This window comes from Diceros bicornis, chromosome X, assembly GCF_020826845.1.
Source record: "Diceros bicornis minor isolate mBicDic1 chromosome X, mDicBic1.mat.cur, whole genome shotgun sequence".
NCBI lineage: Eukaryota > Metazoa > Chordata > Mammalia > Perissodactyla > Rhinocerotidae > Diceros > Diceros bicornis.
The window spans coordinates 68,378,261-68,522,439 of NC_080781.1; the positions used below are offsets into that span (position 1 = coordinate 68,378,261).

The 144,179-nt window shown below is 37.2% G+C and overlaps 1 protein-coding gene across 1 annotated transcript; it reads right to left on the reverse strand.

Moving 5' to 3' along the window:
- Positions 1-19,087: 19,087 nt before the first annotated feature.
- Positions 19,088-114,165, reverse strand: ZDHHC15 (zinc finger DHHC-type palmitoyltransferase 15). Its single transcript, XM_058536212.1, has 12 exons — positions 113,824-114,165; positions 91,982-92,008; positions 78,169-78,263; positions 52,264-52,384; positions 48,882-48,951; positions 46,779-46,811; positions 45,904-46,024; positions 41,469-41,601; positions 39,747-39,873; positions 37,278-37,381; positions 26,772-26,850; positions 19,088-20,200 (listed from the first exon to the last, which is right to left on the reverse strand). Exons 1-11 carry the CDS (start codon positions 113,957-113,959, stop codon positions 26,804-26,806), a joined length of 1,014 nt encoding a protein of 337 aa, XP_058392195.1. The 5' UTR covers positions 113,960-114,165; the 3' UTR covers positions 19,088-20,200; positions 26,772-26,803.
- Between the last annotated feature and the right edge of the window lie 30,014 nt (positions 114,166-144,179).

Sequence of the window (144,179 nt, forward strand, 5' to 3'; positions counted from 1 at the left end):
ATCATTTCTTGTGGGGTGGGGTCTTGTGGCGATGAACTCCCTCAGCTTTTGTTTATCTGGGAAAGTTTTTATTTTGCCATTCTATCTGAAAGATAGTTTCGCTGGGTGGATGATTCTAGAAAGGAAGTTTCTGTCTTTCAGAATTTTGAATATATGATCCCACTCTCTCCTAGCCTGTAAGGTTTCTGTTGTGAAAGCTGCTGAAAGCCTGATAGATGTTCCTTTTTTGGTTATTTTCTTCTGCCTTGCTGCCCTTAATATTTTTTCTTTGTCATTGTCTTTTGCCAGTTTTAGTAATATATGCCTTGGAGAAGGTCTTTTTACATTGATGTAATTAGGAGTTCTATTGGCTTCATTACAAGAAATTTCAGCTCCTTCCCCAGATTTGGGAAGTTCTCGGCTATTATTTCTTTCAACAAGCTCTCTGCTCCCTTCTCCCTCTGGAATACTGATAATCCTTATGTTGCATATCCTAATTGAGTCAGATGTTTCTCGTAGAATTTCTTCATTTTTTTTTAGTCTTAGTTCTCTCTCCTCCTCCACCTGAAGCATTTCTATGTTTCTGTCCTCTAAAGTACTGATTATGTCCTCCATATTGTCGGCTCTATTATTTAAGGACTCCAGATTTTCCTTTATCTCATTCATTGTGTTTTCCATCTCTAACATTCCTGATTGTTTTTTTTATAGTTGCACTCTCTTTTGTGAAGAATTCCCTCTGTTCATTAATTTTATTCCTGAGATTATTAAACTGTCTGAGTTTTCTTGCAACCCATTGAGTTTCTTTATGATAGATTTTTTGAATTCTCTGTCATTTAGATTGTAAATTTCTTTGACTTCAGGATTGATTTCTTGGCACTTGTCATCTTCCTTCTCGTCTGGATTGTTAATATACTTCATGCTATTTGTTGTTGTGTACTTTTGATGCCCTATAGTGGTAGTATCTGGTTACAGTTTCCACCTGCCACCAGTGGAGGGGGTAGGAGCTATGTCTTCTGAGCCCTCTGTGACCCCCTGGCTGATGTGCCTGTCCATTGGAACCTGTGCCAACAGGCCCCATCTGTGTTTTCCCACTGGCTGTTGCTGCTTTACGCATGTATGTGCAGGTGCACTGGCAGGGATCCTCTGTCCTGGCCGACCTGCTGAGCTGGTGCCAGGTGGGGAGTGGAATGGTGCTTTCTTTCCCATGCATGATCCTGCATGCCCCTGCTCTGCACTCACTTTCTGCCTGCTTGGACTGCTCAGCTTGATTTGGACGCCCCCACAATTGCTTAGCTGCCTCAGTGTGGAATGTTCCCACAGGCTGGGAGGCAAATCCAAGAGCACAAGTGGACCCACGGATGGCTGCCTTTTTCCCTTCCTCTCTCAGTGTCATGTGCAGGCTGTTGCACAAGGCCCTGTGCCCTGGATTGCTGCCACTCATGGATGGAGTGGAGATCTCCTTTCCTCCTTTCACTGCCTCTTAACAGGGGAGTCCAGCACCCCAACCTTTAGACATATGGCTGTGTGGATCTCTCAGACATCTATTGTGTGGTGTGAATGTCCACTGTTGGTTTATGAATGCCTTTTTCATTGTATCTTAAGGGGGAGAGACTAAGGGAAGAGGTCACTCTGTTATAATGCTAATGTCACTTCGCTATCCTTTTTTATTTTTTCTCCTCTGATTGGATAATTTCAAATGCCTCATCCTCCAAGTTACTGATTCTTCTTTCTGCATGGTGAAGTCTGCTTTTGAAACTCTGTTTGAATTCTTTAGTTCAGTTATTATATTTTTCAACTCTAGATTTTCTGGGTTTTCTTTTTTTGATGGTTTCTATTTCTTTGCGAAACTTCTCATTTTTTTCATGCTTTATTTTCCCAATTTTGTTAAGTCATCTGTGTGTTTTTGGAGTTTGATAAACTTCCATAAGAGGATTAATCTGAATCATTTTTCTGACAGTTCATGGATCTCCATTTCTTTAGTGTCAGTTATTGGAGCTTTATTAGTTTCCTTTCGTGGTCTCATACTTAAGTGATTTTTCATTATCTTTGTTATGTTGTGTTGATATCTGTGCATTTGAGTAATCAAGATCCTCTTCCAGGCTTCACAGGTTTGTTTTGGCAGAGACAGATCTTCACCAGTCAGCTCAGTTTGGGTTTATGGGTGTGTCTCCTGGTAATGTCCTTGGGCAGGTGGGGCCTGCTATTATGATGTATTTGGGGGCAAGACAACTGTTTAGGCTCTGAGCTTGGGTATGCAGAGGGGTGTCACTGGCTAAAAATTTGATAGGACTGCTGGCCTGGTTCCCTATGCATGTGAGGTTGTAGGATGGGCTTGTTGGTTGCCTGGATTCTCTGGTCAGGCTTACTAGGTGGTTGGGACTGAGTACTATATTCAGTAGTAAGTGGGGCTATGAATTAGCTTGCCTGCCCTGGCAGGAGCAGGAGAACGTGACCCAGGGTTTCTATGGCTTGTTGTTTAGGGACCTGAATCAGGCAAAAGTGTACACTGAATTCCCTGGTCAGAGAGGTCACCAATTTTCCTCTGTAGACAGGGAAAGCCAGAGGCTGTGCTCTCTGTTCAAGTACCACTGTAAGCAGGGCTTTTGGATGGGCTACACAGCTTCCCATGTGCTCTGGTTAAGTTCCCTGATTGGGCAGGCTGAAGGCTGTATTCAGCAATGAGTGGGGCTACAAATTAGTTTCCCTGCCTGGGCACGGTGGGAGAAACATCTATAAAGCTGGTAAAGCTCTTTGTCTGTTGTCTTAACTCAAGCTAACCCATACTCCAAGTTCCTGACTGAACAGAGCCACTGGCTTTGCTCTGCAGACTATTGGCTCTGCTCGTTTGTCTCTTGGCTTGAGTGTTGCTGCCTTGCACAACTTCCAGGTGTTCTCACCAGCCCTTCTGGTCATATGGGGCAGTGGGTGGGGCTATGTCTCAGTTCCCCTGCCTGGGAAGGATGGGAAGGAGTCACTTCAGGTCTCTCCCAATTTTTCCCAAACAGGCTTTCTCATCAGGAGGGGTTGAGAGCTACCCTCAGCCTAGGCTATGAATTAATCTCCCTGCCTGGTCATAGCAGAAGAACCCTTCACACCCAGTACTGGCTTTGCTATGGGGTGATCAGCTCTGTCTGCCTGCATCTTGGCTCAAACATTTCTGGGTTACACAGCTTCCAGGTGCTCTTGCCAAGTTCTCTGGCCAGATGGGGCCAGGAGATGCTCTCCTCAGTGGATAGGGCTATGACTCAGCTCCTTGCCTGGGTGTGGGCAACCCAGGCTCTAGGGCTGGAAAAAATCATTTGAAGACCTGAATCAGGCAGATCTGCACCCCAATGAGTTCCCTGGTCAGAGTGCACCACCAACCTGGTTGCACAGATGAGCAAAGCTGCAGGTTGAGATTACTACTTGGGCATTGCAGGTATGAACTTGGTCTGTCAAGATTCGCATGCTGGTTGTTGCCAGCCCCTTCCTCCTTCTCTGTCACAGCCACATTCCTTGTGGTTGAGGCCTGCAGATTCCCCCTGCAATACCTATGGGGCAAGACCAAAGTAGGGGCTCCCATGAAGTGACCCACAATGCTGGGGGGCTGGTTGTCCCCCCATCCTCTCTTTTGTCACTGGAGGAACTGGAGGTTGAGGGGAGACCTTCTGTGTGGTGCTGTGTTGGTCTGGGGGAGGGGCAATGTCATCAGTGTGTAGTTGCTTCTCTTACTTTTCTAATGCAGTCTGTCTTGGTCTCTGTGGTGCAGGGGGCTGCTTTAGCCTCATCCCCCTGTTCTCTCTCTTTCTCTCTAATCTCTCTCTCTCTATATATATATCAATATAAAATATATCCTGAATATATATATATGTTCTAGTTTGTATGTAGTGTTGTTCAATTCCTGTATTTTGTTATTGATCATCTAATTTTTCTATCCATTATTGAAAATGGTTTATTGAAGTCTCCAACTATTATTGTACAACTGTCTACTTCATCTTTCAATTCTGCCAGTGCTTGCTTTATATATTTTGGGCCTCTGTTGTTTGGTTCATATATGTTTATAATTGTTATATATATTTTTTGATGAATAGAAATTTTTATCAATATGTAACATCCTTCTTTTTCTCTTGTAATAATATATACTTAAAGTCTATTTTTTTCTAATATTAGTATAGTGATGTTAGCCCTCATTTGGTTACTATTTGAATGGAATATACTTTTCCATCCATTCAGTTTAAACCTATTTGTATCTTTGGATCTAAAATGAGTCTCTTATAGACAGCATATTCTTGGATTATGGTTTTTTTTATCATTCTGCAAATCTCTGATATTGACGAGTGTTTAATCCACTTGCATTCATGATAAGGATAGATTTTCTTCTCCCATTTTTTTCTATCTTATAGCTTTTTTACTGCTCAATACCTCTATCTCTGCCCTTTTGTAGGTAGTTGATTTTTTGTAGTGAACTGTTTTGATTCTTGTCTCATTTCCTCTTGTGTATATTATTTAGGTATTTTTGTTGTGGTTACAATGGGGATATTATTTAACATCCTACATTTACAAAAATCTAATTTGAATTGACACTAACTTAACTTCAATAGCATACAAAAACTCTGTTCCTATATAGCTCCACCCCCCCGTTATGTTGTCACAAATTACTTTTTTATGCATCGTGTGCCCAATTATATAGATTTATAATTATTCTTATGAATTTATCTTTTAAATCATCTAGGAAATTAAAATTAGATTTACAAACAAAAACGCAATAATAATGCCTTTTATATTTGCCTATGTATTTACCTTTAACACAGATTTATATTTCTTCATATGGCTTCAAATTACTGTCTAGTTTTTAATTTTATTTCAAACTGAAGGACTCTCCGTAGCATATTTTGTAGGATAGTCCTAGTGGTAACAAACTCCCTCAGCTTTATTTATCTGGGAATGTCTTAATTTCTCTCCCATTTTTGAATGACAGTTTTGCCAGACATAGAATTCTTGGTTGACAGTTTTTTTTCTTTCAACACTTTAAATATGTCATCTGACTGCCTTCTTACCTCCATAGGTTCTGATGAGAATTGGTTGTTAATCTTATTGAGGATACATGCGTGTGATGAATTGCTTCTCTCTTGCCACTTTCAAGATTCTCTCATTGTCTTTGACTTTCAACAGTTTCCTTACACTGTGCCTCAGTATATTGTGCCTATACTGTGTCTCAGTGAGTGTCTCTTTGAGTTTATCCTGCTTGGAGTTGATTGAACTTCTTGGATTTGTAAGTTCATGTCTTTCATCAAATTTGGTTGGGTTTTAGCCATTACTTCTTCAAATCATTCTTTCTGTCCCTTTCTTATTCTCCTCCTCCTCCCCACTCCTCCTCCACCTTCTTCTTCTTTTCTTTCTCCTCCTCATCCTCCTCCTTCTTCTTCCTCTCCTCCTCCTCCCTCACCTCCTCCTCCTTCTTCTCCTTCTCCTCCTCCCTCTTCCCCTCCCCCTCTTTCTTATCATTCTCCTCTGCCTACTCCTCATTCTTCTTTCTCTCCTTTTCCTCCACCTCCTCTTCCTCTTGCTCCTCCTCCTCCTCCCTCTTCTTTTTCTTGGCTTCCATAATAAATATCTTGGTCCATTTAATGATATCCCACAGGTCCCTTAGGCTCTGTTTATTTTCCTTCATTCTTTGTTCTTTTTGCTCATTAGACTTGATAATTTCAATTGTTCTGTCTTCAAGTTCACTGATTCTTTCTTCCGCCTGCTTAAATTGGCTTTTAAATCCCTCTATTGAATTTTCATTTCAGTTGTTTTACTTTTCAGATCCAGAATTTCTGTTTAGTTCTTTTTTTTATAATTTCTTTCCTTTTATTGATATTCTAATTTTTGTACCTATTTTTTCCTGATTTCCTTTTATTCTTTGTCGAAAGTTTCCTTAGCTTTTTTTAAATCATATTTAAGGCAGTTGATTTAAAGTCTTTACCTAGTAATTTCAATGCCTGGGCTTCTTCAAGGTTTGTTCCTGTCAATGTATCTTTCCCTTTGGGCCTTACTTTTATTTTTTTTTTTTGTACATCTTGTGATATTTTTTGAAAACTGGGCACTTGAATATTATTACGTGGCAAGTCTGAAAATGAGATTTTCCCCCTTCCCTGGTATGGACTTCTCTGGCTGCCGTAACAAAATACCACAGACTGGGTGGCTTAAACAAAAGAAACTTGTTTTCTCACAGTTCTGGAAGCTGGAAGTCCAAGATTAGGGTGCTGGCAGTCTTGGTTTCTGATGAGATCTCTCTTCCTGGCTTGCAGACTTCTCACTATGCCCTCATGTCACCTTTCCTCTGTGCACATTCATGCCTGGTGTCTCGTCCTCTCCATAAGGATAGCAGTCTTATTGGAGTAGGATTCCACCCTTATGCCTTCATTTAACCTTAATTACTTCTGTAAAGGCCTTATTTCCAAATACCATTACACTGGAGGTTAGGGTTTCACCTTATGAATTTTGAGGGAACACAATTGAGTCCATAACACCAAGGTTTGCTCTTTTCATTGAATGCTAGAGCAGTTTGTTTGTTTGGTGACTTTAAAAATATTGATATAGTTGGATTTATAATGCCATTTTACTTTTTATGTTCTACGTGCATCATGTATTTTTCCTTCCTCTATTCCTCCTTTAGTGATTGCTTTTTATTAAGTGGATATTTTCCACCATAATATTTGAATTATGTAATAATTTTTCACTATATGTTTATTGACTTTTACAAACTATTTTGTATAGACTGTATTCCCTCTTAAGTATGTCACTGAAGTCTCTGTTCCTTTTGCTAATGTTTTGGTAGAGATTTTATTGAATGCTAGGAGCTAAAGACAAAACAAGGGAAAACAAAAGAAACATAAAAACAAACTCAAGCCCCCAAAGCCAAACACCTCTTCCAGTTTTTGCAGATTGGTTCTGGGCTGGGGAACTCCTTTAACACTTACCAGGCTTGCACTGAGCCTAGGGATAAGCCCTAGGTGAAAGCTTAGATCTTCTCAGGTCTTTTCCGAGCATGTGTCTTGCCCTGGACAGGCACATGGGTTTCTAAATTCCTCTGTATCCATGGGTGTTTTGGGTGTCCTAATTTTCCAGACAATCTCCTTCAGCTTTTCCTCTCAGACTTTAAGTCGTCTAGTGTCTCAACCATATCTTTTGCCCCAGGCATCTGTGGGTTTTTAGTTCTCCCTGCAGTGTTTTCCAGCAATGCCCACCACTCTTCCAGCCTGGGTTCCAAGTTTGGAAAAACAGAGACTAATGTCTTGCATAAATCCTTGAGGTTGCCCCCAGAGAGGTTAGAACAGACATACAGAGGACAGAACAGTATAACTTCTACTCTTCTCCCTGTGGAACTAGATACCAGGATCCCACAGTGGCAAAATGGTCTGCCACGACTTTGATACTGCCACTGCATCAAGGAAGGGGTGTGGCAAGGGCAAGTAGAAATGCCACAAAGCTTTCCTGTTTTCAAATTTCCTTTCTCTTGATTCAGTGTTCACTTGGTTGATGTAAATATTTTACTGTTTTCCAGATTTCTGACAAAATTGGTTTAGACAATTTCTGCTTTTGTTTATGTTTCTGTCAGAGGTCAAGAGCTTGGAATTTTGCTGATGTTACTCTTTCATTTTTGAAAGATAGTTTTGCTGGATTTAAAATTCTTGGTTGACAGGTTTTTTTCTTTCAGCCTTTTGAATATATCATCGTCTTTCTATCTTTTGGCCTATGTTGTTTCTGGTAAAAAATAAAGTGTTACTCTCATTGAGATTGTCTTGTACATGATGAGTCATTTTTATCTTGCTGCTGTCTAGATTTTCTCTTTGCTTTGGATTTAAAATTTTTTACTTTATGTGTCTGGGTGTGGATCTCTTTGAATTTATCCTACTTGGAGTTCATTGAACTCTTGGATGTATAGCTTAATATTTTTCATTAAATTTGGGAAGTGTCCAGTCATTATTCTTTGAATATTTTTATGCTCCTTTCCCTCTCTTCTTTCCTTGTGGTACTTTCATTACACATATGTTTATGTACTTAATCATCCTCTACATTTATTTGATTCTGTTCCTTTTTCTTCCTTCATTTTACTCTCTATTCTTTGGACTGCCTAATCTCCATCATCCATCTTCAAGGTTGCTGTTTCTTTCACTTCTAGCTCAAATCTACTGTTGAGTACCACAGTGAATTTTTCATTTCAATTATTGTAGTTTTCAACTCCAAAATTTTCTGTTGTTTTCTTTTGTAATTTCTGTCTCTATTGATTTTATTTATTTGATAAATGTCATCATACCTTTATTGCTTTAATCATGGTTTCCTTTATTTCTTTGAACATATTTATTATAGCTGCTTTGTAGTTTTTGTCTGCTAAATTTGACATCTGGGCCCTCTTAAAGGCTGTTTCTGTTACCTAATTTTTTCCCTGTGTACTGGTCATACTTTCATGTTTCTTTGCATGTTTCATAATTTGTTATTGAAAATTGGACATTTCTGAAAATATATTGCAGCAACTCAGAGATACTGATCACTCTTCCTTGGGAGATTTTTTTTTTTGCTTGTTTTTTAGTTTAGAGACTTGGCTAGACTATTTTAGTGAAGTCTATCTATTTTCCCTGCAATGTAAATTTTCTGATGTCACTTTGCAGAGCATGCATACAGTCCCTATGTGATAACATAGTTTTAGCAGGTTTCCTTTTTACTGTTTCTCTCTCTGATCTCTCTCTTAAGCTGTATGCCTTTGTTAGTATAATACCCAGCTGTTAGCCTCTACTAATTGCTGGTTTATTGCTCTATTTTTTAAAACAGTGGCCTGGGTCATAAATTGCACTACAGTCTGATCCAATTAAATTTGGGCACTTTTGCAGCAGTAGTCTTTGAAACTAGTCTTCGAGGTTTGTTCCTACCACAGGAGAGCTCTTGTTTTCTGTCTCTTACCATGATTCTCTCTGTTAGACATCTAGCTGGTCTATGGCTTAGCTTGTTGCTCTGATGGAGCCATAGCCTCCTTTTAATTGCTTACCTCTAAAACCTCATTGGTTTTAAGAACACTCTTAAGCTTGAATTACCCTACATTGTGTTCCAAAGAAATTCTGTTTTCTTGGGAAGAACATTGAACTATCTGTTCTTATGTCCTACCTCTCATCCTTGGCCATCCTCTACACCACTGTTCCAGAACAGTTGGGAGGGAAAGTGGCCCACTTCTCTCAGAATGAAACTCCTGCTTTATGTGCAGCGTACTGGTTGGGTGTAGTAACCTTTCGTGTTCTTGGTTTACCTCTCCTGGAGCTCTCTCCTTGGCTTCCTCTCTTTGCTGAATGAGCAAGCATATGTGAGAGTGATCAGGGCGGCAGTATTCTCAACCTGCCTTGCCTGGGGTAGGACTTTTGTTCCACAATTGTGGGCTAGTGGATGAAGAGTCCCCAAATTCTAAACCACTGTTGCTTGGGATAGAGTTTCTGTCACATGGAACTGGAGTGTGGGATGAGAAATGTTGGCAGTCTGCCACTCCAGGGCAGATACCACAGCCTTCACTGGTAACTAGAGGGAGAAGGAGCCCTATGTTCTTGGCTGCATCTGCTTGGGGTAGAGCTTGCAACATGCTGAGCTAGTGAGGGGAGCAAATGGAGGGAGCAAATTGTGTTTCAAATGGCATAGACTCGCTGTTAATAGTGAAATTTAGTATATTTTTTTAAATCATTGTTTTCTCATTTGCTGTAGGCTCTTAGGACAATTTCCAGAGACTTTAAGTGTCTGTTTTAAAAATAATTTTTACCAGTTATGGTTCTTTTGCTGGGGAGAGTGTCTGTGGAGCTCCTCGCACCACTATTCTGAAATTTATCTCCTTTGGCCATTATTTCTTCAAAATGTTTTTGTTCCTCATCCCCTCTAGGACTAATAATTATATTAAGCAGCTTGAAGTCATCCCAAGTTCACTAATTGTCTATTCTTTTTATTTTAGTCTCTTTTGATCTTCAATTTAATTTTAGATAGTTTCTAAACTAAACTTGCTATGTGATCAAGTTCACTAATAATTTTTTCTGCAGTTTCTAATCATCTTTAAATACCATCCAGCACATTTTTCATCTCAGTGATTTTTTTTTAACTCTAGAGGTTCAGTTTTTATATCCTTCATGTTTCTCCTTAACATGCTTATGTTTTCTTCTACTTTTCTGAACACATAGAATATAGATATAATAACTGTTTTAACATTGTTTTTCTACAAATTCTATTATCTCTGTCACTTCTGGGGCTGCTTTTACCATTAATTTTTCTTAACATTATTGGCTTTATTTTACTGCTCCTTTGAATGCCTGATGATTTTTTTTTATGGGATGCCAGATACTGCAAATTTCATCGTTTGGTGCTAGATATTTTTGTTACCATTAATATTCTTGAGTTTTGTTCTGGGACACAGTTACTTGGGAACAATTTGATCTTCATAAGCCTTATTTTTAAGCTTTCCTGAGCAGGTCCAGAACACCCTTTAGTCTAGGCATAATTTTCCCCACTATTCACTACATAAAACCCTTGTGGGCATCCTATCCAGCCCATGGTCCATGAATTCCAAGTTTCTTCCACTCTGACTAGAGATAAAATGAACTGTTTCTGGTCCAGAGATTGTTTCTCTTGTTCCTTTTGGATGGTTCTTTAGGGTCCCCACTTTGAGAACCACTGCCGTGTAGCATTAATTCATACACAATTAAAAGACATGTTAAAACTTAAGGCATGCAACTTACAAAATCCAATAAATGACAGGGGGTGTGAGAGTAAAAAGGAGGATAATGCTTGTAATAGAAAATTCTCTTAAAAAACCCATTTCTGACTTTTAAAACCAATGTCAGTGTCACTAAAAATAACAGACATGAGCTAAATATTCCAACAGCTGTCATCTTAAAACTTCTTTAATTTGATGAGAAACATTTGGTCCTCTGTTGTCTGAAGAGAGGACTTTATATAGTACCTGCTGTGTACACAGCCCATCTCTCTGATATCCTTAGCAACAACCATTCCTGCTGCTCATCCAACTGCTCCAAAGCCTTGGGTAATGGGGTGGAGGATTATGGAAATAGAAAATTCTTAAAAATGTAATAAGTTCAGTAATAGACTTTGCATTAATTGGTAACCTGTTTGATAATGTAACACAGTATCACACACAGGTTCACTTATTTGATATGATGCTTCTACAAAGATGGGATGCAATTTAAGGTAAGAATTCTTAACTAGGTCATATGAATATATTTAAGAGTCTCTGAAAACCCTCTGAAATTGTAAAATTCTGTGTGTGTGTGTGCATGTATTTTTATGTGGAGACTGTCCATAGCTAACTTTAGATTCTCAAAGGAGTGCATGACCAAAATAAGGTTGAGAGTCCCTGGTTTAAGGCAATCTCAAATGGGTTCAAACAACTTCCCTCTCTCCCTCTCTTCCTACTACCCCCTTTTTCTTTTGTAGGGGAGCAGAACTTGCCACACCCAAATGTGTCTCTTTGGCTTATTTTTAAGAACAAAAGACTCAGGATGAAACTTTGACCTCCTGCCTAACTGCCTAAAATAATTTAAGATAGAAAGCCTGTTTCAGGAAAGAGCTATTACCATAGATAACTATACTATACTATGAACCAGGTGCAGTATACAGGGAGGAATTTAGCAAGGCCTATTTGATCAAAGTCCTCCCCATGTCCCATTGTCTTCACAAGGTATGGCAAACAATTGTTTACTAAACATTTGCCTTTCCATCTCCATGAGAATTTCCTCCCTCTCCTTTGAAGTTCCAAACCACTACCCGCAACATCCTCTTTTGTCTTTAGCTGAAGATGGTATTTAAGGTCGTGGCTTCAGCCATTTTGGTAAGTTGCTCAGTTTTCCTGGGTTTCTCCCATGCATACATGTTATTAAACTTTGATTTTCTCCTGTTATTCTGTCTCATGTCAATTTAATTCTTAGACCAGCCAGAAGAACGTAGAAGGGTAGAAGACAATTTCTTCCTCTCATACACTTTCTTGACAATAGTGTTCACAAAGATGGTAGCTCATGGCAGTGAGAATTATTATCATGAAGAAGTAGATTTAAAAGCTAGACTGGGAATCAGTAGAGAGACTACATTAAAAATACATTGTTTTATTTATCAACTAAGATTGTAGTGTCTATACCCTTTGAAAACAGTCATAGGAAGGCAAAGTTTTCTTTTTTTCTGATAACTTTGGCTGAACTGAGATTGTCCAAAACTTTCAGGTGAATAAAAAGTAGGAAACTGCATAAGTTCATGGCAAATGAAAGTATTTAAAAATAATTTTTATAAATAGATGCTCCACATGTTTCTGTTAAGATAATCAGAGGTAGTGATAGAAATGCAAATCTGAAGTTGTCTCTGGATCAGTCAGCTAATAGGAAAGACAGAGAAGAGATAAATTAATTTTACCCTCAACAAAATTACAATTTTAATAGATTGAAAATATGTAGGTAGAAGATAGAAGGCTTCCAAGTTTAGGATAAATTATAATCAAGTGGAAAAGGGGTTAAATTGTTAATGTTTCCTTTCTCAGCTTGGCTTATTTCCACCAGTATTCCCCCTTGATTGTTTACATCTCAAAGAACCCTCCACCCTCAGCACCCAGTAGTCCTGTCACACACAGACTCTTATGATTCAGTAATGATTTCAGATTTGCATTTGTACTGGGTCCCTCAGAACCACATTACTCTAATAAGTGCTTTCTAATTGTCCGGGGCAATTTATGTATGGTATGATAGCGAACTGGTAAGTATAACAATAACAATTTTTGACTAATTTGAAACCTATATTCTTTACCGTTTCAATAGCCAAACTTTTGCTTTCCCTGTATAGCTAATCGTATTTTATTTTCATTGAAGTTCTTATATGCTGTGGCAAAATTTTTTTCTATAGCTTTTTTTTTAAATTTTTTGTTTGTTGCGGTAACATTGGTTTATAACATTGTATAAATTTCAGGTGTACGTCATTATACTTCTATTTCTCCATGGATTACATCATGTTCTCATGTTCACCACCCAAATACTAATTGCAATCCATCACCACACAGATGTGCCTAATTATCCCTTTTACCCTCTTCTCTCCTCTCTTCCCCTCTGGTAACCACCAATCCAATCTCTGTCTCTATGTGTTTGTTTGTTGTTGTTATTATCTACTACTTTATGAGTGAGATCATACGGTATTTGACCTTCTCCCTCTGACTTATTTCACTTTGCATAATACCCTCAATGTCCATCCATGTTGTCACAAATGGCTGGATTTCAACATTTCTTATGGCTGAGTAGAAGATATACAGATGACCACCAGGCACATGAAAAGATGTTCAACATCATTAACTATCAGGGAAATGCAAATCAAAAGTACAATGAGCTATCACCTCACGCCCGTCAGAATGGCTAGAGAGGATATGGAGAGAAGGGAACTCTCATACACTGCTGGTGGGAGTGCAAACTGGTGCAGCCACTATGGAAAACAGTATGGAGATTCCTCAAAAAATCAAGGATAGAACTACCATATGATCCAGCTATTCCACTGCTGGGTATTTATCCAAAGAACGTGAAAACGCCAATGCGTAAAGATACATGCACCCCTGTGTTCATTGCAGCATTATTCACAATAGCCAAGACTTGGAAGTAACCTAAATGCCCATCAAGGGACGAATGGATAAAGAAGATGTGGTATATATACACAATGGAATACTACTCAGCCATAAGAAACGATGCTGTGGCCAAATTTATTTTAGAGTTTGCCAACATTGTCAGGATCTAGGTCTGATACTGTGCCAATTTGCAAAATTGATTTGAATACCAATTAAGGTTTATGAGGAAAATTTCTTTCAAAACCATAAACATATTCAAATACTTTTAAAAAAAGTTTTCTAAAATGTGCTTTACACTGTCATAAATTTTCCACCCCTGTAGAGTTGGAAGTCTAAACATTGAAACATTATGCTAATGTGTGAGAATATTTTAATATTCAAAGAGAAACTGACTAGTTTTTCAATGTCCCTGAATATGGTGAGAAAATTAATTTGAAAATTTTCTTGTTTATAATACGAAGAAAATGCACATCAGTATGTTTACACATTCTTGTATAAACCATTATACTTATATCTACACTTATAAATTAAAGTTTCCTTTGAAACATCTATGTCTTGAATTTCTTTAGTAACCTCTATTCAAATAAGATTCTTGTACAAAGGTTTCCTCTTTTATGCCTTTTTTAATCTAGAAAGAAATTAGTTGTCCTTTGTTTCTAGTATTTATTTTTCTACACTGTGCTTGTGATGCAAATTCAAGCTGTTTGTAGCTGATGCATTGGAATAAATAAAATGAGATTTTCAGCTGAGATCTTTAAAGTCTTTACCTAGGACAAAGTAAGCACTTTTTTATAAGCTTAACTAGAATAAAAGACTTCTTTCTGGTTTTGTGTTAAGCCTGACCTCTACAGGTTGGGCCTCTCTGAAGTGATTCAAGTTCTCCATTATTATTTAGTTACGATCAGCATTGACTATTCCAAACTTTAGCTTTCAATGCTCTGCATTTTCATTGACTTCTGCCTTCTTGTTGGCTAATTGGGGGACTTTTCTCCATTCTGTCTGAGAAGGACTCTGTGCAAATGGTGCATCTATTGAGGGAAAACTTATTTGGGGCTTACTTAATGAGGGTCTCTTCAAATATTTCTCTGAGGGTAATGTATAATTTAGGAACAAGTGGACAACTGTGTTATTTTTGTCAGGATCATTATATTCTTTTTTCAGGTGACACGCATCTGCATAATAGTAAACATAGTCTTCAGTGTTTGAAAAAGCAAATCAGAGTTCATATCACCCTTAAGCACATAGATTAAGTTCTTTCTTTTACTTTTTACTTATCACAATACAGGAAAAGGCAAAAAATGTGTGAGGCTGAGCACAGACTGAACATGATTATGTGCCATTAGATGAGTCAGCTTTCTATCTAAAACCTAAATGCCCATCAAGGGACGAATGGATAAAGAAGATGTGGTATATATACACAATGGAATACTACTCAGCCATAAGAAATGATGAAATCCAGCCATTTGTGACAACATGGATGGACATTGAGGGTATTATGCAAAATGAAATAAGTCAGAGGGAGAAGGTCAAATACCGTATGATTTCCTTCATTCAGTAGTAGATAATAACAACAATAAACAAACACATAGGGACAGAGATTGGATTGGTGGTTACCAGAGGGGAAGGGGGGAGGAAGGAGGGTGAAAGGGATAATTCGGTACATGTGTGTGGTGATGGGTTGTAATTAGTATTTTGGTGGTGAACATGATGTAATCTATGCAGAAATAGAAGTATAATGATGTACACCTGAAATTTTTACAATGTTATAAACCAATGTTACTGCAATAAACAAAAAAAAAATAAAAAAAAATAAAAGCCATTGCTGCTCATTTTCCAACTCATATCCATGTAGGAACATAAGATAGAAATACTGAGCATGGGGTAGGGGGTGTCTGGAAGATGAGATGTTACAGAGGAGTCTACATACCACAGATACCAATCAACCTAGAAGTGAATAAATGCCACTATACCCCCCTGAATTGAGATGTATAGAAACTTCCATCAAAGTGGTCTGAAATTTTAGGCTTTGCCAACATTGTTTAATAAAACCATAATATATAAAAGAAATGACAATTTTATGCATATACTTTTAATAAAGAACATAGGAAGATAAAGCTGGTCAGTATTTGTGGATATTTCTGTAGCAAGACATATGGTTTTAAGAATACTATATACAATCACTTTGAGCAGATTGGTGGAAAAAAGAATTTGTAGCAAATTGGCAACTTGAGCTTAACTGCTGAGGTCCCCAGTGCCTTTCTTTTTCTGGCCCTCCAATACATTTCACATATTACCAAAACCCAGTACCAGCTTTCGTGCTGTGTCCCTTTGCTGATTTAGCTAGCAGAGTGACAGCAATTATTCCTTGAATGCATCTTATCTTACTGTTCTTTTTCCTTTAATGCCATTCTCTACCAAAAACCTATTTCCTGATATACTGCATTCATTGTCTGTTTTTACTCATTTTGCTGATGGCCATATACCAGGTTGCTATGAAGAACACATTTAATAGTTTTGAGCACTATGTGGGACACAGCCCTAGCTCTTCTGGGGAAGTAAACTGTCACGGGTTGCATGCTATCAGGAGCCACCCGTTCATTATTATATTGCATAACACCTGCATGCAAAAGACTACAACTTAATACGGGACGTTACAGCTATGGTTAAAGAAATGCAGATGTACCATACCTCATAAACCATTTCCTATTGATTGGATGGAGCTCATGAATTTACTAAGAACACGGGACTTATGGAAGGGTCTAACAATCTTTTTAGATGCCTTCTGTGCCTCTGATAGAGGCACAGAACATGTCTTTTGCACCAATGGAGTACCTTAGCTACATTGGGAGCTAAGGGTTCTAGGGTTCTAGGATGTGTAGTGGAATGTTCTTCACTTGCAGTGACTATTGGACTTTTTTCTAAAAGAAGAAGACAGAGAATCATTCTTTTAAAGTATTTGCTCCTGATGACCAGGCAGCCTGCTTTGGGGCAGTGTGTGTGTGTGCATATGTGTGTGCACACCTGTATGTAGATATGTATGTGTGATGAGAGGTGAAAAAGATAGGCTTTTCATGACTGTTACATTCCTGTGAATTTGAGCAATGTTAAATTTCAGGTGCACATTACAATGATGTATATTCAATATTCTTAAAACATACCTGCTAGGATTGTGCTTAAATCTCCATTAAGCTCAATGCCTACACTTTGTGCAATCTGGCATAAACATGAGAAAGCATATTCTTTTTCCTGGCAAAGACAGCCCTGAGATTGGGTTCTATGGGCGCCAGAGGAGATAATGACACTGGCTGATGCCACATAGTGTGAAATATGTGTAACATGGGGCCAGTGAGGGAAAGAGGTACATATTACATTTCTATCACATAGAAAACAAGAGTTTTATAAATTGTATACTTTCAGATTTTGGACAAAATGGGACTCTTCTGAAATGTGATCCTGCCCTAATTGCTCTCAATGTTCTAAGTTGCTCCACGGTAATTCTAGTACTGGGAAGCCAAGTCACTCTAACAGCGCACTGGACATGGTAACTGTGAGTTCTGCCCCAGATAGCTATGTGCTTTTGGAGGGCACCTCATTTCTTTTGCCCTTAATTTTTTCAGCTGTATCATGGGGAAAATAATTTCTATTCTGTCTCTTTCTAGTTGGAATGAAAGGAAAAACATTAATAAAGTACTCTAAGCTCTGCAAGAACAAATCAGCAATGAGAGCCTGGAAGAAAGAACGGAGCACACTAGTTTGCTTAGAAATACTGTTATGGTTAAACTTTTCATTCCAGTCCTGCAATGAAAGACATATAAGAGCACTAGGGAGTTACATAGCACCTTTCAACTTTAGGATCCTAACAATGAGTGTCTTTGTTTTTCAAATGGGGAAAATGGGTACCAAAGATTGGGGAATGAGATCCTGCAGAGGTTATTGGACAGTGCCCCAAGGAAAAGCAAGAAAAGGAGCCAGATCAGGGTATGCTAATTATCCGACAAACCTTTCTGCCTTCTTTATCAATAGTCAACCAAGCAGGGGGATGCCTATGTATAGTAGTCAATACTCAATGATATATGGACAGGGATATTATCAGAGTCTATAAACTAGTGGAATCAAGGAGCTGATAGGAATAAGGTTTGTTTATTTCTCCAAGCCCCCACATAAAACCCTGATTTATTTGGCCTTTTGAAGACAGTGTTAAGTCTGTAAGACATTAAACAATCAGCTTCGCATTATAGCTCTCCTGAGCTTTACCCTTCCTCTGCTTTCCTGTAGTTTCCTTACACTGTCTTTTATGACCTGATTTCTATGAGTGCTGAATGCTGATACACTCTGTGCATGAAAGAAGTTCTTCATTCCTTCCTGATTTTGAATCATAGTTAGCAGCTACTCTGCCTAAACCCTTGGCAGAAGATGATAGATGGAAAAGGGAAAGATTGGTTTGAGGCTCACTGGCTATGGAGTAAGTAATGGCCCTACCTTTAGAGAAAGGTGCATTTCTACATGAATAGAAGGCAAGGCTTATGCATCATAAGACTATATGGATGGCCAAATAAGCTTTCAAGAGAAACCTAAACAAGAGTGTATTTTGGAGGGAGAGAGGAAGGAGAAAAATCTTCCCATCTGAACATATACAATTTCATCATGAAACCCAGTGTGCATATGCTTCTAGGCTGCTTCTTAGAGTCTGAGTTTGAGAAACAGTCCCTGGTCCTAATTGATTTAGTCATGTCTAGTATGCTCTCAAATGAAATGCTGGCCACAATCCACTTAATTTATGCTAAAAGTTTTACTTTGACCAAAATTTCCTAAAGAATACAAATGAACAGGGTTTTTTTGTTGTTGTTGCTTTAATGAACTGGATTGCTCACTTTCTCAGCTTCACTGGAGCCCAAAAACTGAACCGTTTGTGACAGGCAACTCTTTTTTGCTCATAAAGGTTTTAGGGGGGATAACTTAGTAGACCCTCTGGGAGCTCAACTCCTTGATATCTGTAAGATGCCTCTAACTCCCACTGATCTCTGTAAGAGTTGGGACTTCTATTGTCAGCAGATGGGCACTGGCTGAGAAATGAAAACCATCAATACTCTTGGGTATTATTATCACAAAGAAGCAGCATTAGTATCCATACTCACTGATTCAGGCACTAGGACTAAAAGAAAGGCTGATTATAAATAAATGGGGAAATGGATGTGTGGGAGATCAAGATTTGGCCAGTCTGAAATATATCTCTTTACCTTGATTGTTTTCTCTGAAGGACATTTGACCTCCCCCACTAACTGCCTAAAGAATTTGACATGGTGGCTCCTTCCTGGAACAGATCTTCTATCATGATGGCTATAAAGATAATGTTACAATGGGAGGGGCACCAAGCCTCTTTTATCAAAAAAACTCTGTCTCTCCCTGACCACATTATCTATAGATGACCCCGAAAAGAATTGTCCTCCTGCCTGGCTCGCCAAAACTGTCGGAGGAAGAGGGAGATTCTCCCTCTTCCTCCGACAGATGTAAACTATCTTCATGGCTGAGCTACCACTGAAGCTAAAAAAAAAAAAAAAAGAAAGAATTGGCATATTGCTATTAGATTATCACTATCTGTGCACTAACCCCTGCTGTGAAAACATAGATCCTTTGTGCTAATCCTTAGGCTGATTTCAACTGTGAAACTATCTTTATGAACAGTACTATAATTAAACCTGCAAATCACCTTTAAACCCCTTAACAAAATCTATGGTCTGTAAGTTAGGCTTATAGTTTTTCTTTCCTCATAGAGTAATTCATAAAGCCTAAAATAAAGCTGGGTAGCAGAGATAAGAATAAAAGTAATTGGAGAATTTTACCACAGTCTGTCATTAAAAGTCTTTAAAACACAATCATTATATTTAATAAAGTGGAAATCTGATCTGATCTTCTCTATTAGCTGTGGTGCTTTCAGGAACGCCACACCTCTATGACAGAGAACAGGTTTTACGTTTTGTTCAATTCCCAATTCAAGGACCTTGATCACAGTGTGTTGAATCTCCCTCTCAAATTTTAGGTACCCAATATAGGGATGGTGTTATGGCTCAGCAAATATCTAAATTGCTATTTAGGGAGAAAGCATGATTGAATAAAAACCTCAGATTTTTTTAACCTTGATTTGCACAACACCACAGCAGAATTTTGTGTAAATATGCTGCACATATGCATGCTTATAAATGCACATGGACACAAGAAGCAAATATAGTCTGATTCCCCTCAATACCACAAAGGCCCTATAGATATGATTAATAGTTTTTCCAAGGGAGTTAGAGACTTCGAGGAAGTCTTTTGAATTCCTCTTTACCTGACAAGAGGAATGAAAAGAGCCTCTGGAAAGATATATATGTTACATTTAGGCTTTCACAGATTAGGGGAGGGGAAAGAAAGAAAGAAAGAGAGGAAGACTAGCTTGAATTAACTGCTACCAGATTGATGAGTTCAGTCAGTAAATTAAATAACTTGTAAAGTCCTGAAACATCTATCTGCACAGCAAGTATTTGATGGCATGTTTTCAAATTGTGAAGGTTTCAATCCGCCATGGTGACTTATTTTGAAGATTAGATGGTTCCCAACATTGAACTCTGTAAGCTTCATGGGAGCTGGAGGGTTCTGGGAATGGAAAGAAGAAATTCACAGATGAGCTGAACAACTGTAAATATCCACATGGTAACATCCCTTGACAATAATATGCAACCATAAAATTATGTTTATGAAGAGTATGGGTCAGCACTGAAAAATGTTAAGTGAAAAAATCAGGATGCAGAATTATATATACAATGTTATAATTATTTTTAACCCAGAAATTGTATCCTCTGGGACAAAAGACTGAGAAATACACTATACTGTTAAAAGGGGTGGATTCATGGGTAATTTATTTTCATTTTCTTTACTTTCTACTTGTATTTTCCACATTTTCTCTAGGAAATATATAATAATTTGATAACGCAAAAATATTTATTTTTGAAATTCACATGGGAATAACATGAGCTTTGAGATTGGGCAATTCTGAATTTGAATTCTAGCTTTGCTACTTGCTATCTCTGTGACTCTGGACAAGTAACATCAATGGACCTTAGTTTCTTCATCTGTAAAATAGGCATAATAAAATCTGCTTAAAACAATATCTGGCATATAGTAGGCACTCAAGTAGCTATTATTAGTACAAGCTTTCTGGAAAACAATTCGGCCATATATATTAAGTCTTTAAAGAGTTCATACTAGTAATTTTGCTTCTAGGATTCTATCCTAAAAATATGATTACACATGAGTAAAAAGATTTATATTCAATGATATTATTGACGCCTTATTCATAATAGTGAAAAATTGGATAAGATCTTAATTTTGGACAGCTGAGAATTGGTTAAATAAACAACAGTACCTTGATATAATGGGAAATTACTTTTAAAAAAAAATTTTACCCATTCTAGTACGGGTGTGAAGAAATCTTGTGGTTTTAATTTGCATTTTCCTAATGGCTAGTGATGTTGAGAATCTTTTCTTGTGCTTATTTCCTCTTCTTTGGTGAAGTGTCCATTGAAATCTTTTGCCCATTTTTTGTTGTGGTGTTTGTTTTCTTATTTTTGAGCTTTTACAGCACTTTACATATTCTGGATACAAGTCATTTATCAGCTATGTGTTTTGCAAATATTTTTTCCCAGTCAGTGACTTGTCTTTTTTTTCTCTTAACAGTGTTCTTCTCAGAGACAACACTTATAATTTTGTTCAAGTCCAATTTATAAATTTTTTCTTTTATGTATCTTACTTTTGATGACATATCTAAGAACTCTTTGCCTAACTCACAGTGATAAAGATTTTCTTCTAAGGGTTTTATAGTTTTACATTTTACATTTAGGTCTAGGATCCATTGAGTTAAATTTTGCATATGCTGTGGGGTGTACATGGTGTAGGGATCTCCACTTGTTCTAGCACCATTTGTTGAAAAGACTATAATTTCGCCAAAAATTACTATTACATTTTTGTGTAAAAATCAGTTGACCATCTTTATGTGGTCTATGTCTCTATTTTACTTTTTATTCTGTCCCATTGGTTTATGAGTCTATCCTTTATCCAATACCACCCTGTCTTGACTACTGTAGCATTATAACATGTCTTAAAATTGGACAGTTTGAGTCCTCCGACTTTCTTTTTGTTTTTCAGAATCATTTTGGCTATTCTAGTTCCCTTATATTTCTGTATAAATTTTAGAATCAGTTTGTCTTTATCTACAAAAAATCCTACTGGAATTTTAATTGTGATTGCATTAAACCTGTCTATCAATTTTGGGAGCATTGACATCTTAACTATATTGAGTCTTCTAATCTATGAGTATAATACGTCTCTTCATTTATTGTGGTCTTCTTTGGTTTTTTTCATCAGTGTTTTGTAGGTTTCAGCATACACATCTTGTATATGATTTCTTAGATTTATATCTAGCTACTTAATGTTTTGGAGTTATTGTAAATGGTATTGTGTTTTTGATTTTGGTTTCCTAATTGTGCACTGCTAGTGTACAGAAACACAATAGATGTTTGTGTGATCTTGTGTGCTGTGAACTTGCTAAACTCATCTATTAGTTCTAGGAGTTTTAGTAGATTCTTTGGATTATCTATGTAGACAATCAAGTCACCTGCAAATTGGGATAGTTTCATTTCTTCTTTTCCAATCAGAGTGCCTTTTATTTCTTTTTTCTGTCTCTATTGCATGTGTTAGGACCTTAATTATGATATAGGATAGGAGTGATATGAGAGACTGTATGAAGTTGTGGTTAACAGAGGAAAGAACTACTGGTAAGTAGGTAAGTAGTGAAGACTTATCAGGCCAGTTTAAGCTGGAGACCACAAATGTATAACTCAGTTCTGTTATTTGTAATCAGTTGCAATCAGTATTTATAATCAGTTGTGTTATTTTTGTAGTAGTTCTCAGCAGCCTGAGTATAGAAATGGAGAAGGCAGACAGCTGGATTAAATCTGGAATTTGGGTTTTTGCTGGCTAAGGCAATGGAGTAAGTAAGATAAGAATACTGGCAAGACAGAGGTTGAAGTGTCAAGTCTGGATAGAGAAGAAGTAACCCATGTAAAAATTTTGTTTTTATTGTTTTAAGTATATTTCCTTTCGGTGTTTTTCTACATATGTAGATACATTTTAATACTTAAAAGTTTTAAATTAGGGGCCGGCCCGGTGGCGCAAGCGGTTAAGTGCGCGCGCTCCGCTGCGGCGGCCCGGGGTTCGCTGGTTCGGATCCCGGGCGCGCACCGACGCACTGCTTGGTAAGCCATGCTGTGGCGGCGTCCCATATAAAGTGGAGGAAGATGGGCACCGATGTTAGCCCAGGGCCGTCTTCCTCAGCAAAAAAAAGAGGAGGATTGGCGGTTGTTAGCTCAGGGCTGATCTCCTCACAAAAAAAAAAAAAAAAAAAAAGTTTTAAATTAAAAATGTAATTTTATAAAGTTTTCAAGGTTCATCCATGTTGCAGCATGTATTCTTTTGGTTGCCAAATAGTATTCCATTGTCTTGATATGCCATATTTTATTTATCTATTCATCAGTAGATGGACATTAAGGTTGTTTCCACTTTTTGCTATTATGAATAATACTGTGAACATTCATGTAGTTTTGTGTGGACATATGTTTTCATTTCTCTTGGTTATAAATCTAGGAGTGGAATTGTTGGGTCATATGGTAATTCTATGTTTAACATTTTCAAGGACTGCCAAACCCTTTTCCAAAGTGACTGCACCATTTTATACTCCCACCAGCAATGTATGAGGGTTCTGATTTCTTTACATTCTCATCAACACTTGTTATTATCAGTCTTCTGGATTATAGCCATCTTAGTGGATATTAAGTGGTATCTTGTGGTTTTGATTTGCATTCCCCTAATGGCTAATGACGTTAAGCATCTTTTCATGTGCTTATTGATCATTTGTATATGGAGAGATGTCTATTCAGATCCTTTGCCCATTTAAAAAAATTGGATTTTCCTTTAATTATAGAATTGTAAGAGCTCTTTTTTTAAAAAAATATTTTATTGAGATCATAATGGTTTATAACATTGTGTAATTTCAGGTGTACATTATTATATATTAGTTCCTGTATAGACTAGAATTGTAAGAGTTTTTTAAATATATTCTGCATACAAGTCTCTTATCAGATATTTGATTTGCAAATATTTGCTCCCAAAAGACCACATATTGTATGATTCCATGAAATCATGGATTATATAGATTGTCCAGAATAGGCAAATCCATAGAGACAGAAAGTAGACTAGTGGTTGCCTAGAGGTGACAGTGGAGGAATGGGGAGTGACTGCTAATGAGTATGGGGTTTCTTTCTGGAGTAATGAAAATATTCTAAAATTGATTGTAGTGATGGTTGCACAACTCTGAATATCCTAAAAACCACTGAATTGTACACTTTAAGTCACTGAATTCAATGGTATGTGAATTATATTTCCATAAAGCTGATAAAAATGTACTTTTAAAATTAAACTGCACTTAAACAGCTTTTTCACATAACCCTATTAATTATTCTTTAAAAGTATTACTCTTAATGGTGCATAGTATTTTATCATAATGATGTGACAATTTATTTCACCATTCCTCTATTGTTAGATATTTAGTTTTGTTTCCAATTTTATGCTATTATAATAAATTGATGATGAATAGTTGTGCAGATCTCTGATTATTTTATTATTAGATAATAAAATATGTTATTAAAATGGAGTTATTAGATAAAATTGTATGAAAAATTTAAGGTTTTCATATATGTTGCCAAATTGCCCTCAAAAAAATGATCTATAAATTTAACTTTATATCAGTAGTATATAAGAGCACCTGTTTCAACATGTTGTTGGCAACAGTAGGTACTATAATTTATAAAAATTGGCTGCTTTAGTAAACAAATATTGATATTTTGAGTTATTTTAATTTGCGTTTCTGTCTACTGAAGTTGAACAATTTTTATGTTTACTCTTTGTAACTTTTATTTTTCTGACTGTTCGCAAACTTTGCCCATTTTCTAACTGTTGTGTTTTTCTTACTGATTTGCAAGATCTTTGTAAATTAAGGATGTTAGATCTTGTGTGTTATATATTTTACAAATGTTTCTTCAAGCTAATCTTTTCATTTTGAAGAAAATATCATCTAGAATTAGTGCTTTTTTGTGTAAAAATTACGGCAATAATTTCTTTTTATACAAAAATTTGAGACAAAATGATAAACTATGTTAGCATTTGTTAATTCTGAGTTGTAAATAGATGGGTATTCACTTTATCTCACATAGTTTTCTTTAATTGTGAAAATTTTTCAAAGGAAAATATGTATAAAATATCTAATAATTTGGACATACATAATTTATACAACCATTCTATTGATAGACATTCAGGTTGTTTTCCATTTGGAGATTTTACAAACATCACTGTAGTAATTATCTTATAGACATTAAAAAATTCTTTATATCTTGATAAATTTTGAAATCATTCTCCCACTCGTCCCTCCTATATCCCCAAACACTTTTCTATTATTATCAGAACATGACTCTGCTGTCCCCACAAATTAATCAGTTAATTTATTTGAACAGAGTGCCCTGGGAAAAGCATTGCTTAAAGGCAATTTTGCTTATATAGGGAATCATACCAAAAATATATTTATGGTTTAATTTCACTTAAAATGTTCTGAAAAAAAGGGTTACATGGTCATATAAGTTTGGGAAAAACTTATTTCGCTTTTGGGGATTCACAAATTTCTTTACAAGTACTGCACTAAAGACAAGGTTATATGATCTGCAGAAAAGAAAATAAGTTCAGTCAAATAAGTTCAAATCTTCTCTTGGAGAATCACAAAATCATGTGCATAGTAAAAGCTTTGAGAATTCCTATGCTAAAGACAACTCTCTAATTTTGCTTACATAGGGTTTCCTAAATTTATTTCCAAAGAACTTTTTTCTCCCTCTAACATTTGTTAACTTGTCAAAGTACTCGTGCTCCATAGAATACCCTCAAAGAATACCCTCATAAAACAAGAAAATGAGAGAGATAAACACCATGGATAACTGAAATCTAGATACTACTACCATACAAGTTGTCTCACTTAAACATCAAACATTTCATAAGGGCTTTGGACAAGAAGACAGATTTAATCTTTCCCTCTTTTTAACTTTTAATTTTAAGTGAAGATGCACAGTAAATAGCCCAAGTCAGGTTTTTAAATGTAGTGACAAAGTGGAAAGAGCATGCTCTGAGGTCAGACAGATCTGGGTTGCAATCTTAGGTTATCCACTTTCTAGCTGGACAGGTGGATTAACCTGTCTGGACTTCAGTTTTCTCACAAGTAAAATGGGAATAGTAACACTGACCTCACAGAGTTGATGCAAAGATTAAATGAGATAACATATATCAACTACATAGCAAAGTGGCTGGCATATACAAGGTCTTATACAGTATCTATACTGGTACGCAGCAGGCTTCTGTAACGGAAAGAAGTGAAGACTCGAGAGCCCACAGATTGATAGCCTTCTGAATAATTGCTAGCTTTTTCATGGAAATAGAATTGGAAGGCTTATCAGATCAGAGCTTTGAGCTCCATGCATGGTATTTCTATTACTAAAATTCTCCTTTTAATACTGAATTACCTGGGTTTATTTACCTGTGAATGTTGCAAAGAAAAGGCTGTTTAGCTTTTCACTAGGCCAAAGAGAATGCTATGTGTAAGGCTGCCTGCCACTGATAAACAAATTAGTAGCATTTTGGGAGAGTTGGAGTGTAGGGAGGGTGCTTTTTTGCCTGTGAGTGGGTAAGAGAAGTTTATTAATTGACATAATGGAGTCAGGCAAAAAGAACCCATTTATAATCTATATCATCTCAGAGACTTGAAATGCACCAGGACAAGGTTTATAATTCACAATATGAAAGTAAATACCTGAACAGGATGTTTGGCTGTTTCTGGATACCCTGGGGTCGTTTAGCCCAAGTGAATAGTGTGAATTTTCAGGGAATAAGGGCATCTTTTTCTGTATGTTACACAGGGAAATTATGTATAGAACTTCTGCTTATGTGAATATACAACAGTGAAGAATTTAGCATCTTGTTCACCAGGGTGAGAACTTACTCCTTTTCTAGTTCTGTTCCCAAGACTGCTTCTTAGCAGTCCAGGTGGCAATCTATGTGCCTCTCTCAGAATACTGACCTGTCTGAGATATGCAGGAAATGTGAAAACTGCTACGTTTCCGTTTCCACGGCAAGAGATGATGAAACTTCTGGATAATCTGTAAGGTTGAAAAGTGAAGGTGATCAAATGTCCCTTTCTCTTGTATGGGTGGGTATGCATTCATTGGTATATCTCCTTTTTGTTCAAGCCCTGGAGGCAGCAGACATCTGCAAATCTCTAAAGATTGGTGTGCTATACCAAAGCATTTGTAACCAGTCCAGAAATTCACATTCTAAGAGTAGTCAGCCTGCTGCACTATGAACTAAGATTATTTTATTTATCAGCATTATCTAATCTATGATAGTGGCTGGTATTTGACTTAAATAGCTGTGATGACAGCTCAACATCATCTGGCTTTAATGGAACGTTTTGGGTCTTGCTACTCACAAAATTACCCTGTTTTGTCACTATTCCACTGGACATAATTGAGATAGCTATTATAGTACTTTAGGTGTTGGTGTGTTTCTAAAAAGGAATGAGGTATCTAGAAAACAAGAGGCTTTGGAATTAACAAGCAACATCATTTATGGTACAAATGTTTTTGTTTCCAACTCCCAGCCTTTTGGTGGTAGGAAAATACACTCTGAATCAGCTTATTTAATGTACCGATAATCACTTTCTTTATACTCCCTGCATAGTAATGTACTTGGCACTTTGAGATTAAAAAAGTTGACAGCGGTCGTCCCTTACAGTTTCTGCTTAGTACATTCTCCTTTATGAAATTAATGTGCCATTCAGAGTGCTCCCATCAAGTGTGAGATCTGGATCTCAGAAGATAGAGGCCAGCCAAGGTGGGTTACTCTTGCCACAGCAAGCTGGCAAACTCTCATGCCACCGAGTTAACCAGGCAGATTCCAGAGATAAGGTTGCTTTCTTCTAGGAAGAGTGGAAAAGTAAAAGTGGCTCTGAAAATGTCTGTCTTTATAATCATAGTTCCATGGTGGGCACAACATTCTGTTTTGTCTGGAATCTCAGACTTAGGGTATTGTTGCCCTTAAGTCTGAACAGAAAGCAGCTGTATTGGCCCAGCTCTTCAGTGAAGGGTATATAGAGAATAATTCATGTTTGTCAAACAACTCAAAGAGAAAAAGAGGCAGCAAGTGCTTAAGCATACATCTCATTGCACCTATACATTTCTACCAAGAAGGTGATTGATAAAGTGTGAAAGGCAACTCTAGAAGTGCAATGCACTATTTGCCTTGCTGCTTCCTGCTGATGGTTGGCTGTCTCAGAATTTTGTAGGTATGGTTTGCCAATGCACCTTTTCCAGAATTGCCTTTAGTATTCTGCTAAATGGGTTTCTTTTACTTTTCACCACTGCATTCCCCACTCATACTTGGCACAGAATACTTCCTCCAAGCAATTATTTGAATTAAAATCAGGCTTGCAGACATTCAAGCCTGAGCTGAAAAACCCAATTATCAACTTCCTTCATGGTTTCACTCCTGGGGGAGATTAAGCTAAGGCTGCAAAGGTAGAGTCACTATCTGGTGAGGACTAAATTGAAAAAAATGCAGATAATTCCAAAAATCAGGCTCTGCCTAATGGAAGACAAATGCAGAATTTAGGAACTCAAGTTACCTTCTCTTTCTACCATCTGCATTTATACTGCTTTCCCCATCCCCACCTGCTCCTGCTGCTGATACTGTCGTGATCTCACCATTAGTAAATAGATGTCTACTTGAACCAAGAACGATGTCATTTTAGTCTTAGTATACGTTGGCTCAGCTCTGGTTCTCTTCCTGTCTTATCCTAGATCTCCTTCCTTACTTTAAAATCCTATGTTCCCACATAAACCTTTGATACTATGGGAAGTGACCATAACAGTATATGTACACTTCTTTCTAGCCATTGGTTCTCAGAGATTGGGAAGAGTAGGGAAATGGACACAATGTGGAATCTGGAAGAACTTAGGTTGAGTTGTGACTGCTTCATGGCTTTACATAAGTCATTATAACTGCCCAGCCTCAGCTTTTCCATCTGTAAAAAAGTGTAATATTCTCTCACTCACAGTATTTTTGTGATGCTCTCCCTTGAATTATGAGTGTCTTCTAAGGTTATATTCTTTACTCTCTTTCTCTTTCTCCATTCATTTCTTTGTCCACATGGATGCATGTCAACGTTGCTTAGGTGATTCCAAATTTTCCATTTTATCTCCTTTCCCTATCTTTATTCTCTCCATTGATTATCTTCTACACCTCTCATGGGTTTAACTGTCATCTCTATACAAATGACTCCCAGATCTCTCTAGTCACTGGGACTATTTCCAGGTATTTAAAATGTCTCCTGGCTTTGATCCTTCCTCTCCATTTCTAAAGTTATCACTACTCATGAAGCCATTGTTACACATGTCCAACTATCTATTGCTCTTTCTGGTTCTTGTCTCTCCAAATTTCAATCCACCCTGCATGCTAGTACCTGAGTAATCTTTCTAAAATTTATCTTTCATTATATCAACATCACTCAAGACCATAAAATTAATAGCTATTTTCTATTGTATCAAAGTCTACAAAGCCCTCTACCATCTGGCCATATCTTACCTCTCTAAGATTACTGCCTACAACACACAATGCCCACCCTGTACTTAGGAATGGATGGCCTCCTTAGTGTTCTTACCACATTCACGTCACACTTCTTACCTGGAATGTTATTTCCTTCTTCCTAGCATCTATCAAGATGTTCCTCATCCTAATATCATCTAGCTTAAGTCCTGCCTCTTCCTCAAAACTTTCAACATTATAGCCCATATGCTTTCCCTCTTTATTGATATACTCAGCGTTTAAGCATCACTAACAATCATACACTTACCATGTGTACCACACAGTACTGAGCACAGGGTAAGCCTACACTAGGTGTGTAATTGCTAGCATCACTTTTATGGCAATGAGCACATTAAACTTTGTGTTAAACTTGTGTGCTTTTCCTATCCTTTCTTACAATTGCAAATTCCTTAGGGCAGAGGCCACCTTTTATTTATCTTTATATCTCCCCACAGTACCTTGTTAGAGGTGTATCTTCAGGAAATGCTTTCTGAATTGAACTGATTAATTAGAGACCAGCAATATTTCAGGGACACATACTAACTCAGAGCTCAGGGTTGGACAATGCAGGTAAGGCAATAAAATGAACATACATGATATTACTGCATGAGGTAAGTTTTCCAGTAGCTGAGGGACTGGCCATTACCTTCTCATCTAGAAACATGGGGAACAAGCCACTTGAAAAATGCCTGGCTACCCAAAAGAGCAGCCCCTCCCTAACCCAGTGTATTATGTTTGATGCTTTCAGGGATGAGACCTAAGATTCCTACTCTTGAGTAAAGGCAAATGACAAGTGTGAGGATAGGTTCTGCTGGTCAAAATGCTAGGTAGAGGTGATAAGAGGGAGCAACTGGGTGTACTTAGAAAGAACACTTGAAGAAAGAAATTTGGTTCCAGAATATAGAAGGTATATTGATAATGTAAGTTTACAGTGGCCTCTAGTATATATTTCTTCCAAAAAAGGAAAAGAGCCATTTGGTGAAAGATATCTGGTATGGTTATTCAGCTTGACTTCTGACTCCTCAGTATCAGATGGGATCATAAAACATCATGCCTTAGAGCTGAAGACAGCTTAGAGATCATGGAATTGAAAATGAGGTCCAGAGAAGAGAAGGGACTTTCCAAAAGTCATACAACCTAGTGGCAGAGCTGGGAAATGATTCCCATGCCAGAGCTTTATCCATGTTTTTCCATTATTCTATTTCTGATGAAAGAGGTACAGGAACTGAGGTCATTTTCTTTTAAATGGACCTTAAAAAGGTCTATAAACTGAAAAGTAAATAGGAGCAAAGGAGAGACACTGGGTGGTACAGTGGTTAAGGGTTTTGACTTTGGAGCCAGACTCTGTCACTTACTAGCTGTGTGACTTTGGGCTTCTCTGCACTTGAGTTTCCTCATCTATAAAATGGGGTTATTTAATATTTATAACTCACAAAGTGATTATGATTCTTAAATGTGACAATGTTTGTAAATCACCTAGCACATAATAGTCATTCAATAAATGTTAGTTGTACCCTTGGAATCAAGCAATCATCTATATGCACCTTTATTTTACTAGAGTTGGAGCAAATAATGAAATAAAGGAGATGACGTTTCTGACTTCAAGGAGTCCCTATCCAGCCCCTTACCATCCAAACTCTTTGTTGGAACCAGGTTACTTTCTTCATCACTTAGCTTGGGGTCTTGTGCATTACTTGTGCTTTTCCTTGTACCTTTTGTCTCTTCATTCCTTGCCATCAATCTAAATCCTATCTAATCGTTCAGACCCAAATTTTACCTCCTCTGTAAAGCCTTTCCTGACCAGCCCTGCCTACAGGAATCACTCTGCTTTGAATTCCTATAGCATAAACTTTATGGTTTTACTCATTTGGTCAGCATCATATCCTGTATTGTGTTTTGTTAGGCAACTTTTCACGTATGTGTGTTATCTCCCCATATAAATTTAAGAAATGTTAGTTTCTCCCTCTTCCCTCTCCATATATTCTTGATCAGGTAGGCAGACATCCTCCCCCAGAATGGTACTGCCTCTTATATGTAGGAATGAGAGAAAATAGCCTTTTGGAAAAGAGTCACTCACCTAATCCTCCCAAATGTGTAATCATAAGTATATGACTCATGAAAAGATCAGCTTGGTAAGATGTTAGTATAGTCCCATGTATCTCGAATTTCTATATAGAAAGCTGGTAAAAAAATTGACTGAGACTAAGGACACTTCAATAGTTGGCCCTACCTATTGCCACTATGCATGGCAATAAATAAGGGCAATTTGGTGCCCCTGAGGGAGGATATTCTTTGAGTAAAAAGCATGAATTTAACTTAGGACCTTGCTTAAGTCCTGTGATAGTATCTTAAAGTTCTTCAGGCATAATCACAGAGGTCTGGTTAGGTCTAAAGAACTAAGTGATAAGGAAAATTTTTCTTCAAGCAAGATTCAATGGCTGCCTCTGACTGGGAGGTGATTGCACAGAATATCACCCAGAGATGTTTCTAAACAACAAAGCTCTTGATGTGAAAGGCCTCTTGTCTCAGAACCAGAGCTCTTATATACAGGATGTACTTGAAGAGTTTGAGTTCTGATGAAGAGAAGGGCTCCTGTGAATCTTCTCAGAAGGTCAAGGGATTAGGGCAGTCTCTGGCATAGGATGGAAGTGTGCTTTGATAGGAGTATCACTTCATCATCTTCCTAAAACAACATTTTCCTCATATCACACCCCTGCTCAAAAACCATCAGTAGTAGTTCTCCATCATCTGTAGAATAGAGTTCTTAGTTTTGTATCTAAGGCTCTACCCAATCAAACACCAATTTACCTGCTGAACTAATCTAACAATTATCTTCTATATGCAACCCTATTTTGCAAGGGTTGCAGAGACTATTGAAATGAAGGTGACGAGTTCTCTGACTTCAAAGAGCTTCCATACAGTTCCCTACCATTCAAACTCTTTGCTGGAGCCAGGCTACTTTCTTCATATCCCCTTCACTTAGCTTGGGGTCTCATGCATTACAACCTGTGACTTTCCTTGTACTTTCTGCCTCTTCATTCCTTGCCACCAATCCAAACCCTGTCTAATCTTTGAGGATCAAATTCTACCTCCTCTGTAAAGCCTTTCCTGATTAGCCCAGCCCATAGGAATCACTCTCTTCTTTGAATTCCTCTAGCACAAACTTTATGGTCCTATTTATTTGGTCAATAACATATCCTGTATTGTGTTTTGTTAGGCAACTTTTCATGTATGTGTCTTATCTCTCCAAATAAACACAAGAGCCTTGAGTTCAGAGATAATAATGTATAATGCCCCTTATGGGTCCAATGTCACACCCTTAATATGCTCTCAACAAATACTAGTTTATTTCTTCTGATCTTTTTCCTAATGGATTATTTACCATGGCAGCAGAAATTACCAGACTGAAAATAAAGCAGAAACCTCTTCTACCTTGAGCAGTTACTAACAAAAAAGTTTTACCCAAACAAAGGAGTAGGAAATTAGGCTCTATATAAAACACATAATACACTAGTGTTTGAAGTCAATATTTTTCTGGATAAGTGTCTAGCATTTGACAAGTCAGAGATAAATTCTTCCAAGCCCTGGTTATCATTAATACCAGAAGATTCTACTAGCAAATTCAGGCATATTGTTATTTTTGTATTATAGAGATTTTTTTATTTTATAAAAGTATCCCTCCTGGGATATACTCTATTGTAATTATCAAACTAAAGAGTTGATTTTCAGTCTCATTAGCTGTAGCTAGAAAGCAATTTTGGTTAATTAAGGAAAGCTCAGTTCTTTTTCTGCTGGATTCTTTCAAAATGTTCTTGTCATAGTGCATTGATATAGAGTAACTGGAACAGGCTGTGCATAATTATTGTGTATCCTAGGACTTCATCCTGACCTGGAGCTCCCTACTGTATTCCCAAACCAGGCTGATGGAAGAGCTGGGTAAGAGGGAGGAAAGGAAATGGCTCTACATTCTTCACTAGGAAGTAAAGGAACTAAGTCTAAAGGAGAGAGGTCATGTAGTTACAACTGAAAGATGTTAACCTTGGTACTTTTATCAAAGCCAAAACTGAGTTCAGTTCCTGTCAGATAGCCACAAAATAGATATTCTTGGCAATATTTTTTGAAGACTCCAATCTGTGGGTCTGGGCTGGGGAATATTGAAAAGCAGATTACTATGAGTTTCAGTTCATCCTAGATAACAGGAGGAAGTGGGAAGTTCTCTGTAAACTCTGAGACAACTTTTCTCTGGAAAGTTCTGACCCTCTCTATCAGGGTTAAGTCTAGACTCTTAAGAAGTTTCATGGCTACCATCCAGGGCTCAGGTGACTTGCTTCTCTTATAGCTTGGGCAAATTCATACTTCATGGAAGAGCGTGTAGAAAGATGCTGTCTGGCCAATCCTAATATACATATAGTTCAATTTGGGCTTCTCTGCAGGAGGACCTCAACAAGAGGGCTGCAGGTGACTTGAAGTTGCTTATTTGAGTCACTATGAAAACAAATCTCTCACACCTCTTTGGTAAGATCTTGCAGAGTAAATTTTCCTAACAAGTGGGCTATATTTCTATTTATCTTAAAATATTTTCCAATGAAAACCTCTCTGGAGCAAGATAATATCATTCATGATTCAAGCAGTGGCATTGATAAGAGTTACTCCCTTGCAGATTGAGAAACCATTGCTCTGCTGTTGGAGTCTTTGTCAATGTCTCTGCTAAGTTCACTGTCTAGAGAATATCACTACCTGCTCTGAATTCCAGGGATGTTGTATCTTAAATAAATGTCCATGATCAAACAGTTCAGCAACTAATCTAAAAGGGGTGATGGTTGGAAAATAGCACAGGCTTTGTTACCTGCTGAAACAATAAAAGGACATAGAGCACTTAGAAAGGCACCAGAGCCATAAAGACAAAAAGAATATTGAGAAATAACCTGTATAAGAAAATATTAAGGGGTCCGGCCCCATGGCTTAGTGGTTAAGTGCGCACGCTCCGCTGCTGGCGGCCCGGGTTCAGATCCCAGGTGCACACCGACGCACCTCTTCTCCGGCCATGCTGAGGCCGCATCCCACATACAGAAACTAGAAGGATGTGCAGCTATGACATACAACTATATACTGGGGCTTTGGGGGAAAAAATAAATAATAAAAAAAGAAAATATTAAGGAACTAGGATTATTCCCTCTGAGAAGGCTGAGGGGCTTCTTTATGGATTTTGCATACAGGCAGACTTTGACTTACAGCAATTTCCATTTAAGAATCACCCTGACAATCACACCCACCTTATTATTAATGACATATACGGCAGGCAGGGCCATAGATGCCACCCATTCAATCTGGAGGAAATGGATTCCAATTTTGAATAGAGTAGAAAGATTTATACTGTAATCTCTAATTTTTTTTATGCAAGCTACAGGAAAATTTGTAATGAGTAATAGAACGGATATCTCTGCATCATTTCCTCAGAAAGCTTAAATGTAGCCCTAAGTCTTTGAAAAGTCTTTTAAAAGATGCCCATTAAAATCTCCTCAGAAGAATATATTGATCTGTCACTTTTGATTTGCACATTTTTCTATGCATTTATATATTAATTAAATACTTTGTAAAAATCTCATGAGAGAAGCCTATTTAAATCTCATAAAGTTGTTTCTTTACCAAGTACATTGCTGTACTAAAATAAGGAAGGGATTTCAAAGAAGATAAAGACTTTATACCCTGACTGTGAAATTACATTTTTACTTAACAGGTTACTGTTTTACCATATTTTATCAATTTATATACATTTTAGAATGTTTTGCATTATACAATGTATAAGTACATCATTTATCGTAAACTAAATATTATATTTTGGGCTAGGAATCAAACTTTGATATTATTCCTAAAAGAAATGAAGTTCAACACACGTTATTTTAACTTACAGCACATTTATCAGCAATCTAAGTTGTCAAAAGTGCAAGGACTACTTGTATATGACCAGTTATGCACAGAAAATGGGGGCAACTGAGGATAACACAGAATCAACTGGACAAATAATGCAGTATGAAAACCTGTGTTAGAGAAAAGTACAGTTTTCTAATAGTTAAATTTGTTAGATACTGGAATGGGTGATAAAGGAGGGTTGTGGAAACTCTTTCAATGGACTTTAAAAAACTCTCCTATCTGGGATGGCATGGTGGTCTTGTTAAACCTAAAGGCAGCTTATAGTCTATGATTTTACAATGTATGTATGAAGCAGTTGAATACATCAGGTAATAAGATGGCATCCAACCACAGCACTGTATCTCATATGTATTTGTTCAAAGGACAGACGTAACATTGTATTAGAAAGAATCCAGGACTTGGAATCAGGATACCTTACTTTAAGTTCAAGTTCTGCCTCTTTCTTGCTACGTGGTCTTGGATAAGTTACTTAAAATCTCCAAATCTCAGTTTCCTCAATTATAAAATGGGATGGTATTAATAAAATTGCCCACCTAACCTGACAATTGTAAGAGACAAAGGATATAAAAAAAGTATATGAAAGTACTTTGCAAACTATAAAATGGAATACACATTTTTTTATGGTTGAATATTTTTGAAAAAGTCTGGAACTGCAAACCATTTCAAGAAAATAATCTTTTTATAATGTAGTGCTACATCTATACTTAAAGTGTTTTGCTCGCCAACACAAGGCTCGGATATGAATAGTTTTTTCCATTGTGGAGATATTTCAAACCAGGTTAAGACCCTATAAGTCTCTGATTTCTATTAGAGTTTGGGTTTCTTAATACCAAAATAAAAGTTCTTATCACTTGTAATTGCTGTAAGTAAGTCTGTTCAGAAAGACTGATAGCTGAAAGAAGGTAGGTCAAAATACAGTCAGTTTTTCAATCAAGTCAGCAGGAGGAGGTAAGGGAGTTGCTTGTGTTATAAGTTCTTTGGGCTGGGCAAGAACTCTTTCCTTTTTTAACTATGGATTTAGGTCTGTTTTGTTTTCTTTAGTCCTAGTAACATGGCTTACTCTAAAACTGGACTTCCAGGGAGAGAACCTGGGCTTAGCTGATCTAACTGGGTGAACATTTAGAAACAACTTGTTTCCCATCTCTGGGCCCCACTTCAATGTCTTTTCATGTCCTCATTCACCCCAGGTACCCTTTGTGATAATTAACACAAGTTCCCACTCAAAATTTCTGTCAGCTACTGAATTATTGGGGCCAGCCACTAAAAATTACTCTCTGATGCCTGGTATTAGCAACATAGACAAATGTTGGAGGCACAGTAGTAACCAGAGCATCACATGGAGACAAAGAATAGGTGGTAAGGAGGGTACAGGACATGAGAACTTAACTTTCAGCTCTTCACAAAAAATCTCAAGATGACCCAATAATCTGGTGGGAAAAAGGTGGAAAGGCAAAGTTCTGTTTCCTTATTTTTTCTTTGCCCTTCCGCCTTTTAGAAAAGTAGACTACATGCACGTGTAGTCTTGCCCCCATGTACTACCTTTTATTTTTTGTGTGTATTTAAACCATCCTAAAAGAGAATGGGAATGAGATTTTAAAGAAAATTTAACCGATGTGAATGAATCAGGGTAGAGAAATGTGATCTGTTGCCCATTGATTGAATTAACTCAAGCAAAGCCTATGCGTGACCAACTGGCAGGATTGTTTACAAACATTCATTAGCACTGTTTATTATGTTTCCTGATTCATCTCATTGGTTATAAATCATGGTATCACAAAGGTGGTAAGGAACATCCAAAGCTGCCATCTAATCCTACCTAAGCCACCCATATTTGCTAGACAAATCTAGCCATACTTGTCCTTCTCCATCCAAAGGACACTTAAGAGGTTAACATGCTTATATAATCTTTCTCGACACTATTTTCTCACTACATTACGTTGGTTGTGTTAACATGTTCTTTATTAGTGCTTGGTCTGCTGGGTGGAGAAAAAGACTTCCTTCTGAGCCTACTTACCTCGGTTGTCATCCTCATTGTCTTCCCAGGGTTCTTCATTTGCTAGCAATGGGTTCTGTGACTCATTCATAGACCTCATAGGGAAGGAGTGTCCATCACCAGGGCTGGTGGGGAAAGGAAAGCAGTGAGCTCTTCCAGCTGACAGAGACTTTTTATGAAGGTAATAATCCTATTGGAAATATGAGGGGGGTTCTTAGGAAGATTTAAACCATTTAGCTTATTGGCTAAAGCCATGGTGGGATAGGCTCTTATAATAGTGTCATTTAGTTGCTGTACTGCTCTCAATTTCTTTATCTTGTTTGTCTGCATCAGTGTTGACTGTTTTTGTTTGTAAGCAAGTCTTTAACTTGCTTCCCACAATGCCCAGTGTGGTAATATACACACATAGCAAGCTTCATAAATATTTAATGATGATGATCCCAATTTATATACCATTATTTTAATGCTTTGGTTCTAAATTTTCAAGAACAATTAGCAGATTTGGAATCATTGAATACACTGGAGATAAGCTGCTGTGAACTGGTGATAGATAATAATGTCTGAATGCCTCATTATTTGGCTTGTATGGTAGAAAGGTTATTAGGAGCTGGGGGAAATAGCCATAGTGAGGCATCTCTAAGAGTGCAGATTCTGGGGGAAATTATTCGTATGTGGGATCCACTTTGTAGATATCTATGGTCACTTAGGGCCACCACGTTGGTTAATCTCCAGCCACTAACAGATTCGATGCATTGGAGGAAAGTGATCTGGCCCTGGCTAGAGGGGGTTACAGTTTGAATATTTGAGCCTATATATCTGAATGCTTTCCAAATTTATATCTGTGTGATTTTTGGATTATTCATTTGATATTACCTATGCTTTTTCTCCTGTTCACAAATGTGGTTAATTGAAAATTGACAGATTTTATTGATAGTTCTCTACAGAAGATGTAAGTATACTGATTATAAGTGAATGGGCTTTGATTTTGGTTTTTGTTCTTTATTCCAGAGAAGACTCATTTTAGACCTCCCTTTGAAGTAGTGATAGTGTGTGTGTATGTGTGTGAGTGGGGTGCAAATAATTGCTGGTAACAGTTATTAATCAACAATACCCACGGACACAGTTTTGTCTTGTGATTTATAGCCAAGATAGTAGGATAAACCACAGCTCTTAAATAAATGAGCCTGTAAAACACTAACTGGTACAGAGGAAGTATCAGGGCAATGAGTGAAGGGGAGGATAAAATTTTTCTTTTTCTTTTTTTTTGCTGAGGAAGATTCGCCCTGAGCTAACATCCATCACCAATCCTCCTCTTTTTGTTTGAGGAAGATTCCTCCTGGGCTAACATCTGCGGCAAATCTTCCTATTTGTATGTGGGCTGCCACCACAGCATGGCCACCGACCAGTGGTGTAGGTCCGCGCCCAGGAACTGAACCAAGGCCGCCGAAGCAGAGCGTGCCAAACTTAACCACTAGGCAACTGGGGCTGGCCTAGAAAATTTTTCTTAATTAACACCCTACTCCAAAAAACTTTCCTCAACTAAGTGAACAAATGGATGTATCCCTTTCTGAGGAACAGATCTAAAGGGGGCTGCAAGAAGGCTATAAATAAGCTTTGCTCCAGAGCTAGTTTAGTTGATGGTACATAGATCTGGTTCACAAAGTCACTCAGAAGATACAAGCTCATCTCTTCTTCACTGCTTTCCCTTCATTCCTATTGGAGTTCTAAGAATTACCTACAATCTCTAAATCAATCTTCGTTCTTGCTTTTGGTTTTAATTTTTTTCTTCATAAAAGTAATATAGGCACTTGACCCCCAAATATGAAAAATGGAGACAAGAAAAATAATTTCTAAGACTATTGCCCTTACCACTTACAGCATTTTTTGGCTGTATCTCCCGTGTTGTTTTTCTTCTGTATATATTTGTGCATAGTTTTAATCACAGTGTACATACCATTTTGAATTCTATATATTTCATTTAAAATATAGTAAGCATTTCCCCTTATTGTGACATAGTCTTTATAAGCATTACTTTTGACTACATAATATTGCATCCAGTGAGGAGATATATATATATATACATATATATTCCTATATTGTTGGATGTTTAAGTTGTTTTCTAATTATTGGCTAGAAATAATGCTGTGATGAATATTTTTGTGCCTAGTTTGTCTCTGTCTTTAGGATAGATTCCCAGAAATGGAATTACTGAGACAATGGACACATAGATTCTTATAGTTTTTTGATACATATTACCAAATTCATTTATAAAAGAGCGGTACCAGTTTATACTGCCACAACAAAGCATGAGAATGTTTATTTTATCATACCCTCACCTCCTGATTTGTCTTTACTAACGTAGAAATGAAAAACTTGGGGAATAGAGTTTTACATTGAACTGATACTTGCTGCATACTACAGTCAAAATTGAATTTGCTACTTCAATGCATGCTTCAGCATCATCTTCTTTCATTAGTAATAATTACTTACCTCGACCCAACAGGTATTAACCAGAACTTCTTGTTATCTCCAAACACCTGCTGGATATTTTTGATGAAGCCAAGGTTGAACCCGTTTTTCTCTGGGCCACTTGTAAACACTGGAGTACAGAAGGCCTCTAGGGCAGGGTAGGGGAGTTGAAGAAAAGAGGAAGAAAGCAATAAAGGAACCAATTTCAGGACCATCATGATTTTACAGTTCTCCATGAATGTGAATTGGTTCTATAATATCTTTTTGCTGTGGGAGCATAGCTCCTCATTTTTAATTATTGCTAAATTACTTAGTAAAAACCAGTTTAATCACTTAATACAAAGTAAGTTTGTTGTTAAATACAAAGAATTGATACTCTCTTTTTTAAAAAACGGCAGAAGAAACACATGATGTAGAAATAATTAAGCAGCCACAGGGGTAGTATGTATTTTGTACTGCTGCTTGTAAGGAATGAAAGAACAAATTTAATGGTACTTTATTTGAATCAAAGTGGCAACAACAGCCAAATGGTCTCCATCTTTAGAACTGGAACCAAAGTAATGACACATAAAGAGATGACAATGATATTCTTTGGTTTTGAAACATTTCAGAAATGACACTGTTCACATTGAAGCCTGCAATGTAAGAAACTGAGTTTTACTCTAGAAAAAATGTCCATGGGTGAACTATAATTACCTCAAAGACCATGAGGAATTGGACCATGTTAGTGCACATTAGTTTTGGACACATATCTCATTAAGCAAACACTTTCACTACTGGACTCTGGCTGCATCTGGCCATTTCCCATTTATTCTTTGTTTTCAGACTCTGTTATCATGAAGCTTTTAGCACTTTTCTACTTTGCAGTTGACCTCTAAGCCAAATGTGCTAATCTACCAACCTAGAATCTAAATGCTACATATATATTTGGTTTAGAAAATGAGTGCAAATACTTTCCTAGCTGTTAGCAATATTAGCAAATGAGTTCCAAAAGCATAATGGCTTTTGCACTAAACTTTCCTCAAATCTATCTTAGCTAAACATTCAACACTTAGGCACTTTCTCCTCACTCCTCATGCACTGATTTGTATACAATGAAAATATGTGTTTCCCCATAGATGAAAAAAATTGTTGCACCGGAATTCATCAAAAATATACTTCTCCAAATAACAGCCTAGAGTAGAGAGTAATGGACAGGAAAAAAAAGTTCATTTCTTGTACTCATTTTCTAGAGACTCTCTTGTTCAATGTGTTTATCTAATTCCCAGTCTCTACACAGCTCCTTGATGATTGCAAATATTTAAATGATTTGTTGGTTTGGATTCTTTCTCAGGAACTTGTTTTTGGATGCACTTAATAAATTAGATTCTTCTATTTTTATTGACCTTCATCTCCCCCTTCTGCTGTTCCCTTCTGTACTGATTCTTTCCCTCACTTCCTCATGTGAACAACTTTTAGAAATTTTTTGAGCTGTAAATCTGGGGTGCTATTACCCATTATGAACTATAAAGAACAATGGTCATTTTTGGTTTGGTGTGAGGTTTCACTCTCTTGCCTGTAAGCTTTAGTTACTATGGCTCTCTAGTTTGTAAAATGTGTTTACGTCTGTCTCAGTTTGGAGGCAAGAGATGTCACTGCAGCTAAAATGCTTCACTGGAAGTTTTTCTGTTCCTTAGGAACAATCCACAGGTCACTGTGATATACATTAATATGTTTTTTCCTAGTCTTAATATCCAGTCTTACCTAAGGTGGTTTTGTTTCTGCTGACAAGCCAACAATGGTAACCAAAGAGAATCACAAGGCTGACAAAAAACATGCAGGCCACAAAGAGGAGAAAAAGGACATGGAACTTAGAGCGAACACTGGGCAATTCCCCCTAGAAAAGAAATAATAAACAAACAGAAACAAAGGATTAAAGTGGTAAGGCTTGGCTAGTTTTTCTATATAGGTTAGTACTTTTTTCATATGTATAAAATGTCTAGCTGTAATTTAAAAAGTAGATTTTGTAAAATTTTTACAAAACAGTTCTTTCTGTTGATGACCATTCCTCATTATGGATATGTTTTCACCTTACAAAGCCTAAAATGGATCCTTGCTTAAGTGCAGTTCAGTGTAAAATAGAGTATATAATGTACCAGTTATAAAAGGGTAATGTGAAAAGGATATACTCAGGCCATAATTGGTATGCAATCTCTTAGAGCTTGTACTCCATTTAGTCTGCAAATTATGAATCATTGACTTGAGGTGATCTTGAGGTCATATGGTTCATCCTCTTGTCTCAAGGCGGTTTATTCTGAAATACTTTATATGTCATGTTTCCTTGGACGTATGTGTGTTGAAAATGTCATGGTGATATATGTAGGAAGTTAAAACACAGAATTTTAAAACGTTCTACCTATAAGTCATGACCTGATTTTAAAGCTACTGTAAATTTTGTGTAGTTGTTTTTTACAGCTGAAGTAGAATGTGCTGGTATAGTGCATCCTGTGAAACAGCTGTTTAGATAGTAAAATCAGGCAGGATTTGACAGGCAATTGTAAAAGGAGGCAGGTAAATATTTTTATAGTTAGCTAGGATATCTTATTTTCCATGTGATGCCAGATTTTTTTTCACATGTGGCCCTATATCAGAACGAATTTTCTAAAGTTCTATAGCATGCACAGCATGTAACATTTTGTCTTCTGAAGAGAACCTTAGAAACACTTTCAATTTTAGAGTCAGCAGTTGTGATAATGACTTTTCTTTATTTCCTCCCGTCTTGTGCTGATCATTATTTTGGGGTGCTGAATTGCTTTGAAATATTTCCAAATCCTCTTGAATAATAAAGTTAAAGGTGATTATTGATTGAAGTGGACCTTAACATTAGGATCTGGTTCTACTCCACTTTGGAAGGAGAAAGTGAAGGCTTGGAAACACTTGGCAAATTCAGATAGCACAGATTGTTTTCTTCTCTTAGAGGTTTTTATTCATTTTGATGTAAGGAAATATTAGGAATCTTCCAGAGTGTATATGTTTGTAGGATGAAGATAAGGGGAAATAAGCCAGTCAGATGCTTTCAGCTGAAGGACAGCTTGGGTGAAATTTGCATGGTGGCAGGGCACCCAGGAAATAGCTACCCCAAGGACTTCAACCTTCAGGAACTTTTATCTGAAGCTCCCTTTTAAAATGATCCCTCTATAAAATCTTGGCTTAAGCACTCAAACTGAATTTGACTGGCTTTTGTTTGTTTTGTTTTGAATTTATAGGAAACTCCATGTATCGCTTTGCAGTGGTTTTTGCCTGGCTGGGTTTTTGCTTTCATAATCTCCCCTTTTGGAGTATGTTTTTTACAGATTTTAAAACTTACATTTATTTTGCTTCTTTATCTGTCATGTTTAAATGGGCAATAGGAAATGGCTAGGCAAGAGGGACTGACATAAAGTCAGTTCACACTCTGGTTAGCTGAGCTGCAATTACTCTTATAGAACTCTCTTCTGTCTGCCAAAGCATATCTACTATGTTGTCCCTTGATAAAGTCCTTAATATTTAACCTTTTTTGTTAGAAGAGGATGATGGCTCTATGTTCAAAATTACCTTCTCAGGAGATAACCAGACTAAATTATTCAAAGCAATAACCACCAGAAACAGTTCAGGGAAATACTGGTAGAACTATTATCTTGGTTCTAAAATAATACATAGCCTCTGTGATGAGATTCCTGGTCCAGTGTGGGAGGTGTATATTACTACTTTTTTCATAAGGCAAAGATCAATTTCCTATCAAAGTAGCTACTCTTTAAGTTAATATTGAGAGGAGAGACATGATCTGATGGTCCTCTGAATTCCTTATTCCAAAGGAGCTACAGCTTCTCCACAGCAGGACTGTAACGAGTGGTAGGATATGGTACAGTGTTTAAGATCACTGGACTTAGGATCAGATAGGTTCAAGTCCTGACTCTGAAACTTATAAGCTAAGTGATCCTGAGCAAGTCACTTAACTGCTATGAGCCTCAGTTTTATCATCTTTAAATGAGACTATTAATTCCTGCTTTGCCTATTTCACAAGGTTATAGTAAGGACAGATGAGATAATAGATAGGAAAGTGCTTTAAAAATGGTAAAGTACTATACAAACGGAGGTTGCTGTTCTTAGGAGCACAGCTAGTCTCTTTGATACATGGCTTTTAAAATACATGGTAGTGTTTACTTTTCATTTTAAGGGGAGACTCAATTTAAACTGAGAAAGCCATCTCTAAACCACACCAAAGTGCTCTCTGGCTGGAGAGACTGCAAAGTATGTCTATGAACTGTCAATTCCCTTTTCATTATGAGGGTAAGCCAAGACAGGTTTCCTCGTCTCTCATCTGTCAGGCATGAGCTAGTCTATTGTGGAGAAAAAATGAGGGAATAGGAAAAGAACAAGGCTATGTTCACACCTGATATTGCTTGTGAATACTATCATATTTCTGGTGATTAATTCATATCCAAATATTATCTTTCAAGAGTAAAAAAAGCATACAGCACCTGACTGGCATTGCGGTATTTGATTATTGCCTGACTAGGAGGGCCAAAGGCAAAGTGTGTGAAATGCAATGTTGTTTACTCTGTTATGAGAGTCAAGGGTGGTTCTTAAACAGTAGTCTACTGTGTTAAGGACCAAGTAAGGTCTGTAGTGGAGACAAAGGCTGACATCTTTCTCTGCTGAATTGTATGCAGTAGATTTTCTTTATGTTCAGGGTAGTAGCTCAGTGTGTGAATGGAATGCCAAACAGGTCATGGAAACCCGAGCAATAGATAAGAGATCCTGTGCAGTGGAAAGGAGCCAAAGAAAAGACACTAAGATGGTAAAGCATTTTGTATTTGGGAAAAATTTATGAGAAAACTTCATTTCTGCTTATACTTTTGTATCTTTGAGTTAAAGATTTTGATATCCATTATATAATTCCTGATTCTTAAAGTTATTAAATATCTGAATTGATTAAGCAAGTTGAAGGGAGAATGGAAAGCATATATCATTATAAATTTCCATACTATATTTTCTACACTAGTAGGGATCAAAGTACTAATTAATAATTCAAATATTCTCAGCTATTTAGGTTCTCACTGCTTTGTCTCTCTCCTTCTTTCACCAGTTTATTATAATCTATATTCTGGTCACAGGATTCACTTTCTTTCCTTGCTGCTTTACTTCTCCATCTGAGGTGACATATTCCTGTTATACAGGCTCTTGTGCAATTCCTAAAGTAATTACTAGTAGCTCTGCCCACATCTGTCTTTTGCTATTCAGGTTCAGTTTGGACAACACTCATCATGGAAGGTTATGATGTCTTAGAAATTGTATTGAAGTTGTGAGGAAGGGACGTCTTCTGGAGTCCATTGGCATAAAATAAAAAAAAAATTCACTATACTCTGCAAGACCATGTACACATAAGCAAACTGAAAATCTGCCTTCGATTCTTTTGGGAATAGATGGGATACGATTGATGTCTTCAAGTAGAAGAAAGATGAAAGTAGGATTTTTTTCTTAGATTTTATTATAATTATTTGAATCATGTTTTGAAAGGTAAAGTACTTTCAACATCTATTTCATTTGATCTTAGCAATGAGCCGGTGAAGGACTTAACAGAGCCAGTATTAGAAGTCAGTTCCCCTAATTCCCAACCCAGTGTTTGTCATACAAAGTCCAAATACAATTCCCCATTTCATTTTGGTCACATGTGAAGATGAGTCAAGGACTCTTTCTGTTCAGCAGGAATTTTGCAACTCTCCTTTGAACAGGGAATTAGAAAGTATTTTTCTAACAATGAGGGAGTACTTTATTAGCCTTTTTCTTAGGAAACTAGGGATTTAGAATTAGTTTCAACATTTTTCAAATCTATAATTGGTAAGAATTGGATTTTTAAAACTTGACTAGAAAAGTACATTGTAAAGAATCAGAAAGAGTCAAGAGGTTACGTTCCTGAAGGTCTTAACAAGATTCTCATATATGATAGAAATTTGTTTAACTGGAATCTTTAAATAATAATCTTCTAAGTCTAAGAAGATTTAACACACGTAACTTGTTTTTAGTGCCTTCCTTTCTGGTTACTTCAGCATTAGCTATTTCAAAATGTAAAAAAAAAAAAAGGTAAAGTAAACAATGTCGCAGACAGGAGTAGGTGTGTGTTTGTTCCAGGGGGAACCTTCAGGATTTTTTAACTTACTCTCCAGTATTTGATGAAATAGCTGAAGACTGTTGTAGCAATGTACAGGCAGTAGAGAACAGAATAAGCTAAGAACTGAAGGAAAAATTTGTAGTTGGAAAATCCAATGCAGTTGTTAACCCTAAAAAAAAAAAAAGAAAAAATAATTTGAAATCAGGACCAATGGATTGAGAACATATTGATACATAAGTGAACTAAGCAATGGAAATATGTTACTCCTGCTGCTTCATTATGTGCTGTGTAGAAACTCAACAGAAATAGAAGTCCCTTAATAGGAACAGACTGGAAAAACAAGTTCATGTCTCACTTATTTCTTCTTTCATTTACAGGCACAGAGACACGTGGCCTACCTAATAGTTCTGGACTGGTTCCTGACACTCCCAAGCAAAACTGGATCTTGGATGCTGAAAACCTATTACAATCTTAGTGGCTACACTTAGTAGAGTGTGGCATGTTCTTTTTGTAGTTAGATGATTTCACACTGGTTCTCTAGGTCAGACATACAAAATTTGGGGAAGACTTGCTGAAGTTAACAATCTAGAGTATTTCAAACATCCATACAGCTAAGAACAGAACTGAATTGTGTAATGTCAAAGAGGAGAACTATTTGTGCTCTATTTCATTACTATGCCCAATTACTAAAGCTAATGGACAAGAGACTATTAGCTTTGTGAGTCCGGGAATTCACTACCATACCTTTGGTGGTATATTTATTCTTGCTTTAAAATGTTATGCCTCCTCTGTTTCCCACACAAATACAAAGCCCAGTGAATTATGTTAGCAGAAACAGGCATGTTACAACTATGCTTAGGAAAGTAGGCATATTGAACAACTTTGACCGTTTTAGAGGAGAGAAATGAATCAAAGGGACATACCAAGGGCAATGATGGTCCATTTTTAATACACACCTACAAAAGGGAGAAAATACAGTGTGATCAGTGGGGCTATGGAAATGAAGCAACATCTCATAATTGAACTAAAGGTCTCACCAGTATTTTTACATGGTACCAGCACACTCATTCTTAGATTTCCACTATAGCTACTCCAAAACTATTGTGTCCTCAGTTATTCCTAGGATGAGCCAATCACAGGACTTTATAGGATCATGCTGGCAGCAAGTTACATGCCTAGAAGCCCAACCTTTAAAAGGGATTGGGAACTCTAGGATATTGATACAGAGAAAAAGTCCAAGATATCTACTCTCATTTTGCTCAATACTCAGATTAATAAAAGTAAAGAAGAAAACATATGGCTACAGCCTGTGTTTGAATCAAGGGTAAGAGAAATAAGGGTGGAACAAGCACCCAAGAAGAAAGACATAAAGATTATATTTATTAACACAAAAATGGGGTTTTACAAAGCTGGAGCAATTTGAGTAACAAAATAAAGTACTACTGAGTTATAACCCAAAATATAAAATGATTACCCACGCCTACCTACTGATTTGAATAAATAAATAAATGAGGGAGAAGAGACAAATCTCCCACGCAGAAGAATTCCAAATAATTTATGTAGATACTCTGCCTTCAAGGAGGGGGAGCGTTAAGTTCTCATTCTCTTAGCATGGGCTGCACATAGTGACTTCCTTCCAAAGAGTACAGTATGGAAGTGGGGACAGGGTAACTTTATAATGGAGAAATATGACAAACACTACCTCAGCCAGATGATCAAGATTAACATTGCAGTGATAAGTCATGTTTATATTATATACTCTTGATATGATATAATGAGAATGGCGCTTTACCTCTATGGTCTTTCTCCCCAAAACACGTTATCCATGTCTAATCATGAGGAAACTATCAGGCAAATCCCAACTGAGGGATAGCCGACAAAATACTTGACCGTTAATCTTAAAAACTGTCAAGGTTGTCAAAAACAAGTAAAGTATGAGAAACTGTCATAGCTAAGAGGAGCCTAAGAAGACATGACAACTAAATGTAATGTAGTATCCTGGATGGGATCCTGGAACATGAAAAGAACATTAGGGAAAAACTGAGGAAATCTAAATAGAGTATGGACTTCAGTTAAAAATAATATATAGGCATACTTCAGAGATATTGCGGGTTTGGTTCCAGACCATTGCAATAAAGTGAATATTGCAACAAAGTCACATGAATTTTTTTGTTTCCCAGTGATATAAAAATTATGTTTACACTATACTGTAGTCTATTAAGTGTGCAATAGCATTATGTCTAAAAAAACAATGTACATACCTTAATTAAAAAATACTTTATTGCTAAAAAATGCTAACCATCATCTGAGCCTTCAGGGAGTCATAATCTTTTTGCTAGTGGAGAGTCATATAAAAATGCAATATCTGCTAAGCACAATAAAGCACAGCGCAATAAAACAAGGTATGCCTGTATCAATACTGGTTTATTAATTGTAACAAATGTACCACATTAATGTAAGATGTTAATAATAGGGGGAATTGGGAGTGGGACATATGAGAACTATCTTCACAATAATTCTTTAAATCGAAAACTGTTCTAAAATAAAATGTTTTTTTTTTTTTTTTTTGGTGAGGAAGATTGGCCCTGAGCTAATATCTGTTGCCAATCCTCCTCTTTGTGCTTGAGGAAGATTGTCCCTGAACTAAGGTCTGTGCCAATCTTCCTCCACTTTGTAGGCGGGATGCTGCCACAGCATAGCTTGATGAGTGATATGTAGGTCTGCACCTGGGATCTGAACCTGCGAACCCCAGGCTGCCGAAGCAGAGGATGAACTTAACTACTACACCACCGGGCCAGCCCCTAAAATGTTTATTTTTAAAATGGGGATTTATTTATCTTTCCTATATTTAGAATAGTTTGAATCATCATCATCCCTGTGAGGGTGTTTGGCATGTGCTCATTATGATCAAAAGGAAATGTTCTTATCTAGGCATGGTTACATGCCTAGGATCAGTAACTTTGTCATCTAGGATCAGTCACTTTGTCGTCTAGGCTCAGCCCAGGGTAAATATGGCTGTCACTTACATGGCACAGACAGAGCAGTGGTGGCAGCGATCTGGCTTGATCAAATGGCACCGGTCACAGAATCTTACAGCTAAAGGAAAAATAAGGTGGTTAGCACTACTTAGGGCTCAATATGACACCATATATCTTACTAGCCTATCAGGATGGCTTGTTATACACTGACTACAGGTAGTCAAACTCATCTAATTTCAAGTTAGCAAGCAAAAGGTAGATCAAATAAGAGAATTATGGTATGTATTTTTTCCCTGTTGGATCAATCTTTTTTATCTATTTATTTATTATTTATTTATTTATTTTTCCCCCAAAGCCCCAGTAGATAGTTGTATGTCACAGCTGCACATCCTTCTTAGTTGCTGCATGTGGGACGCGGCCTCAGCATGGCCAGAGAAGCGGTGTGTCGGTGCGCGCCCGGGATCCGAACCCGGGCCGCCAGTAGCGGAGAGCGCGCACTTAACCACTAAACCACAGGGACGGCCCCTTGTTGGATCAATCTTGAAAGCACATTTTGGGGGATGAAGGTAAGGGGAAAATTTTTCATATCCGGGTATCTAATCATAAAATTTTGTATTATAAAACAAACTATATTGTTAACTGCTCAGCGATCTTGGAAAAATCATTTAGCTTCTGTTTACTCCAACTTTCCTATCTAAAAACAAAGATTCACAATTTATCTGTTGTCTCCAGAGGTTAGATTGTATGAGGTAGATAAAACTCCTAAAGCATGGTAAAGAGAGTGGTTCTTAGAATAACAATTTGGAGAATAGAAGAGACATTCTAGAACAATTAGTTCAATTGACCATTTCACAGAGAAAGAAAGTAAAAATCTGAGCCATAAAGGTCACACAGCAAGTGAGTGGCAGGGCTATGACCAGTACAGCTTTTCTGACCCCTTAGTTCAGGGTTCTCTTCATTCTGTAAGTCTGATACAACAAGTCATTTCTCTCTCCCTCCCTCCTTCCTTCCTTTCTTTACTTCTCTTAGATGAAAGGCATTCTCCTTTCCTTCTCATTTTCTCTATGTTCATTGATAAGAGTATGACTGTGTTTAATATGATTATTATTAAGTATAACAACTAAAATTATGAATAATTTGAGATAATATAATAATTTCATCTAAAGTGTACATTAAGCACACATAACTGATTCAACATAAGGGACTGCTAATTAAGCAGAGTTTGTGTTCATTTCCAGCAATGGTGTGGGGGTGACCAAAGTATGAGTATAACTGAGGCAAGGAGGAAGGGAGAGGGACATGCATGTTTGGGTCCTTCAGCATGTTTTTAAAGATATGGTCAATGCCACTGCCCAGTTTAAGCCACCATCATCTCTCACTTAGACAACGGCAATAACTGCCTAATTATTCACTCTGCTTTCATTCTTGCCCCCCACATTCTCTACAGAATACCTGGGTGATCTATTAAAACGTGAATCAGATCATACCACTGTCCACTTAAAACCTTCAATAGATTTCCAACACCCTTAGAATAAAAGACAAACTCCTTACCATGGCCTGCATCATCTGGCCTCTGCCTGCCTCTTCAACCTTAACTTGTACCACTGTCCATCTACTATACTCCAGTCACAACGTCTGTCTACTCTTCTAATACTGCAAGCTTGCTCCTGTCTCAGGGCCTTTTGTACTTGCAGTTCCTTCTGCCGGGAACTCTAGTCCCTCTGCTCTTTGCATAGCTAGTTACTTCTTATTATTCAGGTCTCAGATCAAATGACATTTCCTCAGAGAAGCCTTCTCTATTACTCTATATCATGGGGGCTGCAAACAAACGTTTAAGGGTCTAGGGAATAGTGAATAGTGAATAGTGAGTGCAGTAGCCATTTGGAGACTGTGGGAGAACCTGAGAATTCATGCCATGTTTAAAAAGAGCAGTTACTACTCAGCTCTAGCTAATTTTTGCCATGTGAAAATGCAGATCAAATGTTGCCAGAGTATCTGAGTTTTGAAGAGAAGCCACAAATCTGGATTTTCATGTGGAAATATTCTAATTGTTAAAAATTAGTAACAAATGCAAAGTTTTAAAAGACGTGTTAGAGATCAAACAAAATATATCTCTAGGCTAAATTCATCCAGTATGCCTCTAGTTTGTAACCTCTGCTCTATCACATTATTCTGTTTATTACTGTTTGAAATTCTATAGGTAATTTCCTGTCAGTCTCCTTTTCACCATATTTCAGTATGCATAAAGACTTTTAAAAAATCATAACCACCATGACTAATGCTCTAATAAAATTAACAATAAGTTCTTAGTATCATCTAATATCCAGACCATATTAAAATTTCCCCAATTGTCATATGGGATCTTAATAAATATTTGTTGAATAAATAATGATAAACAGAGGAACATAGATGACTAACAGTATACTTCCCAAAGCCTTGAAATGTGATCTTTCTTTTAGAAACATTAGGATGACTTGTCAAAAGAGCTTTGGTTTTCAAATTTTAAAAGGCGGAGAATTGGGTCAGCTAGTACCGTTCTAGTCATGCAGATGGAAACTAAAAGTAAAACTCCATAGTGGGTATCTACCTAAGATAAATGAAGACATATCTATGCACAAATACTCATATAAGAATGTTCATAGCAGATTTACTCATAATAGCTAAGCACTGGAAACAACCCAAACATGCCCAAACTGGTGAATGGATAAACAAACTATGATATATTCATGCAATGAATTACTACTCAGCAATAAAATGACTGAAATACACAATATGAATGAGTCTCAAAAACATTATGCTGAATAAAAGAAGCCAGCCACAACAGTACGTACTGTATGATTCCATTTATATAAAATTCTAGAGCAGGTAAAACTAATCTATGGCAGAAAACTATCAGAACAGTGGTTGTCTTTGGTGGTGGTGGTGGAGTCGACTGGGAAGGAGCATGAGAGAACTTTCTAGGTTATGGTAATATTTATAAAGGTTTTGGTTACACAGGTGTGTACATTTGTTGAAACACTGAATGGTATACTTACGATTTATGCATATTTTAATGTAAATTTCACCCCAAAAAGAATGATAAAATATTTAGGTGGATATGTGCTGATATCTGCTACTTTGAAATGCATCAAAAAATAAGATGGCTTGGCGGATGCTAGATAGAGGGATGGATTTGTGGACAGATATGTGATAAAACAATATAGTGAAATGTTAGTGGTAGACTCCAGTGGTGGATATACGGATGTTTATTATATAATTCTTCCATCTTGGAAATTGTTGTTTGAAATTTTTTATAATAAAATATTGAGAAAAAATTCCCTAGTGTTTTTCAGAAGAGAGGAGAAAAAATGGGGCTAGCCTGAAGACATATATGACTTAGTTCTGAGATCCTTGCTGATCTGCCTCTCTTGCTGACTTTGGATGAACTGACCTCCACTTCCAGTTCTTGTGTAAACTGGTAGCTTTTTGGCCATATCAACGAGCATCTGCTTCTGGACCTCAGGTCTCTCTTCGTTTTCAAAGCGCTCCTTGTCTGTATAGGACAAGTGGAACTGGAAGCAGAAGTGAGAGGCAAGACTTTATTTTCCAAGGTTCACAGAAAAGATTAAAAACAACAACAATAACTATTTAGATGAAAATATTTGTTACCTACCCTTGAAACCCAGGTAACAATTTGGTTTATAACTTTCTCTGGATAATTATCTTATCTGGCTTTTATCTCAATTTTCATAATTCTATACGATACATAGCATAGTTTTATAAATAAAGAAAATAAAACTTAGGGAGATTAAGTATATTGTCCATGATTATACTCACTCAAATAGTAAGCAGCAAAACTAAGTCCCAAACCCAGTTCACCTGACTCCAAGACTTGTGTCCTTTCCACTCCATTACACTCTAATATGACGTTGCATACAGATGTGTGACACCTTGCTGCCAGGACTCTATTGATGATTAACTTTGCTTCTTATTAAGTTGTATTTTTCATAGGTGACACTCTTGGGGAAGCTGGATGAGACTGCTAACAACATTGTCTGTATATTCCAATCTTGCAAATGAGTAGAAATGTGGATATTCTCACTATTTCTCATATTTTTAGTCTGGTATAGAGCTTGTTGCCATGTTTGTACCACACTTTGCTAATCTTGCAAAAGATATGCCAATGATTTTCCAAAGTAATACAGACCTGAAAGCTTTCTTCTGTCTGGGCCAAAGGGTAGGCAGAGGTAAAAAAGAGAACGATCTGTAGTCAGATCTTCTGGGTTTAAACCTTATCTCTGCCACTTAGCTAAAAAATCACTTTGGAAAATGAGACACTCTCAGTTTAAGTTTCTTCATCTGTTAAAATAAAGGAAATAATACCTACTTCACAAGATTGGTGTAAAAGTGCTGGATAACAAAAAGTAATTAAAAGTCTCTTTTACAAGTCCAATTTCTTAAATCATTTAAAAATATTTGATACTGCCAATATTTTAAATTTTAACTATTCTAGTTAGTGTGTAACGGTATCTTATTGTGATTTTAATTTGCACTCCCCTGATTACTAATGACATTGAGCACCTTTTCATGAGTTTATTGGCCATTTGGGTATCTTCTTGTGAAATGCCTATTCAAACCTTTTGTCCGCTAAAAAGGAATTGGGTTGTTTGTCCTTTTTTGTATTGATTTGCAGGAATTCATTATATATTTTGCATAGTAGTCCTTTGTTGAATATTTTCTGCCAGTCTGTGGCTTTCCTTTTTACTTCCTTTATGGTGCATTTTGATGAAGAGAAGATCTTGGTGCGAATGTAGATTTATGCAACAACTTTGGAAAATTGTTTGGAATTATCTACTTAAGTTAAATATATGCCTGCCCTATGACTCAGCAATTCCATTCCTAGTTATATACCCAAGAGAAATGAGTATGTGTGTATATGTATGTGTGTGTGTATGTCAAAAGATATGTACAAGATTGCTTATAGCAGCTTTATTCATAATAGAAAAAAATGATAACAACCCAAGTGTCCTTCAACTGGTGAATGAATAAACCAACTGTGATAAAAGGGAATAACTATAGTAGTAAAACAGAATGGACAACTGAAACATGCATCAACATGAATGAATTTTGAAAACATTATAATGAGTGAAGGGCTTACACAAAACAGTGCATACTATGATTCTTTTCTTGTGAGGTTCAAAAATAAGCAAAACTAATCTATGGTGATATAAGTCAGATTAGTGGTTACCTCTGAGAGGAGGTTGTTTGGGAATGGGCATAAAGAAGAGTCTTAAAGTGTTAGAAATGTTCAAAATCTTAGCCTGCATAGTGGTTATATGGGTGTATATATGTAGGTAAAAATTCATCAAATTGTACTCTTTACAAGTTAATTCTCGGAGTAGAGTATGTATATTATACATCAGTAAAATAGTAAAACAAATAAATTAATAAAATATTTTAGATATTTTAAATGTATCTAACTTTAAAAATTGGAAATGTATAAATTCAAACACTGTATTTTAAGAACCATACCTAGTGGTACGTTTTATGGTATGTCATTCTCAAGTAGAGTGAGAATTGAGTACCTGGCTTGGGGTATGTGGAAATATGTAGGGGCATTTTTGGCTTTTACAATAAGTATGGTGCACTATAGGCATTTAATGGGTGGGAGCCCAGGGTGCTAAGGATTCTGCAATGAACTGGACAGATGCATAGAATTAAGAATTTTATCAACCAAAAGGCCATAGATCAATGTCATAAAATAGTAACTAAATAATGTAAATTCAATATAAAAATAACTGGTTATTTTGTCTTCTTAGAAGAACAATTATACTGACTAACTCAAAAGAATAAAGTTTTAAAAAATTCTTTTAAATTTTGATAATTAAAATAGCACCTTGGGGTGACCCTTTAATTTTTGTGATGTCCTTGGGAATATAACTTTCTTATGGTACACTACACCTGTTTAAATGGCAGAGACAGAGTTGTTACTGCTTGTACGTGATGAAAATCTGTGGTTATTCAAGTAGGCTTTGGTTTGGAATAAGATGTCATGACTGGATGCCCTATTTCTGGCACTAACCAAGCCTTTCTGAGAATTACAATGCAATGAGCCAGTAAATGCCTTTTGAGTGGAACAATTGGTGATAGACTGGGATGTACTGGGTATTAGAGAAATTAATATGGTGGCTAGCAATTAGGTCCAAGGACTCACCTTTTCTTTTTTTTTTATTGATGTTTTAATGGTTTCTAACATTGTGAAATTTTGGGTTGTACATTTTTGTTTGTCCATCACCATATATATGACTCCCTTCACCCCTTGTACCCACCCCCCAACCCCACTGCCCCTGGTAACCACAGTCCAGTTTTCTCTGTCCATGTGTTGGTTTATATTTCACATATGAGTGAGATCATACAGTGTTTGTCTTTCTCTTTCTGGTTTATTTCACTTAACATAATACCCTCCAGGCCCATCCATGTTGCTGCAAATGGGACGATTTTGTCTTTTTTTATGGCTGAGTAGTATTCCATTGTATATATACACCACATTTTCTTAATCCAATCGTCAGTCGAGGGACACTTAGGTTGCTTCCACTTCTTGGCTATGGTGAATAATGCTGGAATAAACATAGGGGTGCATAAGCCTCTTTGGATTGTTGATTTCATGTTCGTTGGATAGATTCACAGTAGTGGGATGGCTGGATCATAGGGGATCTCTATTTTTAATTCTTTGAGGAATCTCCATACCGTTTTCCACAGAGGCTGCACCAATTTGCATTCCCACCAGCTGTGTATGAGGGTTCCTGTTTCTCCACATCCTCTCCAACATTTGTGTTTTTTTGTCTTGGTGATTATAGCCATTCTAATGGGCGTGAGGTGGTATCTTAGTGTTGTTTTGATTTGCATTTCCCTGATGATTAGTGATGTTGAACATCTTTTCATGTGCCTATTGGCCATCTGTATATCTTCCTTGGAGAAGTGTCTCTTCATTTCCTCTGCCCATTTTTTGATCGGGTTGTTTGTTTTTTTGTTGTTCAGTTGTGTGAGTTCTTTATATATTATGGAGATCAACCCCTTGTCAGATGTATGTTTTGCAAATATTCTCTCCCAGCTGGTGGGTTGTCTGTTCATCTTGATTCTGGTTTCATTTGTCTTATAGAAGCTCTTTTATCTGATAAAGTCCCACTTGTTTATTTTTTCTTTAGTTTCCCTAGTCTGGGTAGGCATGTCATCGGAAAGGTTCCTTTAAAAACAATGTCAAATAGTGTGTTGCCTATATTTTCTCCTATGAGTTTTATAGTTTCAGATCTCACCTTCAGGTCTTTGATCCATTTTGAGTTAATTTTTGTGAATGGCGATAGCACATGGTCCACTTTCATTCTTTTGCATGTGGCTGTCCAGTTTTCCCAACAACATTTATTGAAGAGACTTTCCTTTCTCCATTGCATGTTCTTAGCACCTTTGTCGAAAATTAGCTCTCCGTATATGTGTGGTTTTATTTCTGGGCTTTCAATTCTGTTCCATTGATCTGTGTGTCTGTTTTTGTACCAGTACCACGCTGTTTTGATTACTATTGCTTTGTAGTATGTTTTGAAGTCAGGGATTGTGATGCCTCCTGCTTTGTTCTTTTTTCTTAGGATTTCTTTAGCTATTCGGGGTCTTTTGTTGCCCCATATAAATTTTAGTATTCTTTTTCTATTTCTGTGAAGAATGTCATTGGGATTCTGATTGGGATTGCATTGAATCTGTAGATTGCTTTAGGTAATATAGACATTTTAACTATGTTTATTCTTCCAATCCACGTGCATGGGATATCTTTCCATTTCTTTATGTCATCATGGATTTCTTTTAATAATGTCTTGTAGTTCTCATTGTATAGGTCCTTCACCTCCTTGGTAAGAGATATTCCTAGGTATTTTATTCTTTTTGATGCAATTGTAAATGGTATTATCTTTTTGAGCTCTCTTTCTGTTAATTCATTATTAGCATACAGAAATGCAACTGATTTTTGTAGATTGATTTTGTACCCTGCAACTTTGCTGTAGTTGTTGATTGTTTCTAATAGTTTTCCAACAGATTCTTTAGGGTTTTCTATATATACAATCATGTCATCTGCAAATAGTGAGAGTTTCACTTCTTCGTTACCTATTTGGATTCCTTATATTCCTTTTTCTTGCCTAATTGCTCTGGCCAAAACCTCCTTTACTATGTTGAACAGGAGTGGTGAGAGTGGGCAGCCCTGCCTCGTTCCTGTTCTCAGAGGAATGGCTTTCAGTCTTTCCCCGTTGAGTATGATGTTGGCTGTGGCTTTGTCATATATGGCCTTTATTATGTTGAGGTACTTTCCTTCTATTCCCATTTTATTGAGAGTTTTTATCATAAATGGATGTTGTATCTTGTCAAATGCCTTCTCTGCGTCTATTGAGATGACCAGGTGGTTTTTATTCTTTGTTTTGTTGATGTGATGTATCACGTTGATTGATTTGCGGGTGTTGAACCATCCCTGCGTCCCTGGTATAAATCCCACTTGATCATGGTGTATGATCTTTTTAATGTACTGTTGTATTCGGTTTGCCAATATTTTGTTGAGGATTTTTGCATCAATGTTCATCAGCAATATTGGCCTGTAATTTTCTTTCTTTGTATTGTCTTTGTCTGGTTTTGGTATCAGGGTGATGTTGGCCTTGGAGAATGATTTAGGAAGTGTTCCATCTTCCTCTATTTTTTGGAATAGTTTGAGAAGGATGCGTACTAAATCTTCTTTGAATGTTTGGTAAAATTCACTGGAGAAGCCATCTGGTCCTGGACTTTTATTTTTTTGGAGGTTTTTGATTACTATTTCAATCTCTTTACTTGTTATTGGTCTATTCAGATTCTCCATTTCTTCTTGGTTCAATTTTGGGAGGTTGTATAAGTCTAAGAATTTATCCATTTCTTCTAGATTGTCCAATTTGTTGGCATATAATTTCTCATAGTATTCTCTTATAATCCTCTGTATTTCTGTGGTATCCGTTGCAATTTCTCCTCTTTCATTTCTAATTTTATTTACTTGAGCCTTTTCTCTTTTTTTCTTAGTAAGCCTGGCTAAGGGTTTGTCGATTTTGTTTATCTTCTCAAAGAACCAACTCTTTGTGTCATTAATCCTTTCTACTGTTTTTTTGGTCTCCATTTCATTTATTCCTGCTCTGATTTTTATTATTTCTCTCCTTCTGCTGGCTTTGGGCTTTGTTTGTTCTTCTTTTTCTAGTTCTGTTAGGTGTAGATTAAGGTTGCTTATTTGGGCTTTTTCTTGTTTGTTAAGGTGGGCTTGTACCGCTATGAGTTTCCCTCTCAGGACCACTTTTGCTGCATCCCATATGGTTTGATATGGCATATTATCATTTTCGTTTGTTTCCAGATAGTTTTTGATTTCTCCTTTAATTTCATCAATGATCCATTGGTTGTTCAGTAGCATGTTGTTTAATCTCCACATTTTTGTCCTTTCCCAGTTTTTTTTTTCATGGTTCATTTCCAGTTTCATAGCCTTATGGTCTGAAAAGATGCTTGTTATGATTTCAATCTTCTTAAATTTATTGAGGCTTGCTTTGTTTCCCAACATATGGTCTATCCTAGAGAATGTTCCATGCGCGCTTGAGAAGAACGTGTAGTCAGCTGTTTTTGGATGGAGTGCTCTGTATATGTCTACTAGGTCCATCTCGTCCAGTTTTTCATTTAAGTCTACTATTTCTTTATTGACTTTTTGTCTGGATGATCTATCCATTGTTGTAAGTGGGGTGTTAAGATCCCCTACTATTATTGTGTTGTTGTTGATGTCTCCTTTTAGGTTTGTTACCAGTTGCCCTATGTACTTTGGTGCTCCTATGTTGGGTGCATATATATTTATAAGTGATATGTCTTCTTGATGGAGTGGCCCTTTTATCATTATATATTTCCCTTCTTTTTCTTTCTTAACCTGTTTTATCTTGAAGTCTACTTTGTCTGATATGAGTATGGCAACACCTGCTTTCTTTTGTTTGCCATTAGCTTGGAGTATTGTCTTCCATCCTTTCACTCTGAGCCTCTGCTTGTCTTTAGTGCTAAGATGTGTTTCCTGAAGTCAGCATATTGTTGGGTCTTGCTTTTTAATCCATCCTGCCACTCTGTATCTTTTGATTGGAGAGTTCAATCCATTTACATTTAGGGTAATTATTGATATATGAGGGCTTAATGTTGCTGTTTTGTCACTTATTTTCTGGTTCTTTTGCATTTCCTTTGTTTCTTGTCCCATTTGTTTCAGACTGCCAATTTAGTTTGGTTGTTCTGTCTTATGACTCTTCTAGTTTTCTCTTTGTTTATCATATGTGGTTTTGTTTTGATTATTTGTTTAGTGGTTACCTTGAGGTGTGTGCAAAAAATCTTGTGTATGAGATAGTCCATTATCCGATGGCCTCCTATTTCCTTATACTAAGTCAATTCAATCACTTTCCTCTTCCCCTTCTAAGTTGTTCTTGTTATACCTTATTCTATCTTGTGTTGTGGCTGTGTGTTTACAGTGATGAGGTTAAATTTATTTTTGGTGAGTTTCTTCTTTTGATCTTTGAATTTAGTATTTAAGTGGTTGCTAACCTATTGTGGTAAAGATCTACTATTTTTCTGAGTTTGTCTACCTACTTTTCTCCTGGCTCCAAGCTTTGTGTTCCCTTTCTCTTCTTTTTTTCAGGCCTGAGGGTCTTCTTGCGTATTTCTTGTGGGGGGGTCTCGTGGCCATGAACTCCCTTAGCTTTTGTTTATCTGGGAGAGTTACTATTTCTCCATCATATTTGAAGGATATTTTTTCCTGGATAGAGTATTCTTGGCTGAAAGTTTTTGTCTTTCAGTATTTTGAATATATCATTCCAGTCTCTTCTAGCTTGTAAAATTTCTGTTGAGAAATCTGCTGAGAGCCTGATGGGAGTTCCTTTGCACGTTATTTTTTGTTTTTGTCTAGCTGCCCTTAATATTGTTTCTTTGTCATTGACCCTGGCTAGCCTTACCACTAGGTGGCATGGTGAAGGCCTTTGTCTATTAATATATGTAGGTGTCCTCTTGGCTTCGCTTACTGGTATTTCCTGCTCCTTCCCCAGATTTGGGAAATTCTCAGCTATTATTTCCCTGAATAGGCTCTCTGTTCCTCTTTCCCTCTCTTCTCCCTCAGGAATACCTATAATTCTTATGTTACATTTCCTAATAGAGTCAGATATTTCTCAGAGTCTTTCTTCATTTCTTTTTAGTCTTAGTTCTCTCTCCTCTTCCATCTGGAGTATATCTGTATTCCTATCCTCTAAAGTGCTAATTCTTTCCTCCATATTGTCAGCTCTGTTCTTTAAAGATTCCAGATTCTCCTTTATCTCCTCCATTGTGTTGTTCATCTCCATCAGCACTGATTGGTTTTTCTTTATGATTTCAATCTCTTTTGTGAAGAAACTCCTAATCTCATTGAATTGTTTGTCTGTGTTGTCTCGTATTTCGTTGAGTGTTTTTATGATAGCTATTTCAAAATCTCTGTCATTTAGCTTACGGATTTCTGTGTCTTCGGGGTTGATTTCTGGGTGCTTGTCATTTTGTTTCTGGTCTGGTGATTTCATATATTTTTGCATTGTGGTTCCTGTGTTGGTTTTGTTTTTCCTCATCCTGGAAATTTCTGGTTGCAATTTCCTCCTGCCGCCACTGTCTGGTGGTAAAGGGCTGTGTAGTCTAAGCCCCCTGCGCTCTGCCCCGGTTTTTCTGCTGTGATCTGCAGTTTTTTTTTTTTTTTTTTCCCGCTGCGATCCACGGGTCTGGTCGTTGGATCAGGTCTGCCGCGGATCACTTGGTCTGGTCTGTCGCGGATCTCTTGGTCTGGTCTGCCGCTGATCGCTAGGTCTGGTCTGGTCGGTTGAGCTGCAGGGTCTGGTTTGCGGGGAGGGGGGAGCTCTCTCTTTTGCCCTCTGGGTCCCTGACGTGGGAGGCTTCTCGTTTGCCCCTCTTTATCTGCTCTCTGGGGTGCTCAGATGTTGATAGTAGCCCTGTGGCTCTTCTGAGTCCTCTGTGCGGGAGTTTCCCACTGGCTGAGCGAGTCTAAAGAGCTACAGTTTCCCCACCGAGGGCCGCCCCTCCCCCCTCTCTGGGAGCCGCGCGGACCGGGATCACTGATCTGATGGGGAGGGAGAGGAGTTCTCCTTACCTCTCCCCACTTCCTCCGGGGGCCCAGCACTGTTCCTCTGTCAGATGTGTGGCAGTGTGGATCTTTCCGCTCTAGCTTTTCACTGTCTGGGATTCCATTGCTGGTCTGTGACTGTTCCTTTTGTTGTATCTTGTCGGGGGAAGAGTTCACGGGAAAGCTCACTCCACCATGATGCTGACATCACTCTCACCTTTTCTTTTTACCAATTAAAAATGATGATGATGTAGTCTTAAATGTTAGACATTTGCAGTACATATCTAAATCCTGTCATCTTCTCACCCAGTTTAGGCCTACAAAATGCCCAACCACTCAGCCCTTCTACTGGCCTACAAGCTTCATAAATAGCATGAAGGGGACAATTATTTTCTTTTTCTTTTTTTTAATTTAGGTAAAATTGGTTTATAACATATAGATTTCAGGTGTGCATGATTATAATTCGACTTCTGTATACACCACATCACGTTCACCACCAAAAGTCTAGTTTTCATCCATCACCACTCAAATGACCCCCTTTACCCATTTTGCCCTCTCCCTCTCGGGTTCCCCTCTGGTCACCATCTATCTGTTCTCTGTATCTATGTGTTTCTTTGGTTGTTGTTGTTGTTTTTTATCTTCCACATATGAGTGAAATCATACGGTATCTGTCTTACTCTGTCTGATTTATTTTATTTAGCATAATACCCTCAAGGTCCATCCATGTTGTCAGAAATAGCAAGATTTCATCTTTTCTATGGCCGAGTAGTATTCTATTGTATATGTATACCACATCTTCTTTATCCATTCATCTGTCAATGGGCACTTAGGTTGTTTCCACATCTTGGCTATTGTAAATAATGCTGCAATGAATATAGAGTTGCATATATCTTTTCAAATTAGTGTTTTCATATTCTTTTGATAAATGCCCAGACTTAGCATAGCTGGAGTATATGGTAGTTCTGTTCTTAATTTTTTGAGGACTCTCCATACTGTTTTCCATAGTGGCTGCACCAATTTACATTCCCACTAGCAGTGTACAAGGGTTCCCTTTTCTCCACATCCTCTCTAACACTTGTTATTTATTGTCTTTTTAATAATAGCCATTCTGATCGTTGTGAGGTTATATCTCATTGTGGTTTTGATTTGCATTTCCCCAACAATTAGGCATATTGAACATCTTTTCATGGGACTGTTGGCCATTGTATATCTTTTTTGGAAAAAATGTCTGTTCACATTTTCTGCTCATTTTTTTTTTTGTGAGGAAGATCAGCCTGAGCTAACATCCACGCCAATCCTCCTCTTTTTTTTTTTGCTCAGGAAGACTGGCCCTGGGCTAACATCTGTGCCTATCTTCCTCCACTTTACCTGGGACGCCGCCCAACCATGGCCTGGCAAGTGGTGCATCAGTGTGCACCCGGGATCTGAACCCGGGCCACCAGCAGCGGAGCGCGCGCACTTAACCACTACACCAAACCACAGGGCCGGCCTCCTTCTGCTCATTTTTTAATTGGGTTGTTTTGTTGTTGTTGTTGAGTTGTATGAGTTCTTTATAACTTTTGGATATTAACCCCTTATTGGATGTATGATTTGCAAATATCTTCTCCCAATTGGTAGATTGTCTTTTCGTTTTATTGATGGTTTCCTTTGCTGTGCAGAAGCCTTTTAGTTTGATGTAGCCCATTTGTTTATTTTTTTTTGTTTCCCTTGCCCGAGGAAACATATTCAAAAAGATACTCCTAAGACCACTGTCCAAAAGCATTCTGCCTATGTTTTCTTCTAGGAGTTTTATGGTTTCGGGTCTTACATTCAAGTTTTTAATCCATTTTTAGTTAATTTTTGTGTAAGGTGTAGGACACTGGTCTACTTTCCTTCTCTTGCAATGTGGTTGTCCAGTTCTCCCAGCACCACTTATTGAAAAGACTCTCTTTCCTCCATTGCATGTTCTTGGCTCCTTGGTTAAAAATTAGCTGTCCATAAATGTGTGGGTTTATTTCCGGGCTCTCAATTCTGTTCCATTGATCTGTGTGTCTGCTTTTCTGCCAATATCATACCGTTTTGATCACTAGAGTTTTGTAGTATACTTTGAAATCAGGGAGCGTGATACTTCCAGCTTTGTTCTTTTTTTTCAGGATTAGTTTGGTTATTCGGAGTCTTTTGTTCTTCCATATAAATTTTAGGATTGTTGGTTCTATTTCCATGAAAAATGTCATTGGGATTTTGATATGCATTGCACTGAATCTGTAGATTGCTTTAGGTAACATGGACATTTTAACTATGTTAATTCTTCCAGTCCATGAGCACAGAATATCTTTCCATTTCTTTGTGTTTTCTTCAGTTTCTTTCAGCAATGTCTGATAGTTTTCAGTGTACAAGTCTTTCACTTCCTTGGGTAAATTTATTCCTAGGTATGTTACTGTTTTTGTTGAGATCGTAAATGAGATTCTATTCTTAATTTCTCTTTCTGCTACCGTGTTGTTAGTGTATGGAAACACAATTGATCTTTGTATATTGATTTTGTACCCTGCAACTTTACTATATTCACTTATTATTTCTAATAGTTTTTCAGTGGATTCTTTAGGGTTTTCTGTATATAAAATCAAGTCATCTGTAAAAAGTGACAGTTTTACTTCTTCCTTTCCAATTTGGATCCGTTTTATTTCTTTTTCTTGCCTAATGGCTCTGGCTAGGACTTCTAGTACTATGTTGAAGAAGAGTGGCAAGAGTGAGCATCCTTGTCTTGTTTCTGTTCTTAAAGGGAGAGCTTTCAGTTTTTCACTGTTGAGTATGTTAGCTGTTGGTTTGTCATATATGTTCTTTATTACATTGAGGTACTTTCCTTCTATAACCATTTTTTTGTTTTTTTTGGTGAGGAAGATTGGCCCTGAGCTAACATCTGTTGCCAATCTTCCTCTCTTTGCTTGAGGAAGATTGTCTCTGAGCTAATATCTATGACAATCTTCCTCTATTTTGTATATGGGATGCCACCACAGCATGGCTTGTATCAGCACTGTGTAGGTCCACATCCAGGATCCGAACCCACGAACCCCAGGCTGCCAAAGCAGAGTGTGTGAACTTAACCACTATGCCACCAGGCCCGCCCCAACTTCTATACCCATTTTATTCAGAGTTTTTATTATAAACGGATGTTGAATCTTGTCAAATGCTTTCTCTGCATCTACTGAGATGATCATATGATTTCATTCTTTATTTTGTTAATGTGGTGTATCATGTTGATTGAATTACAGATGTTGAATCATCCTTGCATCCTTGGAATAAATCCCACTTAATCATGGTGTATGACTTAATGTACTGTTGTATTTGGTTTGCTAATATTTTGTTGAGGATTTTTGCATGTATGTTCACTGCTTTTTGTGTTGTTCTTGTTTGGTTTTGGTATCAGGGTAATGTTGGTCTTGTAATGAATTAGGAAGCATCCCCTCCCCTTCAATTTTTTGGAAGAGTTTGAGAAGGATAGGTATTAATTTTTTTGCATATTTGTTAGAATTCACCAGAGAAACCATCTGGTCCTGGACTTGTATCTTTTGGGGGGGGTTTGATTACTGTTTCAATCTCCTTACTTGTCACTGGTCTCTTCAGATCCTCTTTCTTCTTGATTCAGTTTTGGAAGGTTGAATGATTCTAAGAATTTATTCATTTTTTTTAGGTTATCCAATTTTCTGGCATATAGCTTTTCATTGTATTCTGTTATGATGCCTTGTACTTCTGTGGTATCTGTTGTAATTTCTCCTCTTTTGTTTCTGATATTTTTTATCTGAGCCTTTTTTTTTTCTCAGTGTGCCTAGCTAAAGGTTTGTCAATTTTGTTTATCTTTTCAAAGAACAAGCTCTTAGTTTCATTAACCTTTTCTATTGTCTTTTTAGTCTCTGTTACATTTATTTCCACTCAGATTTTTATTATTTCCTTCCTTCTACTGACTTTGGTCTTCATTTGTTCTTGTTTTTCTAGATCCTTTTTTTTTTTTTTTTTTGTGAGGAGATCAGCCCTGAGCTAACATCCGCCAATTCTCCTCTTTTTTTTTTTTTTGCTGAGGAAGACGGCCCTGGGCTAACATCTGTGCCTATCTTCCTCCACTTTATATGGGACGCCGCCCCAGCATGGCTTACCAAGCAGTGCGTCGGTGTGCGCCCGGGATCCGAACCAGCGAACCCCGGGCCGCCGCAGCGGAGCGCGCGCACTTAACTGCTTGCGCCACCGGGCCGGCCCCTTTCTAGATCCTTTAAGTGTAATGTTAGATTATTTGAGATTTTTTTTCATTTTTTGAGGTAGGTCTGTATTGCTAGAAACTTCCCTCTTACTACTGCTTTTGCTGCAACCCACAGATTTTGGTATGCAGTATTTTCATTTTCCTTTGTCTCCAGGTATTTTTTGATTTCTCCTTTTATTTCCTCATTGATCTAATAGTTGTTCAGTAGCATGTTGTTTAGTGTCCATATATTTGTGACTTTCCCAGACTTTTTCTTGTAGTTGATTTCCAAATTCACACCATTGTGGTCGAAAAAGATGCTTGATAGGATTTCTCTCCTCTTGAATTTATGGAGACTTGTTTTATTTCCCAACATATGGTCTGTTCTTGAGAATTTTCCATGTGCACTTGAGAAGAATGTGTATTCTGTCGCTTTTGGATGGAATGTTCTATATATGTATATATTAAGTCCATCTGGTCTAACATTTAATTTAAAGCCAATGTTTTCTTGTTGACTTTCTGTCTGAATGATCTATCCATTGATATAAGTGGGATATTAAAGACCCCTACTATTATTGTGTTGCTGTCAATTCCTCCCTTTAGGTCTATTAATAATTGCTTTATATACTTTGCTGATCCTATGTTAGGTGCATATATATTAATAAATGTTATGTCTTCTTGAATAATGGTCTTTTTTATCATTATATAATTCCCATCTTTGTCTTTTGTTATCTTTTTTTGGCTTGAAGTCTTATTTTGTCTGATATAAGTATGGCTACACCTACTTTCTTTTGGTTGCCATTTGTTTGCAGCTTCATCTTCCATCCCTTCACTTTGAATCTGTGTTTGTCTTTAGAGCTGAGATGGGTCTGCTGGAGGCAGCATATTGTTGGGGCTTGTTTTTTAATCCATCCAGCCACTCTGTGTCTTTTGATTTGTGAATACAATCCATTTAGATTGAGGATTATTATTGATATATGAAGACTTAGTACTGCCATTTTATCTTTTGTTTTCTGGTTGTTCTATATTTCCATTGTTTTTTTCCTTCTGTTCCTGTCTGCAATTTCAGTTTTGTGGTTTTCTGTGAAGTGTTTCTTAGTTTCCTCTTTTTTTATATTTCGTGTCTCTGCTCTGAATTTTTGTTTTGTCGCTACCATGAGGTTTGCATAACAGGTCTCGTAGATAAGATAGTCCTTATTCTGCTGACAGTATTTATCTTCTTTTGCCTACACAGGTTCCATCCTTTTTGTCTTCTCCTTCTATGCTTTGTTGTTGCAAATTATCCCTTTTTAAGTTGTGAGTCTGTTACCAAATTGAAGTGGCTGTAGTTATTTTTAATGCTTCTTTTTCCTTTAACCTTTATGTCATAATTGTTTACTAAGCTATTCTGACATAGAGTTGCAATTTTCTGAGTCTGTCTATTTACCTCCTTGCTCAAAGTTTTGTGTACGTTTGCCTTTTGATTTCAGGTAGGAGAGCTCCTTTCAACATTTCTTGTAAGACAGATCTAGTGGTGATGAACTCCCTCGGCTTTTGTTTGCCTGGGAAAGCCTTTATTTCTCCTTCACAACTGAAAGATAACTTTGCTAGATAGAGTATTCTTGGCTGACAGTTTTTATCATATTTGAATTTTTTATCATTTTTATCATTGAACATTTTATCAATATTTGAATATATCATTCTACTCTCTCCTGGCCTGTAGACTTTCTTGCTGAGAAATCTGCTGATAGCCTAATGGGGGTTTCCTTGTAAGTCATTGTTTTTTTTTGTCCCTGGCTGCCTTTAATATTCTTTCTTTGTCATTGATTTTTGACAGTTTTACTGTCATGTGTCTTGGAGAAAGTCCTTTTGTGTTGTGATAATTGGGTGTTCTATTAGCTTCATGGATTTATATAACCAGTTCCTTCCCCAGGTTTAGAAGTTTCAGCTATTATTTCTTTAAATAAGCTCTCCACTCCTTTCTCCCTCTCTTCTCCTTCTGGGATATCCATTATTCTTATGTTGCCCTTCCTAATGGAGTCAGATAATTCTTGTAGTATTTCTACAGTTTCAAAAAACCTTAGTTCTCTCTCCTCTTCTACCTGCATCATTTCTAGATTTCTATGTTTGAGTTCTCTTATTACCTCTTCCATATGGTTTGCTCTATTTCCAATGCTTTCTAATGCATTCTTCATATCATTTATTGAGTTCTTCAGCTCCAGAATTTCTGTTTGGTTCTTTTTTAGAATTTCAATCTCTGGTAAAGAATTCCTTCTGTTCATTAATTTTATTCCTGAGCTCCTTGAACTACCTTTCTCAGTTTTCTTGTAGCTCATTGAGTTTCTTTACGACAGCTATTTTGAATTCTTTATCAGTTAGATCACAATCTTCCATGACTATATTTTTGGTTTCTGGAGAATTATTTTCTTTTTGTGATTCCATGTTACTGTGGCTTTTTGTGGTGTTTGCTGAGTTACTCCTCTGCTGGCACATTTGTCACAGCAAGTATTTTTCTTATTTAGGTATTGCTAAATGCCTAGCCATTCAACCAATTGGTGATTAGAGGCCTTTCTTTTGTTTTTCAGTAGGTGGCGCTATGACACCAGTTTTTGGTTTCTCTTTCCTGAGCTGCCTCTGGCTATATTTGAGGATTAGTACTTTCCATCCTCCACTGCTTCTATTAGGGGCATCTCCAGTACCCTTGCCATTGTCACTTGTGCCTCTGGAGGTCACTGTTGCCTTGCTGTTGTTGATTTTGCAGTAGTCACTGGCTTTGCTGCCAGGGACACAGTGATGGAGGACACCTCTGCTGCATCCAGGATCACCTGGGTTGCAAGATCTGCTGCCATGGTGGGAGAAGGGGGATTGTGGGGTGGGAGCTGGGTTTGTGGGGCACCCCCTCTGCTAGGGACTGATTCTTTGTGGCCACAGGCACCACTGTGGCCAGGAAGCCAGAGTTATGTGCATGCCCCAGGTGCTGCTACCAAGTTCTCTGGGGCTGGGGTGGGCTGGCTTAGCTGCCACAGCCAGGATGCCAGGATTGTGGGCACTGCCTCCGCTGTTCCCCTGGTTTGCCTCCTCAGTCTGTTCCAATCTACCAAACTTTGTATGTACTGATGTGTGGATCTCCCCTGATGTGTGGTATGTTGGGCGATGTAGCCTTTGTTGAGTTACAGATGTTTTGCTCATTGTAGATTGAAGGGGAAAGACAAAGGGTACATCTCATGCCACCATGATGATGACATCACTGCTAATTATTTTTATTGAGCTAGAATTCACATAACATAAAATTCCCTTTTAAAGTGTACATTTTATAGTGTATAATTCAGTGGCATTACAGTGTTGTCCAACCATCACCACAATCTAGTTCCAGAATATTTTCATCACCCCAAAGGAAACCCCATATACATTAAGTAGTCATTCCCTATTACCCGCATTCCCAGACCCGTGCAATCACTAGTCTACTTTCTGTTTCATTAGGTTTTCTTTTTTGGATATTTCATATAAATAGAATCAAACAATATGTGGCCTTTGGTGTCTGGTATCTTTCAATTAACATAATGTTTTCGAGGTTCATCCATGTTGCAGCAAGTATCAGTAATGCATTCCTTTTTATAGCTGAATAATATTCCATTGTATGGACATACTACACTTGGTTTATCCATTCATCCATTGATGGATGTTTGGGTCCTTTCCACCTTTTGGCTAAAGTGAATAATGCTCTATGAACAATTGTGTATAGCTGTTTGAACACTTGTTTTCAATTCTTTTGAGTATATACCTAGGAGTAGAATTGCTGGATCACATGGTAATTCTGTTTAACTTCATGTTGAACCACAAAACTGTTTTCCACACTAGCTACATCATTTTATATTCCCAGTAGCAAAATATGAGGATTCAGATTTCTCCACATCCACACCAACACTTGTTATTGTCCATTTTTCTTTCCTTCTTTCTTATTTTTCTTTCTTCCTTGTCTTTTTTCTTTTCTTTTTTTCTTTCATTTGTTCTTTCTTTCTCTCTCTCTCTCATTTCTTTCTTTCTTTATATTTTGGCCATCATGGTGGGTGTGAAGTGGTATCTCATTGTGGTCTTGATTTGCATTTTTCTATTGACTAATGATGTCAACCATCTTTTCACATGCTTGTTGGCCATTTGTATACATTCTTTAGAGAAATGTCTATTCAAATCATTTGCCCATTTTTTAATTGGGTTATTTGTCTTTTTGTCGTTCAGTTGTAAGAATCTTTACGTATTCTGGATACTTGATATTTACCAGATATATGATCTGCAAATATTTTCTCCAATTCTTTGGGTGGTCTTCTCTTTATTGATAGTGTTGTTTGATGTACAAATGTTTTCAATTTTGACAAAATCTAACTTATTTTTTCTTTTGTTTCTTGTGCTTTTGTTGTCCTATCTAAGAATCCATTGCCAAATCCAAGGTTATGAAGATTTTTTCCCTATGTTTTCTTCTAAGAGTTTAAGAGGTTTATGTCTTAATCTTTTGGTCATTTTGGTCTTTTATCCTTTTTCTCTTACTGTGATAAAATATGCACAATATAAAATTCAGCCATTTAAACTATTTTTAAGTGTACAGCTCAGTGGCATTAAGTATATTCACATTGTTGTGCAACTATCATTATCATACATCTCCAGTCCTTTTTTAATCTTTCCAAATTGAAATTCCATACTCATTAGACAAAAATCCCCCATTCCCCCTTCCCCTCAGCTCCTGGTAACCACCATTTTATTTTCTCTTTCTGTGAATTTGACTACTCTAGGTACTCTATAAGTGGAAATACTGTATGCAGTATTTGTCTTTTTGTAACTGGCATATTATTTCACTTACCATAAAGTCCTGAAAGTTCATCCATGTTGTAGTATGTGTCAGAATTTTTTTCCTTTATAAGGCTGAAGAATATTCCATTGTATGTATATACCACATTTTATTTATCCATTCATCTGTTGATGGATATCTGAGTTGCTTCTACCTGTGGCTATTGTGAATAATGTTGCTATGAACATGGGTGTACAAATATCTCCTTGAGACACTGTTTTCAATTCTTTGGGGTACACACTTAGAAGTGGAATTGCTGGATGATATGGTAGCTCTATTTTTAATTATTTGAGCCATACTGTATTCTACAGTGGCCACACCATTTTATATTCTCACCAACATTGCACAAGGGTTCCAGTTTCTCCACATCCTTGTCAATACTTTCTATTTTCTGCTTTTTAAAAATATAGTAGCCATTCTAATGGATGTGAAGTAGTATTTCATTGTGGTTTTGATATGCATTTCCCTAATGATTAGTGAGGTTGAGCATCTTTTCATGTGTTTGTTGGTCATGTGTATATCTTCTTTGGAGATATGTCTATTCCAATCTTTTACCCATTTTAAAATTGAGTTGCTTGTTTTTTTGTTATAGAGTTGTAGGAGTTCTTTTATATTCTGGGTATTAACCCCTTGTCAGAGAGATGATTTATAAATATTTTCTCCCATTCCATAGGTTGCCAGTTCACTCTGTTTGTGTTTTGATGTCCAGAAGTTTTAAATTTTGATGTACAGATATTCCTCGATTTACGATGGGATTACATACCAAAAAACCCATCTTAAGTTGAAAATATCATAAGTTGAAAATGCATTTAATATACCTAACCTACCAAACATCATAGCTTAGCCTTGCCTACCTTAAATGTGCTCAGCACACTTACATTAGTCTACAGTTGGGCAAAATTTTCTAACACAAAGCCTATTTTATAGTAAAGTGTTGAATATCTCATGTAATATATTGAATATCGTATTGAAAGTGAAAAACAGGATGGTTGTATGGGTACGGAATTGTAACGGTATCGATTGTTTACCCTCATGACTGCATGGCTGACTGGGAGCTGTGGCTCACTGCCACTGCCCAGCATCATGAGAGAGTACCATACCGCATATTTCTAGCCCAGGAAAAGATCAAAATTCAAAATTTGAAGTACAATTTCTACTGAATGTGTATCGATTTTGCACCATTGTAAAGTCAGAAAATTTAAGTCAAACCATCATAAGTTGGGGACAATCTGTAGTTCAATTTACCTATTTTTACTTTAGTTTCTTTTGCTTTTGGTGTCATATCCAAGAAATCATTGCCAAATCCAATGTCATGAAACTTATCCCTTATGTTTTCTTCTAATGGTTTTATAGTTTTAGCTTTTTAGGTTTAGGACTTTAATCCATTTGAGTTATTTTTGTATATGGTGTAAAGTAAGGGTCCAACTTCATTATTTTGCATGTGCATATCCAGTTTCCCCAACACCATTTGTTGAAAAGTCCTTTCTCCATTGAATGGTCTTGGCATCCTTTCCAAAAATTATCTGACCATATGTGTGAGGGTTTATTTCTGGGCTCTGTATTCTATTCCATTAGTCTTTGTGTCTGTACCACACTGTTCTGATTAGTGTAGCTTTGTAGTAAGTTTAGAAATAAGGAAGACCTCCAACTTTGTTCTTTTTCAAGATTGCTTTGGCGATTTGGGGTCCCTTGAGATTCCATGTGAATTTTAGGATGGAACTTTCTATTTATGCAAAAAAATGTCATTGGGATTTTGATAGAGATTGCATTGACTCTGTAGACTATTTTGGGTAGTAATGACATTCTTAACAATATTAACTCTTCCAATCCATGAACATGGGATGTTTTTCCATTTATTTCTATCTATTTGTTTTCAGTAACATTTTTTAGTTTTCGGTGTACAAGATTTTCACTTCCTTGGTTAAGTTTATTACTAAGTATTGTATTCTTTTTCATGCTATTTTAAATGTCATTGTTTTCTTAATTTTTCTGATTGCTCATTGTTAGTGCATAGAAATGCAACTGATTGTTGTACATTGGTGTGTTGATTTTACATCCTGAAATTTTGCTGAATTCATTTATTAGTTCTAACAGGTTCTTTTGGTGGAATCTTTAGGATTCCCTCTATATAAGATCATGTTATCTATGAACAGAGGTAATTTTACTTCTCCCTGTCCCATTTGGATGCCTTTTATTTTTCTTCTTGCCTACTTGCACTGGTTAGAGGAAGTGTTCCTCCCTCTTCTATTTTTTTTTTTTTGGAAGAATTTGAGAAGGACTGGTGTTAATTCTTCTTTAAATGTTTGATAGAATTTACCTGTGAAACCATCTGGTCCTGGGCTTTTCTTTGTTGATAGATTTTTGATTAATATAATCTCTTTACTTATTATAGATAGATTCGGGTTTTTTATTTCTTCTTGATTTAGTTTTAGCAGTTTGTGTGTTTCTAGGAATTTGGCCATTTCATCTAGGTTATCTAATTTGTTGGCACACAATTCTTCATACTATTTTCTTATAATTCTTTCTGTTTCTGTAAGGTCTATAGTAATGTCCCACTTTCATTTCTGATATTAGTAATTTGTGTCTTCTCTCTCTCCCTTTCTTTTGGTAAGTCTAGCTAAAGGTTTGCCAATTTTGTTGATCTTTTCAAAGTCCTTTTTGTTTTATTATCCTATTGTTTTCTATTCCCTATTTAGTTTATCTCTGCTCTAATCCTTATTATTTACTTCTGCTAACTTTGGGGTTAGATTGCTCTTCGTCCTCTGATTCTTTAAGGTGTAAAGAATATTGAATTGATATATTAGTCCTTTTATAATCTGTTTATAGCTATAAATTTTCCTCTGAGCACTGCTTTATTGCATTCCATAATTTTCGGTATGTTGTTTTTCATTTTCATTCATCTCAAAGTATTTTTAAAGTATTTTTTAATTTCCCTTGTGATTTCTTGTTTAATTCATTGGTTGTTTAAGAGTGTGTTGTTCAATTCCACATATTTGTGAATTTATAGTTTTCCTTCAGTTACTGATTTCTAGTTTTACTCCACTGAAGTCAGAGAAGATTCTTTATATGATTTCAAATCTTTTAAATTTATTGAGACTTGTTTTGTGGCCTAACATATGGTCTATGCTGCAAAATTTTCCATGTGCACAGGAGAAGAATGTGTACTTTGCTGTTTTTGGGTGGAGTGTTCTATACATGTGTGTCACATCTAGTTGGTTTTATAGTGTTGCAAAACCCTCCATTTCCTTATTGATCTTCTGTCTAGGTGCTCTATCCATTATTGAAAATGAACTATTAAAATATTAAAATATCCAACTATTATTGTAGAACTGTACATTTTTTTCCTTCAGTTCTGTCAGTTTTTACTTCCTACATTTTGGAGTTCTCTTGTTAGGTGTACATATGTTTGTAACTGTTACATATTCTTGATGGATTGACTCTCTTATCAACATATAATGTTCATCTTTGTCTCTCTCTTTTCTCTTAGTGGATTAAATATTTTATTTTTTCCCAGCTTTACTAAGGTATGATTGCCAGATAAAAATTGTATATATTTATACAATAGAATACTCCTCAGCCATAAAAAAAGACAAAATTGTCCCATTCGCTACAGCATGGATGGACCTGAAGGGTATTATGTTAAGTGAAATAAGCCAGCCAGAGAAAGACAAACATCGTATGATTTCACTCATATGTGGAAGATAAACTAACACATGGACAGAGAGAACAGTTTGGTGGTTACCAGGGGGAAGTGTTTGGGGGGGGGGCACAAGGGGTGAAGGGACACATTTATATGGTGACTGAAAAATAATAATGTACCACTGAAATTTCACAATGTTATAAACTATTATGACCTGAATACAAAAATTGTATATATTTAAGATGAACAATGTGATGTTTTGATATACGTATCCATTGTGAAATGATTACCACAATCAAACTAATTAACCTATCTCACTTCACAGTTTCGCTTTTGTTGTGGTATAAACATTTGAGATTATTCTCTTGGTACTTCAATTATACATTATTATTAATTATAGTCACTATGCTGTACATTAGGTCTCCATAACTTATTTGTCTTATAACTGAAAGTTTGCACCCTTTGACCAACATTTCCCCTAACTCCCACCCCCAGCTCCTGGTAACCAACATTCTACTCTGTTACCATGAGTTTGATTTTTTTTTTTTTGAGGAAGATTGGCTCTGAGCTAACATCTGTGCCAATCTTCCTCTATTTTGTATGTGGGTTGCCACCAGCATGGCTTGACAAGTGGTGTAGGTCTGTGCCTGGGATCCAAACCCACGAACCTGGGCCACTGAAGTGGAGCACGTGGAACTTTAACCACTCAGCCAGCGGGCTGGCCCCTTCACTTTTTTTTTTAAGATTCCACATATAAGTGAGATCATGTAGTATTTATCTTTCTGTTTCTGGCTTGTTTCACTTATCATAATGTACTCCAGGTACACCCATATTGTTGCAAATGGCAGTATTTCTTTATTTTTAAAGACTGAATAATATCCATTATGTATATACCATATTTTCTTTATCCATTCATCCAATGATGAACACATAGATTGTTTCCATATCTTTATGACTGTGAATAACGGTGCAATGAACACAGGAGTGTAGATATCTCTTTGAGATACAGATTTCATTTTTTTTATATATACTCAGAAGTGGGATTGCTGGATCATATAGTAGTTCTATTTTCAATTTTTTGAGGAACCTCCATATGTTTTTCATAATGGCTGTACAAATTTACATTCACAACAACAGTGCACAAGTGTTCCCTTTCCTCCATATCCTCACCAACACTTCTGTTTTGACTTTTTCATAATAGCCATCCTGACAGGTGTGAGGTGATATCTCATTGTGGTTTTGATTTGCATTTCCATGATGATTACTGACGTTGAGCACCTTTTCATGTACCCATTGGCCATCTGTATGTCTTCTTTTGAAAAATGTCTGTTCAGGTCCTTTGCCCATTTTTAATGGGGTTATTTTTTTTTCTATTGAGTTGTATGAGTTCCATATACATTTTGGATTACAATCCCTTATCAGATATATGGTTTGCAAATATTTTCTCCCATTCCATAGGCTGCCTTATCATTGTGTTGATTGTTTCCTTTGCTGTGCAGAAACTTTTTAGTTTGATGCAGTTCCACTTGTTTATTTTTGCTTTGTTCTGTGTGTTTTTGGTGTGAAATCCAAAAATTCATGCCAAGACCCATGTCAAGGAGTTTTCCTTTGTATTCTTCTAGGATTTTTATGGTTTCAGGTTTTATGTTTAAATTATTAATTCATTTTAATTTTTGTGAATGGTATAAGATAAAGGTCCAATTTCATTATTTTGCATGTGCATATTCAGTTTGTCCAGCAACATTTATTAAGGAGATTGTCATTTTCCCATTGTGTATTCTTGGCAACTTTGTTGAAGATTAGTTGACTGTACACACATGGGTTTATTTCTGGGCTCTTGATTCTGTTCCATTGGTCTATGTGTTCGGTTTTTTTGTCAGTATCATACTGTTTTGATTACTATAGCTTTATAATATAATTTGAAATCAGAAAGTGTGATGCTGTCAGCTTTTTTTTTCTTGCTCAAGATTGCTTTAAGTACTTGGGATATTTTGTGGTTCCAAATGAATTTTAGAATTGTTTTTTCTATTTCTGTAAAAAACGCCATTGGACTCTTGATAGAGATTTCATTGAATCTATAGATGGCTTTGGGTAGTATGGACATTTTAACAATATTAATTCTTCCAATCCATGAACACAGGATATTTTTCCATTTATTTGTGTGTTCCTCAATTTCTTTCATCATTGTTTTATCATTTTCCTTATACAGATCTTTCATCTCTTTGGTTAAATTTATTCCTAAATATTTTATTCTTTTTGATGTTATTGTAAATGAAATCGTTTTATTTACTTATTGGATAGTTTATTTTTAGGGTATAGAAATGCAACTGAGTTTTTGTTTGTTTTTTTATCCTTCAACTTTACTGAATTTGTTGATTAGTTCTAAAAGTTTTTTGGTGGAGTCTTTAGGGTTTTCTATATATAAGATCATGTCATCTGCAAACAGAAAATTTAACTACTTCCTTTCTAATTTGTATGTCTTTTATTTCTTTCTCTTGCCTAATTGCTCTAGCTAGAACTTTCAGTACTATGTTGAATAGAAGTGGTGAGGGTAGGCATCCTTGTCTTGTTCCTGATCTTAGAGGAAAAGCCTTCAGATTTTCACCATTGAGTATGACAGCAGCTATGGGCTTGTCATATATGGTCTTTATTATGTTGACGTACGTTTGTTCTATACCTAATTTGTTGAGAATTTTTATCACGAAAGGACATGGAAATGTGCTAAATGCTTTTTCTGCATCTATTGAGATGAACATATGATTTTTATCCTTCATTTTGTAAATATGGTGCAGGGCATTTATTGATTTACATATGTTGAAACATCCTTATATCCCAGGTATAAATCCCACTTAGCCAGGGTGAATGATCCTTTTAAAATAGTGTTGAATTTGGTTTGCTAGTATTTTGTTAAGGATTTTGCATCTATGTTCATCAGGGATATTGGCCTGTAATTTTCTTTTCTTGTAGTGTCCTTGTCTGGCTTTGGTATCATGGTAATGCTGTCCTTGTAAAATGAGTTTGAAGCATACTGTCCTCTTCAAATTTTGGAAGAATTTGAGGCTATTGGTTACCTCAGTGGCAAAAGCTGCCAGTATCCTCTGTGGAGCAAACTGCTGAGGTCCACATCAACAAACACTATGAGGTCCTCTGCTGTTAAAGCAGTGGACATTTATGGGGGCTGTTGAGTTCCTCAGTGGCAAAAACTGCCAGGGTCTTCCACAGAGCAGGCCACTAGGGACTGCATTGGCATCCACCACATGGCTGACACTGATAGCCCCTGCCCTGTTTCTTTGTTCTTAGCCTTCTCCAGATGTCTCAGCCATGCTGATCTCCCCAGCAATCCTTTCTGTGTGGTTATTCTCCATTTTTCGTTCCACTGTGTTGTTGCAGGTTCTTAATTAGACTCTTAAGCCCTCCCAGGGCTATTTTCATTCATGCATAGCTGTCTGTTCTTTTTTTTGGGGGGGGGCAAAAGCTGGCATCTTCTACTTTGTCATCTTTCTGACATCATTCAGCAAGGTCTTTTTCTTTTTTGTATCTTGAGACAGTTTTTGGCTTAAAGCTTCTTTCATGTGATATTAGTATAGCTAGCCTTGCTCTCTTTTGATTAATATTCACTTGGAATAACTTTTTCCATCCTTTCACTTTTGACCTATTTATGTCTTTGGTTCTAAAGTGAGTCATTTGTAGACAATATAAAGATAGATGATAATGTCTACACATTATACCAATGTCTGCCTTTTGACTGGATAGTTTAATCCATTTATATTTCAAATAATTACTCATAAGAAAGGACTTCTGCCATTTTGCTATTTATTTTCTATATATCCTTTATCTCTTATATCCCTCAATTATTGCATTACTGTTTTCCTCTCTAATTTCATTTTTTGTGTGTGCCATTTTGATTCCATAAATGGGAAAATTTAAACCAGTATTTTTCTTAATGTTTGGAGGCTGTTAAAATCTCTTCCATTTTTTTTTTTTACTTCAGAACCTAATCTGTAGGTTCTGAAGTAAAAAATATGTGACAGTAGTCACATATTATAAATGCCTGATATGATTAAAAATTCTTTGATCAACCCTCCCAAATATTGCATGGAACACTTTGATTCAAGGGAACACAGTTGGAAAATTATCAATTTAACAACTGTAATTTTTTCCTAGGAGTTGTCTTGCAGAGTCTCGCTGGGTTCTAAAATAATATAGTTTCATAGAGTTGAACTAGATGAGTCCTCAGAATTCAAGTGGGTTCTTGTTTCTCTAATTATATCACCAATGCAGGCAGTGGTTTCCTAGTCTTAAAGATATCCATGGCTGGCGATTTCACAAACTCCTTCAATAGACTATCCTACCCTTAATTTACCTTTATCTCGGAGTCCTTTTTAAGATTATCTTGAATATATCTTTTGTAATGGAAGGTTATTTGCTCCTGTTTTTGCCCTCTTCTTGCCCTACTGGCATTTCTACTTTCCTCTGTTTTTAGCCTTTATGAAGTATCCTTACCTTTCGAAGTTTGAAGTTTGAAGTATATCTTACCTTTTGGTTTGGCTGTTGTGGGAGTGTAAAAATAGACTTCCAATAGGTCCAGGTAAAGAACACAAAGATGGCATGGTAGAATATGAGGTAGATAACTGAAATTGAAGAAAAAAAAAATCAGTGTTTATATTATCTTTTTGTCCATTTCTAAGAGTTCAGGAAGACATAAAATGCTCAACAACAAATTTCTATTTCGTTTTCCTATTACCAAGTATTTTCTAGTATTATAATGAAATATTAATTCTTACCTTTTTCCTAAGCAGTGACAGAAACAAGTTATAATGCCAAATTTTGAACCAGAGACTTTGTGGAAGTTGCATGTTTTAAAAGTTGCCATGTGATTCTGAGAGTAAAGTGAAAATGTCCTTTATGACAATGTGGGTGAAGCTACCGTAGCCAATTGTCATTATCTCTATCACTGTGGGTGCTGCAGGATGATAATGATAGTATTTGCACAGCACTACAGAGTTTACAACATGCTTTCATAATATTATCTCATTATATTTTGTCAATAACTTCATGAGATAGGTAATAGGATAGGATAGTTGATTAACTATCAGGGGTAGTTTATTATCCAAAGTCATACAGCTACTATATAATATAGCCAGGTCTTAAAGACAAAACTTCTGACTCTAAATCACAAATTCTTTTCAGTAGCCCCTAAGACTACACACTTTTGAAATGTGAGTTGTACCTTTGAGACAGTTGTAAAAGTGGCTCCCCACTGCTTTTCTTTTTATACTGTTTGCCTCCTAGATAACTCTTCTGATATGAGAAATTTCAGTATTCTCCAAAGAGTTCATTACAAGACTGAAAGTCAGTTTACTGTTTCATTGTGAGTCTTTGCATGGGAAGATCTTATTACTTTAATCCATCAGAAAGACTGAAGGGAATGAGGTGACTCAAGACCAAGTTAATAGGGCTGAGACTCTCATATATATACGGCTGAACTGAAAAAAGCTGCAATCTCTTGGCCCAGTGCTCCCAGCCCTATGGTATAAGACCTCTTTTTACGTGCTTGATTTGTGTAATTCAGAATTCCCATTTTCAAATTCAAGCAATATAAAGTAAAATATAAAGGTTCATTCCACACATACATCTAACCTCCCATCTCCCCCTCCTAAGGCATAATACCTATTTGGTGTGTATCATTCCAGATATCCTCATTTTTATAGTTTATATAAAATATATAACTATATCAACACTATACATATGGAATTTTTATAGTATTTAAAAATTTTTCATTGTATTTTTTTTTGAAAGCTAGTATATTCACAAGGTTCAAAATTTGAAGGTATAAAATAGTACACAGTAAAAAGTTTCCCTTCTATCCCTGTCCCTCAGCCACCCAGTTTCCCTCCCTGGAAGCAACAAATGTCACAGTGTCATGAATTTATTCTGTACCCTTTCAGATTTTATACACATAAAAGCATCAAAACAGTGTGCTTTTTCACACAAATAGCAGTATTCTATACACACTGCACCTTATTTCTTTTTCACTTGTTATAAGTTGGAGATCATTCCACTTATAACTTGGAGAGAGTGAGCTTCCTCACTCTCCTTTTAAAAAGTTGCATGGGATTCCATTGAATGAATGTACCATAATTTATTTAACCACACTGTCTCTGATGAAAACTTAAATCTTCCCTCTCCTTTTGCTAATACAAATAATGCTATAACGAATAACTTTATATATATGTTATTGGCACATGTACTAAAAGTGTCTATAGGATCAACTCCCTGAAGTGGGATTGCTAGACCCAAACATAGACCTTTTGGTAGATATTGCCATTTTAAAAGTTTTATTTACTTTACAGTCTCATCAGCAATGAATGAGAGTGACTCTTCCTCCATAACCTGGCCCTCGTGAAGCGTTATTAGAATTTTCGATCCTAGGCAAGATTTTTAAATGTTTCTTTATGTGTTATCTTTTGCTATGTTTTTGTTTCTTTGATTTTATGTGGTTTATATGGGGAAGATTCCATGACTATCAAGTTAGAAAGGACATATGTTAACTGCTGTTCCTTCAGTATGGAATGGGAGTGTGGAATTTTTGGTTGCAAAGAAATTAGGAGAAAATAATTTTATGTTTACCCTCCCATTGCGCACTTCAAAGGTAATAAGTTTCAGCAACTTGGATCACCTGAATGGTGAGAACTAAGCTCTTACACGTGGTAGTACTTTAAGGGTGTTTATTTTTTGTTCCAATGATTGAGATAGGAAGTGGGACTTTAACTTCTTCCAGGTCATACTACAAATTAACAACTGGTTTAATCATGGAACTGAAAACAGCTAGCTCCCATTCCTGTATTCCAAGGTTTCATAGAAGTTATAAGTATACTTTTATAAAGGGTGGAAAATGAGAGATTATGAGGTTAAATGACTAAGTCAAAGACATTCAGTAGATTGGTAGAATAGGGACTATACTATAGATTTCATAAAAATCTTAGAGTTGGGTGAGAACACAGAGATCATCTAGTTCAACCTCCTCATGTTATACACAGATAAAATATACATTTTATACACAGAGAGGGTAAATGACTTGATCAGGGTTACCCAGCAAAGTTACGGAAGCAATGGAACCAGAATCCAGGTTTCCTCACTTCCAGTCCAGAGCTATTTTCCTTAGAGCAGTGGTTCTCAAATTTCAATGTGCATCAAAATCACCTTGGGAGACTATTAGAATGCAGATTCTTAAGCTCTACACCAAAGATTCTGAATCAGTGGTCTGAGACGGAGTCCAAGAATTTAGAAACTCCCACAGGTGATTCTGAGGCAGACGGACAATGAGAAACAGGGCCATTTGGTTGTTCAGTCTACCAACCCAAGGAGGAAGCTCCGCTCCAACATCCTTGGCAGGGAATTACCACATCTCTGCCACACTTCACTCTGCAGTGAGTATTATTGAATTATGGATAGGCCCCACGATTCTCAATTTTATGTTTCTCTCTATATATATGATGCTCGTAAGCCATGGTCCCAAATGTGTGGAAGTCCATTCTTTTTCTGCCTTAAAGAATGAGCAACATATTTTTTTTTATAATTAATTATTTTATACCTAGAATAATCATCCTTATATACTGCAGGGACACTGAGTCTTTTTTTTTTTTTTGTGAGGAAGATTAGCCTTGGTCTAACATCCGATGCCAATCCTCCTCTTTTTGCTGAGGAAGATTGGCTCTGGGCTAACATGTGTGCCCATCTTCCTCTAGTTTATATGGGACACTGCCACAGCATGGCTTGACAAGCGGTGCATCAGTCCACACCTGGGATCTGAACCTGTGAATCCCCGGCTGCCAAAGTAGAGCATGTGAACTTGACTGCTACGCCACCGGGCTGGCCCCTGAGACTTTCTTTTTAAGTGTGACACTCTAGTGAGTGTTCAGATCACTAGAGAAATCAAACAGCTTATGAACTGTATCCCTGTACTGTCACTACTCATTAACATTAGAATGAAACGGGAAAACATCTTTTATTTTTGGTGAGGGAGATTGGCTCAGAGCTAACATCTGTTGCCAATCTTCCTCTTTTTGCTTAAGGAAGACTGCCTGAGCTAACATCTGTGCCAATCTCCTATTTTGTATGTGGGACGCCACCACAGCATGGTTTGATGAGCAGTGTGTAGGTGCGTGCCTGGGATCTGAACCTATGAACCCTGGGCCGCGGAAGTGGAGCACGCAAACTTAACCACTACACCACTGGGCGGCCCCGGAAAACATCTTTTTTAAGCAAAAAGGCACAGTAAAGCCCTTCGCTTATCTGGTAGTGATCACAATCATGGGGCATCAGAAGCTGCTGGAGCTGTGATTACCACATGAAAGCCAAAAGCCTTTCAAGTGTTTTTTTTTTTTCCTTCCACAATGTGCAAAGGTTTTCAGAAGCAGAAATCAGACATAAGGAACATGACCAGCTGCCAAAGAAAAATCCACCTAAGCATGAAGTTGTAACGAATTCAGTCACTGTGTTGCAATGGCAATATCCCATTAAAGGAAGAGCTTCTGAAATGAGAATGACTACTTGAGACTTTCCTGAAATAATGATTCATAAATACTTTGATAAAAATTATAGAATCTGAAACTACATGGTGAAAGTAGCAGAAAGTTGCTATTAGCAAAATCTTTGGCCAGTAGGATGCTTTTCCTAGGTGTTGCTTCCAGGAACTAATGGGAAGTCAGTGATTTTCTTTGTATATGTGTGTGTGCACATGCATACCATTCTTGTGTGAATAATAACGAATGCAGCAAGATGAGCACCAAAATGGGGAACAGAGAAAATAATGAAGCTTGACTATATATTCAGACACATAAAAGCTAAAGCTGTTACTGGGGCAATTATATAACAAACCTCTTTTCTTACGAAGTTATTTTTGGAAACTATGTATAGTTTAAAAAGACATTGTTTTCTGTAATATCTTTTATATCAATTGATGACTAAAAGCAATTGAGTTGGCAAAGGGGATAATGGGGAGAGGAGTGTACCTTTTAACTACACACTATAATTCAAATAGGAACTGCAGCTGTAGCTTCAGCAATTGAAAGAGTCCTCACTGAAATCCCCATTTTGGCTCAACATAGAAATCCCCAGATTATGATCAGGGCAAATTTGTCAGCTGGATAGTTACTTCTCCTTTTGAGTAGGACACCTAGCAACGACGTATTGACTCCAATATTTGAGTTCACTGACTTACTTTACTTTCACTGTCTTAAAAGTCCTAACACAGAGCTGGACCTTGTCTCTTAGCTATTTAAAGGAGTATTTGGAGACAACGGGGTTAGAGGCTCACAGGTTGTAACTAAGGAGCTAAGGATAGTTCATGAGAATATAAGAATTATTCAAGAGTTGTTTCCATGATTTAGCTACCCTCTAGAAGAATACAAGATTTTGTCAAGAGTTATTCCAAGGTTTAGCCAGCTACCCTCTAGGAGTCTCTCTGATGGTGGGATCAAATTCTAGTGCCAACATATGGCATCATCTTTTGAAACAGCAAGGTTTTCCTTATTGATATAAACTTTAAAAGTTAGGGTTGTCTCCCAAGTATCCTAATTTCCCTTAATTATCCATTAGGCATCTACCACTTATCAATTTATATAAACCTTTTATGAACTGGTTATATCTTTAGTCTATACCAATTCTGGGGGGTAATGAGTCTCATAAGTTTTCCAGTCACTGTGCAAAGCAGGGCTTAGTTTTAGTTGTCTTAAATACAGTATTTTTCAGTTTCAAAGAGCTTTCTAGTCCCAGTGCATTGAGATTTGGTAAACAACACGAAGTTAACAAAACATATAGTCTTCATATATTTATGAACTTGGATTATAGCCTCTTTCAGTTTTTGTTTTTCCATGCTGAAGAGGCCTCTCTTTTTGGTCTGCTTCAGGCATTGAGATATCGTGCAAAATACAATGGATTTGGAATCAGATGACCTGGATTTGAACCCTGGATATGCAATTTAATAACTGTGTGTCCTTTAGAAGTTGGTTAACCTTGCTAATCTTATCACATGTGTATACACACACACACATACACAATGATGACAACAACAACAACCTTGTCAGGTTGATAGTTCTCTTCCTCTCCCTTCCTCTTAAATTTTAATGATTTGTTTTCTGAGATATGGTGGTAAAAATTACACTGATTTCAGGGGCAGACACACCATGGCTTCATTCAAAAAGAGGAAAATGGTTTGTTTCCAGTCCTCTTCTTGACAATGTCTACTTAACATTTCATTGATTCACTGATCTTAGGGGTAAAGAAGCACACAGGGCAACATCCTTTGGGGAATAATCTTCGGCTACTTTCCTGGTTTAAAACGGATAGTTGAGATATTATAATTCTCTATGTATCATTTGGATTAAGTACAGCCTAATGCCCCCATGTTGTCAGGGATACTCACAGAGGACACCAAAGCAGAACAGAGAATCTCTCTGGTCTATACAGTGGCTAGGGATTTGTGAGCCAATTTTTCACTGTCTGGGAAAGTGGCGGGGATTATCACAATCCCAGCTTGGTTCCCTCAGAATGTATTTCCTTTTGTTGATGCAACCAATAAATCTTCTACCTCACTAATATGATGTTGACTTTATTTATTTTAATGTTATAAAATTTTAGATTTGGAAGAGTCCTTAGATGCCATTTGATCCAAGAGTCTCCAAGATGCATAAATCTGCTTTGCATTATCCCTAACAAGTGCTTACGCAGCTTTAGTTTGAACACCTGAAGTAATGGGAAACTTATCAACTCTTGAGGCATTGCATTCTATTGTTGGCTAACTCTGATCGTTAGACACATCTTCCTCATATTAAGCAGCAATATGCCTCCTGGTAACTCTCTCCCGTTGATCCTAATTTTGCTCCCTGGAGAGGCATCATATTTGCTTAAAAACAAAGAGACTTGTATCTGCACATGTAAAGATCTCTTACAATTCAAAAATAAGACAAACAATTCAAGAAAAATAGGCAGAAGACCTAGACACTTCATAAAAAAAGATTTACAGATGGCAAACAAGCACATGAAAAGATCTTTATCATTAGTCATTACAGAAGTGCAAATTAAAACCACAAGGAAATACCACTTCATACACAATAAAATGGTTAAAAAACCCTGGCAACACCAAGTGACAGTGAAGATGTAGAGCAATTGGAATCTCATATATCACTGATGGAGATGCAAAATGGTAAAACTGCTTTGGAAAACAGTTTGACAGTTTCTTAAAAAGTTAAACATACAATTACCTTACAACTCAGCAAAAATTCTCCTAGATATTTACTCAAGAGAAATAAAAACATACATTTCCATGAAGGCCTGCAATGGATATTCTTATCAGCTTTATTTATAATAGCCAAAAATTGGAAACATCCCAAATGCTCATCAACTGGTAAATAAATAAGCAAATTGTGGTACATCTATAACATAGGATACTACTCAGCAATAAAATGGAACAAACTACTCATACACACACTCACATGGATGAATCTTAAATGTATATTGCTAAGTGAAAGAAGCAAGATACAACGGACTACATATTGTATGATTCAATTTATATGACATCCTGAAAAAGGTAAAACTATAGGTACAGAAAACAGATCAGTGGTTTCCAGGGTGGAGAGTAAGAGGACTGCTTGCAAATGGGGCAGAGGGAATATTCTGAGTAATGTAAATATTGTATATCTTGATGGTAGTAGTGCTTACATCACTGTATACATTTGTTAAAACTCATCAACCTGTACATTTACAAAGGATAGTTCTTACCGTATGTAAATTTTATGCCAATAAGCCTGACAAAAACAAAAAAAAACAAGGAGATCTAAGAAAGGGCCTTCTCCGGAGGTAAAGCAGCGCAGCCACAAACCAAGAACAAATGCAGTCACGGGAAACTGGAAGAGACAAGATTAGGAATCTCCCCTTGAGCCTCTAGAGGAAGCATGGCCTGCCGACACCTTGATTTCAGACTTCTTCCCTCCAGAATCATGAGAGAATACATTTCTGTTGTTTTATGCCACCATGTTCATGGTAATTTGTCATGGCAGCCCTAACAAACTAATACACTCTCTACATTCAGTTTTTTCATCCATAAATTGGCATATGATAATACTTATGTCATAGGGCTGTAATGAGAATTAAATGAATCAATACACCTAAGGCACATTACAGCAATAGCTGGCATGTAATAGGTGCACTTGAAATAGTATTTATTATGACTCTTTAATAGTTAGGTGACCTTAGTTATCTTTGAGCCTCCAGTCCCATTACCTGTTAACTGGTAATAATAAAAACACTTAGTCTAACAGACTCAAAATAAATAAATAGGTAATAAAAATGGGCTTTTTCCTTTGATGTCTTTTCATCTTAGATTTTCTAACATTTAGCATAGTAGATAGCTATTTATTCTGACTTTGCCTAATATTTTTATTTTCCTCATAGTCATATTTATTTATTTATTTTGAGGTAACTTTGGTTTATGACATTATATAAGTTTCAGGTGTACAACATTATAATTTGACATCTGTATACTCTGCAGCATCCTCATAGCCATATTTAAATGTGTTGGGAGTTATAGGTTATATGATTGACAGCAGTGTCGATAGATACACAGCTAGGGTAGAAAGCAAAATCATGACTCTGAAACCTAGCACTGGTTGTACTCTGGCTGATCTTTCCTCATACATATAGATCTCATCATTTTGGCTCCATATATGCCCCAACAAGCAGTAACCCAATACAAGTGAGGGGTTCTGGGAGTCATATTGGGAAGGGCACAAGAGCATGGAAGTTCCAGCCCAGCCCACTGGGGAGGGATGAACTGAAGCATGGGAGAGTCATAGCTTTGAAATGGTACATTTAGATATAGCAATATCAAAAGAGATTTGTCAAAATGTAAAGGAGCCAAATCACTTTTTAAAAGATTTACCAAGTGGTATGTACAATAGACACCACTGACTCTTACCTCATCCTTAACCCCTGCAGTAATTACAAAGGACTTACACTTTCTACTTTATCCATTTCTATATTGTTTGCATTTTATCAGGTTATATTACTTTTATAATAATAAAGTTTTATTTTGTAAATTCATTATTGGGGAATGGTTAAATAAATCATAGTATATGCATACTATAAAAAACCCTGAGATCACTAAAAAAATGAAATACATTTGTATATACTAACATGGAAAGACATCTATGATATATTATTAAGTGAAAAAAGTAAGTCATAGAATAATATGCACAGTATCACCCAGTTAATAAAACAACCAAGCCCATAAAAATATACACTTTCATACTCATGTTTGTAACTAAATACAGAAGAAAACATCTAGAAGGATACAAATCAAAGTAAATATAGTAGTTATCTGTGAATAGTGATAGGAGAGGGGGCAATGTGAGGAGGATTTTAATGTTTTATTTTATATATTTTTGTATTGTTTCAATTGCCAATAAGAATTATTTTATTACAAAATATTATTAATAATTATATTAATAATTAATATTAATAATTATAAATATTATTATATTAATATAACTTTTTTAGCAGTGAGTTAGCCTCTAAAGAGAGCTTTTGTCTGCTCTCCCAAATCCTCATTATAAAGTAATTTTATAATAATAAATATAACATAGTGTATTAAGAGCACTGGGATAACTACTCAAAACCTAATTGAGGATTTCCTATACAGTCTGGAGGTGAGTATAAAAGATCATACTGTGGCCCCAAATTTTTCCTCCCAGGGGCCTCTCACCCTCCTGGTGTCTAATACATCACCAATAAATTAAAGTTAGTATAATCAAGAAGCCAACACAAAGCAGATATTTCTATGCTCTGGATTTTCAAACGGAAATCTGAATAAGCTCTTGTCTTAGTTTGCTAGGGCTGCCATAACAAAGTATCACAGACTGAGTGGTTTAAACAACAGAAATTTACTTTCTCATAATTTTGGAGACTCCACGTCCAAGATCAAGGTGTCAGCAGGGTTGGTTTCTTCTGAGGCCTCTCTTGGTTTGTAGATGTCCATCTTCCTGTGTCTTCACATGGTCTTCCCTCTGTGTGTGTCTGTGTCCTAATCTCTCCTTCTTATAAGGACACCAGTCATATTGAGTAGGGCCTACCCTAGTGACCTCATTTTAACCTAAGTACCTCTTTAAAGACCCTACCTGCAAATACAGTCACATTCTGAAGTACTGGGTGTTAGGATTTTAACATATGAATTTGGGGAGGACACAATTCAGCCCACAACAGTTCTATTATTTAGAAATTACATTTATTTCTAAAAAGGTAAATAATTACAACCATTTTTAACTTTAAAGGAGAAACCAGAGAATTCAGTATGTAAACAATTCAAAATGCAAGTGAATTCTCAGAGAATTAAACTTATGTTTAAAATGATTAATGGCCCTTTTTGAAGATGAAAAACTGAAGTCAATACATTACTCTTGATTATATGTGGACTGTCTGACAGATTGTGCCTAATCTCATTCCTAAATTCATGCTTTAGCCTCTCCCATCCTTGGACCCTACTAAATTTCTAACCTCCAATTCATCTCAGATCCTCACTTCAGGGGTAGAGGAGGAAAGATCTTCCAGTCAAGATCTTCAAAATGCAGACAGTATGATGCTGAATGAGATCATCTATGCAAAACATTCTAATGAAAGCAAAATAAATACATTATTATTATGTTTTTCAGTATGATCTATGGAAGAAGATATGGACTCATGTCTTAAAAAAAGAATTTTTGAGTCCTATATAATCAAGAATGACATAATATATAATATTCTGGACTATGGTTCATATGATCTGGGCTTTAGTCCTTTCTGTGCACTAGAATCAGCATGACTAGGGCAACATATTTTACTTCTTTGGGTCTCAGTTATTCTACTTACAAAATACAAGTGCATGGATTTTAACAATATATTTACAAGGATAGTAGGAGGAATCAGGAACAGTCCTGAAATGTGTCATGCTTCTTAGAAGAAAGATCTTTTAGGTCTTTTCCAATGTTAATAACAACAACAATAATAGTTATTTTGTACTATTTTGTATAATTTTGTATAATATTTTTTTGCACTCATCATATGCCAAGCACTGCCAAGAGACTTACGTACATCATCTCATTTAGTGCTCCAAAAGACCATAAAAGGTAGGTATTCTTATCCGCATTTTACAAAGTAAGAAAGTGAAACTAGTGAGGTTAAGTTCCCCAAGGTCAATATATACAGTAAGCGGTAAAATCAAGATTTGATCCTTGGTACATCTGACACCAAAGTCTATGCTTATTTTCTACTGTTACAATGCTCTTTTAACTGCATTAGAAATTAAAATTTATCAGGTATCGTACTAGTTTCCTAGGGCTGTCATAACAAATTACCACAAAGTGGGTGGCTTAAAACAACAGAAATTTATTATCTCAGTTCTGGAGGCTAGAAGTCTGAAATTAAGGTATAGGCAAGGTCGTGCTCTCTCTGAAGGCTCCAGAGGAGGATCCTTCCTTGCCTCTTCCTAGCTTCTGGTGGTTCCTGGCAATCCTTGGTGTTCCTTGGTTTGTGGCAGCATCGCTCCAATCTCTGCCTCCTTCTTCACATGGTCGTCTTCTCTCCGTGTGTATCTGTGTATCCAAATTTCCCTCTTCTTAAAAGGACACTAATCTTAGGGCCAAGCCTAATCCAGTATGGCCTCATCTTAACTTGGTTACATCTGCAAAGACCCTATTTCTAAATAAAGTCACATTCACAGGTTTTAGGTGGACATGAATTTTGGAGTGACACTCTTCAACCCAGTAAAGGAAACATTAAGCAGACAAGAAATGGAAAAACTTTTGCAATATGTCTGACTATGGTTTTCTTAGGCTGTGGAGACTGAATAAAAGGTTATATGATTGGAGGTTTTCATTTCTTTGCCCCTTATAGTTTCTTTGCCTATGCCAAACAATGTTCTTACTGGCAATCATATGCTATACCGTATTCTACTTTAATAGTGCAGTGTAATTTGAAATATGTCACAGATTCACAGGGTTAGAAAGGACCTCAGATAGTCATTATGCCTATTGGTTAGCTTCTAGGCATGGCTCACTGATTCACGCCAGAGAGTTGGGTGTCTGATACTTTCTGAAAAGGAGATTTCATGGCATCTCCTAGTGACTTGTGCTAATGTTCAGAAGTTCTTTACAAGTCTAACTTTCAACTTTCTGGTTATGATCAAACCTAATTTTAGTTGATGGATTCCACTGTCTTTGAGAATCTTGACATACAGAAAATGGTACAACTGAGATTGTTAATACTTAACATTTACAAAGCAGTTTACTGCTGTATACTTTTACTTCTGCTAGCTTACAATAAATCTGTAAGACGTTATTAAACTAGCCTCATTTTATAGTAATTGAGGTTCGGAGAAGTTGAGTTACTTACCAAAGGTCATAGAGCTAGTAAATGATGGAGCTGGAACTCCAACCCAGATCTTCTGTCCCTAAATCCTGTGCTTTGTCCCATTATGCCCCACTGCAGAATAAAGAAGCAAAATCTAATCTTATTCTTTACTGTATTGATAAATTTAAGAACTATCAGGAGAAAAGTGCTTTGGAGTCACAGAATTCTAGAGTCAGAAGGGACCTTAAAAATCATACATTGCGGTTACAATCTCCTAAAGAGCTCAAATCCTGGTAATTGGACTGATGCTACTTGGAAAGCTTTGAACTGAGTTGAGCTGACAAATAACACTTTACACTGGTGTGGGTGAGTTCACTGATAACACAAAGAAATGATGATATAGTACTTTGGACACCAGAAAAAAGAGCAATTGAGCATCAACTTTATGAGTAAGGAGCTCAACTAAGCAAATGAGGGAGTTGCAGACCAACAAGTAAAAGACAAGTGCAGATTTGCTTAAGAGCATGGACTTTGAAGTCACACAGTTCTGGGTTTGAATTTCACCACTTACTAGCTAGATGACCTGGGATAAGTTACTTAACCTCTCTAAACTTCAGTTTCCCTCTCAATAAATGGACATAAGAATGTCTATATCATTGTGCTGATTTAATGTTGAAAAATGTAATATATATACAATACTCAGGAGGGTACCTGGCACGATAAATTGTAGTTTCCAATAATAATAACAATATTGCTGTCATTATTCTTATTATGGTAGAGCATCATCTAAGCCCCCACCCAACTTGTCTTGAAAGTTTATTGTGGAAAATGATATTTATTTATAATTATTTCATATATATATACATATATATGTATATATATATATATATACGTATATATATATACAGAAAATGATCTCTGACCTTAAGAACCAGGCATAAGAATAAGAGGCAACTCACTACTTGCTATAAGGCTATAATAGTAGCAAACATTTACTGAGTCATCAGAATATGCTTACTCACCAAAGTCCTAAGTGCTTTACATGCATTAACTCATTAAATTTTCACAACTCAACAAAATAGGTAGTATTACTATTTGTATTCTACACATGACTAAAATGAGCACAAGGAAGTCAAATAATTTACTAGAAAGTAGCGGAGTCAGGATTTGAATTTGGACAGTCCAGCGCCAGAATTCATACTTTTAACTAGTATGGTCTACTGTCTTCCCACCACTCTGCTCTGTTGCCTCTATAGCCAACACTTGTGTTAAATGACTAATAGCATATTGGAGCTTTAAAACAGCATAAGATGAATGCTACATAGTTAATTAATTACAATAATTAATTCCCATGAAGTGAAAATTAAGGGTGGCTATATGAAGTGCCTACATAAATACTTAAGGTAATACCTGAAAAAATAATGTAAAGCTAAAATTTTGTTAAGACTCATGCTTAGCTTACACATTTTTAAGGAAAAATGCCTCAGTCTCTTTACAATGGTAGTACAAATTGCAGACCAAGCCAAAATGGGGGTGAGGAGTGGAGAGGAGTACAGTAAATACATTGGAACTGCAATGGTGACGGACTTAACTCTTAAAAGCCCCCTGTGGGGCACTTACTCCACGTCTTGAAGAGGAGATGAATTGGGCAAAAAGGCAAGGTACCTAGGACAACAGTGATGAACCAAAAGAGAGCCTAGGGTTACTATGGCCAAGAGAGTGGTTACCTGTGCCTTTCTCTATCATAAATCCTGGTAACTTTCAATTTCTGTCGTATAGCCAAAGGGGCCACTAAAAATATATTCTGCTCTATCTCTGGGTAAGCTCCTGAAAACTGCCATCCTGAACTTTCCACTCACCTCAGTGTGTTCCTGGGAAAGTTGCTCCATTTATAGGCTTTTATGTAATTCACTTTTAGATAGAAAGAGAGATACACTCCTGACCGATAAAATTTATAATACCCCCTTACCTTTTTCTGCTGGGCTCAAAACAGTCACTGTGAAAAGAGAAAGAAAGGTCAAAATTAGTGACATTTAAAAATATTATTTACCTAATCCATTTTTCCATAGCATCATTTTTGAGCAATTTATTCAATGGTACTTTAGGAAACCACCAGCCTGCTAAGATAAGGAAAGGCAAGGATGATTAAATTTCATCCTTTCCTATCTTTCTTCATCTTGAAACTTGAGTAATTAAGAATTTCTACTCATTCAACAAATACAAGTATAATCTGATTTTTTAAAAAAAACAACAAAGAGAAACTCTGAAGCTATACAACATGGCAGTAAGAACGTAAAAGCTGAAAAATTAGGAGATGATTGTTTATTTTCCTAAAGTATTCCCTGTAGAACATCTTTAAATACCAAGCTTCACTTGTATATTTAGAAGTGATATAGCGTGGAGGTTGCATGTCAACTCTGAAGTCAGACTGTCTGGGTTAGAAGCCTAGTCGCACTATTTTGTGACCCTGGGCAAGTTCCTTAACTTCCCTAACAGTACCTTCCTCACAAGGTTACTTGAGAATTAAATGAGTTAATGCATGTAAATATTGTTTAGCATAATATCTAGCACAAGGTAAGTACTTAATGAATATTAATTATTATATTTTAACTAATATTTCACAGAATATCAGAACTGGAAGGGACTTCAGTGATTATCTAGTTTATCTGCCTCATTTTACAGATGGGAAAAATGGACTAGAGTAGTAGCAAATGATTTGCCCAAGGTCATAGAGCAAGTTAGTGGTAGAGTTGGGACTAGATTCCAGCCTCCAGGACTTTTTCCAGGTACTGTGCCTACCTTCCTCAATCATTCCTTGCTGGCTTATTGTGATACATATATATATATAACTTTTGTTCAGAATGTCATTTGTACAAAGTGAGGTCTACCTGTCTTTACTCACCACCAACACCTGTGAGCGCTTGTACTTGGCACTAAGGTAAAGTGAAATTACAAGGCATGGATCTCAATCTTGAGAAGCTATTAAATTAAGATGTTTTTCATACACAATGATAAACACTTAAAGGTCAGGAAATGGGAAAAAAATCCAAACGGAGAAGGAGACTATATTCTAGGGGCTATTTCCTGGGGTCCTTCATCGGTCATACCTTCTCTTTCTCTGCATTTGCACGTCTATTTTTGTTGAGTCTTAAAAATGTCTCCTTTTAATGATCATTTGAATGGACTTTGTTAAAACTGTCCCATTTGTCTGTGTTAAATTTGACCAGATAATGTCCTCTTTTTCTCTAATACACTTATCTGGAGATTGATACCAACTCCTTTTTTTTTCTTTCCAGTTATAGAATCCTGGTTAAGAATGATTGAGGGAGTGACATCAGCATCACGGCAGAGTGAGTTCTTCCCTTAGACTCTCCCCCCTAAGATACAAAGTAAAGGACATTCATATACAAATAGAGGATATTGACACAAAATAAAAGACGTCTGAGAGACCCACGCAGCCATCCCTGAAGATGAAGGTGCTGGACCCCAATGGAGGAAGTGGAAAGAGGCAAGGGGATCTCCTCTCCCTCCTTAAATGGCAGTGACCCAGGGCGCAGGACCATGCTTGTCTCAGAGAGGAGAGGCAGAAGGGTGGCCCTTCGCAAGAACACCTTCACTCTCCAAGTTCCCTCACAGCCAGTGAGAAAGCCCCACACAGAGGTGGCTAAGCTATTGCAGGGGTGTCTTCATAAAGCCAGCATCCTAAGACAGGGCAGGGCGACAATGCCCCCAGGATCACACATGAAGGCAAGCACCTCTCCCCTGGTCCAGTGTTCCAGCTCAGCTGATCGGCCAGAGCACCTGTGCAGATGATAGAAAAGCAGCAACTGTGAGGGAGTGAGCCACAGATTGCAGCATGCTCAGAATACACAGCTCTTGATCCCTACCCAATGGTGGCAGGTAGAAGCTGCAACCAGATAGTATCACTATGAGGAAGTACAAATCCACGCCATCAAACAGTATGAAGAGATATATTAATATTCCAGACCAGAAGGAAAATGACAAGTACCCAGAAATCAATGCTGAAAGCACAGAAATTTATAATCTAAATGACAGAGAATTCAAAATGGCTACCATAAAAAAACTAAATGAGTTACAAGAAAATACAGAGAGACAGTTCAATGAAATCAGGAACAAAATTAATGAACAGAGGGAATTCTTCACAAAAGAGATTGAAACTATAACAAAAAACCAATCAGAAATGTTGGAGATGAAAAACACAATAGATGAGATAAATAAAAATCTGGACTCCCTGAATAACAGAGCTGATATTATGGCGGAGAGAATCAGCAGTCTGGAGGACATAAATATAGAATGTTTCAGATGGAGGAGGAGAGAGAACTAAGACTAAAAAAAATGAAGAAATTCTCTGATAAATATCTGACTCAATTATGAAATGTAACATAAGGATTATAGGTATTCCAGAAGGAGAAGAGAAGGAGAATGGAGCAGAAAGCTTGCTCAAAGAAATAATAGCTGAGAATTTCCCAAACCTGGGTAAGGAGCTGGAAATACAAGTGAAAGAAGCTAATAGATCTCCTAACTATATGTTACTTACATATTTTATATATGTAAAAAGACTTTTTTTTTTTTTTTGCGGTGCTTTTCTTTTTTTTTTTTTCTTTTGTGAGGAAGATCAGCCCTGAGCTAACATCCATGCTAAGCCTCCTCTTTTGCTGAGGAAGACTGGCTCTGAGCTAATGTTTATTGCCAATCCTCCTCCTTTTGTTTCCCCCAAAGCACCAGTAGATAGCTGTATGTCATAGTTGCACATTCTTCTAGTTGCTGTATGTGGGACGTGGCCTCAGCATGGCCGGAGAAGCAGTGCATCGGTGCGCGCCCAGGATCTGAACCTGGGCCGCCAGTAGCGGAGTGTGCGCACTTAACCACTAAGCCACGGGGCCGGCCCTAAAAAGACTTTCTCCAAGGCATATACTAGTAAAGCTGGCAAAAGTCAATGACAAACAAAAACATTAAGGGCAGCAAGGCAGAAGAAAATAACTTACAAAGGAACCCCTATCAGGCTTTCAGCAGATTTTGCAGCAGAAACCTTACAGGCTAGGAGAGAGTGGAATGATATATTCAAAATTCTGAAAGACAAAAACTTTCAGACAAGAATACTCTATCCAGTAAAAATATCCTGAAGATAGGACAGACAAATAAAAACTTTCTCAGATAAACAAAAGCTAAGGGAGTTCATTGCCACAAGACCTTCCCTACAAGAAATGCTTAAGAAGCCCCTGATATCCGAAAAAAAAGAAAGGCATGACAAAGCCTTGAACAAGGAGATAAATAGGTAGAGAAAATGAGAAAATGGCAGCTCTCTATCAGAACAGGCTAGCAAACACTTAACTATAAACATTAAAGATAAAGGGAAGGAAAACATCAAAATTAAATATAATCTTGTCATTTTAATCCCAAACTCACAACGCAAGATGGAATAAGGTGTGACAATAATACCTTAGAAGGGGAAGAGGCAAGGGATGGAATTGGCTTAGTCTAAGCAAATAAGAGACTATCAGAAAATGGACTATCTCATCTACGAGATTTTTTATACAAACCTCTTGGTAACCACTAAAAAAAAATCAGAACACTGACACAGATGACAAATAAAGAGAAAACTAAGAAAACCATAATAAAGAACTACCAAACTGAATTTGTAGTCCAAAATATAAGGGACAACAAACAAGGGAATGACAGAACATTCCCTTGCAGAAATGAGTAATAAAATTGCAGAATTAAGCCCTCGTGTATCAATAATCACTCTAAATGTAAATGGATTGAATTCCCCAATCAAAAGACACAAGAGTGGCAGAATGGATTAAAAAACAAGACCCAAGAATACACAGCCTCCAGGAAACACATCTCAGTTCTAAAGACAAACATAGGCTCAGAGCGAAGGGATGGAAGACAATACTCCAAGCTAATGGCAAACAAAAGAAAGCAGGTGTTGCCATACTTATATCTGACGAAGTAGACTTCAAGATAAAAAAAGTAATGAGAGACAAATGGGGGCATTATATAATGAAAAAAGGGACACTGCACCAAGAAGACATAACAATTATAAATATATATGCACCCAACACAGGAGCACCAAAGTACATGAAGCAACATATATTAACAAACATAAAGGGAGATATTAACAACAACACAATAATAGTAGGGGACTTTAATACCCCACGTACATCAATGGATAGATCATCCAGACAGAAAGTCAACAAGGAAATAGTGGATTTAATGAAAAACTAGACCACATGGACTTAATAGTTATATATAGAAGACTCCATCTAAAAACAACAGAATACACATTCTTCTCAAGTGCACATGGAACATTCTCAAGGACAGACCATATGTTGGGAAACAAGGCAAGCTTCAATAAATTTAAGATTGAAATCATATCAAGCATATTTTCTGACCATAATGCTATGAAACTAGAAATCAAGTAGAAGAAAAAAGGTGAGGAAGGGACAAATATTTGGAAACTAAAGCATATGGTATTGAACAACCAATGGATCACTGAAGAAATTAAAGGAGAAATCAAAAAATATCTGGAGACAAATGAAAATGAAAATACAACATAACAACTCAGATAGGATGTAGAAAAAGCAGACTCAAGAGGGAAATTCATAGCAATACAGGCACACCTTAACAAACAAGAAAAATCTCAAATAAGCAATCTTAAACTACACCTAACAGATTTAGAAAAAGAAGAACAAACAAAGCCTAAAGTCAGCAGAAGCAGAGAAATAATAAAAATTAGAGCAGAAATAAATGAAATTGAAACCAGAAAATAGGAGAAAGTACCAATGAAACAAAGAGCTGGTTCTTTAAGATGATAAACAAAATTGACAAACTCTTAGCCATACTCACTAAGAAAAAAAGAGAGAAGGCTCAAATAAATAAAATTAGAAATGAAAGAGGAGAAATTATAGTGGATATCACAGAAGTACAAAGGATTATAAGAGAATACTATGAAAAACTATATGCCAACAAATTGGACAATCCAGAAGAAATGGATAAACTCTTAGACTCATACAACCTCCCAAAACTGAATCAAGACCAATCACATATCAAGAGATTGAAAAAGTAATAAAAAATGTCCCCAAAACTAAAAGTCCAAGACCAGATGGCTTCCCAGAATTCTACCAAACATTCAAAGAAGATTTCATACCTATCCTTCTCTAACTATTGCAAAAAGTTGAGGAAATTGGAACACGTACCTAAGCCATTCTACAAGGCCAACATCACCCTGATACGAAAGCCAGACAAGGATAACACAAAGAAGGAATATTACAGACCAAAATCACTGATGAACATAGACGCAAAAATCCTCAATAAAATATTGGCCAACTGAATTTAACAATACATTAAAAAGATTATACAGCATGATCAAGTGGGATTTATACCAGGGACACTGGCATAGTCCAACATCCACAAGTCAATCAATGTAATACATCATATTCACAAAGCAAGGAAGAAAAACCACATGGTCATCTCAATAGACGCAGAGAAAGCATTTGACAAGAGCCAACATACATTTATGATAAAAGCTCTCAATAAAATGTGTATAGAAGGAAAGTACCTCAACATGATAAAGGCCATATATGAGAAACCCACAGCAAACACGATACTAAACGGGAAAAATTGAAAGCCACCCCTTTGAGAACAGGAACAAGACAAGGGTGCCCACTCTCACCACTCTTATTGAACCTAGTACTGGAGATTTTGGTCAGAAAAATTAGGCAAGAAAAAGAAATAAAAAGAGTCCAAATAGGCAATGAAGAGGTGAAACTCTTGCTGTTTGCAGATAACATAATTTTATATATAGAAAACCCTAAAGAATCCATTGGAAAACTATTAGAAATAATCAACAACTACAGCAAAGTTGCAGCATACAAAATCAACTTACAAAAATTAGTTGCATTTCTATACTCTAATAACGAACTAACAGAAAGAGAACTCAAGAATACAATCCCATTTAAAATCGCAACAAAAAGAATAAAATATCCAGGAATAAATTTAACCAAGGAGGTGAAAGACCTATACAATGAAAATTATAAGACATTATTGAAAGAAATGAATGATGACATAAAGCAATGTAAAAATATTCCATGCACATGGATTGGAAAAATAAATATAGTTAAAATGTCCATACAACATAAAGCAATATACAGATTCAATGCAATCCCAATCAGAATCCCAATGACACTCTTCACGGAAACAGAACAAATAATCCTAAAATTCATAGGGGGCAACAAAAGACCCCAAATAGCTAAAGCAATCCTGAGAAAAAAGAACAAAGCTGGAGGCATCATAATCCTTGACTTCATAATATACTACAAAGCTATAGTAATCAAAACAGCATGGTACTGGTACAAATACAGACACACAGATCGATGGAACAGAATTGAAAGCCCAGAAATAAACCACACATTTACAGACAGCTAATCTTTGACAAAGGAGCTAAGAACATACGATGGAGAAATGAAAGTCTCTTCAATAAATGGTGCTGGGAAAACTGGACAGCCACATGCAAAAGAATGAAAGTAGACCATTATCTTTTGCCATACACAAAAATTAACTCAAAATGGATCAAAGACTTGAAAGTAAGACCTGAAACCATAAAACTCCTAGAGGAAAATATAGGCAGTACACTCTTTGACATCGGTCTTAGAAGGATCTTTTCGAATACCACGTCTACTCAGAGAAGGGAAACAAAAGAAAAAATAAACAAATGGGACTTCATCAGACTAAAGAGCTTCTGCAAGGAAAGGAAATCAGGAACAAAATGAAAAGACAACCCACCAACGGGGAGAAAATATTTGCAAATCATATATCCGACAAGGGGTTAACCACCAAAGTAAAAGACCTCACACAACTCAACAACAAAAAAACAAACAACCCAATCACAAAGTGGGCAGAGGATATGAACAGACATTTTTCCAAAGAAGATACACAGATGGACAATAGGCACCCGAAAAGATGTTCAACATCACTAACTATCAGGGAAATGCAAATCAAAACTACAATGAGATATCACCTTACACCCAACAGAATGGCTATAATCACCAAGACAAAAAATAACAAATGTTGGAGAGGATGTGGAGAAAAGGGAACCCTCATACACTGCTGGTGGGAATACAAATGGGTACAGCCACTACTGAAAATAGTATGGATATTTCTCAAAAAATTAAAAATAGAAATACCATGTGACCCGGCTATCCCACTACTGGGTATTTATCCAAAGAACTTGAAATCAACAATTCAAAGAGACTTATGCACCCCTATGTTCACCGCAGCATTGTTCACTATATCCAAGAAGTGGAAGCAACCCAAGTGCCCATCAACCGATGATTGGATAAAGAAGATGTGGTATATATGTACAATGGAATACTACTCAGCCATTAAAAAAGACAAAATTGTTCCATTGACAACAATATGGATGGACCTTAAGGGTATGATGTCAAGCGAAAAAAGCCAGACAGAAAAATACAAACACCATGTGATTTCACTCATATGTGGAAGATAAACTAACACACTGACAAAGAGAACAGCTTAGTGGTTACCAGAAGGGAAGGAAGTTGGGGGGCGGGCACAAGGATTGAAGGGGCACATATATATGGTGACTGACAAATAATAATGTACAACTGAAATTTCACCATGTTATAAAATATAATGACCTCAATACAAAAAAGGTAATGATTGAATGAAGCACATACTCTACGTCGACAATACAAATGGAAGTGGAAACAAGAAGCTCCGATGGTTCAACCTGGGACTTCATGATTTTGCACATACATGGTGCATAACTGTATCAGTTCTACTAGGTCCTGAACTGGGTCAATAACATCTCTTTATTTTTTAATTTTATTTATTTATTTTTTTGTTGCAGAAGATTGGCCTTGAGCTAACAACTGTTGCCAATCTTCCTCAGCAAAAAGAGGAAGATTAGCTGTGAGATTGCTGAGGAAGATTGTCTCTGAGCTAATATCTTTGCCCATTTTCCTGTATTTTGTACATGGGACACTGCCACAGCATGGCTTGATGAGCGGTGTGTCGGTTCACTCTCGGGTTTTGAACCTGCAAACCCTGGGTTGCCAAAGAAGAGCATGTGAAACTTATCACTACGCCACCGGGCCAGCCTCAGTAACATCTCTTTAAAATGGAGTGAGAGAGAGCAGAGTTTCTTGGAGACAAATATTAATAAAGAGTAGCTGACAAACTGCTGTTTGGTCTATCTTCATATGCCTCTATGGCTGAACACTCACTGCTCAACAAGAAGTGGAGCTCCTAACTCCCATTTGATTGGCCACTTGCTACAGCACTTGCGGGTGAGGGAAGGATATCACTCAGTGCTTTGCAAATGCTGGAATGAGACAATGTATATACAGAAAAATGAATGGTTAGCAGTGAAGTCTCCAGGTGGGAGACAGATGTCTTGAAGTAATTTCAGGTCTGTCATGCACAAGTGGGATTGGTTTATATGATATAAGAACAGTGGGCAGAAATAGAATCAATGGGTAAAAGCTATAGGTCAACACACTTTAGCTCAATATAAGAGAAAATGATGATGATGATGATGATGATGATGATGATAACGATGATGATGATGACAATGATGACCAGCCAGACTGACAGCATTGGGAAGAACTGAGTTTCCCATTACAAACAGCTGGAAATGTTGTAGAGGACATTTAGACGTTAGTTAGGCACTGGATTTAACTTTTAAAATCCTTCTCACTCCTGAAATCTATAAGGAGTCACTAAATCTAAGAAAAATATATTTTCTTGCAAAATTCCCTGTTGAAAGTTACATACTTGCGAGAAAAAAAGGGGGGCCTTCATTCTAAAACATTGTGGCACTTACCTTCGTAGTTTAGCCTTTCCTTTATTTTTCTAGTATTGCTTTTTACATTATTAAAGGAAGAGACTAAGAATACTTCAGTCATATTTAAAATGAAAATATTACAAGTGTTATAATAAACTTTTACAAAATGAATCCTTTATCATGAATCTCTTGGGAAAATGTACAGTTAGCCACTCTATGGGAAACTTGCCATGTATGATTATAGAGTGATGTGATGATATGCGTAATTACACACCTGCTCTGTTGCTTCAAATTTTAGCTCACTACTGGGGAGTTAAGTGACTGGAGTTATCATCAAATACCTTATTGCACTGTCTCTCCTCTTTTCTCTCACCTATTTACTAATTCTTTGCAACTAGGTATGGAGAAAAGGTATGGAAATGTGGAGTATACGCAAGGGCTTTTCATCACAGACAACGAGTGTTAAAGCCAAAGCATATCTCTTTACTTCCTTTAAGTGGATGCATATTGTAGGGTTCACAGAAGGGTATTGGTGGAATAAGCCTAATTTGGGTCTAGGTGGGGATGGTCAACGAATGTAGTAGAAAGGACATGGAGGAAATTCTACAATAGTGTTGCCCAGTAGAAATATAATGCAAGCCATGTAATTTAAATGTTCTAGTAGAAACATCTTAAAAAGTCAAAAAAACTACCAAGTGACGTTAACTTTAATAATATATTTTATTTAATGCAATATATCAAAAATATGATTTCAACATGTTATCCACATAAAATTATTGAGATATTTTACCTTCTTCTTTTTGTACTAAATTTTTGAAAGCTTGTGTGTATTTTATGCTTCCAGTACATCGCAATTCAGATGCCACATTTCAAGTGTTTAATAGCTACATGTGGCTAGTGGATACAGAATTAGACAGTAAAGCTCAAAAGGATTTGTGAAAGGAGAACCGGAACGTTGAAAATATGAGTCTAGTGAGATGAGTGCTCCCTTACAACATGAAGTTCTCTTTTAATTAATGACTCATTTGTGGAGGAAGTTGATTATAGCAATGTACAGCATATACTTTGGTATATTCGTATTCTGGCTCTGCCACTTGTTCTGTGACCTTGGACAAATTATTTAATCTCTCTGTGCCTCAGTTTCCTCATCTGTAAAATGAGGATAAATTATTTATGTTATAAGGTTGTTATAGGAACTAAATGATAAAATATGTGTAGAGTGCTTGGGTGCCTGGTACATAATAGGTACTTAATTACTGTTAGCTATTTATTATTATTTTTCTGAGAAAGGTAAACTATTCAGTGAGGTTAGATTTTATTATAGTTTGGGGCAAAATAAGTCTTACTTTTTTAAAAAAATATTATTTATGATATTGATCCCAAAGTTATATATGATGGTTTTAAAATAATGTATTCAATGTCAAATGGAATATATTTGATATCCACTTTTTCCATTACATTTTTCTTAGACTTTAGGCTAGGAGAGGGAATAGAATTTGAAATGAGGAGCCTAGATACATTTCTCATTATGTTCTGCTTGTTGACAGCAAACTAATCATGCCAGTCTTCATTTACTCCTCTGAAAAAGTTACTCATACTAGCCATTCATTTACTTTTTAGGCAGCCGTTCCCAAATCTGGATGATTTTAATACCCACCTAGGGAACAGATAAAAATATAGATTCTAGGGCCCCCTTCATATAACCAATCTCTGGGTAGAGGTGCAGGAATTTGTATTTTAACTCAGCAGGTGATTTGGATTATCTGCCAGGTTTAAAAACCACTGGAGTTATTTCAGATGTTTGGTATGATAGATATCATACCAAGTCATACTAGTCAGGTGTGATACATTTAACTGTTTCACACATGGATGACTTATTAAACTATTTTAGACATGAGAATACAATGATTCATATAGGCTTCAATGGAGAGTACTTACTTCCGTAGAAACTTGGTTTCTAGAAAATGTTCCTTCTGGTTTTTTGCCTTATCAGTTTTCATTTCTTCTGACTCTCTTTGAAGAATTTATAGCTTCTGAGTAGAATTATTTCCTGGACCTTTTATATTTTAATCTCAAATTGGATACTAATGGCCACCAAAAATGGCAGAGTAGGGAATTCCAGGGTTTTGTCCTTCCCCAAAAGTCATGAATGAAGTGGTAAAACCCATCAAAATCAACTTTTGCTGAACTCTGGAATCTAGCAACAAATGTACAACAATCAGGAGAGACTTGGTGAAGAAAGGAGCTGTTGCTTTTTGGCAAGACAATGTTGTAACATTTCAAATTGCCTATTTACCATCCCCCACACCCCAGATCAGAAGGGGATGTAAGAATGGCCTGGTGCAGGTTTCTAGTGCCAGAGGGAGCAATACAGACCTTATTCTCAGAGAATTTTGGTTGTGAGTCTTGACTGTCTGGTGGCTCCCTCAAAGACCAACGCAAAGGGTTCCCCGTGTTTTGTCTGACTCAGAGCATTCTCAAGCCTGGGGCATCTTCTTGGGTGGCTTTTGCTGAAAGAATTCATAGACACAGGTATTGGCTCCAGCAGCCTGGGGCAAGGGACAACACTTGAGACAGGCAATTGACAGAATAAAAAGCCTGGGAAGGAAGAGGTTGACAAAGGAGACAGGTCGGGGAATAAGTGTTTAAAAGCTACTATGCACACCATGGAATTGAGAAGGGCACACATACATGCAGGGTGGGAAGCATGCTCAGAAAAGGCCTAAGAAGATCCTAAGCTTTCACCTCTAACTGGCCTTCAGGCCCTGCAAAGCAGCGTGTGAAGGCTAAGGCAGAGTTATAGACAGCCTGGAAGGAGTCGAAGGAGTGAAGTGCCCCAACACAGACCCAATCTGCAAAGGCTGGGAGAGTATATATTTTTCTTCTTTTCTATTTCTTTTATGACTCCAGGCATTCATGACATATTTATCAAACCACTAACTGACCACAAGTTTAAGGAACAGAGACTTTAGAGACTACACACAACAACAAATATAGTCTTTAATATAGAAAAATCACTAAATAAACAAACAACATCAACTCACAACAGGCAGCAAAAACAAATTCTGGTGAGGGGAGAGAATCTGATTTCTGGAGTTGATACTGTATAATATTCTAAACGTCCATTTTTCAAGAAAAATTATAGGCCATGCCAAGAAACAAAACAGTATAGCTCATTAATAGAAAAAAAATTAATACAAAGTGACCATAAGGAAACCCAGGCATTGGTTTAACAGACAAAGATTTTAAATGAACTGTCTTAAATATGCTCAAAGAACTAAAGAAAATGATGTACAAAGACTAAAGGAAACCAGAAGAATGAAAATAGAGAATATAAATAAAGAGATAGAAATCAGAGAAAGGAATCAAATGGAAACTCTGGAGCTGAAAAGGACAATCATGAAATAAAGAATTTACTAGAGAGGTTCAACAGCAGATTTGAGCAGGAAGAAGAAGGAATCAGTGAACATGAAGATAGGTCAATTGAAATTATCCAGTCTGAAGAGCAATATGAGAAAAGAATAAAGAAAAATGAACAGAGCCTAAGAGACCTATAGGGCACCATCAAATGTACTAACATGTACATAATGGGAGTTTCAGAGAGAGAGGAGAGAAAGAGGGAAGAGAAAGAATATTTGAAGAAATAGTGATTGAAAACTTCCCAAATTTGGTAAAGGACATAAATCTAAACATCCAAAAAGCTCAATGACATTCCCATGGAGAATCTCCCATATAAGATAAACTGAAGGATATCCACAATCAGACACATTATAGTCAAACCATCAAAAGCTAAAGACAAAGAGAAAATCTTGAAAGCAGGAAGAGATAGGCAACTCTTCACATACAATAAATACTCAATAATATTAACAGTTGATTTCTCTTCAGAAACCATGAAGGAGGTAATGCTGAAAGAAAAGTATCTGTCAACCAAGAATTCTATATCCAGTAACACTATCCTTCAAAAAATGAAGGCAAAAATAAGACATTCCCAGATAAACAAAAGTAGAAGGAGTTCATCACTAGTAGAACTGTCCTACAAGAAATGACAGAGAGTCCTCCAGGAAGAAATGAAAGGGCACTAATTGTAACTTGAGCCATAAGAAGAAATCAAGAACACTGGCAAAGGTAACTACATAGGTAAATATAAAAGCCAGTAGTGTTACTTTTTTGGTTTTTTACTCTTTTTTACTTGCTATATTATTTAAAAGACAGATGCATGAAACAATAATGATAAATCTATGTTAAGAGGCACACAATGTACACAGATGCAATCTGTGACAATAACAACATAAAGGAGGGAATGGAACTGAAAAGGAGCAGAGTTACGTATACTATTAAATTAAGTTGGTATTAATCCAAATTTTATTAGTATAAAGTTAACATATTAATTGTAATACCCAAGGTAAGCACTATGAAAAAAAACTAAAAAATATATACAAAAGAAATGAGAGGAAATCAAAATGGGTACAGAAGAAAAAATCAATTAATCAAATAAGAATGCAGTAAAACAACGAACTATCACTACACACATATTAGAATGGCAAAATTCCAAAATACTGACAATACCAAATTCACGCAAGGTTGTAGAGCCACAGAAACTCTCATTAATTGCTGGTGGGAATGCAAAATGATACAGCCACTTTGGAAGACAGTTTTTCAAAGATATCCATGTATGTAGTAACAAAAGAGAGATTGGGCGGCTATGCTAACATCAGACAAAACAGACTTTAATTTCAAAATTTATATAAGTAACAATGAAGGATATTATATATTGATAAAGGGGCTAATCTATCGAGATGATGTAACAATTATAAACATATACACACCTAACAACAGAGCCCAAAACATAGGAAGCAAACATTGACAGAATTGAAGGGAGATGCAAACAGTATTAAAATATTAGCAGGAGACTTCAATACCCACTCTCAACAGATAGAACAACTAGACAGAAGATCAATAAGAAAATAGGGGACTTGAACAACACTATAAACCAATTAGACCTAACAGACAAATGTAGAACACTCAACCCAACAACAGAAGAATACACATTCTTCTCAAATGTACATGGGACATTATCCCGTAGAGACCATAAGTTAGACCACAGGTTAGACCACAAAACAAATCTCAACAAATTTAAAAGATTGAAATTATACAAAGTATCTTCTCTGACACAATGGAATTAAATTAGAAATGAATAACACAATAAAAACTACAAAATTCAAAAATATGGGGAAATTAAACAACACACTCAAACAATCAATGAATCAAAGAATTACAAGTGGAATTAAAAAATACTTTGATATCAATGAAAATAAAAACACACCATACCAAATCCTACAGGACACAGTGAAAGCAGTACTCAAAAAGAAATTTATGGCTGTAAATGCCTATATTATTAAAGAATAAAAATCTCAAATCGATGACCTTACTTTGTACTTTAAGGAACTAAAATAGAAGCACAAGCTAAAATCAAAGCTAGCAGAAGGAATGATATAATAAAGAACAGAGTGGAGAAAAACAAAATTGAGAACACAAAAACAATATCAATGAAAGTGAAAGTTGAGACCTTGAAAAGATTAACAAAACTGACCAACCTTTAATGAGATTGAACAAGAAAAAAAGAGAGAAGATTCAAATTACTAATACTAGAAATGAAAGTGGAGATATTAATAAAGAATTTACATAAATAAAAAGGATTATAATAGAATAGTAGGAACAACTGTGTGCCAACAAGTTAGATAACCTAGATGAAATGATCAAATTCCTAGAAACACAGAAACCACCAAAACAGACTTAAGAAGACAAAACCCGAGCAGAATTTTAACAAGTAAAAAATTACACCAGTAATCAAAGACCTTGCAAAAAAGAAAAGCCAAGACCAGATGGCTTGACCAGTGAATTGTACCAAATATTTAAAGAAGAATTAACACCAATCCTTTACAAACTCTAACAAAATATATATATATATATATATTTTTTTTTTTTTTTTGTGAGGAGATCAGCCCTGTGCTAACATCTGCCAATCCTCCTCTTTTTTTTTCTGAGGAAGACTGGCTCTGGGCTAACATCCGTGCCCACCTTCCTCCACTTTATATGGGATGCTGCCACAGCATGGCTTGCCAAGCAGTGTGTCGGTGCATGCCCGGGATCCGAACCGGCGAACCCTGGGCCGCCACAGCAGAGTGCGCGCACTTAACTGCTTGTGCCACTGGGCCGGCACCCTAACAAAATATTGAAGAGGACAGAACACTTCCTAACTCATTTTATGAGGCCAGCATTACCCTGATACCCAAGTCAGATAAAGACATCACAAGAAAATTATATACAAATATCTCTTATGAACATAGATGCAAAATTACTCAAGCAATTACTAGCAAACCAAACTCAGCAGCATATTAGAGGATAATACACCATGATCAAGTAAGATGTATTGGAGAAATGTAAGGGTGGTTCAACATATGAAAATCAATCATGTAATACACTACATTAATAGGACAAAGAAAAAAGCCCCATACAATCATCTCAATTGATGCTAGAAAAGCATCTGACAACATTCCACACACTTTCATGAAAAAAAAAAATGCTCAAGACACTAGGAATAGAAGACAAGTTCTTCAACTCGATAAATGGCATTTATGGAAAACCCACAACTAACAGTATACTCAATGGAAAAAGACTAAAGCTTTCTCCCTCAGATAAGAAATAAGTCCAGGATGCCTGTTTTTACCACATCTATTCAACATTGTACTGGAAGTTCTAGCCAGTGCAATTAGACAAGAAAAATAAAACAAGCATTCAAATTGGAAAGAAGAAATAAAATTATCTTTATTTGCAGATGATATGACCCTATGTATAAATAATTCTAAAGAATCCATCAAAAAAAACCTCTTAGGGCCGGCCCCGTGGCTTAGCGGTTAAGCATGTGTGCTCCACTGCTGGCGGCTCGGGTTCGGATACCAGGCACACACCACTTCTCCGGCCATGCTGAGGCCGCGTCCCACATACAGCAACTAGAAGGATGTGCAGCTATGACATACAACTATCTACTGGGGCTTTGGCGGGAAAATAAATACATAAATAAAATCTTAAAAAAAAAAAAAACTCTTAGAGCTAATGGACAAATTCAGCAAAGTTGCAGAATACAAGATCAACACCCCATATCCATTTTATTTCTATGCACTATCAATGAACAAACAGAAAAGTTAATTGAGAAAACTATTCCATTTATAATAGCATCAAAAAGAATAAAATACTTAGGAATAAATTTAACCAAAGAGGCTCAAGACTTATACACTTAAAATTCCCAAACACTGCTAAAAGTAATTAAAGACCTAAATAAATGAAAAGATTTTCCATGTTCATGGACTGGAAAACTTGATATTGTTAAGATGGCAATTCTCTCCAAAACAATATACAGATTTCGTGCAATCCTTATTAAAATTCCAATGACCATTTTACATATGTGGAAAAGCTGATCTTATAATTTATATGGAATTGCAAAAGATCTTAGCCAAACTGTCCAATAAAATAAAAATAAAGTTGGAAGACTCACACTTATTGATTTCAAAATTTATTACAAAGGTACAGTACTCAACTGAGTGTGGTAGTGGCAGAAGGATAGATAAATGGATCAATAGGACAGAATTAAGAGTCCAGAAATAAATCCATACATGTATACTCAACAGATTTTTGACAATAGTGTCAAGACTATTCAATAGGGAAAAAATAGTCTCTTCTACAAATGATGCTGGGACAACTGCATAATCACATGAAAAGAATGAATCTGACTCTTATCTCACACCACATACAAAACAAATACTCAAAATGGATCAAAAACCTAAATGTAAAAGCTAAAACTATAAAACTCTCAGGAAAAACCACAGGGATAAATCGTTATGACCTTGCATTTGCAATGGATTCTTAGACATGAAACCAAAAGCACAGGCAACAAAAGAAAATATAGATAAATTTACTTCATCAAAATTAAAAACTCTGTGCATTAAATGATACTATCAAGAAAGTGAAATGACAACTCATGGAATGGGAGAAGATATTTGCAAATCATTTATCTGATAAAGGTCAAGTATTTGGAGTATATGAAGAAATCTTACAATTCAACAACAAAAAGACAAATAACTCAATTAAAAAAACGGGCAAAGGACTTGAAAAGACATTTCTTTACAAAAGATATACAAATGGCCAACAAGCACATGAAAAGATGCTCAACATCACTAATCATCAGGGAAATGCAAATCAAAATCACAATGAGATACCACTTCATACCCACTATGATGGCTATAATAAAAAAAGAAAAATAACAAGTGTTGGTGAAGATGTGGAGAAATTTGAACCCTCCTATGTTATTGGTGGGAAAATAAAAATGTGCAGCCATTGTGGAAAATAGTTTGGAGTTTCCTCAAAAAGTTACACATAGAATTAACATACAGCCCAGCAATTCCCACCTCTCTCCCTGGTATTTACTCAAAATAATTGAAAATAAATATTCAAACAAATACTTGTACACAAATGTTTATAGCAGCATTGTTCAGAATAGACAAAAGGTGGAAACAACCCAAATGTCCATCAATGGATGAATGGATAAAGTGTGGTATATACATACAATGGGATATTATTCAGACAAAAAGGAATGAAGTACTGTTACATACTACAATGTGGTTGGACCTCAAAAACATTATGCTAATTGAAAGAAGCCAGATACAAAAGGACACATATTGTATGATGCCATTTATGTGAAACATCCAGAATAGGTAAATCCATAGACACAGAACACAGATTAGTGGTTGGTAGGGACTGCGGGGAGGAGGGAATTGGGAGTGATTTTTTAATGCCTATGAGGTTTCCTTTGGGGGTGATGAAAATGTTTTGGAACTAGATATTAGTGACGGTTGTACAACAGAATATACTAAATGTCACTGAATTGAACATTTTAAAATGGTTAATTTTATGTTATGTGAATTTTACCTAAAAAAATAGATATTGTTACTTTTCTCCCTGTCTAAAAGTCTAAGCTTCTTATTTTTTTGAGCCAAGCAGAATTCCTTATATCTTCATTAATAATAGTAATAACAAGTTACTATTTAATGAGCAGTTACAATGTGCTGTCAACTGTGATGCATGCTTTTTATGTACCATATTATTTAAATCTCACAACAATAATGCTATAATGGCATATAATAGGTACTAAGCAAGTATTTGTGACATGAATGAACAACCATATAAGCAAGGGGCATGTGAGGCAACTGAGGTTGAGAGAGATTAGGTAACTTGCCCCATGTCTCCTAGTTAGTAAGTGGCAGAATTCAAACTCTAAGAATTATAAGACAAAAATACCACTTTTGGCTTCAGCTGCAACCTGACATTAGAGAGAAAGACTCAGGTTCTATTTTTAGAAAGAAGTTAGATCCTTAATATTACTTTTTGAGTCATATTGAAACTCAAATCTGTTAACTTGATTGTGTTGCTTCAATATCAGGCAGACTTGACATCCAATTCTCCATTACTTACTAAACATGTGACTTTAGGAAAATTTGATTTAACCTTTCCAAAACCCAGGTCACTCATTTGTTAAAGATTGTAAAATGAAGATGACAGGATGGACTGGTGGAGCCAGAATTGGAAGTCAAAGCTACCTTACTTTCCTGGTTTTTAAATAATGGTAACTGATGAAAAATGTTAAGAAAATACTGTGGAGGCCAAATAAAGTACATCTGCAGGCTACATTTGGCCTGTGAGTCACAAGTTTTGTCCTCTGTATTAGTTGAGGGGAGGCAGAGAGTCAAGATACTGTGGTGGTTAAAGCAAGGACTATGGAGTTATACTGCCTGGGTTGCCATCCAAGCTGGGCTATTTACTAGCTCTGTAACCTTAGGCAAGCTTCCTAATCTATCTGTGCCTCAGTTTTCTTGTCTTTAAAAAATGGGCATCATAATAGTACGTATCTCATAAGGTTATTATGAGGATTAAGTTTGTGTGTTTGTGTGTGTGTGTGTGTGTACAGTCATTTAAAACAGTGGCTGGCATATAACAAATGCTCTTCAAATATGTTAAATAAAACAAAACAAATAAGCTCTAAGTTTACTTTCAGCTTTTAATTTTATATGACTTAACAAGAACTTGTACAAAGCTGATTATCTGCACTGATTCTAACTTGGTCTTTACTTCAGTTTGCTCATCTGTGCCTCAGTTTGCATATCTGCACAATGTGGACAGTAATGGTACCCACTGAGACAGTAATGGTACAATGGCAATGGTTATTGAGAGGATTAAATGAGTAAATATATAGAAAGTTAATATATCTAGAGTACTTAGAACCTTGCCTGGCACAGATTACATACTATGTAAGTGTTAGCCATTATCATTATTTATTTTTAAAACGATTGCTTGGCAAAGCTCATGTAGATCAGTACTGAAAAACTCAAAAATATGTTTAATGGTGTTTACAATATGGCATTGATCCTAGGAGCAAAGTCCATAGCATAATAATGGAGCTGAACTTTTAACCCATCAATCAATCATTCAAAAAAGCAAAGTGGTGAGGTCTAAGAATAGAAAAACTTCCCAGTCACTGCACAGCCCACTGAATGCACCTCAATACCAGATTGAGATAAAAAAGAAAAACAGCCTAAATTTGTATCTAAGAAGGCAACTAATTGAATTTTTTTTTTCTTTTTGTGAGGAAGGTCAGCCCTAAGCTAACATCCATGCCAATCCTCGTCTTTTTGCTGAGGAAGACTGGCCCTGAGCTAACATCCGGGCCCATCTTCCTCCACTTTGTATGGGATGCCGCCACAGCATGGCCTGGCAAGCGGTGCGTTGGTGCGCGCCCGGGATCCCAACCCGGGCGGCCAGCAGCGGAGCATGTGCACTTAACCGCTAAGCCACGGGGCTGGCCCCTAATTGAATTTGTTTTTAATAACTCTTTCGACATTTTCCATAATAAATCTAAGAAGGAGATGAGGAAAATTCAAACTCTGATGCACAGAGTTGATTAGAAGAAAGTTCTATATTGGAAAAGAGGGTTATCTCCTGCCTCTCTAGTTAATCCCAGTCTAGCCGGAGTAGACTATTTCTCCTTAAAGATGTAAGAGCAGGAAGTTATAAGTCGAGTCAGGCCCTGGGGTTGGAAAAAGCAGGATCACAGCCATAATTTTTTTGTGTGTGTGAGGAAGATCAGCCCTGAGCTAACATCCGTGCTAATTCTCCTCTTTTTGCTGAGGAAGACTGGCTCTGAGCTAATATCTATTGCCAATCCTCGTCCTTTTTTTCCCCCCAAGTCCCCAGTAGATAGTTGTATGTCATAGTTGCACATCCTTCTAGTTGCTGTATGTGGGACGCAGCCTCAGCATGGCCGGAGAAGCGGTGTGTGGGTGCGCACCCCAGATCCGAACTGGGCCGCCAGTAGCGGACCGCGTGCACTTAACCGCTAAGCCACGGGGCCAGCTCCAGCCATAATTTTTAAGATGAGAAGAATCTGGTATTAAGAATAAAGAAGCCTTGAAAGGACTTGGGAGTGAAGGGATATCCAATGGGACAAATAGGAGTCCTAAGATGAGGGGACTGTAAATGTACTGGAACCTCACACTGAATGAATAGAGAATATTGTGGGATATAAGTTTAAGGGTGCTAGAACCGGGATTCTAATATTGAAGTGACAACTATGTGGAATACCCTTTGAGAAGAGATGGGGATTCTTCAACGTGAAAGGATAGGGGCAAGGAGAGATCTCACTGTGAGAAAAGCAGAGGCTCTGTTTTGAGGAGACAGGATATAATACGGAAACTCCATTGTGAATTGATAAGAACACTATAAGGCCAGTAGTGATAAGGATAGGGAACTAGGGGGATAATCCAAGTGCGGAACATACACAATAGGGTCTTGGGGTTTGTGTCAGGAAATATTGTGGAATTCTGAGTTTGAAAGTATAAGATATACTGTGGAAACCATTTTATAGATAAGGAGGAGATGGAATGCTCCCTAGTGTGTCAGAACAGGGTATAAGAGGAGACCCCAGATTTATAAAGAGGGTGGTCTAATGAGAGGGGATAAGAAATGAGGCTCCCATTGGAAGGAACAGGAAAACTCAATGAAACCTCAATGGGAAAGGATGGTGTTTCCCTAATTTGAGAAGACAGGGGACAAGTGCAATCCTCGAGGGAAGTAAGAGAAAATAAGAAGAAACTCTAGAGGAAGAAAATGGCAAAATGTGGGGCTAACAGTGGAAGAGGACTGCAGGAGGTGGGGAGTAGTTTTCAAAAAAGATAACAAGGGAGGGTATGAAAGATATTGTGGGAACCCTTGTGGGAGGGTAAAGAGGACACTCTAGTGTGAGAAAACAGTGGACAAGGCAGGATCATAGTGTGATAAAAGCAGGGTGACTAGTATGAGATGTCAGAAAATAATGTGGGGAAAATAATGTGGGAAGGCGTGAATGCTCTTCAAAGCAGATCATGGGAAAAGGATGAATCCCAGTGTTGGAAAAAGGAGAGCTAGTAAGAGAGTACAGGAAATATTTTGGGATTCCTAGTTGAAGGGAATGGGAAAATGTGGGGCTCCTAATTGGATGCATTGGTGGGATTCGTAGCATAAGCAGACAGTTTAAGGATACAGGGTATGTCGTTTCCTCAATTCGGTAGAGTGGGAGCCGCCAGAACGAGAACACATGACACAAGTGGTTGTCCTGTATGAGAAACCTAGTGGGAAGAGCCAGGAAATTCTCGTGAGTAGGGCCAGGAAACAATGTAAGAAACCCTAGGTGGGAAGCGATGGCGACATGGTGGGACCTTCGTGGGAGGGCACAAAAAATATTGTGGGAAGCCAGAGGTTGGAGACGGGGAGCTCTCCATGGAGCTAAAGGAAAACCGCAGTGTGAGGGCTAAGAACACAGGCGACACTAGTGTAAAGGGTAGGGCAGACGATTATGCTGGAGCATAATTTCCCCACCTTAGGTGCCCAGCTCCACTTACCCAGGCAGAGTTCAAAGACGTAGGCATAGTAGGACCAGAGCACGACGAGGACGATAACGAGCACTGGCACCCAGGAAAGTACCCGGCGGCAGCACCGCAGCCCCCCGGACAGAGCCATCTTCCAGCCCCGCCGCATCTTCGGCTCGAAGATCGACCAAGCAGGCCTGCTGGCGCTGGGTCGGAACTGCTGGGGCGGCAGCTTAGAGGCGGGAAGGCGCGCTGTGCGGCGCTCCACTGCCTAGCCTGGCGGCAAGCGTCTCACCAAGCCTATACCACCTGTGGGGCTGTGGGTAGAGTGCGCCCTGCCGGGCACAAGAGGCATGAGTCACGGCGAGGAGGAACTGGCCGTGCTGGAGCGGAAGGTGATCCGTCAGGCAGTCCAGGCTGGGCACGCTCAGAGGGAGTGCGGCCCCTCCCCTTTCTTTCTCTCCCACCTCCTTGCTACAGCGCTAGATGCAGGGCTGGACCTATGCAAAACTGAAAAGCGGAAGAAATTTGGGTCCGCCCATCTGCACTGCGTCCTCTCTCATCTCCTCTCTGATCTCTGTCTCTCTCTGTTTCTTTGTCTCTGTCTCTTTGTCTCTTCCACCCCCACCCCGATCCCCTCCACACAGACAAGCACACATACACGCAGTATGAAAGGTGCGAACCATAGCACCTCATGACTTAAAAGATCGTCCAGTCCCATTCTACCACTGCTGCTAGAACAATATGCTTAACACGTAGTGCCGCAGTCGCTGCTTGGGTAAGTCCATTGGCAGGGCGCTCCCTCCTTCCTTCTCTTCTTCCCTTCCCCCTAAATTAGCCTAATCCATTTTCAGAATAAATAAACGTATTGATGCAGAAAAAAGAAAAGGAGAGACATTAATTCTGTGAGGGGTCAGGGAAAGCTACAAAGGTAGTAATATTTAAACTGAGCTTTAATAATAAGAGTTTGATGAGGCAGATAGGAGCTGAAGAACCTGTCAGACAGAGGAAACAGCATTTGCAAAGGCATAGAGTAACAAAAATCCAAAAGTGTTCAAGGACCAGCTAGTATGGCTTGAGGAGAGGGTGTGTGAAGAGGAGAGGCTGGGAGTGAAACTGGGAATATAGGCTGAGGGTAGGCTGAGATGCTGGGAGTGAAACTGGGAATATAGGCTGAGGGTATTTCTTATATACCCTGCCAAGGTGTGTGGACATAATCCTGTAAAGCAGATTATGAACAGCATTAAAAGTTTTGGACAATGGAATGACTTTATTAGAGATGTATTTTTGTAAAAGAACTGGCAGGATTTTGGAGAGGAGGATGGCCTGGAAGCAGAGAGACCAATTAGGAGGCAATTTAATTCAACAAATGTTTTTGGAGTGGTTGCTTTATGTTAGGTCAACTTTGGTATAAAAAGAATGATAAAACAGGAGTCCTGTCCCCAAGAAGCTCATGTTCTCATTAGGGCAATAGGTGTTCAACGACACAAGTACAATAATATAAGTATAGTAAGCATTTGACATTTATGGATTTGATACTCACTGTTTACTGATTTCCAAAGGTCTGTGGCATGAAGTAATTTGTGATTTTGCTGACACTCATATTTGATTCGTATTCTGTCTGACTGCAATGTGGGAACAAGGATTTCAACAAGGTTGTTTTCTGTTCTTATTCATGGTTATATATGCATGAAGTGATAGCTTCGTTGTTTCTTTTCATATTAAGTTAACTTCATGGTTGATATTACTAAATTAATGATGTAATGAAATGCAGGCTCATTTCAGTTGCAATATTTATTTTAATAACTCAAGTAATTACTTGAGACCTAAGGTTCTGACATGGATACTTAAATGTTATTTTTTCCAGCTTTATTGAGATATAATTGACAAATAAAAATTGTATTAAAGTGTATAACATGATGATTTGATATACATATACACTGTGAAATGATGACCACAATCAAGCTAATTAACACATCCATCACCTCACATAGTTAACCATTTTTTGACAATTATTTTTTTATCGAGATATATGTGACATACAACTTGCATAAGTTTAAGGTGTACAACATATTGATTTGATACATTTACATTGCAATATGATTGCCATTGTAGCATTAGCTTACACCTCTATTGCATCACATAATTATAATTTCTTCTAGTGTTGGGAACAATTAAGATCTAGTCTGTTACCAAGGTTAAAGTTTATAATAAGTTTGTTGTCTGTAATCACTATACTGTGTATTAGGTCTCCAGGACTGACTTATTTATCTGCTAGTTGCAAGTATGTACCCTAAACAACATCTCTCTCATTCCCTCACGCCACAGCCCCTGCTAACCACCACTTTACTCTCTGCTTTTATGATTTCAGTTTTTTCAGATTCCACATACAAGAGATATCAGACAGTATTTGTCTTTCTCTGTCTGACTTATCTCACTTAGCGTAATGTCCTCAGGGTCCTTCCATGTTGTTGCAAATGGCAGAATTTCCTTTTTTCTCATGGCTGAATAATATTCTGTACATATATCTCGCATCTTCTTTATCCATTTGTATGTTGACGGGCACTTAGGTTGTTTCCGTATCTTGGCTATTGTGAATAATGCTGCAATAAACATGGGAGTGCATATGTATCTTTGGTAACCTGTTTTCATTTCCTTTGGATATATACCCAGAAGTGGGATTGCTGAATTGTGTGGTAGTTCCATTTTTAATTTTTTGAGGAACCTCCATACTGTTCTCCATAGTGGCTGAACTAGTTTACAATCCCACCAACAGTGTACAAGGGTTCCCTTTTTTCCAGACACTTGCCAACACTTAATCTTTTTTGTCTTTTTGATATTAGCCATCCTAACAGATGTGAGGTCATATCTCACTGTGGTTTTGATTTGCATTTCCTTGATGTTTAGCAATGTTGAGCACCTTTTTTATATACCTGTTGCCCATTTGTATGTCTTCCTTGAAAAAATGACTATTCAGGTCCTTTGTCCATTTTTTAGTCAGGTTATTTATTTTTTTGCTATTGAATTAATTGTGTAAGTTCCTTAAATCTTTTGGAGATTAACCCCTTATCAGATATATGGTTTGCAAATATTTGTTCCCATTCTGTGGGTTGCCATTTCATTTTGTTGATTGTTTCCTTTTCTGTGCAGAGGCTTGTTAGTTTGATATAATTCCACATGTTTTATTTTTGCTTCTGTTGCATTTACTTTTGGTGTCATATCCAGAAAATCATTGCCAAGACCAATGTCAAGGAACATTTGTCCTATGTTTTCTTCTAGGAGTTTTACAGTTTCAGGTTGTATGTTTAAGTCTTTAATCCATTTTGTGTTGATTTTTGTGTATGATGTAAGATAAGGGTCCAATTTCATTCTTTGGCATGTGGATATCCAGATTTCCCAGCACCATTAATTAAAGAGACTGTCCTTTCCCCATTATGTATACTTAGCACCCTTGTCAAAGATTAGTAGACTGCATATGTGTGGGTTTATTTCTGGGCTCTCTGCTCTGTTCCATTTGACTATGTATCTGTGTTTATGCTACTACCAAACTGTTTTGATTAAAATAGTTTTGTAATAGAGTTTAAAACCAGGAAGCATGATGCCTCCAGCCTTGTTCTTCTTGCTCAAGATTGCTTTGGCTATTCAGAGTCTTTTGTGGTTCCATACGAATTTCACAATTGTTTTTCAATTTTTGTGTAAAATGCTACTTGAATTTTGATAGACATTGCATTGAATCTGTAGATCACTTTGGGTGGTATGGACATTTTAACAATATTAATTCTTCCAATCCATGATCATGGATATTTTTCCATTTATTTGTGTCTTCTTCAATTTTTTTCATCAATGTTGAATAGTTTTCAGTGTACAGATTTTTCATCTTCCTGATTAAATTTATTTCTAAGTATTCTTTTTCTTTTTGATGCTATTGTAAATGGGATTGTTTTCCTAATTTCCCTTTCAGCTAGTTTGTTATTAGCATATATAGATGCAACTGATTTTTGTATGTTGATTTTGTATCCTGCAGCTTCACTAAATTCATTTGTTAGTTCTAACAGGTTTTTGGTGGAGTCTTGAGGGTTTTCTCTATATAAGATCATTGTTATCTGCAAACAAAGACAGTTTTACTTCTTTTACAATTTGAATGTCTTTTATTTTTTTTTCTTGCCTTATTGCTCTAGCTAGGACTTTCAGTACTATGTTGAATAGAAGTGGCAAGAGTGGGCATCCTTGTCTGGTTTCTTATCTTAAAAGAAAAGCTTTCAAATTTTCACTGTTGAGTATGATGTTAGGTGTGGGCTTTATATGGCCTTTATTGTGTCAAGGGACATCTTTTCCTAATTTGTTGAGAGTTTTTATCATGAAAGGATGTTGAATTTCGTCAAATGCTTTTTCATCTATTGGGATGATCATGTGATTTTTATTTTTCATTCTGTTAATGTGGTGTATAGCATTTATTAATTGCATATGTTGAACCATCCTTGCATCCCAGGGATAAATCTTGTTTAATCATGGTATATATTCCTTTTTATTTGCTGTTGAATTTGGCTTGGTAATATATTGTTGAGAACTTTTGCATCCATGTTCATCAGAAATACTGGCCTGTAGTTTTCTATTTCTTTTTTTTTAGTGTCCTTGTTTGGCTTTAGTTTCAGGGTAATGCTGGCTTTCTAAAATGAGTTAAAATGTTCCCTCCTGTTCAATTATTTTGAAAGAGTTTGAGAAAGATTGGCATTCATTCTTTTTAAAATGTTTGTTAGAATTCACCAGTGAAGCCACCTGGCCCTGGAGTTTTCTTTGTTGGCAGATTTTTGATTACTGATTCAAAATCCTTACTCATTATTGGTCTGTTTAGATTTTCTATTTCTTCATGATTCAGTGTTGGTAGGTTGTATATTTCTAGAAATTTATCCATTTCTTCTAGGTCATCCAATTTGTTGGCATATAATTGTTCATAGTAGTCTCTTATGATCCTTTTTATTTCTTGGTATTAGTCACAATTTTCATTTGTAATTTTATTTAAGTATTCTCTCTTTTTTTCTTGGTTAGTGTAGCTCAAAGTTTGTCAATTTTATCTTTTCAAAAAAACCAACTCTTAGTTTTGTTGATCTTTTTTATTGTCTTTCCAGTCTCTATTTAATTTATTTCTGTTCTAATCTTCATTATTTCCTTCCTTCTGCTAACTTTAGTCTTAGTTTGTTCTAGTTCCCTGAGGTGGAGTATTGAAGTCCCCCACTATTATTATATTGCTGTCTATTTCTCCCTTCAGTTCTGTTAATATTTTCTTTATATATTTAAGTACTCTGATGTTGGCTGCATTTGTATGTACTATTGTTATATCCTCTTGATTAAGTGACTTTTTTTTTGAGGAAGATTGGCCCTGCACTAACATCTGCTGTCAATCTTCATCTTTTTCTTTTTTCTCCCCAAAGCCCCAGTTATGTTGTGTATCATGGTTGTAGAGTTGTAGCTCTTCTATGTGTGATGCCGCCTCAGCATGGCTTGATGAGCAGTGAATAGGTCTGCACCCAGGGACTGGTGAACCGGCAAACACAGGAATGCTGAAGTGGAATGCGTGAACTTAACTGCTACGCCACCAGGCTGGCCCCTGAATTGACTTTATTATAATTATATAGTGACCTTCTTTGTCTATTGTGACAGATTTTGAATAAAAATCTATTTTGTCTAATATAAGCATAGTCACTTCTGCTCTCTTTTGGTTACTATTTGCATGGGATATCTTTTTTCGTCCCTTCACTTTCAACTAATGTGTGCCCTTAAAGCTAACGTAAAACTCTTGTAGGCAGCGTATTGTTGGATCTTGTTTTTTTATCCATTCAGCCACTCTATGTCTTTTGATTGGAGAACTTAATCCATTTATATTTAAAGTAATTACTGATAGATAAGAACTTACTATTGCCGATTTGTTCCTTATTTGCTGCCTTTTTTAGTTTCTTTGTTTCGTTATTTCTTTTTTCCTCTTGCTGTCTTTCTTTATGATTTGTTAATTTTTCTCGTGGTATACTTTGATTCCTTTCTCTTTATCATTTGTGTATATACTAGAAGGAGTTTTTTGTTATTACTATGAGGCTTACATAAAACATCTTGTATTTTAACATTCTTTTTTAAGCTAATAAGAACTGAACTTCAATCACTAGAAAATACTTAATACTTTTACTCCCCCCCAACATTTTATGCTATTGATATCACCCTTCACATCTTTTTATATTGTGTATCCATTAACAAATTACTGTAGCCATAGTTGTTTTTAATACTTTTGCCTTTTAACTTTTATTCTAGAGTTCAGTGATTTACATACCACCATTACAGTATTAGAGTATTCTGAATTTGACTATATATTTATCTTTACCAGTGAGTTTTATACTTTCATATTGTTTCTTAGCTTCCTTTCTTTTCAACTTGAAGAACTTCCTTTAGCATTTCCTGTAAAGCGGGTCTAGTAGTGATGATCTTCCTCAGCTCTAGTTTATCTGGGAATGTCTTTATCTCTCCATTTCTGAATGACAGCTTTTCTGGGTGTAGTATTCTTGGTTGCCAGTTTTTTCCTTGAGCACTTTGAACATATCATCCCACTCCTTCTTGTACTGCAAGGTTTCTGTTGAGAAATCTACTGATAACCTTATGGGGGTTCCCTTGTATATGACAAGTTGCTTTTCTCATGCTGCTTCAAAATTCTCTCTTTGCTTAGACTTTTTACAATTTGATTATAATGTGTCCTGGGCTAATCTTCTTTGGCTTGGTCTTGCTTGGGGATATTTGAACTTCATGAATCTGGATGTCCATATCCATCCCAAGATTTGGAAACTGTTTAGCCATTATTTCTTTAAATAAACTTTCTGTCCCTTTCTCTTTATCTTCTCCTTTGACTCCCATAATGCATATATTTGTATGCTTAATAGTGTCACATAGGTCCTGTGTGCTTTCTTCAGTCTTTTCCATTCATATTTTTGTTCCTCTAACTGGCTAATTTCAAATGATTTGTCTTCAAGATTGCTTGTCCTTCTGCATGATTGAGTCTGCTGTTGAAGCTCTGTATTGAATTTTTTACTTTTTGTCATTGTATTCTTTAGCTTCAAGATTTCTGTTTGGTTCATTTTTATGGTTTTTGTTTCTTTATTAAAATTCTCATTTTATTCATGCATTGTTTTTTTCTGATTTTGTTTAGCTGTCTATCTGTGTTTTCTTGCATCTCATTTGGCTTCTTTAAGTGATTATTTTGAATTCTTTGTCAGAAAATTCATAGATCTGCATTTCTTTCAGATCAGTTTCTGGAGCTTTATTAATTTCCTTTTGTGGTGTCATACTTGCCTGATTCTTCATGATCCATGTAGCCTTGTGTTGGTGTCTGTGCATTTAAAGGAGCCAGCAATTTTTCCAGTGTTTACATACTGGTTTTGGCAAGTAAAGACCCTCTCCTGTTGGGTCCCTGGGCTGATGGTATTGCCTTCAGGATCTCAGTTGAATGGAATTGGAGTGTGGCATGTGGCTGTTGTTGGGTTCACAGTGGGGTCCATGATTGGCAGACCAGTTACCAGGGGATCCTGCCTAGTCCCTGGGCTGGTGCAACTGCTTCCAGGAATTTGGTTAGTGGGGCTGGTGCTGGGACATCACTCTACTTTGGGGCCCACAGATGGTAGGCCTGTTACCAGGTGCATGAACAGGTGTAACTCCTGCTGGGTTCCTTGGAGGGCTCCTGCCGGGTCACTAGGTGTTTCCCTGGGTGGGCAGGAGTGGTTCTGGACTGCACCTAAGAAGAGCTGGAACCAGTTCTAAGTCACAGGGCTGCTTCAACGTCCATAGCCAGGTCCGAGGTCTTCAGGCTTGCTTCTGGGGATGTGGATGTCTGTGCTTCCTGCCGGATCCCTAGGTGGGCAGGATTGCTTTCAGACCATGCCTGAGAGGGACTAGAACTGAATCACAGGGCTACTTTACAATCCACAGTTGGACCAAGGTTGGTGAGCCTGTTACCCAAGGTGTGGGTGGGCATGTCTTCTCCTAGTTCCCTTGGCAGATAGTGCTGATGGCAGGACCAATGCCAAATAGGGCTGTAGCTGAGTCCACAGGAGGACAGATCTGTTTTTGTATCTGTAACCGGGACCACAGTTGGCAAGCCTGACACCTGGATGCACCTCAAAATGACTCTCCTTGGTGTTGGGCTCTACTAGGATTTTGCAGTCTCCTACCTTGATCCCAAAGCTTTCCCGAAGGCACTTTTGTCTGTGGGTTGCTGCCAAATTATTGTTGCTGTGGGGGCATATGTGCAGAGGACCTCCTATTCCACCATCTTCCTCTAAATTTTCAATTATTCATGATTTTTGGGCTTTTGGAACATATCTCTTGGGAATGTCAAAGGTATACTATTTAAACCAAGTAGACTTGAAGAGGCAGTGATTAAATGTGAAAGGAAAAGTCTGAGCTGGGTTTTGAATAATCAGTAGGAGTTCACCAAGAAGATAAAAGGTGGGAGTTGGAGTTAAGAGGGAGGGGATTCCAGGAAAAAGGAAATATGTAGTGGATTTATGAAATATCACAGCAAGTAATGGGGGATTGCAAGTAATCTGTCTTTCTGGAAGATATTACAGTAGTCTAATCAAGAGACAGCGTAAGCGGGGAGGGAGAGGTGGGAGCAAATGTAAGAGTGTTTTGGAAAGAATCAAAAGAACTTCTTGACCAATTGGCAGGTGAGGATTGGGATGAGTCAAAGCTAACAACCACATTTATAACTTCAATACCTTGATGACCAGTGTTGTCAGTCACCATGAGAGGACCTATGGTGAGAAGAGCATCTTTGATGGGGGAAGATGATAACTTTAATTTAATTTTATTTTTTTTGTGAGGAGGACCAGCCCTGAGCTAACATCCAATGCCAATCCTCCTCTTTTTTGCTGAGGAAGACTGGCCCTGGGCTAACATCCATGTCCATCTTTCTCTACTTTATATGGGACGCCACCACAGCATGGCTTACCAAGTGGTGCATCGGTGCACACCCGGGATCCGAACCAGTGAACCCTGGGCCACCACAGCAGAGCGCATGCACTTAACCGCTTGCACCACCAGGCTGGCCCCAATAATTTTAATTTTAAACATGATTAATTTTATCTAAATACTCTTCTTATATGGTAGCCTAGGCACAAATAAAATAGCTTGGGGCAGAAGGCTTATGATAGGGATAGCTTATATCCACAGTAGCATGGAGGGCTAAGAGCCAGAGAAACCATCCACTGACTGTTTTAATAAATAAAATCTTATTGGAATACATTCATGACCATTTGTTTACCTATAGTCTGTAGCTGCTTTTGCACTGTAACAACACATTTGAGTAGTTGTGACAGAGATCCTATGGCATTCAAGCCTAAAATTTTTACTATCTGGCTCTTTATGGAAAAAGTGTGACATTCCTTGGTGTAGGAGAAAGCCAAGGTTCAAACACCAGAGTCCGACTACAAACATCAAGACCAGAGGATCAAAATCTCATCCAGCATCTATAAGGAAATAAGTTGAGATTGGTCAGGCTGGAGGTGGGTGTCTCATGGGGTGCAATGAGAGTTTTCACACAAGGCATCTTGGGATTCCCAAACCAGAGAATGAGCTGAGCTGAAAACAAGGTAGGAAAGATGAGGGCTAAGAAGTAGGGGGATTGACTGGAGCTTATTCCAGGTCAAAGAATGCTAGAGGCAGGAATTTGAAGCCAAGACACAGAACCAGACACCCAGAGCCAAAGAGATTAAAAGGTGAGAACAAGGAGTGACATCAGCCACAGGGCAGAGTGAGCTGTTCCTTTTGTCTCTTCTCCTTTTGAACTACAACTAAATGGACATTCACTGACCAATGGAGGAAACCCTCACATCACAACAGGACATCTGAGAGACACATTCAGCTATACATCTGAGGGTGGATTGACTGACCCTCTGGGAAGTGGTGGAAATAGATGAGCACTCCTTGTCTTCCCCTGGCAGCCCTGTGCACACACAGGATCACTTTCCAGCCTGGCATGAGTGCCCGGAAAGTGGGAATGTGCCCTGGGGTGGCTGTAGGAAGAGGTGGTGGCCGTTAGCCTGCTGGCGATTGCTTTTCTGGTGAGGGTAGGAGCCCACCATGCCCCCATGGCCCCAAGGAGTGACTCTGGCTGGGTCCCCACCGAGAAGCCCTGTTCACCAAGCACAGCAGCCTGGCAGCAGAACTGCAAACAGAGACTTCAGTAGATCTACACGCTGTGCTAGGGCAAGCATACTCTAGGTCTGTGCAAGCACTCATAGTACTGTTGAGCCCTGAAAAAAGGAGAGTGCCCTGGGACGACTGTAGGAAGAAGCAGTGGAGACCCTTAACCCACTCAAGATTGCTTTCCCAGCAAGGAGGGGAGCCCACCATGCCCCTGCAGCCCCAAGGAGTGGCCCTGGCTTGTCCCCATGAAAAGCCTCACCAACCAAGCACAGCAGCCTAGGGGGAATGCAGGCAGAGACTGCAGCAGTTCTATATGCCAAAACCACACACCAGGCCTGTGCGAGTGCCCATAGTACTGCTGAGCCCTGAAAGAGGGAGTGTGCTCTGGATCGACTGTAGGAAGAGGCAGCAGTGACCCTTAACCCACTCAGGATCACTTTCCCAGCAGTGGGGGAGCCTGCCATGCCCCTGTGGCCCCACGGAGTGGCCTTAGCTCAGTCTCCAGGAGGAAGCCCTGACCCCCAAGCACACTCCACACAAGTGCTTGAAAGCTCTCCAGACCAGTGCAAGCGCCCATAGTACCCCCATAACTTCCAGCAGACTGGTTGGGATCAGAAAGTCTGCTCTTGCTCCCCCTAGCTGTAGCAGGTGGAATCTGCGACCCAATACTACCACAAATGCCCCGACAAGAGATTAGTTCATCAAACACCATGAGAAACTGCAGCAACAATTCAGACCAGAAGGAAAATGACAGGTCTCCAGAAACCAACCCTGAAGGCACAGAAATTTATAATCTAAGTGACAGAGAATTCAAAATACCTGTCATAAAGAAACTCAATGAGATATAAGACAACACAGAAAAACAGTTCAGTGAGCTCAGGAGTAAAATAAACCTCTTCACCCAAGAGAATGAAATTATTAAAAAAATCAAGCAGAAAATTCTGGATATGAAAAACACAATTAATGAAATAAAAAATAATCTAGAATCCTTAAAGAATAGAGCTGATGTTATGGAGGAAAAAATTAGTGACTTAGAGGATATATATAGAAATGCTTCAGGTGGAGGAGGAGAGAGAACTAAGATTTAAAAAAATGAAGAAATTCTTTGAGAAATATCTGACTCAATTAGGAAAAGCACCATAAGTATTATAGGTATTCTAGAGGGAGAAGAGAGGGAGAAAGGAGCAGAGACCTCGTTCAAAGAAATAATAGCTGAGAACTTCCCAATCTTGGAGAAGGAACCGAGTTTACCAATACACGAAGATCTTAGAATGTCCAATTGCATCAATGCTAAAAGACCTTCTCCAAGGCATATAATAGTAAAGCTGGCAAAAGTCAATGACAAAAAAATATTAAGTGCTGTAAGGCAGAAGAAGATAACTTACAAAGGAAACCCTATCAAGTTTTCAGCAGATTTCTCAGCAGAAACCCTACAGGCCGGGAGAGACTGGAATGATAGATTCAAAATACTGAAAGACAAAAACTTTCAGCCAAGAATACTCTATCCATTGAAACTTTCCTTCAGATGCAATGGAGAAATAAAAGCTTTACCAGATAAACAAAAGCTGAGGGAGTTCATTGCAGCTAGACCTCCCCTACAAGAAATAATTAAAGATGCCCTCACACAACAAACAAAAAGGCAGATGCCTACAAAGCTTTGAACAAGGAGATAAACAGAAAAAATCAGAAAACTGCAGCTCTCTATCAGAACAGGGAAGCAAATACTCAATTATAACTTAAAGATAAAGGGAACAAAAGCTTCAAAAGTAAATATAAATACTTCAACTTAGTCACAAACTCACAACATTAAAAATAGAATAATTTGTAACAACAATAAATAAGAAGAGGAAAGGGATGGAACATGCTTATGTTAATGGAGGTAAGAGGCTACGAGAAAATGGACTATTTCATCTCCAAGATCTTTTATATAAACCTCATGGTAACCACTACACAAAAAATCAGAGCAGAGCTACAATTCACAACAAGAGAGAAAACCTCCTCAGAAAACCACCAAAATGAAATGACATTCAGAAATACAAAAGAAGAGAAACAATGGAAACATAGAACAACCATAAAAGAAGGGATAAAATGGCAATATTAAGCCCTTATATATCAATAATCGTTCTAAATGTAAATGGATTGAATTCTCCAATCAAAAGACACAGAGTATCTGGATGGATTAAAAAACAAGATCCAACAATATACTGCCTCCAAGAAACACATCTTAGCTCTAAAGACAAACATAGGCTCAGAGTGAATGGATGGAAGATGATACTCCAAGCTAATGGCAAACAGTAAAAGCAGGTATTGCCATACTTATATCAGACAAAGCAGACTTCAAGTTAAAAATGACAATGAGAGACAAAGAGGGGCAGTATATAATCATAAAAGGGACATTCCACCAAAGAGGACATAACATTTATTAATATATATGAGCCTAACACAGAGGCACCAAAGTACATAAAGCAAGTATTAACAGACATAAAGGGAGAAATTAAAAGCAATGTAATAATAGTAGGGGGCCTCAAACCCTACTTACATAAATGGATAGATCATCCAGAAAAAAAGTCAACAAGGAAATAGTAGATCTAAATGAAACTCTTGATCAGATGGACTTAATAGATATATACAGAGCATTCTATCCCAAAACAGCAGAATACACATTCTTCTCGAGTGCACATGGATCATTCTCAAAGATACACCACATGTTGAGAAATAAGGCTAGCCTCAATAAATAAATTTAAAAAGATTAAAATCATGTCAAGCATCTTTTCTGACCACAGTGCTATGAAACTAGAAATCAACTACAAGAAAAAAACTGAGAAAGTCAAAAATATGTGGAGACTAAACAACAGGCTACTGAACAACAATTGGATCAATGAAGAAATCAAAAGAGAAATTAAAAATTACCTGGAGACAAATGAAAATGAAAATACAACATACTAACACTTATGAGATGCAGGAAAAGCGGTCATAAGAGGGAAATTTATAGAAATACAGATCCACCTCAACAAACAAGATAAATCTCAAATAAATAACCTTAAACTGCACCTAACAGAACTAGAAAAAGAAGAACAAGCAAAACCCAAACTCAGCAGAAGGAAGGAAATAACAAAAATCAGAGCAGAAATAAATAAAATAGAGTCTAAAAAAACAGTAGGAAGGATCATGAAACTAGGAGTTGGTTCTCTGAGAAGATAAACAAAATTGACAAACCTTTAGTCAGACTCACTAAGAAAAAAGAGAGAAGGCTCAAATAAATAAAATGAGAAATGAAAGAGGAGAAATTACAACAGACACTGCAGAAATACAAAGGATTATAAGAGAATACTATGAAATACTATATGCCCACAAATTGGATAATCTAGAAGAAATAGATAAATTCTTAGACTCATACCACCTCCCAAAACTGAATCAAGAAGAAATAGAGAATCTGGGTAGACAAATCACAAGTAAAGAGATTGAAACAGTAATCAAAAACCTCCTTTAAACTAAAAGTCCAGGACCAGATGTCTTCTCTGGAGAATTCTACCAAACATTCAAAGAAGATTTCATATCTATTCTTCTCAAGCTATTCCAAAAAATTGAAGATGATGGAACACTTCCTAACTCATTCTATGAGGCCAACATTACCCTGATGCCAAAAGCAGACAAGGACAACACAAAGAAGGAAAATTACTTGCCAATATCGCTAATGAACATAGATGCAAAAATCCCCATCAAAATATTGGCAAACGAAATACAAGCAATACATTAAAAAGATCATACACAATGATCAAGTGGGATTTATTCCAGGGATGCAGGGATGGCTCAACATCTGCAAATCAATCAATGTGATACACCACATTAACAAAATGAGGAAGAAGAATCACATGATCGTCTCAATAGATGCAGAGAAAGCATTTGATACGATCCACCATCTATTTATGATAAAAGCTCTCAATAAATTGAGTAGAGAAGGAATGTACCTCAACATAATAAAGGCCATATATGACAAACCCTCAGTCAATATCACACTTAATGGGGAAAATACTGAAAGCCATCCCTCTGAGAACAGGAACAAGACAAGGGTTATGTTCTTGCCACTCCTATTCAACATAGTACTGGAAGTTTTGCCCAGAGGAATTAGGCAAGAAAAAGAAATAAAAGGAATCCAAATTGGAAAGGAAGAAGTGAAACTCTCACTGTTTGCAGATGACATGATTCCCTATATAGAAAACCCTAAAGAATCCATCAGAAATCTATTAGAAATAATCGACAACTACAGCAAAGTTGCAGGGTACAAAATCAATTTACAAAATAATGTAGCATTTCTATGCACTAACAATGAACAAACAAAAAGAGAAATCAAGAATACAATTCCATTTACAATCGCAACAAAACGAATAAAGTCTCTAGGAACAAACTTAACCAGAGATGAAAGACCTATACACTGAAAACTATAAGACATTATTGAAAGAAACTAAGGAAGACATAAAGAAATGGAAAGATATTCCATGCTCATGGGTTAGAAGAATCAGATTCAATGCAACCCAATCAGATCCAATGACATTCTTCATGGAAATAGAAGAAAGAATCCTAAAATTTATATGGAACAACAAAAGACCCAGAATAGCCAAAGGAACCCTGAGAAAAAACAGCAAAGCTGGAGGCGTCAAAAACCCCTGACTTCAAAACATACTACAGGACTTTTGCCCATTTTTTAATTGGGTTGTTAGTTTTTTTGTTGTTGAGATGCATGAGTTCCTTATATATTTTGGAGATTGACCCCTTATCCGATGTATGGTTTGCAAATATCTTCTCCCAATTGTTAGGTTGTCTTTTCGTTTTGTTGATGGTTTCCTTTGCTGTGCAGAAGATTTTTAGTTTGATGTAGTCCCATCTGTTAATTTTTCTATTGTTTCTCTTGCCTGGTCAGACATGGTGCTTGAAAGTATGTTGGTAAGACTGATGTCGAAGAGTATACTGCCTATGTTTTCCTCTAGAAGTTTCATAGTTTCAGGTCTTACACTCAAGTCTTTAATCCATTTTGAGTTAATTTTTGTGTATGGTACACCTGAAGTTTATACAATGTTACTGCAATAAACAAAAAATTAAAAAATGCAAAAGAAAAAAAGAAAAAAACATACTACAAAGCTATATTAATCAAAACAGCATGGTACTGATACAAAAACAGACACACAGATCAATGGAACAGAAGTGAAAGCCCAGAAATAAAACCACACATCTATGGACAGCTAATCTTTGACAAATGAACCAAGAACATACAATGGAGAAAGGAAAATCTCTTCAATAAATGGTGTTGGGAAAACTGGACAGCCACATGCCAACGAAGCAAAGTAGACCATTGTCTTGGACCATACACGAAAATTAACTCAAAATGGGTTAAAGACTTGAATGTGAGACATGAAACCATAAAACTGCTGGAAGAAAATAAGGACAGTACTCTATATGACATTGGTCTTAGCAGCATCATTTCAAATACCATGTCTGACTGGGCAAGGGAAACAAAAGAAAAAGTTAACAAATGGGACTACATCAGACTAAAAATCTTCTGCAAAGTAAAGGAAACCATGAACAAAATGAAAAGACAACCTACCAACGGGGAGAAAATATTTACAAATCATTTATCCAACAAGCGGTTTATCTCCAAAATATATAAAGAACTCATACAACTCAGCAACAAAAAATAACCCAATCAAAAAATGGGCAGAGGATATGAACAGACATTTTTCCAAAGAAGATATACAAATGGCCAACAGGCACCTGAAAAGATGTTCAACATCACTTATCATCAGGGAAATGCAAATCAAAACTACAATGAGATATCACCTTACGCTGGTCAGAATGGCTGTAACTACCAAGACAAAAAACAACTAATGTTGGAGAAGATGTAGAGAAAAGGGAAACCTCATGCACTGCTCGTGGGAATGCAAACTGGTACAGCCACTATGGAAAACAGTATAGAGATTTCTCAAAAGATTAAAAATAGAAATGCCATACCATCTAGCTATCCCACTACTATGTATTTATCCAAAGAACTTGAAATCAATGATCCAAAGAGATTTATGCTCCCCTATGTTCATTGCAGCATTATTTACAACAGCCAAGACGTGGAAGCTACCCAACTGCCCTTCTATGGATGAATGAATAAAGATGTGGTATATATATTCAATGGAATACTACTAAGCCATAAAAAAGACAAAATCGTCCCATTTGGAACAACATGGATGGACTTTGAGGGTTTGGCATTGAGCGAATAAGCCAGGCAGAGAAAGACAAATACTGCATGATTTCACTCATATGTGGAAGATAACAAATACATGGATAAAGAGAACAGATTAATGGTTACCAGAGGGAAGGGGGTTGGAGAGTGGGTGAAAGGGGTAAAGGGACACATATGTACGGTGACAGACAATAATTAGACTACTGGGGATGAGCACAATGAAGTCTATCCAGAAACTGACAAACAGTAATGTATACCTGAAATTACAAATATTGTAAACAATTATGAGCTTAATAAAATTACTGGAAAAAAAAAGATGAGGGCAAGAACAAATGCAAATGAGTTATGATTAATGGCAGCAGTGAGTGGAGTGGGTGAGTGGTTGGGGTAGTGAGAAAGAATGTGAGAATAAAAGTGTGTTTTGAGAGGTAGTGAAGGAGGTCTGAGAGGATTACTAGAATGCCTGTTAGTGTTTGTAGCTTGATTTTATGATTGGGCAGAGGTGTAATACTTTGGTAGATCAGTCAGATTAAAGAAACAAGGCAGAACAGACACTACCCTTTTCTGGGTTGGGGCACACTGTTCCTAGGTTTTCCTGAAGGAAAATTATGACATATTCTGGAGTGTTTTATGGTGACAAAAAAGCTTCCATAACTGCTCTTCTAGCTGCTACGCATCCAATTGCACCAAGTTTTAGAACTGATTAGTATTGGTGGGAGTCTAATACTTGTTTTACCATGTATTCTGGTTCCCTATATGAAGTTTCTCAGGCAAGTGGAGAGGCATGAGATGGCTTTGATGGGTAGGACCTAGTAGGGAGTGGGGGAAGAGATATTAAAACTGTTTGGTTGGGAAGCAATTAGAAATTGAAAGGCTAGCATGGTCTTCAATAGCCACAGATATTGGCAGGGTTGGATGATGCTGATGTGTCTGAAAGAAAGAAATACAGCATGTCACACTTTTATATCTCCTCTGGATCTATTCAGGGTACTATTTTGTAGGTCTTCTTGAATGGCTTTTACCACTTCTGGGTACCATGGGGACTGCCAGGGTTGTGGTTTTTGCTCTGTGGTATGAGGAAGCTGCGGGAGTGAAAGCCACTGTTGTAGATCAGTGTTTGCATAAATAGTGTAGTGAATTGTTATAAACAAAGTTAGAGTAGAATTGATAGAGTAGAATTAGTTATATTGTTTGAGGAGGTATAACAATGCAGGTCTTCTTTTAGAACTTGGATAAAGCATGCCTATTGCTTTATCTGCTATTCTGCAGGTATTCGATGATATAGAGGTGGATCTGCATATGGAGGGCTCTGAATAGTGCTTTTCAGATCAGGATATTAAATGAGGGTCTTGATCAAATTTCAGGTTGTTATGAAGTTCCTGGAGATGGAATACTTCTTTGATAAACAATGTGACAGTAGTAGTTGTGAATGGGATTCCAGGAAAGGAGATAAAACATATCATCTTAGTGAGGATATGTGCCACTTCCTGTGGCATTACAACTTTAGGAAGGAGAGAGGTCCATGTTGAAGTCCAATAAAACGGTATTTCATGGAGAATTTGGTGGTCAGGATAGGATAGAGTAATACTTTGGGCCTTCCAGGCCTGTTCTCAGTCTGAGACCACAGTGCCTGGCATACAATAGGTGTTCCATAAATATTTTTTGCATGAGTGAATGAATTTTTCACTTACTAGCCATGTTCAGAGTTTTGAATGGGCTGAAGTGGTCCTCTAGGCTAATGTGGAAGAACCACATACCTGAAGTAGAGGCTACTACCACAAGGACCTAGAACACTCTGACCTTTGGGGTTATCTGTGAGTGGCTAGGTGAATAAGCATCTTATGTTAGAGATCCCCAAAACTATCCCCAGGCTGGGTAATTTGATAGAAAGTCTCACAAGACTCAGAATATAGTTTTATTTGTGGTTAAGATATATTGCAGTAATACAGTAAGGATACACAGCTAGATAATAAAGGAAAAAGACACAGGTAAAATCTGGAGGCATCCCTGTGCAGGCTTCTTTGTGCTCTCTTCCACCTATGAGGGGTCACACAGAGTGTACTCTTCTCCCATCAACAATACTGCAGCAACATATGTGAAATGTTGTCTACTATGGAGTAGTAGGAGTAGTATGGAGTCTACATTAGACACTCAGTGCCCAAGATTTTTATTGGGAACTAATCGCATAAGCAGTCTCTTCCTAGCACACACAAAAATTCCAGACTCCCAGAAGGAAAGCAGGTGCTCAGCATTAAACCACATTGCTTGCACAAATAGTCTAGACACAGTGAGCCACCGTAATCAGTTAACTGTTGACTGGAAATACTCAAAAAGCCAAGTTCCCAGATGCCAGCCAAGGGCCAACCTTACAAGAAGGATCGTTTTTGTGTGTGTTTGAGGAAGATTGGCCCTGAGCTAACATCTGTGCCAATCTTCCTGTATTTTGTATGAGGGACGCCGCCACAGCATGGCTTGATGAGTGGTGTGTAGGTCCACCGTGAACCCTGGGCCACCAAAGCGGAGTGCACAAACTTAACCACTATGCCACTAGGCAGGCCCACAAGCAGGCTCTTTTAAGAATAGCAGTCTCTGGTCTGCTACATTAACTCTTTGCTGCACAGCACACATCTACTGTGCTACAGCTGATATTGATGACCAAAATATTACCAGGCCAGATGATCTTTCAGGATAGAATTCATCTACCACCACTCTGATATTTGTTTTGACTCTAGGATCATAGGAAAAGGAAAATTTAAAGTATTTGTAAAAGAAAGTCTACCTCACTTGGCATAGACTGAGATTTTCTGGCATCTGCTGCTCCAAATTGTGATGATTAGATTAGACCTCCATGAGATTTTGGGATCCTTCAAGGTAGCGTATCCATGTCTTGATGGTGGCCTTGATCATCACCTTCTTTTTCTCACCTTGAGTAGCTGCCTTTAGCCATGACCAGCCTTTTTTGAGAATTAGAGGTAGGGGAGGAGTTTGCCAGGATAAATGGATGGATCTGGTTAGGCCAATATTATGGGATAAATAGTTTTCAGCTTCTAAAATGTGGCTGTTCAGTATAACTCTTTCCTTTCCTGGACAAATCATTTAGTGGAGTGGTCATTATGAAAGGATGATAAAGAAACTATCAGTGATATCTAGCACCCCCAGGAACTTATGAACTTCCTGTATTATCTGAAGGGCTTCTCAGTATAGAACTTCTGAAATTTTCTCTGGAATTATGTGGATACCTTGGCTCAAGATAGTTCAAGAACTCTTCTTTCAGGATTTTGAACGCAAATTTGACCTAGAGGTGGTAATGCTATACTTGGTCTAAAATCAAGAGTGTTATTCACTTAACATAGATGTCACTTAGAGCTTCTTGTTCCTTGCAAATTTAGATAAATGTATCTTGAATTCTCAGTTTCACAACCTGGGCAAGTCTGGCATTCTCCCCATGATTTCTGTGAATGTTCAGTCTTATATCCTCATATATGCCTCTTTGATCTTTAGAGACAGAAAGTAGATATTAGTGATTGCCTAAGGCTAGGGGTGGGCAGAAGCGTGAGGGTAAATGAGGAGTAATTGCTAATATATATGGGGTTTCTTTTGGGGGTGATGAAAATGTTCTAAAATTGATGGTGGTGATGGTTATACAACATTGTGAGCTTACTAAAAACCATGGAATTGTACATTTTAAATGGGTAAATTGTATGGTATGTGAATTATATCTCAATAAAGCTGTTTTCTTTTAAGTAAGGACATATGTAGATTTGTTAGAATTGTCACATTTACCTCCAGAAGAGTTGTAGACATTTGCCTTCCTACCTTCAATGTATGAGTACCTATTTCCTCATAGTTTCACCAAAAGAAGGTGTTGTCATATTTTTGCCAGTCTGATAGGTGAGAAATTATGTCTCTGTATTTTTACTTTGTATTTCTCTAATTTTGAGTGAGTTTGAACATTTTTTCATATACTTAAGGAACATTTTGTTTTTATTGAGTGGTGTTTTTTCTTTTTTTTTTTTTTGTTTTGTTTATCGCAGTAACATTGGTTTATAACATTGTATAAATTTCAGGTGTACATCGTTGTACTTCTATTTCTGCATGGATTACATAATGTTCTCATGTTCACCACCCAAATGTTAATTACAATCCATCACCACACACGTGCCTAATTATCCCTTTTGCCCTCCTCCCCCTGACTTCCCTTCTAGTAACCACCAATCCAATCTCTGTCTCTATGTGTTTGTTGTTGTTATTATCTACTAATTAGTGAGTGAGATCATACGGTATTTGATCTTCTCCCTCTGACTTATTTCACTTTGCATAATACCCTCAATGTCAATCTATGTTGTCTCAAATGGCTGGATTTCATCGTTTCTTATGGCTGAGTAGTACTTAGCCATAAGAAATGATAGGGACCATTTTTAAAATCTTTTTTGTGAATTGTATATTCATATCTTTTCCCCATTTTTCTATTGGGATTTTGGTCTTTTTTTTGGGAGGGGCTTGGTCTTGTTCACTCAATTCTTATGCGTCTTTGTACATTAGGTATATCAGCCATTGTCTGTCCACCCACATTCTTAACCATTATACTCTACTGGCACTCTGCTCTGGCACTTTGTCTGCTTAAACCCCATTCTTCCAACCTCTATAATTGGAAGTGGCTCAAATATTTGCCATGGAATGATTTAAATGTAGTGTATGCCCTTAAAACTCACTATCTAGGACCATATTTTACAACTGTGTTTCCCTGAAGCTCCATCAATCCTGGGGGAATTGAGGCAGGTAAAGCAGTTTGATAGCCTATTCTGGGGAATTTGGGAAAGTCTTTGCTTTCAAGACTCTTAGTTATTTATTTTTTCTACTGTCCCAGCCCTACAAGGTGAAGAACCTAGTATCTCCCTATTGCAACCTTTCTGGCCAACCCCCTAGTGCTAATAAATCAATCTGAAATCAGACTTTTTGGGGTAGCAAGATTTCTTGACTTGGCAGTCAGCTTATGGGGGAAGGTAGTGAAGGAGGTCCACCATTCTGTTTCCTGGACTGTAGATCAGCTTAAGAAAAAAGCTATAAAGCTTTTGTTTTGTTACAGTCTTATCTGTGCCACTGTCAGAACCTTGTCCAGCATCCTTGCTATTCTTTTTTGGAGTGAGCCTGCCTTATTTTTTTTTGGCTGTCCCTTGACTGCCTTCAGCTGCTTTCTTGACAAGTTGGAAGTTTCTTAAAAATTTAAACATGCAGTTACCATAGGACACAACATTTGCATTATTTGGCATTTATCCCAGAGAAATATAAACATATGTCTGCACAAAAAATTGTACACCAATGTTTATGTGGCTTTATGTATAATAGCTAAAAAGAACCTAGATGCCTTTCAACAGGTGAATGGTTAAACAAACTGTGGTATATTCATACCATGGGATACTACTCAGCAACAAACAGGAATGATTATCAATACACACATCAAGTTGGATGATTCTCAAAGGCATTATGCTCAGTGAAAAAAATCCAGTCTCAAAATGTCACATAGAGTATGATTCTATTTATGTGTTATTCTTGAAGAGACAAAACTAAAGTGTCAGAGAACAGATCAGTGGTTCCCAGGGAGGAAGGGTGGTGGTAGGGTGTGAGTAGTAAATAATAGCACGAGGAAATTATTTTGGGTGATGTAACTTTCCTTTATTATGATTGTGGTAGTGGTTATACGAATCTATACCTGTGTTAAAATTCATAGAACTGTATGCCAAAAAATTCACTTTTGCTTTATTTTAATTTTAAAAATAAATTTAAAATAAATTCAATATAAAAACACTAACCATGTAGAGTTAATAAAATATGGACCTAATTCACTTAAAATATAGTGGAAGGGAGGCAAAATGTAAATGACCTTGAATGCCCAACAGAGGAATTTGGGATTTATTCATAAAGTAGTGGAGAGGAAGCGAAAGTTTTTAAGTTGGGCAGTGAAAAGCATATCGAGATCTGATTTGTACAAGGACCACCCTGAAAGGAGTAGAAGATAGATTGAAGGGAGTGAAACAGAAAGCAGGAGATTACTAGGTGAGAGCTAAATGCCTAAATGGAGGACAAGGAGAGTAAGAACAAAAAACGTTAGATGGGGGCTCGATTTGTTAGACATTATGATAAAATTGGTAGAAATTAGTCATTAATTTGATTGGATGAAGAAAATGATTTGTTACAGAGTTCTTTATTTGAAAGGACCCTTCTTCCTGTGTTGTGGCTATGAGCCCAATTCCATAAAATTCTAGAGCAGCAGGCCTTCAGGTCTATTTGGTAGACAAAACTATCTTGTGTCAGTATGGAGGTTCTGGAGCCTAGACCTTGAGGCAGAACTAGCCATGCCAAAGTCTGCAGACTCATCACTACCTATCAGTTCTGTGAATGCTAGCTCTGTGCCCAGATTCCCATAATAATAATAGTTAACACTTACTGACAGCTTACCGTGTGCTAGGCCCCCATTTTAAGTGCTTTGTATGTACTGTTTAATCATGTCAAAAACTCTCAGAGATTGTAATATTATCATTCCCTGTTTTGAGATGCAGAAACTATGACACATACTTGCCTACAATTCACACATAAAGTAAGTGATGGACCCAATATTCAAAACTTAAGCAGCCTAACTCTAAGGCCCTGGTTATTGAACGTTATACTATGTCAGAGGTCCTTAAAAGTCGGTGGGTAGAAAGAGAAAACCTCTTTGACAGCTTTCTCTTCCTTGACCACTTTCCTTCAATCATTTCTCCTTTCTATGCTATCTATTATTATTGTTATTTTTATTCCCTTTGCCTATCATAAAATGGTCCTGTCCCATTATCGGTTCCCTCACAGTCATTTGTTATAAAATCTCTTCTCAGTAGTCCTCATATCCCTTCCTCCATTGTAGGTGTTTTGGATGACTCTTTTGATGAATCTTCCTCCTAGTTTATCCTGATAGGGAATTCTATGTTTATATATTTCAGAGTCAGAAAGTGGATGGGGCTGATGGACTACTGGGATAAACTAAGTAGACCATCCTTCTGAGTCAGTTCACAGGCACGTGGAATGGGAAAGTTTTATCTTAAGCACAGGCAGATATCAAGGAGCCAGGAGGAGGGAGGAAATTTTGCTGAAGGGAGGCTGTGCGTGTTAAGAGTGAGTCAAGCAAACTATAGCCAGCAGGTTAAATCCAGCTGTTACCTGCTTTTATAGATAAAATTTTATTGGAACACAGCCATGACCATTCATTTATGTGTTGTCTATGGTTGCTTTTGTGCTACAACAGAGTTGAGTAGTTGCAATAGAGGTCATACAGCTCACGAAGCCTAAAATATCTATCTGACGCTTTACAGAAAATATTTGCCAGCCTCTGGCATATGAGATGGAGCATCCTGTGTGATTGGAGGTTTCTGTTCAGGGAAATGCTAAGAGGTTAAATCTGTATTTTAGGTAGAGACGTTTGGAAGTACTGAGAGGAAGAAGCTAGATGCAGGAACCAGAGAGGAAGTTATCAAAACAGGGCAGAAAAGAAGTAGGGAGGGCTTAGTGCAAATAGATAAAAGGGATCAGCTTTTATTTTATTTATTTATTTATTTATTTATTTATTTATTTATTTATTTATTTGTGAGGAAGATCAGCCCTGAGCTAACATCTGATGCCAATCCTCCTCTTTTTTTTTGTCTGAGGAAGATTGGCCCTCAGCTAACATCCAGGCCCATCTTCCTCTACTTTATATGGGATGCCGCCACAGCCTGGCTCAACAAGCAGTGCGTCGGTGCATGCCCAGGATCCGAACTGGCGAACCCTGGGCTGCCGCAGCGGAGCGCGCACACTTAACTGCTTGCGCCACCAGGCCGGTCCCCAGGCATTAGCTTTTAGAGATGCCGGTAGAGATAAGTTCTCCAGAATTTGGCTGAAATGTGCGTGTATATGTGTGTACACATATGTTCGTTGAGGAGGGAGGGTCTCCATTCTGAGCAAAAAAAAGGACAGAGAGAGGAACATGGTACAAAAACAGGTAGAGGGAAAAAATACCCTACCGTTTCTTTAATTTATATTTGAAGGAGCCACTACATTTCTCCTTGCCAAAAGAGTTCCAGAAATTTTCTCTAGGACTGGTCTTCCAAGGCCTGTATTTATTAGACAACCTTGCGTCTAGTGTCTACATGGCAGCATCGCAATCTGATAGAAAGACTCTTGAAGATTACTTGACCAGGGCTGAAAATGGTATAGACCAATTGCAAAGATCATATTGCTCAGTTTTTCCTTCTTTATCAAAATTGATATAGGTGACCAGATGTACTCTCACTAGAAATACATTGGTAATGTCTGCTTATTGAGAGAGGTTGTGAAGGATGGTGGACCTGATGTCTTTTTTCCCTTGTGAGAACAATTCATGTAAATCTGAAGGATAAAAATACTATTATTCACTCTCAAGAAACTGCTTTAAGTTCTACTGTATCTACAAGGCCATGGACTAAGAATAATATCTTAGGAACTTTTGAGGGTCACTTGTTATGGGTGGTCATATGCAGGAACTACTGAATTCATGAGCCACCCCACCGTTCCATCTCACAGGCCAGGGTTGCTTCCTTCCTGCTGAAGCCCTATGAAGATGTGAAATCAGAAAGAATATGCCAAGTCAGGATACAGCCCTGGCTGTGCAAAGCACAACCCCTATCATATAAAAGCCTGGATGTCCTTTCTCTTTCAGGGGATGACCATAATTCTCAACCACAAGATTTTATTCCCCACCATGAATACACGCTGAGTGTGTCAGTTAAGTTCGTAGTCCTCCACTACACCTTGTCAGGGGAGACTGAACTATCTTTTGCAACTAGCCTCGAGGAGCAAAGAATGGCAGACAGCCATGGGCTATGCATCAGGGTGACCAAATTGAAAATGTAAATGAAGAGAGTACAATGGAGCAGGTGTGCTGTGACACTTGTTTTGCTCTTAGTCGCCAATTATTTTGGCATGGTACAATTAGAGTAAATAATGGCTAGTTGTAATAATGTCATTATGTTTGTTGCAGATTGAATATGCTCAGGCACAGATTTTATGGCCTTGTTACCCAAAAGGCTGCTGGCTTCTGGCCCTGCCTGAAAATTTCCTAAAGAAGTCACAAATTCTAGGACACAAGTGAGTAGCAGGATTACCCTTCTCACTTCCTTTTTTACTGTTTTCACTATTTCCTTCTCTTTTCTCCATCTTCCCTGAACCTGAGTCCTGTCAATCTTGTAACAACATCACTGCTGTAATCTAGAATGTCATTTAGAAGTAGAAAGAATTCTACAACAGGAATTGTGCAAAGATCCTTCTAGACCAAGAGTTGTGGCTTTATAATTAATTATCTGAATGGCTTTGGGAACATTGCTTAATATGTCCGATCTCTAGTTTTCTCATCTTTATTAAGGGGCAGAACTAGATGAGCTCTGAGATACCCAAAATTCATTTGAGATACATTCAAATCCATTAACACATTTTTTTTGCAGCTTCCAGTGTTTCTATGGGAGGATACAGAGATATCCTTCGGGGGTTCAAAATAAAGGGGGAGGGACAGAGAGAGAGAGAGAGAGAATGAGAATGAGAATGGAGTCACTGATAAGTAGAGATTGTTCAGTGAGAGGGGAGGGGAGAGGGGAGTTAATTCTAACCCATGACATCTGGGGAGGCCTCTAGAACAAGTGAGAACTGAGCATTATTTGAATGTAGGGGAAGATCATTTCGGGTTTAGACGTTTGAGTTTGAATCTTGAATTATTAGGGGAACAAGCTTTGGAGCCAGACTTCCTGGTTTTAATCCAAGCACCACCACTTAGCAGCTATGACATCTTGGGAACGCTACTTAACCTCTCTGGGCCTTAGTTTCATCATCTTTAAAATGGGGATAAAAAAGTAATAGTAATTTATTATGATTAAGTGAGTTAATATATATAAAGTTCTTAAACAGTGTATGGTAGTAATGTTTCTGTACAGAGTGATGCTGGCACACTAGGAAAACCTTTCTATAGATAGAGTTTCTTATAGGTACTATTGAAGATGGAAGCTAGAGGTAGGAACCAAAGAGAAAGTTATTTCAAGATTGCAGGTGGGGCCCACTGGTTGCACGTAGCCATTAAGTTCATGTGTTTGGCTTTGGCGGCCCCGGGGTTCACAGGTTTGGATCCTGGGTGCCAACCTACACACCACTCATCAAGCCATGCTGAGGTGGCATCCCACATAGAAGAACTAGAAGGATGCACAACTAGGACATACAACTATTCACTGGAGCTTTAGGGAGGAAAAAGGAAAAAAGAAAGAAGATTGGCAACAGATGTTAGCTCAGGGGCAATCTTCCTCAAAAACAAAAAAAAAATTGCAGGTGAGAGGGGACAAAGTATGATCTAGGTAATGCTGGTAGGAACCAAAAGGATAGGTCAGTATTTAGAGATGAAATATCTAATATGTAGTCTTTAGAATCTATAGGAGTTGCTTGCTCAATATAACATATTTCATCCAGTCTAAGATGCCATCAATTACACCATTATTTTATGGACTAACAGGAAATCAAAAACTCTGCCAATTAAACTATGTCTTGCCATTAAACTTAAGACTCATCTTGATATAAGAGATGTTAAAATGTGAGAAAAACATACATTTGAGAATGGATGAAATAAGGTATATACACAAGAAAAATGGTGGAGGAAAGAGAGGAAAAAAACCCCTGTAATTATAAAACTTCCATAACTACAAATTTCTGTTTGAGAGATGAATTCTATTCTTACTTCAGAATAGTATTTCCAGAATTTTTGCCTAGAACTTTTTATTCCTTGATAGGTAATACTGGAAAGCCTAGAGAATCTGTGTGCTTTTATTTAAGATGTTGTGTTTTAACTACTCCACCCCTTTTCATGTGGTCTGTCTTTAACACAAAACAGTTGGGGTGAAGAATGGATTCAATGAGACGTTGTCTGTCTTTTTTATGCTTCAGAAACTCACTCATGTGGACTCGGCCTATTACCGCACAAACGTGTTAAGTCTGTCTTGGACTTCAAATTTTGAACAGACTGGGTCAGAAGCTATTGAGGCAATCTTTCTTTCTTCTTGATTTTCCTCTTCTCAGTTTATCCTATTTGTTCTTTGCTGTCCCCCCCACCCCCCACATCAAAAGAAAAACCTTCATTAACATTAATGTATATTAGAAGCCAATGTACCTTGTAATCTTTTGGGACCGTTGTTGTGTATAACAGGAGCGTGAAGAGAAGTAGGTGCTGGTATGTTCCTCTTGAAATCCCATGGCAACATTGAAGTGCCTTGTATAGGTGGATGAAGATAAGGAAGATGCTGAGGGACCATTCTGCCCTGGCTTCCTTCCCTCATCATTCAAGATGCTATATATCCTGAGAATGGTCTTTCATTCCCACCCCTCCCCCGCCACCAAGTAGGAGATGACCACAGTTCCCCATCATGAAATACAGTAGTCCCCCTTATCTGCAGGGAACACATTCCAAGAACTCCAGTGGATGCCTGAAACTGCAGATAGTACCAAACCCTATATATACTGTTTTTTCCTATACATACATACCTGTGATAAAGTTTAATTTATAAATTAGGCACAGTAAGAGATTAATAACAATAACTAATAATAAAATAGAATAATCACAACAATATGCTGTAGTAAAAGGTACTGTGAGCAATCATCATGGCATCTTTATTTATTTTGGGCTGGATAAACTAGGAGTAGGTTGAATCTGCTCAGGCAAGCAGCCTATGGACTTTATATTCTCTTATTACATTTGCTAAAGAGGCTGAGTATTTGGGAACACAGGTAAAAGAAAGATTGTTTTCTCCTTTTCCCCTGCCTCTGATCCTACACTACTTTAAACCCCAATCCCTAGTGTAATGTAGAAAACATGTGCCACATAGAAGGACTACTGGACTCCCAGATCTTGTTTTCCCCTTTTCTGACTACTTGAGCCTGAACATGTTTTGAGTCCTCATTTTGTCCAAGGCAGTGTCTTTGGCTCTGTAAGGAGTGCACAGATGGAAAAGGGACCGTTGCTACCTTCCAGGGGATATCTGTTGGAAAGTAGAGCCCATGCACATGCAGATGATTTTAATATCTATAGCCAGTGAGTGATATGTGCCATAATGAAAGTATTAATCTCAATGATAGAATAGTGGGATGGGGTGGAGGAACAATAAAAATTTCATACATGGTAAACTATGATTGCTTCAAGGTGCTGATGAAATTTGAGCATGAACTTGAATGATGTAATAATGGAGGGAGTTTAGTACAGGTTGGAGGAGACTATCTGAGAATTTGTAAGGCCTTTTTGTGGGTTAGATTCAAGAATTACTTGTAGCTGGAGCATATTCTGTGGGGATGTGTTTGGGCTAGAAAGCAAGAATCAGTCCTTGGCGGTACCAATCTATTTAATCAAGGGGTTTTCAAGTTTATGTTGGAGGAGAAGTTGAACAAGTAATGGTTTTGTCAGATACCTAGAAGAATGCCCTGGCTCATAGTAGACACTAAATAAATATTTCTTAAATGGATGAAAGATATTTGGGATAGGAGAATTAAATAGAGTATATATTTGTAACTAGACAGGTTACTCTAGGAATGATAAAACTTTGCTGATGAATTAGGGGGAGAGAGACTGCTGATGTGCAGGTCATTTGGGAGGTTCTCCCAGTAGTCTAAGGGAGACATAACACCATTATAGGACCCATGTGAATAAAGAGTTGACAGAGTGGATTTGCCTTCCACAGGTTAAAAGTGTAAAATTGGATAGGGTGTGATGGGTGGCATCCAACCTCAGTGACTGATAGATAGGAAGGAAGTATATCTTAGAGAAGTAGAGTGATAGAGAAGAGGGAAAAAGAGAATAAGGGCGAGTAGAAGGGGGAGAAGGTGGTAAAAAACACCCTGCCATTGCTCCAAGATTTGTTTCCAAGGGCCACTCTCTCCCTTGCTACACCTTAAGTCCTATTCCAGAAACCTCCTCCAGGACTTCTGGCCAGTGTTTCCATATTGTTAGGCCATACTGCCTCTGCTATTCACAATGAGGGGAGGTGTCTTCAAACTGAGAAAGCCAAAGACCATGTGAACAAAGGAAATGCCTCCTACACACAATAAGAAGTGAACTTGAGATTCTTTGGAGGAGTCTATTGGCATCAAGACACCATCAAATATTTTAAACAAAGGTCACTTCACCATGTGTTTTATTCTGGAACTGGGTTTTTAATGTTATTGACTAAATTTTTGTGTTCCTCCCTCCAATTCATATATTAAAATCCTAACCCTCAATGTGATGTTATTAGGAGGTAGGGCCTTTGGGAGGTAATTAGGTGATAAAAATGGAGCCCTCATGAATGGGATTAGTTCCCTAATAAGAAGATATTAGAGAGCTTGCTGTCTTTCTCTGCTCTCTCTGCCATGTGAGGATACAAGAAAACAGCCATCAGCAAACCAGGAAGAGTGCCCTCACCAGATACCAAATCTGCTTGTGCCTTGATCTTGGATTTCCTAGCCTCCAGAACTGTGGGAAATAAATGTTTGTTGTTTAAGCTACCTATTCTATGGTATTTTTGTTATAGCAGCCCAAACTGACTAAGACAGAAATTGGTACCGAGAAGTGGAGTGCTGCTGTAATAAATACCTAAAAATGTGGACGTGGCTATGGAACTGGGTAATGGATAAAGGCTTGAAGAGTTTTGAGGTGCATATTAGAAAAGCCAATATTGCTATGATGGCAGTTTTAAAGGTGATTCTGCTGAGCACTCAGAAAGAAAAGAGGAGAGCTGTAGAGAAAATTTCCATCTTCTTAGAAATATTAATAGTCCTGTGCAGAGAGTTGGTAGAAAAATAGATGGTAAAGGCCATTCTGATGAGGTCTCAGATGGAAATGAGGAATATATTATTGGACAATGGAGAAAAGGTGATCCTTATTATAAAGTGGCAAAGAACTTGGTTGAATTGTGTTTGTGTTCTAGTGTTTTGTGGAAGGTAG

Excerpts from the sequence above, each read along its gene's own strand:
- ZDHHC15 (XM_058536212.1), bottom strand. The coding sequence starts at position 113,959 with ATGCGGCGGGGCTGGAAGATGGCTCTGTCCGGGGGGCTGCGGTGCTGC. Across the intron at positions 78,264-91,981 it reads TTTGAGCCCAGCAGAAAAAG|TTATCTACCTCATATTCTAC; the intron begins GTAAGGGGGTAT and ends CTTCAATTTCAG. Across the intron at positions 26,851-37,277 it reads CAATGAGGATGACAACCGAG|ATTATCCAGAAGTTTCATCA; the intron begins GTAAGTAGGCTC and ends TCAACCTTACAG.